The sequence below is a fragment of the Agelaius phoeniceus genome, chromosome 2, assembly GCF_051311805.1.
Source record: "Agelaius phoeniceus isolate bAgePho1 chromosome 2, bAgePho1.hap1, whole genome shotgun sequence".
NCBI classification, from domain to species: Eukaryota; Metazoa; Chordata; class Aves; order Passeriformes; family Icteridae; genus Agelaius; species Agelaius phoeniceus.
The window spans coordinates 62,719,928-62,864,106 of NC_135266.1; the positions used below are offsets into that span (position 1 = coordinate 62,719,928).

The 144,179-nt window shown below is 41.3% G+C and overlaps 3 protein-coding genes across 11 annotated transcripts; all 3 read right to left on the bottom strand.

The window, feature by feature from the left end:
- Positions 1–21,601: 21,601 nt before the first annotated feature.
- Positions 21,602–66,938, bottom strand: ZC3H13 (zinc finger CCCH-type containing 13). 6 transcript variants are annotated; one of them, XM_054651044.2, is made up of 20 exons: positions 66,659–66,938; positions 60,738–60,860; positions 60,191–60,300; positions 54,844–54,955; positions 48,555–48,663; positions 46,750–46,889; positions 45,855–46,015; positions 44,345–44,542; positions 42,745–42,918; positions 39,640–39,950; positions 38,162–38,626; positions 37,003–37,185; positions 33,340–33,883; positions 32,566–32,669; positions 31,103–32,119; positions 29,726–30,235; positions 26,626–26,781; positions 25,818–26,018; positions 22,679–22,842; positions 21,602–22,098 (listed from the first exon to the last, which is right to left on the bottom strand). In XM_054651044.2, the coding sequence occupies exons 2-20, from the start codon at positions 60,852–60,854 to the stop codon at positions 21,928–21,930; spliced, it is 4,947 nt and encodes a 1,648-aa protein (XP_054507019.2). In that variant the 5' UTR covers positions 60,855–60,860; positions 66,659–66,938; the 3' UTR covers positions 21,602–21,927. The 6 variants fall into 6 exon arrangements, with proteins under 6 accessions (XP_054507019.2, XP_054507024.2, XP_054507018.2 ...); XM_054651049.2 differs by having other exon boundaries at positions 26,632–26,781; positions 60,738–60,863; positions 66,659–66,798; XM_054651043.2 differs by having other exon boundaries at positions 60,738–60,863; positions 66,659–66,798.
- Positions 66,939–68,182: 1,244 nt separating this feature from the next.
- CPB2 (carboxypeptidase B2) lies at positions 68,183–89,227 on the bottom strand. The gene is made up of 11 exons (XM_077174668.1): positions 89,067–89,227; positions 77,597–77,672; positions 75,596–75,720; positions 75,396–75,504; positions 74,767–74,868; positions 74,176–74,280; positions 71,534–71,650; positions 70,993–71,083; positions 69,611–69,813; positions 68,492–68,576; positions 68,183–68,367 (listed from the first exon to the last, which is right to left on the bottom strand). Exons 1-11 carry the CDS (start codon positions 89,225–89,227, stop codon positions 68,183–68,185), a joined length of 1,359 nt encoding a protein of 452 aa, XP_077030783.1.
- A 1,345-nt stretch (positions 89,228–90,572) lies between these two features.
- LCP1 (lymphocyte cytosolic protein 1) lies at positions 90,573–141,508 on the bottom strand. Of its 4 annotated transcripts, none has more exons than XM_077173688.1 (17): positions 141,395–141,508; positions 111,466–111,555; positions 109,375–109,526; positions 108,543–108,672; positions 107,437–107,569; positions 106,766–106,847; positions 104,535–104,700; positions 101,325–101,467; positions 99,643–99,669; positions 99,198–99,293; positions 98,489–98,675; positions 97,953–98,031; positions 97,638–97,752; positions 96,665–96,798; positions 95,570–95,693; positions 93,395–93,519; positions 90,573–92,015 (listed from the first exon to the last, which is right to left on the bottom strand). In XM_077173688.1, exons 2-17 carry the CDS (start codon positions 111,530–111,532, stop codon positions 91,883–91,885), a joined length of 1,893 nt encoding a protein of 630 aa, XP_077029803.1. In that variant the 5' UTR covers positions 111,533–111,555; positions 141,395–141,508; the 3' UTR covers positions 90,573–91,882. The 4 variants fall into 4 exon arrangements, with proteins under 4 accessions (XP_077029803.1, XP_077029804.1, XP_077029802.1 ...); XM_077173689.1 differs by lacking the exon at positions 141,395–141,508 and adding an exon at positions 120,980–121,113 and having other exon boundaries at positions 99,643–99,666; XM_077173687.1 differs by lacking the exon at positions 141,395–141,508 and adding an exon at positions 120,980–121,113.
- Between the last annotated feature and the right edge of the window lie 2,671 nt (positions 141,509–144,179).

Below are 144,179 nucleotides of genomic sequence, written 5' to 3' on the forward strand. Positions count from 1 at the left end.
CATCTTTTAGTGGAAAATAATAATTTTAAGGAGCAATGGCCCTAATTGCATAATGTCTTTATGGGGGCTCTGTTTTCCAGAGAACAACTAATGTTTTTCACAACGAGATCAGCTATCATCCCTGGGGATACAGCCACCTCCTTCCTGGAATGCTTTTTCATGCTGGAGGACGCTGACTGAAACCAAGAGCAATATTGTCAGCACAAATCCCAGCTGACACCATGCGTTCCTGGCTGTGATACAGCCAACTCCCGAGGGGCGAGCAGAGCCTGACCTTGGGCAGCCAGCAGAGACCAAGGCTGAAAGCTCCAGCCTGGGCTATAACTCTGCTGCTTTCTGCTTTACTCTGGGGGGAAAATTCCCAGAGTCTGCTCTCCAAGGTTTTCCCAGAAAAGCGACTACTTGGAGTGAAATGTCTTGATGTGGAAGCGTCCCTCTGCTGGCAGGAGTAGCTGAGGGAGCCTTCCCAGTGTGATTTGTGTGCAGTAGCACTGGGACTAAAACTGTGTGTGTTGGTCCTCATGGCACACGGCACTCAGGCAGTAATTCAAAGCCTGATTTCCTTTCTTTGGGGGCTCAGGCTTTCAGCTGCTTTTTGACATTTCTTACCAGGAGTCGAAGCCCTCAGTAAAACTGAGCATCCAGATGGCTCAACACAAAACCCTAAAGCAAGTTCTCAAGACCAACCTGACTATATCTTGACCTATTACTAGAAAATAAACAGCTCCTGCAGATCTCTTGCCAGTAATTAGCCAGCAGGCCCCAAACTGCTCCTCCTCAAGCCCTTCCACCACTGCCACTTTCCCCCTGAGCTGTCGCCCTCAATCAAGGAAAGCCCCAGTGAGCAGATGAGCCCTGACCTCTGGCCTCGAGGCCACCATGCTCTGGCTCAGGGGCTCTCAGGGGACTTCCTTCCAGAATGCTCATTGGTTTACATTTTAAATGGCAATTTAAAAACCATGATGCAGCTAACACTGAAAACATGACTTGTTTGAAAGCAATCCCTGTCACACAGCATAACAATGGCATGCCTCAGGATTTGCCTTGTTTCTTTTTTTTTTTTTATTAAATGTAAAGATATTAAATGATCAGCTGACTCTCACAGTGTTATTTCACCTCTCCATGTGAAGCAAGCCCATCAGACACACTTTTCTTAATTACTCAGCAGTCCCACTGAGATTCATTTATCTCCAAGGTTAAAATATGCCAGGCATTTAAAGTACAAACCAAATTATTGTATTAAAAGTTTGCCAGAAGGAGTATCAGCCTTTTATGGGTGTAAACTTCCCTGTTTGAATGATTCAGAAAGGTGGCTGTGATATATTCAGTTTAATTATTTCTTTCGATGGCTTTATAAATGTCTTCTCTACTATCTACAAGCAGTGTACATCTCAATTATATATGACATGTTTGTTTTTAACCAAAAGCAAATCAATAAAGGGACTCCACTTTTTATTTAATCTTGTTGGTGGATGGCTGCACACAACCTAAAACCCTATGAATATAAGTTGAATCATAAAAATCCAAACAGCTACTTAACAAAGCATAAAAAATAGATGCTAAGTCTTTGTTTTTTGGAATTGGGCTATAAACCATGCCCCTGCATCTGAAATGCAAAGTAGCAAAACTGGAGGATAAGACATGAAGCAGAATCTTCTGGTGTGGTGGCTTTGAATCAAAGTCCAAGAGGAGTCATCCTGCCTCAAAGAACACCTACCACCCATCCTGGCCCGTGGCCCACCATAAGAAAGGAGGAGCTGGGACAAATTGCAGTCTCAAAGTTCAGATTGGAAATTTATTTCCTCGAATTTTTATTTTTCAATTTTTTTAAAATCCCAATATCATTCAGTGCCTGATCCAGTGTGCAGCCTGAGCATTGCCACCTTGTCTGCATTTCTGCTGTGCCTGCTGAGGGTGAGATGTTTCCGTGCACAAGCACAAGTGGGACAAAGTCCTGAAGGAGGACCTCACCCCTCTGGTGATCTTGGCTCCTGAATACATTTCCTTTGAGCAAAGAAAATAAGCACACTTTTTCCTCCAAAACACCACTGGGGGAGGCTTGGCCACCCTGTGTCTCTTGGCCCTTTGGTGCCTGGCTGAGCCTGCCTGGGGCTGGAGCCCTTCAGCAGGAGGTCAGAGGTGTGGGCCTGGGGACAGCATGGTCACATCCCCATGCCAAGATTTGGCATAGAGTCTGGGTGCTCCAGGGTGAGGCAGGCGTGGGAGGCAGCCATGGCACCCTAATCTCACCTGAAGGAGCATTGAGACCACACAGGGGTCCTCAAGCCCCTGGGAAATCCAACCTTTCCCAGCTCGTGCATTTTTCACAATCACAGTCCTGTTCATCTCCTGCTGCCCAGCCTTGGAGTGGTGATCTCTCGTCTCCTGTAGCTTGTCTGGGTCTGGCCACATCCATGGGTGATAGGGGCTTCTCTGCCTCCAAGGCCAGGGCAAGGAATGTGGGGGAGGAGGAACACAGCAGCACCCTGATTAATTCACACTTAGCAGCTGTTTCTAGTATTACTGGTTTCCATCATGAGAAAGTTGGGCAAAGAAAAGAGCTTAAATGGCTTTTGCTTCTTGTACATCTGATTTTGCACCGCTTGCAGATCTCATCAATTGATTTCTCCTGAAGAAGAGAAAGTCCTTATAGATGGTTTTCCAAGGCTTTGTGACTAATGTAATCGGAGCCCTGATGGGTGTTGATTTGTGTAAGAATGTCAGTCTCATTTGCAGGTAACCTGGGACAGATCCACTCCACTTCACTTTGCTGGGCTGTAGCCCAGTCAGGTCTGTGAGATGCACTTTGTTACCGCAGAGGTGCCTTCAGGGCACTGCATCAGTTTGGAAATACTTTCTGCTCCTTTTCAACCCTCTGGACCACTAGGTTATTTCAATGTTGTAAGTTAAATAAACTGTATTCGGTGGCTGACTGGGGTAAATAGGAATTTCTTTAGCTATTTAATCTGGTGTGAGTAAGGCAGATGAATGTATCCTGGTAATATTGCCATTGCACATTGATATTTCAGCTGAGGATCTTGGGGAACATTATGTGACAGGGCAGGGGACAGGGCAGAGGGGTGGGTTGACACTGAGTATGAGAGTGTCCCCCATGGATCAACACAGGGGTAGAGTGACCCATTGCTGCCTGCAGCAGAGCCTGTGCAGGGCCTGGAAGTTTCCCTCATTTCTGTGCCCTACTCCCCGTTTCCAGCTCCAGCCTTCTCCTGCTTCCAGAAGTAAATCTGTTAGTTGGTTTTCCCCTGACACCAGAGGACATGAAATTCCACTGGTCTCCAGGACATTTAAATGATGCTGACAGGCTTCTGCAGGGGCAGGGAGCTCCGACCCTTTGACCATGCACTGACCCTTTGACCACAGCACCACCTCTGTCACTGGCAGAGAGGGAGAGAGGCACTTGGGCAGAAGGAGGCAAAACACCTGGAAATGAAGCAGGGTAGGAAAGGAGCTAAGGCTAATGTGTGACTTGATCTGCCAGACTGGTGAAGAAAATTGTCCCTGATGTTTTCCAGTGAAAAACAACATTTGCACTCAATACATGTTTTCAAGCACATGATTATTTTAATGATTTTTCATGATCTGAAAAGTTTTGATTGTCAAGAAACTCCTAAATGTTTCTGTTTTGCAACCTATGGGTTTCTCATGCAGAAACTTGAAAATCAGCACAGACAACAGAAGTCCCTAATTCCAGGGGGAAAAGAATCCCATGAGCTCTGGCTGCAGCCTAGAATCAACCCTGAAGGTAGTACCCAAGAACAATCTCCCATCCTATTTGCTCAATTCAGCATCAAGGAAAACTTCTCCCTTGTTTAGGGCTCCAGAGCAGGCTTCCTCCTGCATCCTCACAGGAGGGTGTGTTACTCCACATAGCAAATGGAAGAGGCAATGATGCCATGTCCTATGTCAAGGTTAGTGTTCTTCTAGACTCTTACAGAAAATATTGAGAGAGGAGAGAAGTGGACCCCTCTTGCAGCAGCTTTAATGAAAGCTGGGTCAGGAAAAGCCCAGAAGCGAGGGGCAGTAAAACTGGGATGTGCAGCAAATGCTAACAGGAGAGTGTATTAAGAGGGTTTAAATGGGCAGCTTGCACACAAAGCATTTTAAATCCAATGGTAAATTACAATTCTGCTCCTTTGTGCCTTATTATTAAATTGTGTGGGATTAATTTGACATTAAGTGGTATTTCTGACTCTCTCAGTTATGTGGATGCATCATTCCCGTGAAACACAGTGTTCACTTGTGCCTCAAGCAGCAGAGTGGGACCAGCTTCTGTTTGCAGAGGTAAGAAGTGGTTTCCTCTTCCCTACTGCTTTCATAGACTGTTTTGCTAGATACTATAGGGAAAAAGGAAGTCTGCAAAATGGGGATATTGACTGTTCAGGTTCAGCTTGGCTGCTTCTGTTCTTCCTAATCAAAATCTGACTATCTTGAAGAAATTTTACACTCATGAAAATTGCACTGTGCTGCTACCAGACAGAATTGTGATGTTCCACCTTGGAGAACACAACAATTAAGAGAGAGCTCTTCAGGACACATTTTCTTAGGTGCTCTGGGATGTCTTGGCATATAAGGAACAATGGGCCTCAGTTGCAAACAGAAACAAACATCCTTTAAGAAAGTTCACTTTTCATACAGCCACACTGAAGAGTGAAAGGAACAGCCCTGAGAGCTGTGTTGCTCCTTTGAAAGTGACCCTAGGACTATAAGCCAAAAGTAATGGGTTCTCTGCAAGATTTTCCACTGATCTCAGTAATTTGGACAACTTTCAATTATTCTGTTTTAGACCTCAAAGCTGGACTAAAAATAATAATTTAAAAAGAAATTTAAATAGCAGTAATTCCTGGAAATTCTCCCGAGCTTTCTGGTACGGTCCTAGTAACATGTATCAGGAAGCAGTGAGTGACTGCATAAAGCATCTGACATTGATTGAATATATAGATTGGTGGTGTCTCAACCCCCATTTTAATCTTTCCATTACCTATGATATTTTTTTTTACAGAGAAAGTCTTATTATTTAGAAAACAATTTCTTGCAGCCTTCAAATAGAGGCGAAGCTGCAGCATCTTAATGGAGGGTAAATTACTGGTGCTTTCACAGCCAAAGCCTCTCCCTGGTCTGATGGAAAGGTTAACCATTTAGCACCTCCTCTGTCTGAGCACTACTCTTCATGAACATGAATTTGGCAGAATTTGTCACAGTGTACTCTGCACTGGGAAAAGCTTCTCCACATTTGCTGTGAGGGGTAGTGATTTCATGCCAAAGGGGATGAAATAGCTTACAAATAAATAAATTTTCAGCAATGGGGAAATCTCATGTGGAGGGAGCATCTGGTAGGGGAACTTGCAGGGAGCCAATGGCCCTGGTTGCAGTGGCTGCCACCAGCCCTGGTTGCCAGATGACCACACAAATTCACGTGGTCTGTCCCCACCTCCCTCCCCCGAAGCAAATGGGCAATTACATGAAAATCGGATTCCAGCCAAGGTGTCTAGGTGGGAAAGGCAATTCCTTTAATCCACTAAGCTACTTTAGTTCCCCATCTTTATCTGAAACTCACAGACAGGAAGTGTCACTGGGAACCTGATGGACCGAACTACTTAATGCAATCAGCATTTCGGGGTGCAAATTGGGGTTTCTTGGTTACCTTGTTTAAAAGGGAAACAGACAAAAAAACCCCAAACATTTTATTACAACATTCTATTGGATGTTGGAGATGGTATTTTGGAACCAAATCCTCATCAGACAATCTGTGCAGGTCAAAAAAATGTCTCAGCATAGGATGGGGAGGACAGAGTAGGGTGGGGTGTTTAGTCTCAAAATGTCTGCAAGCCTGAAAGTCTGTCTGCTTTTAAAAGCAAAGCAAATTCACCACAATTGTTAAAATATGTGGAGCTGGTTAAGTCCATCAGCCTGCTAGCAGACACCGTGTGACATGTTGATTTTCCTGTCTCTCCCTGTTATTTGGTAAACCACAGAGGCTTCCCACACCTCCACCCTGAATCCAGCTGTCACAGATCCAATTTGGGGAGTGCAGCAGCATCGCAGCGCTTGGATGACTGCAAGCAGTGTGATGAAAGTCACTTTTGACATCAGGCTTTTAAAGCTCCCCCCAGCTCTTATTGTTCTTAGATTTTGGCATGGGGGAACTCCTCTGACAAGAGGTAATGCTCAAACTTGCCTCTAGCTCTCCCTGTGGGTGGGCAGCAGGTGTGGGGCTCGGGGGATCCTCCTTCTGTCCTGCACCCTTGTACTGTCTCAGCCCAAAATTTCCACATGAAAGTCACAGAGGGACTAAAGAAAATGTGGGAAAAGATGTGGAGCTGGCATTGAATGGGGCAGGGAGTTCTCAGCTGAAACAGCTGCAGCAGCATCCTGACCCCGGGGCTGAGCCTTGGGATGTCACATTCCCACCCCAGGCCCCTGCTCAAAGACATCTCAAAGCCTTGACCCAATTTCCCAAAGCCTTTCCTGCCCCCACCACACCAGTCAGCTTGACACAAAACTTAAAATGCTTCATTACCCTTCATGAGGTTATTAGAGACAATAAAGTGGGGAACTCTGGGAGGGGAAGGTTACTTCCAGTGCCACTGAAGCAGGGAGGGGTGTAACAGCTGAACAACGTGCCCTCATAGGGCTTTGAAAGTCAAAGGCAGGGGCACCAGGATGATTTGTTGTTATTTGTTGTTTTTTATATTTGTTGTTTGCCTTTGTAATCCACTCAGGCATTTTATTCCATTCTACATTTTGCTCTGACACCCTGACCATGTTCCAGGGCTCCCTATTTGTCCTCTTCACTCACAGGATCAGGAGATGGCTGCTCTTGGGCAGCTTCACCCCTGCCTGTGTTTTACTGGGAAACAGCATTCTGCCCCTATGGCCATCAAGTCCATTTCCAAACAGTGATCATTACCCAGAGTTTCCCTTCATCCATCTCTCCTTACTTCCTTTTCCATACACGTGCAATCCTGGGGCTTTTGTCCTACTATGTTTTCCCTCTTATTCCTTTTTGCTCTGGAAATTGACACTTCAGAAGTTTCTGGCTCTTCTCTCACCTTCAGGTCAGATCTTTGCTTCTCCCTGGGCAACAGTTCCCAGTCTAGGACCCAGCTGAGGAGACAGGACAGTGGTGCCCTGGAGAAGAGACCACAACCACCTGGAGAACAATCTCCTATTTGTGCAGCCCTGAGTCTGGCTCCAGACCTGAGGACATCACAGCTCTCCCTGTGTTTCTCTCATCATCCCTACAGGGGTCTCCAGCTGTTTCCTGAACCTCATGGCTGTTACAATCATATCCCCAAAACTGAGATGTACCACAGTTTAGAGGGAGTTCATTCCACAGCCCTTCCCAGGGGGGATTACTGACAACAGCCACATGGGTGAGAACCAGGAGTAAATTGAAGGCCCCCTTGAAAACAGGGGAAACAGATGTTCAGAAGGCTCACACTCCTCATCATTAACTTCAGAATGTAAATGCCTGATAATTCCTCATTTTATTGCCCAGCCTCCAGTTAGTGTCAGGAGATCATGCAGGGATGCTTCATACCTCAGTTCTGAAGGTCAGAGCAGTGGTGGGAACATACCCAAACAGGAGAGGGAAAAGGGAGATGGGGACCATTGCTGCACTGGCTGGGATGTGGTTGGAAACAAAAGAGTGTCCTGAGCAATGAGAAAATGAAATACTACAGTCTGAAAGCAAAGAGGGAAAGGGGGACACCTGTCCTGGACAAACAGGACTACTGGAGTTGGAGATTATCCTCAGCTGGATTCCTGATCATGGCATTCAGATTTTTATCGGTAAAAAGACACAGCATTTTTTTGCTTAAAAAGAATCTTGTAAAAGAAAAGTCCCTGAATCCAACATGACTTTGTTGGGAGCTAGGTCTGTCCTGGAAAGCAAATTACTTTTCTCTGTGTAAATTTTTACTACCTGATGAATAAAAATTTCACAATATATGCTCTTAAATTTTCTAACTCTTGCACTTCCTTTTTCCAGATATTTGTTTGCACTCTTGTCACTTGCTTTTCCTTTTCATCTTTCCTTTTCTCTCTTCCCTAGCACTGTCACAGTTCAGACCCAGCTGACAGTGGTTAGGGTCACAGGTTAGGATGTGGTGGTGAGCTGGGAGGGAGCAAAGTTATGCACCCTCCAACCTTGTCACTGACCCCCACACTGAAGCTCACACTCACTTGGGATCTAACTCCTTCTGTACTGCAAGAATAACATTGATAAGGAGATTTTACTGAGGACAGCACATGAACAATTTTATGGTGTTGTGTCTAGAAGGTTCCTGCACTTACTGCAGCAGCCTCTGCTGCAGAAAGAGGGACCTGGTATTGCTCATGGAAGAAGGTGCAATGGAAAGCAAGAGACTGGAAGACACAGGACATGGAAGGGGTCCCACAGCCCACAACATGAAGGAGTGGCTTACTGAACCTTGATGCACAGCAGGAAACACTGGACCTTGATGCACAGCAGGAAGCAGCACTACTGATAATATTAAGCTGGATTTACAATGCAAAGGCTTCACTAGTGAGCTGTATTTCCATGCAAATGGATTTCTATGAATGCATGTATGGAAAAACAGCAGCATGGATGAGTGGAGCGGAGCTGAGGCAGGCAGGTGCATCCAGCATGAGCAATTTACTGTGTTAGTTGGGAGACCAGTGGAAACTCCTCTTGTGTTCTCTTAATGTCTAGAGTTTGGCTTAATAAGCATAGAAAACATGCATATTTATTCTAACCTTTAGCAGTGCTTACCCAGGATAGGTCAAATATATCTTTGAAGACAGCATGACCACAGCAGTATTTCTCAGGGATCTGAGTAATACAAAGGCACCTCTAAGTTTTCCACTTAACAGGCCTCTGTATATCATCATGGACACTTGTCCACACTTGAAATGTGGCCATTTAATAACCATGAAACAACTGGAAATAATAAATGAGAAAATGTCTGACTAGGGCCGTACTAATTATTTGTAACAAAACCAATGTTTGCACTGCAGCCAATATGACGTTGTACATGCAACATTAGCTTCAGTTACTGCATTAAAAGGTCAGTATGAAATGAGGGGTAGAAAAACATCTCTGGTTTGTGAACATGTGCTGTAGACAGTCAGGAGTGAGTTATTACAGCCCTCATCCTGATGTTTAAAAAAGCACAGAGGTGTGTTATTCTAATCACTCACTTACCATTTATGAATTTCAGCTCAAACTAACCAAACAGAAATCATGTGCACATGCACAAACTACTTCTGATTAGTAGCTAAGGCCCATTCCCAAAAAGACCACAGGCACAGAGAGACTCTGCAGCTGTGCCTACAACCAGGATAACATCTTGGCAGGGACCAAACCTCCATTATCCTTGAGGAATAAAATATGCACAGTAATCAGGCAAGGGAGATGTCCAATGTACAGTTCATTTTGGTGAGGCATATTGATCATTTTGCAGTAGTAATGAAGTGAGGCAATATTTAGAGGTCTCCAAGGGTTTGCTAATCAAGAAGGTTTTGCCTTGGTGCTTCAATGTGATACATTAAAGACCACATAGACAACCCAGAGAAGCCAGTCCATGGACCACTAAGTGATGATCTCTGCTATGACCACACTCCCGAAGTGCAAGACTCTTATCAGTATTCAAGTGTGCCTAGCAAAAGACCATGAAAGAAACCTGTGAGTTGTCAAAGGCTGGTCACAGAGGAGTCAGGCATGCAAGGATCTGATCTCACCTAGACACACCCAGGTTTTGCCAAGGGGGTGTGTGCAGTATATTAAACATGAAGCCAGCGAGAATTCAGGCAAGATAAAACCCAAACATCAAAAATACAGGTATGCATGAATGCATTTTTGTCATATTGCCATTTTCATGTTATAAATTCCCTGCCTAGCCATTTTGGAGATCATTTCATACAAAACAAATGTAATCACACACTGAATGGGATATTCAGATCATGGGATGCAGGCACACACAGAGTCAACACCTCTGAGTGGGGAAGGGACTCTAGTCAGACAAACTGATATCCTTTCTGAATTACTAACACCAGGCGTTCAAGGACAAATTATTCGTTTCCAACCTTTCTTTTTATGGACTCTTTCTCTTCTCCCAAAAGATGTAACGTGTGTGTTGAAAGGGAGCTCAAGGCAGTAGGTAACTTCTCGTGCAGAGAATTATAATGCCTTCCAAAACAAATGTTTAATATTAAGCATGGGCACCTTGCTCCATGGCTAAAACCTGAGCACTCACTGCTAAAAATGCTGTGAAGCATAAGGGCAATCTGGTCACACTGCCTTTTACTGTGGCATCAAATTGTATCAAGCAGAGGGTTTATCCAGTTCATTAATATGAAGGGATTTTTGATCTTGTTTGTCTTTTTAGGATAAGCAGATGACATTAGAGTTTGTGTCAGATTCTGCCTTCCTGATCAGTGGAACCTGCCTCCCTCAGATAAGTGTGACAGGTTTAATTTATGCCACAACAGAACAGTGATGAAAACCACTGAATCTAAATAAGATTTTTGACAAATCTTATTTGTCAAAAGATTTTCTTTCTTACTAGAAGAGGAAAGAGCACAGTAATTCATACACACACGTACACTCAGTTGTACATCCACAGCCACTGAACCTTATGACATTATTAATGGAGACATTTGGCTTTGTTATTTTTAATGCCTAAAATATCTTCTTTGTTGGATGGCTAACTTTAATGTCATATTGGCCTTGGATTTCCCCCCGAGGGAACTTGCAATCTGTACTAACAACCCAGTTCAACAGAGAGGCCTATTTAACACTCTTATTAGCTCAGTACAAAGATTAATTAAGCAATGATCTCTTCCTCATCAGTGGTTAATAACATGTTTGTTAGTTAAATTCCTAAGGCTAGATCCATGATGAGGAATGTTCTAGTGTGCTGGTTAACTGTTTTAGCAATTGTTAAAGATTTTATTGTCAATGTAAATTGTACTTCAGGATTTGTAACAGGAGCAGTGTTCATAAATTTTTATCTGGAAAAAAAAAAAGTACATTTAACCATGTAGATAGAAAGTCAGTCATTTAACCAGTAGGAGTCTAAGACTCAATTAGAAGGAAAGCCATATTAAAGATTACTATATCTCTAAAATGGTCTTTGCTATTTTCTTTGCAATGTATTTTAAGACATACCTAAGACTTCTTCTGGCTTTTTGAATGTTTTTTGTTTAAAATAGCTTTCTATTGCCATCTAGTAACCCTTCCATGACTCCTTTTCCAGCAAGCTTCTGTGCAGCAGCCAGCCTACAAGCAGCAGCACATGTCAGCACGGGAGGGATGGAGCAGGCTAGTGGTGACAGCTAAGAAATAATTGGGATCAGGCTTTATATTGCTCTGTCCACCACTAATCCAGGTCAAAAGAAGCATGAAATTTAATTTTGTAAGTCTGGAAAGAAACTTTCCCTGCTCTTGATCAATGAATCACAAAGCTACCCTAGTCTTGAAAAAGCAAGAGGAAAGAAACCCCAACACTTCAAATTAATTTAGGGTTACATTGATTTCTCCTCCATCCCTTTATGGGACTGTGTCAGCATTTATCAGATGATTGTCTGCAGATAAAATATTTCTTTTGTAGCTGCAGACCTTGTGCTTTTGTGCCATGCTTTAAAACAGTGACATCACGTAAATCCTCCTAAAGATGCTGATTGCAAACATGCTTAGGATACCTCTGCCCACAGGCAGCCTGAGCTGTGACAGCCCCCTGGGCCATGGCCAACATGTTGGTGCTTCTCATTGGAGCTGTGCATGGCCAGGAGCAGAACACTGAGCCCATGGCCCCTCCATGGCACCAAGACCACCACGGGGGCACCCCACAGGCTCAAGCATGATGGCAGTAACTCCATTGCCTGTGTCCCATGGCCAGATCAGAGAAATTACCCTCTGGGAGCTGTAGTAAAAATATATATGTGTATTCCAGTAACAATCAGTGACAAAAGCCAAGAAAAATCCTGCTCTTTAACTAATATTCCCTTTTGATACAGAAATCAATACCATGGTGATTAGGTGCTTTCAGAGCAACATAAAATACTTCTAAAGAAAAAAATAACCCCACGTGATAAATCTTCCTCTGCTGTTCTCGGGTGAAGAGCTGAAAACCAATTTCTACGGTTCAGAAGCAAGCAAGGAAGGAAAACATCTTTCCAGATATTGGATTTATCACTTCGGTAGTACATCAATTTTATCATGTCATTCTCTTCACACTTCACATTGGTTTATACAGGTGAAAATTAGAGTTGAATCTCCCATACATAAATGTGATATTTCGTTTCTATCCAGATGTGCATGGTTGAGCTGAGCCTAGAACTGATATATGCTTGTTGCCAGAAAAAAAAAAAAGTCTGACTCTCAAACTCTATCCAGTTGCCTTATTTATTAACTACCCAATACATTTTGTTATAGGCTCCAGCAATTTACGCAAAAGAAAGCTGCTTTATTCTTACTGAATTTGACGAGGCTTAAATTGCTTTTCCTAAAATGATGCTGAAAGTGGGACCCTAATTTGAGCATTTCCTTATGAACAGATCTGGTGTTTACGTAGCCCTCCCATGATGACATTTCAGTGTAAATGGTGGTGCCATTGGTACTATGTTCCAGGAGAAGGCTCATGTGTCCACTCAAACCTGTACAACAAACAGAACAGCAGCACAGGTTTAGAAATGTTTTAAAAGCGCTGTTTATGCCTCTTCTTTTTTGTTTTAAGCTTCAGATCTGCTAAGGTTCCATGCTTCCACTTTGGCCAGAGGATACCATGATTTACACCAAGCTGTCATCAGGCAGCACTCCCATTTTTTATGTGTAGTTATGAGTGCAGCATTAACTAGACCAAACAACAAGACAGGATTGTGCATCACACACTGCATGCACTTTAGATTCTACTGATGAATAGGCAAGGCCATATTCATAATTTGTGCACTAAGAAAGAAAAAAAAAGTGGGTGAGATTATAGCAATAAAAATGGAAATTAAAGGCATGAATACAGCAAATAGATTTTGCTATCATTCCAGAGCAGACAGTAGAAAAGTCACAGTTGCCCATTTATGTTTTGACAGTTCATGTATCAGATGAGATTTTCAAAGAGGAGTACCACTGTTTGGGGGAGTGGAGAACAGAATAGTTGCTGCTAAGTGTGGATTTAACTGCATTTATTATTTGCACAACTTGCTTTTGGATAAGCTGGCAAAAAAAGCCAGTTCCCTAAAGAAAAAAAAATAGAAATTCAGATCATGCAGGAAAAATGTCACAGTCAGACATGTTATCTCTCAATTTATCTATCTCTTACTCTGGTCCTAACCAGACACCTCAAAGGGAAATTCAAAAACCATCAGACAGATCCTCCTAATTTCTACCAGAGTTACACACAGGCTGACATAGGCTGCTCAGCAGCTCTTACAGTCTCCAAGAGATGAGCCATTTAAGCCCCACATATGAAACCCTGAAAGTTTCAAACATGCCCAGGATGGTTCCCAAGTGCAGGAACGTGTCTGAGTCTGAACGACTGTGTGATGGAACCTGGCTCACCCCAACATGAATTTTTCCCAACCAAATGCTCTGTGTGATCTGGAGCTGGGTCAGGGACTTTTCCCAGCAGGCAGCTATCCCATTTCAGGGGTTAAGACAGCTTGCTCATACAGAAACAAACTGCTGGATACCACGAGCTCACAATGTCTGACAGCCTTCCCCACTGTGGAAAAGTTCATGTAATAGAAGCTGGTTTAGACACAGTCTTAGTTTACCTCCCAGAAACAGCTGTATGTGCTCAAAGTATGCCTAAATATTTTGAAAATTTTGTTAAGTTTTAGCTTCTGCCACATCCTACAGCTTGAACTCTAAGCCTAATTAGACATTGTGAGGAAAACAAGAATTTCTATTTCATTGTTCAGTTCTGCCAGTCTTCAATTTTACTGAATATTGACTGAGCTTTGTCATAAGGAGCAGAAAAAAATTATCTTCCATGCTTCTTTTTCTGGACCACTACTTCACATAATTTATAATAATATCTACTATTACTCCTTTCCTTTCTAAGGGCACAGTCCCTAGAATTTTAATATCCTTGATGTAAGATCTTACATGCCTTTCCCAGGTTCTCACCTGCTTTGCAATAGGCTTTCTAACATTAGAAACCTACTCATTGTGCAGTTTCTACCTCTGCATACATAATTTTTTTTCTGTATATTCTTCTATTTTTGGCTTTACACATATCTCCCTACATCAGATTGAAGTTTCCAGTGAACTGTAGGTTTCCTTCTGGCACCAATACCACAAACTTATTGCACTACAAGGTAGAGACATTGATTAAATTTTCTGCTTCAGTGTTATGTCAATATGGTGGGTTGACCCTGGCTGGACACCAGGTGCCCACCAAAGCCACTGGATTCACTTCCCTCAGCTGGGCAGGGGAGAGGAAATATAATGAAAGGCTTGTGGGACAAGATAAGGACAGAGAGAGATCACTCACCAATTACTATCATTATGCAGTAATTGGGCAAAGCAGACTCAAGCTGGGGAAATTTTATTTAACTTAGTATCAGAGTAGAGCAATGAGAAATAAACCCCAAGTCTTAGAACCTTAGAATCTTCCCTCATTCTTCCCCTCTCCCTGGGCTTAACTTTACTCTTGAACTCCCTGTCTCCCCCACCTCAGTGGCACCAATGAATGGAGAATGGGGGCAGTGGTTAGTTCATCAGTTGTCGTCTCTGCTGCTGCTTCCTCTTTCTCAGAAGGACTCTCACTCTTACTTGCTCCAATGTGAGGTGCTCCTCTGGAAGACAGTCCTCTATTAATTTCAACCTGAAAACTTCCCATGGGCTGCAGTTCTTCAAGAACTGCTCCAGGGTGGGTCCCCACAGGGTCACAAGTCCTGCAAGCAAGCAAGCCTGTTCCAGTGTGGGCTGCTCTCTGCACAGGACCACAGGTGCTGCCAGGAGGCTGCTCCAGCATGGACTGCCCACAGGATCACAGCCTCCTTTGGGCATCCCTTTGCTCTAGTGTGGGCTCTTCCATGTGCTGCAGTGTCCATAGGCTGCACGGGCTCAGCTGCCTCCCCATGATCTGCACCAGGGGCTGCAGGGGAATCTCGGCTCTGATGCCTGGGGCACCTCCTGCCCCTCCTTCTCCACTGGCCTTGCTGTCTGCAGGGCTCTTCTCTCATATATTCTCACTCCCCTCTCCATCTACAATGGTACAGGCTTTTTCCTTCCCCTTCCTAACTGTGTTATCCCAGAGGCACCACCACTGTCACTGCTGGGCTCAGCCTAGGCCTGTGGGGGTCTGTCCTGGAGCCAGCTGGCATTGGATCTGCCAGATATGGGGGAAGATTCCAGCAGTTCCTCACTGAACCCATCCCTGTAGACTCCTGTGAGCAAACCCATGCTGAGCAAACCAAATAAAGTCACTTTTGGACATCTTGATGCTGGTTGGCAGAAGGACTTGAAATGGGCTAAATGAATGAGCCACATGGCAGCAAACACATCTCTTTGGGTTTCCCTCCAGTTGTAATTGGGATTTGCAAATTTTCTCATCTTGCTTCTCAGTCAGCTCCTTCCCAAATCACAAATGTACAGGGAGGTCACCCACTGTGAGCTGTTTGTGATGAGACATGATCAGTTAATCCTCTCGTTTTCCTTCTGTTTCCTTGTTAATTTTAAATTCATGTCATTTCTTTATTCTTCACTCAACAGAGCCTAATTTTTTCCTGCTAACCTTGTGTGAGACATTTCAGAAGTCCTCTGAAACCTCTTGCTAGCACATTTTCTGTGAGCATGCAAGGCACAGATGTAGGCACAATGTCTAAGAGCCAACTGTATGTTTTGTGCTGGCACAAAGCACCTCTGCAACTCAGAGAGAAGGTAAATCTTGTGGGCACCTATGCAGATCTCAGTAGCCATCTTAAAAATACATATCAGCAGCGTAGGTCCCCACCTGTTCTTTTTCTGACCTTCAGTTTTTTCTCCCCATTTCTCAGTTTTTCAGAAGACAGAATTCCTATTCCATGCTCCTCCTCATGTTCAGAGCTTTTTGAGTCTGTAGGTTGAATCCAGCTTCTAAAAGCACAGGGAAGCAGACCAGGGCAGACCAGGTGAGAATGCACAGGTACTACAGAGAGCAGTAAAACCACTCTTCTCCCTGCTGGAAACATCCATCTGGAGTCATGTTACAGCCACACAGCCTGTTTCCAGAGCTATTTCACCAGTGGCTCATGTACTCACCTAGCACACCTAGATCCTTCTGCCTCCTTCATTCTGATGAGCGAGCTCCCAGCTTCTAGGAGTGTAAAGCCAAGGTCCTGGGCTGAAAACTACAACCTATGCCACTCAAATTCACTCAAATATGCCCCATTTCTGTTACTCTCTTCCTCAAGTACTTTCCAGGCAGTGCCCCGAGCACTCCTCATACCCATAATATATCCAAACAATGAATTGAATCATTAAGTCAATGAGAAGAACATTTTCCATTCCACTCAAAGCTGAGAGCTTTCCTAAAATCCTCATCCAAAATCCTCTGCTTCAGTCTTCCCATGGTTAGGATCTGCATGCTTGCAGCTATCACAGCCCTTTCACATATGAATATACAATTAAAATCTGGCAGCACATCACTCTGCCTCAGCAGTTTGTACTAACATGTATTCTGACACTTCAATTTTTATAGGTAATACCTCAGCTCCATCACTAATGAAAGAAAGCAAGCCTGTGGTAGATGCACCTCCAGCAGTGAAAACTGATATTAAGAAATTGAGCTTTTCCAGAAGATGTTTATCTTCCCCCTTTCATCAATTGATCCCTGCTGATAGGGCAGAGGCAATAATACTGGCTGTTCAGTACAAAACCAGTCTTCTTCCATAAAACTCTGGGCATTTGTTTTAGTACTTGTCTCTCCCACATGATTGGTATCCATTATAGAGTTTGATGGGACCAATTTTCAAATATTCTGGGGACTAGTTGTTGGAGAAACTCCTCACATTTTGACGTTTGGTCACATTGCTTTACTTTGGAGTTTAGGGCTTTGCTTAGAGCTTTTTATTATTATTTTAACAATTCATTTGCCATTCTCAATTGCATCCAAATCCAAATTGCATCCAAAAACACTTGGACACCCACACTGCCCACAATCCCTTACTCACTTTACAATGTGTGCAGTGAGACTAAGCATTTGGTACTATAACTTTGGCCCTCCAATTGGCATTAAAACAAAGACTTGCACAGTAAAAACAGCTGCTTTGTGAAAGGACCCTTTGAAAAACAGACTTTGACTGCTACTGCAAAACAAGAGGTTCCTGAACTCTTTTAGCTGGTAGCAAATTTGGAATTGAACACACAGGCTGTGTCCAGCTCCACTCAGCCTGTTCCCTGCTGAAGGGCATCCCTACAGGAGAATACAACTGTGTCAAGGCAATTCAAATAAAAGCCTTAATCTAGCAAAATTGTTTAAACTCTGCCTTTTGAGTACACTGTGCAGATGGCCCACTGTCAAAATCCCTATCTCCCTTCACTAGTTGAAGCAGGAATAGCCCTAAAGTACTGTTTGGGATAATGAATGTGACACTACCCCAAGATACAGGTCATAGTCCCATTTGTGTCTCGAGGCTCTAAAAATCTGCTCTGCCTTTGAATCTGTTCTGGCTGCAGGAGCTGGGCCCAGCATTTCACTGGGACAAAAGCCTGGTTCATGCACCAGCACAGGCACAGCTCGTTGTCCTGCAGTGCCACGTGCCAGTGGCACCTCAGGGATGCTTAAAACTAATTTATCATCCAACTAGGCACAGCATAGGCTCAGCAGCAGAGAGGGCAGACGTCTCTAATCTGGTTCAGGGACTGCTTTAAAGTCACTGCCACAGCTTAAAAGAAGAAACTGAGTAGGGAGAGCTGCTTCTCCATGTTTTCTGACTTGAAGCCAGAGCACAAAGGGGCACCCAAGGCACGCATTTAGACCCACTGTTGGATACATTAGTCTCTTGTATCCTCCTGAAGCCTTGCAAAATGTGAAATGGACTAAAATTCTTTCACCCATTCTTTTTCCACACAAAATCAAGCTAGGAGAGAAATGGGAAGAAGGAAAAGATGCAAGAAGACCTGTCACAGAAATGATGATCAACACAGGGAAGGTGTGTAGGGTCCAAAGATGGGAGGTCCTAAAGCAAGGTCTGCAGTTCAGACAAGTTTTATGCCCTTTTCTGAAATTGGGATGTGGGCAATTCTCCTTTTCTTAAAGCTATTGTAAAACTATCCAATGACAGATTTTAACTTACATTCCCTGCAAACTAAACATTACTTTTAGTTAAAATGATGGAGACCAAAATACTCATACACAGGAACTTCACACTTAATGGGCTCTACCTGTGCAGTAATTCCTGGCAGGTGAAGGGAAATGCTTGAAAAAAAATCTTAGTGCTTCCCACAGGAACCCACATGTTTTCTCCCAGTACTGTAACATACTTTTTCAGTTGTAAGTGCTGCAAATTAAATAAAAGTGAAGGTGTGTAAGAGGTAATTTCAGCACTATTCTTTGTATAATCCCAACAAATGATGGTACAGGTCAGCACTGGATTTGATGGGACCCTATCACTTCAGGAGATACTCATAGTAGCCCATCAGACCTACTTTATTTTGCATTTTCTAGGGTAATGTGAAATATTCTTCTCCAAACTAAGTGCATATATACACTTTGACTGTTTTACAGGAAAATGGTTTAAAGCACAGTGTAATTAAATGCCACACCATTGATCTATTTTGTGTACTGCGGTCTTAGATAAGACTGTTTCTAGCTATCAAATATTTTTATGTCTTTTAGAGACAGAGGTTAAAATAGGCTTTAACATAATTGGTAGCAATGATCTGATACTTTCAGCTTAAAGGCAGCATTATTATAGCTATAAAACAGGTGAGAACATTTAAATACTGAATAGAATTGGTTTGTTAACTCTTGCTCAGGTGCTACAGCGTTTAAGACTTTTTTTTTTATAAGCATACATAAAATCATCAATGACATCACAAATAATAGTTAGCACGCTAAGAATGTTCAGCAAGTGAAAAACATAAAATTAAGTTTGGCCTGAATCACATAATTTAGTAAGAATTAAAAAAAAAAGAAGGCAGAGATTTCTCACATTATTTATATTTGATATGAATACTATACACTGCTGCGTGGGCACTCAAAAAAATAGAACTAAAAACAGAACTAGAAACTTCCTCATGTCTTATTCAACAATTCTTTAAATGTAGTGGAAGAACATTTAGGCACTAGGTGTTACAGAAAGCATCGTAGTAAGAAATCTCTGTATTTGAATTGCATTGCTGTTCATAGTTAGGCCTTTGCTTGAAGCCGATACAACTGTCAGCAATCACAACAGATGTGAGACAGACCTGCTGTTAGCACACTCAACATCCCACCACAGTGTGCTGGTTCCAAGTGGAGAAAAAGGATAAGAAACTGATATAAACTTGTCAAAAAATTTAGTGGTTCATAACTCATTTTCAACCTGTGTGAGAACAACGAAAGCAAGTTGCTCTGCAGCAATCCAGTATCAAGGTACAGCTATCGATTTTTTTTTTTTGATCCTCTATGAGCAGAATTCAAAGTAACAGTTCAAGTTTAATGCCAGGAAAAGTACAGAGGTGTATACAGAGACTCAGTCTGAGGTTTTAGAAGTCTTGGTTTCATATGGAGGACAACACAGACTACCTAAAGATACCTTACTGGTATGATCCAAAGATCCCTCACCCCTTTTGTAATAAAACAATTCTTACAAAATTGAGCCCAGGCTTGACAAGTCCCTAACATGCCTCTGAAATCTTAATAACCAGCAAAAAGATAATTGGTCACTGCCTCTACACCTAACATACAAAACCTCCTGAAACTCAGCAACTATGAAACACCCTCAGGCTGCTGCATGGGATTGATCTGCCCTGATAATTAACAGAATATAAAAATCATCACAGAACATCATGAGTTGGAAGGAACCTACAGGAATCATCCAAGTCAGACTCCTGGCCTGCAGAGAACACCCCAGGAATCACACCATATGCCTGAAAGCCTTGTCCAAATGCTTCTTGAACTCTGTCAGGCTTGGTGCTGTGACCACTTCCCTGGAGAGCTGTTCCAGTGCCCAGCCACCCTCTGGGTGAGGAATATTTTCCTGACATCCAACCTAAACCTCCCATCTCAGCTTCATGCTGTTTCCTCTGATCCTGTCACTGGTCACCAGAGAGATCAGTGCCTGCCCCTCCTCTTCCCCTTCTGAGGATGCTGAAAACCACAACAAGGTCTCCACTCTCCTCCAGGCTGAATGGACCAAGTGACCTCAGCTGCTCCTCCTATGGCATCCCCTCAGGGCCCTTCACTATCCTCACTGTCCTCATTTCAGACACTCTTTAATAGTTTAATGTCTTGTTAATATTGTGGCACCCAGAACTGCCCCCAGCACTCGAGGTGAGGCCACCCCAGCTCAGAGCAGAGCAGGACAATCCCCTCCCTTGCCCAGCTGGTGATTCTGCACCTGATGTACCCCAGCCAGGACAGGGTTGGCTGCCAGGGCACTCCTGACCTGCCATCAACCAGGGCCCCCAGGACCCTTTCCATGGCACTGCTCTCCAGCCTCTCATTCCCCAGTCTGTCTGTACTTCCAGGGTTGTCCCATCCCAGGTGCAGAATCCGGCACTTGCCCCTGTTGAACTTCACATGGGTGGTGATTGCCCATCTCTAATTTATCCAGGTCTCTCTTCAGGGCCCCTCTGCCTTCCAGGGAATCAAGAGTTCCTCCCAACTTAGTATCACTAGGAAGCTTACTTAGCCCTTAATGAAGATGTTGAAGAGCACAGGGCTGAGGATGGAGCCCTGTGGAACCCCACTAGTGACAGTCACCACTCTTGATGTCACCCCATTCACTATAACCTTGTGTACCTGATCCATGAGGCAGTTGCTCACCTATCACACGATGTGCTTATCCAGCTGTGTCCTGGGTATCCCTTTTGTCCAGAATGGTATTTGAGAGACAGTACCAAAAACTTTACTGACATCCAAGCAGATTACATCAACTGGCTTTCCTTGATCAACCAAGTAGGGTTACCTTATTGTAAAAGGAAATCAGGTTTGAAAAGCAATTTCCACACAAAGCCCTGCTGGCTGTGACCAATGACTGTGTTCCTCTTCAGATATTTTTCAATATGCACCAGTCAGTCCTTTTGAAAGCAGGCAGCATTTCCAAAATGCAGTTAGTCTCATAAGTATAGAAACTGCTCATAAATAATTTCTGCAAGCTTTTTTTTTTTTGGTTTGGTTTATTTTTTTTTAACTTTCTCTTTAATCAACAAAAAAGGAGCCTTAACTGACTGGACTAGGTTTTTGTGTCCAGAAGGAATTAAAGGAAATTTTCTTTACATTAAAAAACCACATTAAAGATGGAAAAGAGCTAGAGTTTGATCCAAATCCACACCAGAGGCTACTATAAGAAAGAGGATTTGGAAAAAAGAAGGCAAACAGACTCACAGCTATTTAACAAATTTCAGAAGTGTACTGAGGGACCAAGGTGGTGGTGGAAATACCCATTCATAATAAGAAAAAAGATACACTGACAGTTTTCCTCAGTTTAATATCATTTGATGTTATAAACTGCTAAACCCAGACATCTTCACATTATTACACTTGATGCACCATAAAACAGGTTTATGTTACAGTGTAAGGTTCAATATTACAAAAATTGCAAAGACCTCCACACAGAAGTCTCAATTTTTCACTCCTATTCACATCTAAAACCAATACTCTTAACTGTGTACAAATGAAATATTTCATTTCATCTTCTAGAGCCGCTTTACAACCACCAGTTCTAAACAGCAACACCAACACTGGTAGCGAGAAATCAACTCAAAATCAAGGAAGTGCCAGTGCAGCCATTTTCTCAAGTCACACACACTTCCTGCTGGAGAGCTGGCTGTGGAATTTTGCTGTCCTCTGTCTTTTCCTGCCCAGGAACCTGGCACACAGTCTTTCGTTTGAATAACCGTAGACTCAACCGTAACAAGTCGCTGTCCATTGCTGCAGAATTTGTGTAGGTTTGTTTTGTTGCACCCTGTTGAAATTGGAAATGGAATTTTAAAAAAGGAAAAGCTGAAAACAATGTCTTTTAATATGCAAGCTGGGAAATTAACCTCAAGTACTCTCAATAATTACAGGTTTAATCATACTAATCGTACCACTAGAAAAGATTTGGAGAATTAATGATTTTTCTACTAGCATACAAAATCACAAAACCCACTGCAGAAGTTTTAATTTTAACTTGGATTCTTACAATTCTTATAAAACCACATGGAATCTTAAGCAAGAAAGTCATTCAACAGTTACCTTTGAAATAATATTTTACCTAATTATTTTTATTATGTATACTCTAAATATAGAAAATGATCTCCAGAATTTAAACACCAAAATTATAAGAAACAGGAACTAGCTCTAGTCTCAAATTTATATTAAGCTCTCATTTTACATAAAAAATAAATACCTTGCAACCTCTCTAAATAAAACTCAGTTTATTATTTAAAAGACTAGATTTCCTTCAGAACAGCAAACACAAAAATTATCTCTCAGAGAAAAGCTCTGCTTCGGGGCATCTGTGCTCCCACACTTTGACCCAGCCCTGTCAGCAGCCCACTTGCCTTTTCATTCTTCATGAGCTGCTTCCGAATTGCAGAGTCCCGGCGGAAGCAGAGCGCTTTGCAGCAAGGACCCAGATTGCTGAGAAGACCCGCTCTCTCTTCTTTCCGCCGAAGTGCAGCCATGTTCAGTGCTCCCAGTTCATGCTCAAAAAGGTTTTCTGCATCTAGAAAGAATTGAGATTTGCAGAGATTAATATACACATGGTATTTTTGAACAGCACCACACAATCGTATGAATTTTCTTAACGTTTTTATTATTTGTATTTCTGCCTTCTAAACAATATCAAGGTTTGGTAAAAAAAAAAAGAGTATTTGAGTTTATAAAATAACACTAATAAATCCTTCACCATGGAAAGGGAAGAATGGATACCCTTGTATTTAGTTTTAGCACTGGAAAGCAATATTGAGACAGCAATCACTGGGAAGCCTAAAAATCAAGTGACAGCTTTGGACAGAAGACAGGGTATGATTTATGGTCAGACATGTGATGGACAAAAGGTGTTTGCTTACCACTTGCATTAATCATAAAGTAGCCCAAGTTTCACTTCTTTGCAAGATATCAGGTAACTGTGCTAGTGTCAACACTGTTTTTGTATGGCTATGCAGAAGTGAAACACAACTGTCTGGAATAATTTTTTCATTTGTGGTGGATGAACCTGGAGAACAAGTCAGCAGCTGCCAATGGACTACCCCTTCCTACTGGCTCACCTAAAGCATTTAACAGAACTCAAGGTGACAGGACCAGTCCTTCAACACATTAACCAGAAGAAACAGTGCACAGAAAGAACACTTTTAGAAAAGATGGCTGTGAGGTGAATCTTGTCCTGCAACAAGTCTGTTTCTATGAAAGGCAAAGACTAAAAGAGCACACAGGGCTAGACCAGAGCTCATTGATTTATAGCCCCTTTACAATAAATAGGAAGACTGTCATGTAATAGACAAAAAGCTGGAAAGGTACATGGCTGAGTCCAATCCTGCTGAGAGGGCAAATATGCATTTTTTAAACCACTCAGAACACGGATGAAACTCAGTAGTTTTTAAACAAGGTGAAAAGAAACAAGAAAGTTACATGAAATGAAGGGCAGGTTAAAGAGAACTGCACTGAAGTCAAAGACAACCTCAATGGACAATCAAAAAATGGAAATAAGTGACAAGACACAAAAAGGCCACTTCAAAGGTAACATGGACAGCTTGCAGAGTCTTCTCAGATGCCAGATGCTTGCTGAGCATATCTTGCAAGTAAGCATGTCCATATCCTTAGAGGAACAATTGCATATAAAAGAGGGCAAGTCAGCTAAAAATCCCAATACCACCACATCACATATTACAGATTTTTGGTTCCAAAGAAAAAATAATTTGAAAAGCACACCCTGAAACAAGGTATCATTTCCCTACTTTCTGCATTTAATAGTATTACCAGAAATATTTCAATTACCAGAAATATTTCAAATTTATTCCTCAACAAGAACAAAGATGGGAACACCAACCTCAGGAATAAGACAGGGAGACAAACTATACAACCATGAAGTCCAGAGTGAAAATGCTACATTTGCACTGTTACACAGACTGAGCACACCTAGCCCAGATTCATTCAGTTTTCAGGGCACCGTATTTGTGCGTTTCTTTGCACTATATGTGTTGTGGCTCTGTAACCTCTATACAGAGAACATTCACCTGGCAGATTGCAGAGGAAGTGCATACACTTGAAAGCCTACTGGCAGTGTAGAACTCTCATGTGTGAGACTGCACACACACAGCACAGGGAAATCAAGAGAGGCACTTCAAATCTCCCATCCTCTCCAGAGCAAGCTTCTGCTGAATCCAAGTATACTTAAGACAGTCCAAAGGTAGTGCTGGAGAGCCTCCTATCATCACTAAGGACTTTATTTCTAGGGAAGCATGCAAAGATTGGTGAGATTAGTTCAGGATCATTTTAAACAGCCAGGTGGAGTGATCCTGCAGTGCAATTGCTGTTGCAAGGAATCCCTGCTAAGAACTGTTGAAGTATACAGTGAAATTAAAGCTCACAGGGAGAGAGACACAGTTCATACCTTGACTATATCAGTTTGTATGCTCAGGAAGACTCAGTATTTTTATTTGATTAAAAAAAATGCAGGAGCAGGTGTAATAGCTCACAATTCCTACAGTTAAATAATTTAAATGGCTCAAGATGGAGATTATGAAGATTACCACAGCTAAAAGTTTTGGATATTCCCTCCCACCCCCCCTACCCCCCCCCATCTGAGACTGTGAGGTTCTCAGAACAAGACGACTGCATAAAGAATAATGTAAAGTGAAAGGCATTGTTTCAAATTAAGAACTAGAATTTACTGAGTTAAAAAAACATGAGCTCCACAGATACTATTATTTATAAGACAATTTTCTAACATTTAGATCCTGCAATCATTTGCATAGAGGTCTTATAGAAAGCAAATGTTTCATAATCCCAAAAGAACCATTCTACCATGCAAGTTGTTGCAAGCAGCTCAACTAGTTCCTGAGATGTGAAAGAGAAAAATTAGTATTCCTTCTCATGGAAAAGCCCTGCTAACACTCAGAACTGTAATAAACAGCACTAGTACAATTGATGCCTTTGCCATTTGTTGTGCCTGTCTTATGACATACACTTTGTTCAAATTCCAAACCTGTAAATTATTGTATTTCCCACTTTTAGTAGAGGTATAATATACATATTTAACTTAGTGCCTTCATTCTGATCCAAATCCCCCATCTATGAATTCTAGAAAGGATCCTTAGAATGAGAATAAGAAATCTTGTTTCTTTCTTGAAATACTACTACATAATAATAATACAGTTCACTGGAAAAGATATTTAGCTCTCTAAGAAACTGCTAATACACTTTAGGCTAGGAAAGCATGAATGGTCTCACAAATAATTCACAATATTCCACTAAGATGAAATCAATTTTGTTTTGTTTATTAGCCTAGACTTCCTCACCATTGCTGAAATCAAAACACTAATCTGACTAACATGCTGCTGTATCACATTTCTGTAATTTTCATACAATACTCATTATACACTTTCTGTGGTCTTTGAAACCTAAAGTAATGAACTAATGCACATTTTGTAAGGACTTCTTCACTACACCAAAAAGACAGTTAATCCCCGCAGAAGTTACCTTTAGGTTTTTCCAACACTCTCTGGCACGTCTCTTTTATTTTGGTGAAGAGCTCTGGTCCTGCCAATCGCTTGGAAATGCCAACTCTCAACATAACAGCACCTGGTGTGAATTTTAAGAGCGCAGCCCCAGGCTCACGTGGTTCTTTTGGCTGCTTTGGCATAAGACTGGACCAGTCTACATCTATAACATCCACTGGATCTGCAAAAACATTGACAGAGAATGAGTTATCACATCACCACCCCTTACTATTGCTGATTAATTTCACATGCTGTGCACACAGCTGTCTCCTGAAAGCAATATTTATTAGACGTACTTTGTTCTGCAGACCTCTTGGACCTTTCATGTAAGAATGGCAAAACTCAGTTGGATGGGTGGAAAATGGCAGAAATACAAAAAGAAATAGAAATAAAAAGCTATATGGATTAAAAAAATTCAACCCATGCCTAATATTCTGTTTTATTTTTATTGCAATCCCTTCGTGAAAGGTTGCTCAGATCCTGCTTAGCCAGCAGGTTTGGAGATATTACTTATGCATTCAGAAAGTCACAGTACAACTGAACATGCTAAGATGGATTCAAATTAAATGCTCAGAAAGGTAGTTCACAGAGCCCAGATTACCCAATTGAACTTAGGACAATTAAGCAATTCCATTCTTCCCAATGCACTTGGAAAGCATTCAAGCACAGACAGAATCTGCTCACAGACTGCACTCCTAATTCAGAAATACTGTCAACATCACAACAGCATTATGTGCACACGGATCTAATCTTTATATTCAAATAATCACAAAAGGGGGTTGATATACTTTTACCAGGCATCTTCTCATCCTCCTGTTGATCCTCACGCTTTTCAGCATCACCTGCCAGAATTTCATCCAGTTCATCATCACTGATAGGCTCGTATTCTCCAGCACCAGACCCCAGTGACTGCACATCATTAGTCTTTGCCTCATCCTCTCCTCCTACAGAGACAGATACATACTGTAGCTTTAAAGCAATCATATCTGTTGTCTAAACGTCCTGTACACTGTGTGAAGACAAAAAGGCTTAGCAAAATAAACTGTTAGCTTTTAAGAACAAGTATATTCAACATAAAAACTGGTATTAACCCAGAGAAACAGTGAAGTTATACCTCCCATACACAATGTAGCAGTTTGAATTTTACATATACTGGTCAATTTTTTGGTGCAGTATTAGTCAAACTACTCAGAGAACGTCATTTTCACAACATACATGTTGATGATCTGATAGCAGACATGAAGTTTACAATAATAAATAGTTTATAAAAAATTAAGTTACTGCCACAAAGTCTTTCAGATGCTTTAGCATATTAATCTAAAATCAGGATTAAGTCCAAAGGCCCTAAAATAAGTAACAAAACTCCAAAATACAAAAGGTAACAGGTAGCCTGAATGAAACAATATGTACAGAATTTTAGATTCTTTGTAGCAGTCACTAGAAGAGCTTTTAGAAAGCCATGCCAAACTTCTTTTAGCTGTTACCCTTCTTTCCATCCACATACTATCTGCACACATAAATACATGTGCTTTATTTGGAAACATTCCTTAGGGCCTATGAACACAAGACACTCAAACACTGAATTCTGCAGTTCACAAAAGGGACATCCTCTCACCTCCAAGACTGAAAGATCTGACTCAAGCACTTAAAAATTCCATTGCTCCAAACTCAGGCTTTATTATGGTTCTCCACCAGGGGTACTAACAATGAGCTGTGCCACACAAACTGGACAGAATTGACAGGGATCCTCCTCTGTGAATGACTATTCTGATACCTTCCAGCTCCCTCAGCCAGAGGGAAACTGTTTCCATTTTAAGTTCCCCACCTGTTCTTTGGGGTTCTTTTCGGCTTGCTTTTGTGAGGGAAGAAAAAGTAGTAACCTCAACTAACCTAAAAATGAGCAAGGAAAAAGCAAGTAAAAGACAAACCAGTAGAGCATAAACAAACTACTCAGACCATCTGGCAATGCTTTGGAGGAAGCATATAGCATCTTAAGTATTATTTAAGCCCACTCCTAAAGCAAACACATTAGGTTCAAAACATTAAGATAGTTTAGTAATATCCTGACATATTTTGTTAAGATAATGTACAACACTAATTTGCCCAAATAAATACTACATACCTTCCTAACATCAGCCCATCTAACAAGTTTTCTAACAAGTTTTTCCTTTTTAGAAAGGAGAATAAGGTGATCCACACTAGATTTCATTTTGTGTCTTATAACTTTAAATATTCGCTGCCTGTAAGATCAATCTGCTGCATCCACACTGATATACCAGATACACTAGTTTACCAGTACTACATGCCTGGACCCATTAAAAATTTACTGTATTAAGAAATTTAAAATAATACAATTCATAGTTCTCAATGTGTAATTTTTAAAAATTATTTTGTATTTTGAATTTCAAGTAAAAATTTGATAATTTCTAGACTATCTTTTACCACTCTTATGTGGAAGTGTACTTTTATATTAATTCTGCATTAAAAACTCAACACACTCATCAGCTGAATGGAGCAATGTAAAGAGGAGTTACAAAGTAATGAAGATAATGAAGTATACGAAACCTTAGAAAATCATAACCATGCTACATACAATGTTTTAATAAAATGGAATGCCATCTAATTTTTACAAAATAGATTTTCCTAAAAAAAAATAAGAAATCCTAAATATACCATAACACTCTACAGATAATAACCTGCAGAGAATTTAGAACACAACCCTTGAAAAACAGACAAAAGAACACACAACAAAACTGAAAGGCTAGACCTAAGAACACATTTAACATGCACAGCCTATATGGTTACAGATGCCCTCTTGGCAACAGGTCATGCACCTAAGAATGGCCTTTCATTACCTCTTTTCTCAAGTTACATGGTACCCTCAGATTTATCACACCATGCTTTTCCTCTAGTTTAAAAATAGTTAATTTTGTCTATTGTAGCAAAATCAAGCTTTTCCAGGCTCATTTCAAACACTGTCTTTGTCAAGTGCTTCCACTCCACAGATAATCTCCTTAAATGAAACTTTCCCAACAGGATCTCTCACCTCTAAAGACCACTTTATGAGTAATCAGGTACAAGACCTAAGTACTAAATATTCCTCACCATGCTCTTGAGACAGCATTTGATTTAACTGCCCACATCAACAATGAACGCTACAGGTAATTCTTAACAAGAACGGCAAACACAATGAGCATAAGCATAACATGCGCCAGTTACTCTGGATTTAGAGTAATCCATGTAACAAACTGCTAGGAATTTGTCAGTGTTTGCCCCTTTCTAAGCACACTTACCCCAGTATCATTAGGGCCAGCAAAATGAAGCTGCATTTTCAGCTGATATTACTGAGATCACCTCAGATAAGGTTAGATCTGGAAAGACCTGTAAGATTACTTCAGGAAAGTTATTTTGGGACTACTGTGCCAAGCCATACATATGTTTCACCTACTAATCAGACAAACAGTTCTGATAATTGGGCTCTGGCAGAAAAAAACCCCTAAGAAACAGTTCCAAGTCCACATTCTTTCTTTTTCCCTCATTACCTGTCACTCCCAAAATAAGAAATAGATCTTAAAATGATATAACAAGGCAATTAAATTTTGGTGTTATCTTTTAGTAAACTGCTTATTCAGAAACATTGCATTTTTGTGAAATTATCTCAGATAATTAATGCTTCTTTGCTTCAAGACTTCTCTCAAAATTAAGAAACAGCACTAACATAACTAACAATAAGAAAGATACTCATCAGATTTCTCTCATTGTCTGCTTCCACAGCAGAGAAGCTGAAGCCAATAAGCTTTTCAGTAGAAAATTATTCTATTTAGCACTATGCTAAAAGAGAAAGAATAAAACACTTGTTAGTCCAGGTTCTTTCCCAGAATAGCTCACCTTCTAGACTCTCTACCTTTTCGGCCTCGTTTCCATCTTCAAAGCCTTGTGAAGGTCCTAAATCTTTGTCTGTTTTCTCCTTCTCTGAAGCTGCTGAGTCCCGGCAAGCACCATCAAACTCCTTTTCGTGATCCCTGTCCAGTTTTGTTTCACTGTGCTTTGTTGATTCCTTTTGAGAGGAGATGTCAAGAGTTCTCTCTCTCTCCCTTTCAGCAGGATCAGGCAGCTGTCGGTCCCTCTCTCTCTCCAGCTCCCGTCTTTTCTCCCTATCCCTCTCTCGCTCCCTGAGTCTGTCTCGCTCCCGGCTCCTTGGCCAGTCCTTGTCCACATCTCGGTCCCAGTCCCTTTGTCTCCCCTCTCTCCTGTCTCTCTCTCGTTCTCGATCGTGGTCATGTCGATCTCGCTCCTGGAGCCTTTCCCTGCTGTCAAAGGACCCGGATCTGGAATGAACCTGACGATCTGACTCAGGGGAACTTCTTCTTGAGCTGTGGCTTCTTGAATCTTGACGATCTGGATAAAAGATTATATATATAAGCATGACTATGACACATAAATGTAATACCATTTTACTAGACCAAAGCATTTTAAAGATTCAGGAATGAAAATATACTTCTCAAAAGAAGCATCTTCAAATTAGCAATGCTTTCACATTGCCTTAGAAGATTTAACCTTACTTAAAAACACGAGGTAACTTTTGCCACTTCCAAATTTTTATAACATGTCTTTTAAAAGCTACAAATGCCTTAGTTAACAAATGATGAATTCAGAAAAATAATTTCAGGCATGTAACCATGAGAAGAATAGAGAACCAAAATGCTTTCAAGAAGAAAATATTTTTGTATTGATGCTGTTTCAGTTTTAAAATATTTTACCTATTTTTTTTTCACAGCAACTACACACAAAAAAATGTGACTATTTTGATTTGCAATGAAGATGATTTCTATGTGCATTAAAAGTATGCCTAACAGGAACCATAAAAAATGCACCTAATTTTGCATAATTTCAGGAATTTCCATACCAAAATTAACACTAATAATGAATTTAAGAACATTATTTAGATGATAAAACTACCTCAATGTTCTGTTAGCACAAGCATTTACTCCATGAGGTTTTTCTGTCCTACAATTTACTTTCTTCCCCAGACAGCATGAACCAAATCCAACTGAATGTTTTGGTGTAAACAAAATGGTAATCCTGCCCACTGAGAATCAGCTTTTGAAATATATTAACACTTGCAGAAATCTTAATTCATTCTAGTTTTACAATGAAATGCAGACAGGACCTCCCTCTCCTATCACACTAATTAGAGCCATGAAGAACAATTTGGGACTGGTACACAGAATGATAGGTCAGTCTCACTAAAATATATCTCATTACCTGAAGATGTGCTGCGACTGGGTTCCCCTCGTTTCAGCTGATCAATTCGGGACTTCCTTTCAGTGATTTCTAAGCTCTTCTTCTCCCTGTCCCTATCCCTATCCCTGTCCCTAGAGCTACTGTGCAGGATCCTCTTCCGTGCAGTCTGATCGTCTCCACTGCGATGCGCTGACTCATTGGAGGGGGATCTGAGCCTGCTGGAGGCATGGCTCCGATTGCTGCCGAGGCTGCTGCTGCGCTTCTGGTCCACAGGCTTACGGTGTGGTCCATCCTCTATAGTAACATGAGGGGCTTCCACCTTTTCTACCCTCGTCCTGTGACTTTTTCTGTGGGAATCGTCAGTGGTTCTTTCTGGAACAACAATGTCACCACGTTCAGGAACATCTTCATCTGACCAGTCACTAAATGTTGTATCTTCTCTCTTCGTGGGGGCTTCTGCCACTGCTTTCTCAGGTGGTGCTTCAACCAGTTCTTCTTTAGTTACAGGAGGGGTTCTTGGGCCTTTTTTCTTTTTATGATGTGGAACAATTTCTTCATCAGAAACTTCAGAATCACCCTTAGATCTCTTCCGCTTTTTCTCCACATTTTTCCTTTTCTGACCTTTCTTAGGGGAAAAGACCTGGCTTTCCTCGGTTGCTGGTTCATTAGTGTACCTTTCCACCCCACTGTCATCGTCTTTCTTCTTCTTTGTGGCCTTTTTCTGTATCTTAGATTTCTTCTTGCTGTCATCATGCATTCTATCAGAAGCATCTCTTTCTTCAGAAGGACGGTGTCCAAGATTTTCCTGAACCCTGGACCGGGAACCTTCTGAAGCATCTGGCTGCTCTCTTTGCTTATCTGCTGAAGAAACTCTGTCTTTAAACTCTGGTTCTTCATAGCGTCGGGAACTTTCCTTTCTGTCCGATTTTCGCTCTTCTTCTTTCCAGCGACTCTGCCGCTCCTCCGTGACGTGAGAGGGGCTCAGTGACCGGGATTCCTGCGGCCGCACAACCTGGCTCAGGAGTCTGTGCTTTTCATCTGCAAAATGAGAAGGAAATGAGGAAAAGAACATCCTGTTCTAAGAAGAACATTTTTTCATAGCCTTTATTGTGTAGGAAGAACATGTGAGCATTTGCTGTCTTCTGCATGCCAAAAAAAGTGTCCATTAAAACACATAGCCCATTACTTCAGTTCGATTTCTTAGGTTTTTCTACTGCTGCAGCAGCAAAAGACAATTTCCAATTCAGTAAACATGCACCTTACACAGAAGATGTGGAAGTCACTATCACCTGGTAGACATAGCACATAATGACAAAATGAAGATAAATGACAAATTAAGGTGAAGAAAATTTGTAGTGCTCATAAAAATATGGAGAACAGTTACAAAACTTTCCCCATGTTTTTTCTGTTTAAAATTGGAAGTTATTTTCCACAGACAGAGGATAATCTGTGTCCAGCTGCAGAGAGAGCTCACTCCCACTTACTTTTATCATCTCCACTGTTGTAGGCATCACTATCAGGAGAATGATCACGGCGACGTTTGGGTGATTGACGGGGACTTGGACTGCTTTCATTTCTGTGACGCTTCCTGCAAAAGGAACAAGAACCATCAAATTTCTTTAGGATGCTTTGAGTTTATCATCAATACCATTCCTGAAGTCTAAGCACCTCATACAGAAGACATTTAAAGATGTCATGAAGTTCTGTAGTTTTCTAAGATGCCATTCCAAGTAACAGCTATGCACTTAAAGGAAGCACAACACAACACTGGGGATATTTTTCACGCCTTCACTGGTGTTGGAAATTTGGTAGTGCAAAGGGTAATGCATGTTCCAAAGAAATTTAATTAACAAAGTCACAAACCCTGACCCAGATGGCTGTTATTTGAATTTCAGACTTCATAATGTACCACAGTTTTCTACTATGTTTCCATTAGTGATTGTATTATTAAAGGCAAGACAATGCAAGCATACATAAAAGGAAAAATTACATTGTCAGACTCAACTCTTAGCTCATGAGCAGTTCCATGATTCAGCACTAACAAAACACTGGAATAACTTTACCAGCATAGTACCAATTTGGGGGCTACCAGCATGTGACACAGATGCAGGGGAGACAGCCCCAGACCAAGTCTATGCATAAACAGGTTGTCTTCTTCCTTAAGATACTCCCCTGTCTACTAACTTACCAAATTCAGCAGTAAAAGACTACCTTTTTTTTTTTTTCCTTTGACTGAAGTAACATTTAGATCCACTCACTTGGATTTTCTTTCCTCATGGACATCTCTTGAGCCTCTTTCTTCTCGAATATCTTCTCTCTTATCCCTGCGTTCTTCCCTTCCTTTTTCTTTGTCGTCCCAGTCTCTCTGGCGGTCTCTCTCTTTGTCTCTGTCTCGACCTCTCTCCCTTTCGCGCTCCCGCTCCCGATCTCTCTCTCGTTCTCGCTCCCTTTCTCGTTCCTCCCGCTCTCGCTCCCGCTCCTTCTCCCTCTCCCTCTCTCGTTCCCTTTCCCTGTCGTGGTCTCTGTCTCGGTCCCGCTCACGCTCCCTGTCTTTGTCCCGCTCTCTGTCCCTCTCCCGTTCCCGAGCACGATCTCGTTCCAACTCTCTCTCTTTCTCCCTCTCTCTTTCCCGGTCTCTTTCTCTTTCTCTCTCTCGGTCCCTCTCCCTTTCCCGCTCTCTCTCCCGGGCCCTTTCATCTCTCCTGTCATCAGACCGATCAACCCTTCGCTCCTCTCTCCTCTCATCCCGCTCCAGATCATCACTCCGTCCTTGGTGCCGTACCGGTGAGCTTGCTCTCTGATCTGCAAACACAAGCAGGTCTGATTACCAAGTGCTAAACAGATACACACAGCTTCCCCTGCACTAATAAAAAAAAGAGCCTATGTCTTGACAATCTAGATCTTGGTTTGCATTAAATGAAAAGCAATTCCCTGCAGAAACTTGAATATTCCCTTTGGGGAGGAAGGAAGACACAAAACAGAACTAATTTTGAAAGAATTTTTCAACATTTAGGAAGTGGGCTTTGCCTACTTAACCAAAAGTTGCTAAAAAAATCTTTACTTTTTTACCGGATTTTTCTGAATAGCTTCAAAAGACAAATGTATGCCTCACAATGTACCTATTACTATAGCATTAATCAATGATTCCAAATCTGGTATAAAATCTTAAATAGCTGGGAATGGCATGCATAACAAATGTTAAGACTTCTGTACAAAGATTTTACTTCCTAAATCTATTAGGAATCAAGTACTTTACAAGGATTCAAGCTGTTTACAACACAGAGTAAAAGTTTCTGCAAAATTAGAAATATTGGCCTGTCTCATCACAGATGAGATCCCTGCACAGAAACACACAACCAAATCTACCAGATAGGGGAGAGGCAAGGATGAGATAGGGGAAGCAGAGCTGCCAGAAGTTTTAATTTGTGTTCATTGCAGAGTCTTACAGTTTAGAATCTGAGTTTGCTGTTGTTCAGACAGTGGATTAGAGTCAGAGGGAAAACTAAACATGCAGAAAATGACTGATCCAGAAGGATAGTGAAATCTGAATTGTCCAATTGTATTCATTCTCCACAGACTTATCTATGTATTCTTCATTGTATTTTGGATATTTTTGAGCATTTCTATAAGTTTTGACTACTTCATAGCAATTTCTATGCTCACATTAGTAGTATTTGAGCCACAACAAATCAATAAAACTATTTTCCTACAACATATATATAAAAACACTACACAAAAGAGGGAAAAAATGGCATGAACAGAGATTGGTATTTCTCGGTCCATTACTCTGAGGCTGAGTGCACTTTGCTGTAAATTGAGACAATGTCCACTAGGCGTGAGCAGGCAGAGTTTGGACAGAACTAAATCAATAAAACGTGCATTTCCATCACTTTAATCAATTTTCATCCCTGAGTGAATTAACAATGATTTAGTGCTCCCCTGTTACCACATAAAATTAAAAGCAAAGCTGAGTGACATTTCTGCCTTTTTAAAAAGGTAAACCATCAATCCATGCAATCGGTTCTGTGAACAGGTTTCATATTTTTCAATGGGCCCTACAGCACCTCTACTATGATTTACTCTGCATACCAAGTATTAGATTTTTATAAAGAAGTTCTGTAACTCCTATTTGTTATGTCAGTTTTGGTGACAAAACATCCACATGAAAGTCTTATGTGAATCAAACACTGCAAGTGTATTACCCATTTAAGTGCAGCTAGTCAGCACTTCTTATGTGACTTCATTTTTTGAAGTACTGTTCCAGTGGTTGTTTGGAACATTTGCATATTTGCCTTAGTTGAATAAAGACAGCTCAAATTTGCAAGCTTGCATTTTTAAATCATACTCCTTGCATATCACAGAATCAAAATATATCTCAATTTTTCTCAGAATGACAGATACTAAAACTGCAGTCTAATTAGGGAAACTGTCTTGAATTGTAACTCTGAGGACTTACTACTACAAAAAGCGATCTAAGTTTTTAAGGAAGAAGACAACAAATTTTGAATTTATGCTCTCTATTTTTCCCCCCAAAGGGAAACACAACCCATTCAAAGCAACTTCCTTCCTAGAAATTTATTTTGTTGTCATTGCATGCTTTTATTTCTAATGTTTTTTTTTTCTGTTGGTTTGGGGTTTTGTTTTGGGTTTTTTTGGGGGTGGATGTTTGTTGTTTTTCTTAATAAATTAAAAACCTGTTAGGATATGAAGAGCACAGAATTATATTATATATATCTGTAGGATTTATTTGGGCTGGGGAGGTGAAAGAGATGAAAGCCAGACTGCAAAAGCCAACCCCCAGGACATGTTCAGTCTTCAGGATTTTTCAGCTGACATGAAAAAGGAAGCCTGGAGTTTAGGTCTGTTGAAATCCTGCCTTGAAGATGAGAGAGAATCTGAAGCAGAGCCTTTCACAGGAACAAGCCACAACAGATCTGTTTCAATAGGCTAAAAAGTATCTTTTGAAGTGGCATACAAAATAGCTCTTTGAAAAACTGAAATTACACAGCAGCTAGAATGTATCTGTCACCTGTAAATCAAAATTCAAGGCAGAAAATAACCCACTGTAATTTCATGTTTAGCCTTCACAGCTCCTCTTTCAATTTTCACGCTATTTTCATTTCCCTAACTCCTCCTGTTCTCTTAATTGGTGAGCAATACAAATATATTCCAGAGTGTAAGCTGGTGCTAAGCTCCTTCAAGCCGACACCGTGCACTTTCTGGTACAGAAGTCTGACATCTTGCATACTATGTCAAAATAAGTCTTGCATGCTGTTTTCCTGATCACTGGTATCTGTATCAATGCTTAGTTAATCATTATTGACAATAGCAAAGCACTCATCACTATTCAACTCCTCAGACAATAAATATTTGAATTAAGCATAAATTTAAATTGTCACTTACTTTAGTAACAAGTAGTCCATAATTGTCACTCTAGTTTAGGCCTTCCCCAAAACACACTCAAGCAATTTACAGAACAAAAGCATAATGCTTCTATATAGGCAAACAGAATCAGTAACAAAATGCAATCATGACTCTAAGCTTAACATGCTTGTGGAACCATGAAGTGGAGGAGGAGGCAAAAATATTTTACACTGAAGTCGTACAATGAGATCCTTTGAAGTTTAGTTTTTTTAATAATTGAAACACAGTTTAATAATTGTGATGAATAAACACAGAAGATGCCAAAACCTAGCCATAGGGCTGGAGAAAAGGTGACAGCATTCGTGCACACACTGCCAATGAATGATCTTTCAACAGAAGTTATGTCAAGGATAGGAGGAGTGGCAGTGTGTGGCGTCAGGTGAGCTATTTATGAATTGGTGTGGGGGCAGAACAAGATAGAAAAAGGAGGGAAACACACACATTCATACATGTCCATTTGACTACAAATGTATGAGTAAAACCAGACATGAAAATACCTCTTTCTCTGTTGTCACGCCTATCCCGTTCACTGTGTCTTCTCTCAAAGGAGGAGTCCCTTGCTTGATCCCGACTCTCATAGCGATCCCGGTCAGCGTAGCTACTCCTCGATTCCCAGCTGTCGTGGTAGTTCCCACTACTGCTGTGACCATCAGCCTGGGATCCTCTAGTCCCCCGACTTCCTAATGGAGATGGAGCAACACAAAACATGAGCTTCCACACGTGAGGAAATCCACTGATATTTTATACCAACTGATGTACTGACATCTAATAAATTTGAATTAGCTGTTCATGGGCTGAAGATTGTAACATCAAACTCTACTTAACCAACAACTCAAATTTCATATGTTTTCACTGTTTAAAGTTATTATTTGCAAACTGCAAAATCAAGACTTTCTGAATCCTCGTGCCCTGGTCATAGTATGGGGTGTCCTGACTAGAAGTATCAGTCCAAAAGCCAGTTCACAATTATTCTGAATAGGCTGTAAGCTAATAGTGCAGCAAGAATAGGCAGAGAAAGCAGAGATCATTCTCCTGTAAAAACTGCACATAATTTCCCCAATGAAAATGTTACAACAAGCAAAATAAATTATAGATTATTAAAAGTTGTTGTTTTTTATAATTATTATTATTAATGCATCAGACTTCAGAAACCATTTTAAAGAATAAAGTCACACTTTTTGGAAATCAGACAGGGCAGGGCGGTGAAGCAGGGAGAGGTGGATGTGTGTGAGAAATGGTTTCCAGGCACCACACACCATGCAGTTGTTTTTGAAAGAGCATAAGAAACCTGCTGCCCAGTGCTTTGAGATGCACTACCACCTATGAATTTTCCACTATGCATCAGCCTCTTGTATTTGTAGCCAATGGAAAAACCTAGGGTTGCAGAAACATTAAACAGAGTGATGTAAGGGTTAGGCTTTGCTTTAAAATGGGATTGCAGAATACCAATCTTATGCCACTTTAATGAATGGAGAAGACAGAAGTGCTATAAATTTCAACAACAGTTTTAATTTAATGACAACAGAATTGAACACAGCTTTAAAAGCATGAACTATTTGGCAGTACTTGCATATCAAATATCAAACAAGGCAGTATGAATGCAAATGCTCAATCTTCAATGATAGGGACACGTGAATTTTTTAAATTACACAATACCTTTGTCAGATAATTCTGGACCTCGGCCTCGACTTCTGCCAATTCTATCACTTCTGCTCTCATTTCTGGAGTCACTTCTGGAGTCATTCCTCGTTTCAGCACGAGAGCTCTCCTCTCTGCCATGGGACCTCCCATAGCTACGCAAGTCATCCTGATACTGGTCATCCTTTTTATGGGCATCTCGACTCTCTCTGTCCCTGTAGTCATGGGAGTCTCGTGTGGAGCGTGAGTCCCTCTGGTCACGACTGTCCTTGGTGTCCCTGCTATAATCCCGCGTGTCTCTGGAGTCTCGAGTATCTCTGGATTCCCGCGGCTCCCGCCGATCTCTGGTGTCTCTCGTGTCCCTCCGGTCTCTTCCATCACGAGACTCTCTGTCATCCCTGTGGTCCCTGGAGGTACTCTGCTCTTGGTCATAGTCACGATCATCTCTTGTTTCTCTTTCTTTTTCTCTTTTCCCTCTCGCTTCTGTAAAACAGAATTTTCAAAAGAATGTTATATACCTGGCTTAATCTGAGCAAGCAAATATTTAGCACACAAAGAACACTAAAACAACATACTCAAAATACATTTACCAAATCAAAATTAATACATAAATAGGACAAGATCATGCTAGATTATCCATCTATACATTCAGTAAGTTTTAATGATCTTATTCTGAATATGAATCTCTACAGATATTGACCCATTCAAAACACAGTAAGAATAATAAAAATAAATGTCAAACATACTAAAGAGCAAGAGCACTTCAAAAATTTTAAGGTAGGGTCATCACTCCTCTGATCATGGATTCCTCTTATTTTCTACACACACACACAGACACTTCCAAAACATTTGTGCTGTATTTAGACCACTTGTAAGGCCCCAGTGCCCTGCTGAAATCTGTTGGTTTGGGGGTCTGTTTTGTTTTGGGTTTTTTCTACAACATATTTATAATATTACTGCAATAGAAAGGTAAGTTTACAGCCAGTCTAAAATAGAGCTGACATACATACTCTTTGTAATCTGTCTCTTGAGGCAAACAGCATGTTTGCTCATCACATATTACCCAAACAGAGGGAATGGCTGTTTCTTTGCAGACACCTCACTTAATGTCAATTACAGAGATAACAGAAAGCCATCAGTGGGGACTGGATTTCGGCACCTCTCAGAAAAGGGTAATAGTTACTTTGGTGTAGCCTACCGTGAAAATCACTTTCCTACTGACACCACCATTGCATTACACACAGAACACCTACACAGATACCTTCAAGCACCTTTACAATCAGTTGAGCCTACATAAGCAGTTCTGCCAGGGGTACATTATTACACAGTACCTGCAAACAGCATCACCAGCACAGCCAGAGTAAACACAACCAGTATTTTCTTCAACCCCTAGCCACTGGGATGGGTGCACACAATGCCACAATTTGAAAATCAAGTTTCAAAATGCAATTTGCAAACGAACAAACACCACTCTGAAGTGCTATTTTCATTCATACCGTCCCGCCTTTCGTGGCGCCGGTCATGAGACTGTGAAGTCCGATCGCGATCGTGCCTTCCCTTGTCTCTTGCAGGAGAGCGGTGTCTCGAAGGACTTCGCTTCCTCTGAGGTGGAGAGGAAGAGTGTGGGGGATAGGGGGAAGATGACCGCCTTGCAGGCGGGGAGGCTGTCCTTTGATAGGATGGAGAAGGAGTCCTTTTGCGGTGTGGGGAAGGAGAATGTCTTTGAACAGAGGAGCCTGACTGTGAGGACGAGGAGTGATGTCTGGAGGATATGGGAGAATGATGCTGACCTGATGGAGAAGCAGACCTGCAAGGAAGAGTTAAAACAGGCACGTGTAATAATTTGACTTAAAAGGTTCTTGACATACCATACAAAAAAGCAAATAAAATAATTTTTGTATTGTCTACCCTCTGACTGCTGAAAATACGCGCTGTTTCTATAAAACATCAAACTTGGCCTCCCTCCAGGGTGGCAAGTATATGTTTTCAAAATAGGCTTATCTTTAAATGATTATTGTTTATTTAATGCCCAGGAAAACTTTCTCCAATCAAAATTGTATTAGATAGCTACCAGAACGTAGGGGAAGGGAAGGAAGAGTCAGGAAAAAAATCATTATCTTCTTTCGCATTCCCAAACAAAAACCAATTTTTCTTCAATATAAAATAGTTTTTTGGAGTTCATAATAAAACTACACAGATAATTTTTATGAGGTGTAAGTAAGATTTTTTGTTTACAACAGCACTGAATTTTTTTTACAAAAAAAAGGGTCTCCTCCTTATACACTTCTAAATACCTTTTATTGCAAGGACTGATCTTCAAGGAGTTCTTAGATCCAGAAAAACCATACACATACCTACTTAAAATGTTAGCCAACATGACTATTTACACAAACACGGAAAACTCACATCTGACAGAATAAGAAAACGTACACAAAATATTTCTGATCTTCGAAATTCTGTCACCAACTAAAGATAACTTACACAACAATAAAAAATTGCCTCATAATATGACTAACATGGGCAAAAACACACTTCAAGTCTTTAGGCTCAGTAGTGGTGTATTTTTCCCCTTATCAGCACCAAAGTAACTTGCAAATATCTTTTCTCATGAAATATATACTGTCTTTAACTCCAACTGCCTTCTACTTCACAAAACTCCAGAGATGACAAAGAGAAGAGTGGGGATTATAAAGCCACACCTGGACAACATATCTTCAAAAATCTCACTGTTCCTGAGGAAACATGTAGCCTGCATCCCTCTAAGATGACAATTTATATGCAAATGAAACAGATAACCTGGAATTAGTAGTAAAACTTCCAAAGCAGTCAATGTAAAATTCTGTCAAGGCTAGATATGACTGACAGAATCCAAAATACTTTCATTACTTACTGTCTTTAAACTAAGACTACATTTATTTTTCCCTGTGAAATCATTATTTTGAGACTCAGAGTTACCAAGATTGGCTTGCATGGAAGGCTTTCAATGGTATGGAGACAAAATATTTCAAATAGCCTTCCCTGCTTCTAGCAGAAGGCCCATTTATCTTCCCTGCTTAACATTCCCTTGCACAACATTTGATACAAGCAGGCAGCGATGAGCAAAATACTGGATGTCATGCTTTAACCCCAGACAGCAGCTAAGTACCACACAGCTGCTTGCACACTCCCTCACCCACCCCCAGCAGGGTGGGGAGAAGAATGGGGAAAAAGTAAAGCCCCTGGGTTGAGATAAGAACAGTTTAGAAACTGAAATAAAGTAAAACATAACCATGATGGTAACAATAATAGCAATCAAAAGGGAGATAACAAAAAGAGAGAGAAAAAGAAGAAAACCAAGAGAAATGGTGATGTACAACATATTTGCTCACCTCAACTGATGCCCAGCCTGTCTCTGAGCAGCAATTGGATTCTCCTGGCCAACTCCCCCAGTGTATACACTGAACATGATGTTCCATGGTATGGAATATCTTTTTGGCCAGTTCAGGTCAGCTGTCCTGGCCATGCTCCCTCCCAGCATTTTGTGCACCTGCTCACTGGCAGGGTGTGGGAAACTGTGGTAATCATTACTAAAACATCAGTGTGTTATCAGTCTTGTTCTCATGCTAAATCCAAAACACAGCACTGCAGTAGCTACTAGGATGAAAATTAACTCTACCCCAGCTGAAACCAGGACACTGGAGTAAGTTAAAAAACAGGGAAAAGAGTACCAAAGAGATATTTTGCAGACTCCAGACTCTGTACTACTGCTCCAGGAAGGACTCTCTTCCCTATGAAGAATCCAATATAGCAAAAATGTCCAGCAGTCACATCTACCATAAAACAATCCAATGTTGTTCCAGCTGAACGGAGTCACCACAAAAGCCAAACAGTTTGCTTACAACTCTTTGGATTGCTGAATGGATGGGTTTTATTTTGCTTTTGATAAATCAGCATGCAGAAATATGTATGACATCTGGAGCTTCCACCACCCTTCAACAGAGGTGCAGAAAATAAGAATGCCTTGCTTTCCATTATACAAACATGGGACTACAGTAGTATTTAGCACTGCCATCCTAAACCTGAGCTTATACTCTTTCAGGCCAAAATAAGGATTCCATTTTTAATGGATGGTAAAACATTTTTTCAAAGTCTCAAGAACTAACAGATATGATACCTTCCCTAAAACTTCCTGCAAGAAGCTTTGTACAGCATTGTTTAGCCAGTTGTGACTGCTTCTCAAGAAAGAGGTGCAGAACCAGGACCTGCGTATCATTTTACCCATTCTAGAAGAAACTCTGCCCATTTCCAATCTCAAAGGTAAAATATTTTTCCACGTTCCACTTCTTAAAAAGGGGAAGGTTAGGGAGGAAGAAAGTTCCCTAAGGCTCACAGACTGACTGTATCTCATATCAGACTTCTGAAGTTCTACCTGAAGGCAAAACATTTGCATGACAGATAACCTCCATGTAGTAACATTGCAAAAAAAAAAAAAAGTCTCAGAGCTCAAGTGTTTGAGGCACAAACATTCACAACAGACTCACAAACAAGTAGCCAAACCAAGAGAGGAAGTTTCCAAACAGGAAGTATTAAAGGAAATAAAATCCACAGAATTGACCTCCCACCTGCGCGAGGGAGAGAAGTTATGTTTGTGAGTGGTTGACTTGGCTGGAGCTCGGGAGGTTTGCTTTCGCCTTGCAGCAGGTGGTGAGTACTCCCTGGAAGGGGAAGAATTACTGCCAGAGTGATCTGCAGGACTAGGAGAACGTTTCTGTCTACGGGAGCTTTCAGACGGATCCCTGGGAAACATAAACAGCAGCTTGTTTAACAGGGCTAAGATGGCATTAGCACAATTCTAAGAAACTACAGACACCTCCAAGACAGAACCTGTGATTACCACGTCAAGAGCAATGTTATACAGTCATTTGTTATGATCTCACATATGAAATTATCTTAAGCTAGCAAATCTCAAGAATGCAAGATATGCACTAAACTTCTTGCTACACTGGACTGTAAAAACTAGAACATGGTAAAACAAAAAAAACCTTATTGTAATTTTACCTAACATTTCATGTGGTGGTAAATTCAGAATTCTTACCAATGGAGAAATAGTTTTCTACCTTATTAAAAAATTTCTGTAATATCAGAACTTTATTTACACAGCTTCAAGCTCAAACACATTTTTAAAGGCTAATCCCAGCAGCAAGTGAATGAAAGTAATCCATTAAAACCTTCAACTATTTCACTGACCATACCTCACAGAGATTTGACATTTCAACTTCATTTTTATTATGTAGGAGAAAAAAATGACAAAAATCCAACAGTGAAAAACAGAGAAAAAAATTACAAAAATCCAACAGAATACTACAAGGCTGTAGTCACCACAGCAATACCTGGTAATAGCACAATGATAAGACAAGTACTGTCATGGTGCTTTCAGCACTACCTAGAATGCTCCTTTCTATTGCTCGTGACTTCTTTCCAGTAATGGAGTGTGTAATCATGAGAGAAATAAAATACTTTCAAGTAAGTATGGTGGAATTTATTTAATCAATTAAAAATGCATGATTCACTGCTCTTCCAATCCTTAGTCTGCTATGCCAGTTACAAAGTACAACTTCACAACATGTACCCTACTTTCATCAGGAAAATTCAGGACATAAAAATGCAGATCATGTATCTTTCAGCTTAAGTGGACATGTATGCTCCAGGAAATAATAGAATAGTCATAGTAGTCCACCATTTTTTTAATATATAAATATGTATAAATGCAAAAGTGAAGCAATTCTAAAATGTCACTAGTCTTTGACAACCTCAAAAATACTTGAACCTACTGAAGATTAGGGAAAGTTTAAATGCACACTGCCAACTTGTGAAGATATCAGTCCTCTAAGATTTCAGAAAAGCATGCAATCAGACCAGTAAATGACTTCAATAAAGATTTTGGCAAACAACCTGCTCCACTGGTGAAGATCCAAATTCTTGAGAAATAATGAAGCTTTCAAAGAGGCATTTCACAAACTTACTAAGTAATGCAATTAAAACCTACCAATCTGTTAGTTATAGTCTATCAACCCACCTACATAACATACTGAAAATACTTCACTGAGGACTGAAAAGGTTGTTGGCAAAGTAGGTAATACCACCCTTATTATTCAGTGTTCTATAGAATTTAATTATAAAAGCAAGGTTAGAGTTAAAAGCTAATGATGCAACACAACTTACCTCTGCTTCTCTTTTTTCTCCTTGTGCCTTTCAAAGTCACGCCCTCTCTCTTTCACGTCTCTTGCCTTTTCTTCTGAACGTTCTTTTGCTTTATGTTTTTCCTTGTGTTTTTTCCCCAGGGGAGTTTCCTCTTGTACTGGAGGAGGAGGGCTAGGGGTACGAGGACCTTTCTTTTTACTCTGAGTACTTTTAGAACTCCTAGAGAGAAATTAACAGGGTGGGGGGGGGTATAAAAATGAAGAGTTGACAACTATTTCAAACAATAATTTCTCGACATTGACAGGAAAGTTCTAACATAAAAGGCCTTGAAGCTTTTAGGCTGGGATTTACCAACTCCCTTAGCAAGCACCATTCAATAGCAGAACTTGACAGAAAGGTGAGTAGAGATAGTAAAAATTTATGTTGAGCTCGTAGATTTATAGCCTTTTTTTCTGAAGGAAGTAAACATAAATAGGAATTGTTCCTGTTCAGAGAGAACCAGTTCTCAAAGATAAAATGCCCTTACATGAACTGTGTACATCAGAAGACAAAAACCATACAGTACCCTGTTTATACTCCCATTTCTGCAATGCAATATCCGAATGACACACACACACTTGAACTACTCATGTTTTCAATTTAATGTTAACTACCAGACAGGATGAAGCATCTAAACATTCTTGAGTATGCATCTCGCAATATGAAACATTATGTATTTTCTGCATAATTTACCACTAAGATAAATCCTATCAACTAGGTATCACTGCATATGTCAGCAGTATACCAGCACATGCTATATCATTCCTGCAGCAGAAACAATGTCGTTCTGTCTCTACTTTAAAGGGGATTTTAACAAAGAGGTTAAACAGGGGATTTTCCCAAACACAGATGTGTCTGGTTACACTGCTGCAGTAATTTCTTTCCTATCTAAAAGCTGCAAACAACAATTCAAAATATCTTGTGGCCAGCAAGAATTTTAGAAGCAGCTTTGGTGATTGACTTTGGTGGCACTGCAGCTGGTTAAAATCCCCTGATTTTTACATATTTTATCCTTAATTCTTCTCTGCCCCCCCACATTCCTCACTTCTTATTCTCTCCTGAATTCTCAGAAATTCCCTGCTTAAAAGCCACACATTTTATCTTGAACAGTAACATGCAATACCAACACAATGGGCAATTGGTCAAATTTAAACATTTAGAGAGGCTGCTTCACAGGCTGCAGCATTTCAAACAGAAATGTTTTCCTCTTTTCAATGGTTTATATTTTCTCATTGCCTCACAAAGATTCTGGAGATTCAGAGAAACGATCCGCTTGTAAACCATGAAAATAATCAACTGAAAACTACATCCATATGACAATTATCTGCATAAGATGATTCACAATGCACAATTTAGAGATCTTCTCCTGAATTTATATAATCAGGGGCACTGAAAGGAAGGAAAATGGAAAACATTATTTATGAAAACTCCAGTAATAAATGTAAGTGTGGTTCTCTTCTCATTCTCTTGCAAGATGCATCTATATACTGACCTCTGCTGCTCCAAAAGTGGTGAAGAGACAGTAGATGCTTTCTTGTCTTTCTTACTAGCTGAAGATGATGATTTGGGACTGGATCTTCGTTTTGGAGATTTGCTGGACTTTCGTGGTGATGGTGATGGTGATAATTTAGATCTAACCACCTCTGGAGAAATCTTGAAGGAAAGAATATAATTAACCAGTTATATATTGATGCTCCAAAGTGTAACCGTATGCCGATATGTGTGTCTAACATGTAAATTCAGCAAGTGAGAGAGTATGAGAACCATGTACATCTCTCCTTCAACCTCATCACACTGTTTGTGGAGAACAGCATAAAAGGAAGACAACATACAAAGTGTGGAGGAAGAGAAGGTGACGCACTCTGTAATATGTTACAAAAACTGCAACTTAAGGTTTAAAATCAGTATACTCACAACTAACACTCACATTTGTCTGGAAAAGAAAGACATCCTTAGAGGATTTTTTTTTTTAGTCTTCCCCAAAATTTTAGAGTTTCTAACAGCTACAGCTTTGTCTCTGCCACTCTATTCTGTTACTACAAGGCAAGCAGGAAAGTGTGATTGGGAAATGCCTTGTGTTTTCCTTTTTCTATCTTCTTTGTTACAGATCTTACTAGTTTTGTATCACTAAAATGCATTAAATCTTACTCATTTAATAGCTGACTTCACAAAGGAGAAAACTTGGTTACTGTGCTGGATGCCTGATCAGATACTCACTTCAAGTACTCAAGTCACATACTAATTATATAGGTGCCAGTTATTTACTACCATGTAACACAACTGTGCATTTGTGGCTCAAAAATTTTAAGTATTCTGAGAAACAATTACAAGCCTATGAAGTGGCCGATGACTTGGTTTTTTTTATTTCACATTTACGTAATACAAACCTCTTTTTTAATTACTATTTCCTCTCGTTTCTCCATGTTTTCCTGTTCCAATTTCATGAGTTCTCTCTGAATCTTTTGGCGCTTCATTTCCAAAGACAGCTCATGATCATAATCATAATTAACATCTCCATTATCAGAGTCTTTATTTGAAGAAAAAAAAAAAAGTAAATTGATTAGTAGACAATTTCTTATGAAAAATACAACAATAACATTTAGCATACTAGATGCCAACCATAAATATTACTCCATGACTTTTAAGCAGTGCATGAATGGACCAAGGAAATTTGGCATTCATGCCAAATTTCTTCTCCAATTCTGTGTGCAATCCTGAAGTAATTCCAGTTAGTTCCATACAACCTGAAGTTCAACTCTTAAACTTCATTAAAAAGAACACCTTAACTTCTTTCATGGACATTCATCCGAGGAGGCAAGGGAAACAAAGTAAACCACTTTATATTTAAATAACAAGAAAATTAAAACTGTGTGTCTTCACAGGGAGTGAAAATATGTGGAGCACTACTTAACTGGGGAATTCACATGAGACAGATTCATATAGTGATGCATGATACTGGAGGGGTTTATTTAATACAGTGTCTTACAAATCAATTGATATACTTAATTAATTCCATGTAAACATTGATTTTAAAATAAGAGAGGAGTTATGTATTAACCCTTTCATTGGATGAACATACACTTCAAGAGTTTACATCTGGTTTTACAACATTACCACTGTTTGGTTTTCACAGTAGAAAAAATGCTATTTCTCACACTTTTTCATTAAGTCATGGACAGTTAATATCTTAAGCTTCCAACCTGGCAACTGAAATCTTACTGAAAATTGAATTTATTCACTCTGTTTATATTAATTTTGTTTATGGATATTTAAGTCTAATATCCAAAAAGCATTTTGGGAAAATATCTGTCGGAAAAAAGACAACTTCATTAAAAAGTTATTAGCTTTCACTCCCTTCCTACATACATACTACATAACTACATAAAAGGTGAAATTCATTGCAAATATATTCATTATATGTGAATTCTCTCCGATGGGATCAGAATTCCCATTTTTTTCTTGCAATGTTGTAACTACTTCTGAAACACAGATTCTCAGAAAACTACAGAAACACCACAGCTCAGTAGAAGTTCTTGTAACATTACTATCAGGTCAACCTGGACTCTAACAGAAGTGAAACTTAGGAGAGAAAAAAAGTGCCCACAGCAACAATGAAACTTTCAATAAGTACTAAAAGTCCTCCAAATCCAAAAACTCCCACCCACCAACTCATACAGAAGTGACTACAAAGGTAATGCAAGACACTTAGCATTCTTCAATATTTTTAAAACATAAATATTTCACCAATGTCCACCTTCAACTGTTGTTATTCTAACAGAGACCTTGTTAATGACAGCTTACACCATTAAAAATTATGCAACAAAAATGGCTGACTTTTAAATTCAAAGGAGTTCCCACTTTCTTCTCAGACTGACAGGTTCCAAAATTACTTTAGATGCAACTTGGATTCATCTAGTGACCTTAATGTGAAAGATTCACCATGGAGTAGACTATAGCAAAAAAAGCCTGTTTTTAAAGCTAGTTGGTTTAACCACTGAACCACTGTAGCAGTCCAACTCAGGTAACTTGTTAGTTCTCCTCAAAAAAAAAAAAAAAAAAAAAAAAAAAATTAACAGCTACTGCATCAAAGTATTCTGCTTAGAAACCAAATCTTGAAGCATTCTACTTGACAGACAGCCCAGAAATCTCACACTTCTCTGAGGCATCAGGGGACTGTCAGTTCAATACATACCTTCTCTATTTGTTTCCCAATCCCCATTTTCCTCTTCGCTTTCTGGTGTTCGCTCCTTTGTAATTTTGATATCCTCCTTTTCTCTATGTCTTCCTCGTGAGGACTCTTTCTATAAAGGGAAAAATGCCGCATTAGAGTAAACAACTTTATTTCAAAAGAAGCCTGAAGAAGCAGGTGTATTTTACATGGTATTTTGGGGTTTTTTCATAGCACAAAAACCATTTTTCCCTTTAGCCTGTTGAACAAATACTCTCCTAAACAAGCAGAGACTCCACAGGCTACATGTTCTAATGCAATTTCATATAATCAGAATGCAAATAGGAGATGAGGAAAAGAGAAGAAAGCATTCATAAAATAAGAAGGCTTAAAGGCAGGGCTAGAGTCAAGCACATATCAGAGAATAAAGTTTAAAATAGGCACCAAAATAAGAGATTAAGTTCTAAAGACCAGAAGTTTAATGAACACTTAAAGAGTATATTTTTAACAGCCTGAGCAAGAATTCTCAGCTGTAAATAAGAATATTTATATTCAAGGCAGATGAGCCTCAGAAGTGGAACCATTGAACTCTTCCAAGGATAAAGAATATGGAAGGGGAGGAGATAATAAATAAACCCAGAGACACTTGGCTGGCAGAAGGGGAAAAATTCTAAAGCAACACAATCAAATCAAATTCCATTGACAGCTTTGTGTTTGACTTTCACTGTCTCCAAGAGAAGTCTAACTAATGCAGTAGCACCCATTTCCTATGTCCTGTGAACACCTAAGAAAGCCAGAGACTATCTATACAAGAAAAAAGATGTTTTCAAGTCAACTGCTCTTGTGTCCCTGCTAAATTCCAGTACAGAGCTCCATAGCTGCACCTCTGCATCTGCTGAAGCAACATTCTCTGTGTGATGTACCTGGACTCAAGTGGAACACAGGACAAAGTTTCTTCACTACTAGCAAAAGAAGAAAATTCAAGCTTAAAGTATCTCAGGTTAATTTATTAAACAGGAAACCAGAACAGCAAAATCTGTCCCACAGCCCTGTTGTTCTCAGCTCACATAGTGCCCTCTTGTTTTTCTGGGGATTCTTTCATGTTGGTATGTGGGAGAAACATCAAGAAAAGGAGATGCTTGAGAATTTCACTAGCTATTCCTTATTGGTACTTGGATCTTGATTTAATTTAAAACTTCAACATTACCTTAGAAATACACTGAGGAAACAAAATAAAATTGCAGTCAGCCACTCAAAAATGAGTAAAATTCAACTATTCCTTTTTATTCAGTAACAATGTTAAAACCTTATCTCTAGTTAAATGATGTAAATCTCTAAAATTATGCAGAAGGTCATAACTTACTGAGTCGTGCTGGTTTCTGACATCAACTGCAGACAAGTCTACATCCACTAAGCGACTGTCCCAACATGTACTAAAGACATTCAGTCTACGGGCCAGAATTCTACTATGCCCCAAAGCAAATTACTTAAAAGAAAATTACTCTGATGAGATCTAAATATATTTAAGCATAACAAGTCTTCTCTGCAACCATTCTTTTCTTTTGTAAGACTGTTCTTATTTTTCTAGCCCACCCTCCATGAAGGCCACAGCTGTTCTACTGGGCTGTATACTTCTACATACTTCAACTACACCCTATAACATAAACGAAACCATAATTTCTTAAATATGAACTAGCTTCTTTTAATTCAACACTACCTCTTACTAGCAAACTGAAATATGAACAGTAGGACAACCTCTCTAAGCCAATTTAAAAAAATCTCCCAAAGAAAATTCATCAAATACCTCGTCATCAAAGAACATGCAGCAAGTCAGTGCTTCAAGTCCCATTTAATAACCCATGTTAAAAATACTACACAACCTGTATGTATCATGCCTACCTCCTCAGACTTAAAAGCCAATACAAGCATCTTGCAAGAGCCTGTATTTTCTCCTTTCAGTGGAAAGATTCGGTAGTGGCACAATCGTATTTCTACAGAAGAACTGAGAACAAAACCAGCTATCAAACTGAAATACTGAATATAGGGGAAGCATGGTATTTCACACTAATGTTGCTTAGTTGTCAAGAAAAAAGATGTTGACAACATTGCACCTTGAAAAATAAATATCAGTTTAGAAATTGAGTGTATTTTTCCTGGGGCATGCTAATTAAGAATTTAAGTTATGATGGTTTAGAACACACACCTAATTTTTCTCACTGAAAAATCTTCAACGTATTCCTTTTATTTTACTTGTTACACTTGTAACACATTTGATTCCCTCATACTATGGGAATTAAATGTTCCCTTCATATACTTACAGACTTTTTTTGTCTCTCCCTTAACAAGCCAAGAATTAAGTAAGTTAAGTTCCTAAAGGCCAATAGCATGACTGTCACTGGTACCTGAAGATGCTGCATATTCACTCTTGTTAACAACTTCTCTGAAGACTCTGAAAAAATGCCATTTACTAGACAAGAACCATTATACTTACATTATTATATATTTATTTATTAAAAAGCAATGTAGCTTGTCTTAAGAGGAAATTATTTAGTAGACTTTGTCTATGCTGGTTTTAGGTATATGCTTACAGCTAAACATAGCAGGTGTTGGATAGATGTTTACAGTTTCATATGTTGATGTTTAGGAGAGATGCCACATAAGAAAGGGAAAAACTCAGGACATTATGGCTGACTTCTGTGAGATTTTATTTAATGTCTATTCAAGTTGAAGTTCTATGTCCCATGTGATCGGCCCTCTACAGCCCAAGACTTGATGTCTACTTGAATAAATTTCCCACTACTGCCACAAAAGCCTGGCCAAGTACAAAAGGACTCATCCAATCTGTAAAACATGCTTCTAGCCAAGAAGTGTTACTTTGCCAACACTGATGGAAAGAATAGAAGACTGATACAACCTACAATTCTTGCATTGCAGAAATCTCAGTTTCAACCTTATCGGGTTGCACACATACACGCAGCAGCAAAATAAAGTCATTCCAAAGCACAGATTCCTTTAAACCTACAGTAAGCTACACGTATTACAGCTACAACCTTTTGGGCAAGCTAGTACTACAGTACTACTTTGCTCCAGGTATAATATCTTTATAGTGTAAACTACTATCATGCTACAGAAACACGTAAGTAAATTAATCTGAAGTTCTCCTGACATTAAGTGGTATTTGTTCCCATTTCAGAGATGGAAGACAATGCTGAGTCCTATTTCCAGTGGAAATAAAAGCTACAGTGACAAAATCCACAGATACGAAACAAGTGATACACATTCCTTACAAAAACCTTCCTAAATGTACATTAAGCTCCTCCCACTGTTTCTCCCAAATCACACACACCTTCCACGTTAAGACTTTAGGTAAGACTTCATACACACCAACGTAACTGTCTTCTCATAATTTAAAATAAAAATTTCCAACTGAATACAGTAACAGCAGGAACTTCATCTAATTATTTGTATAATGATTCATACACTAACATACAGTGCTGAAGTAATTCCAAACACAAATCCAAGAAACACAAAAACAACTGAGTTTAATGTAGGTGTCCACATAACACAGCATATCGTCTCTGCAAATAATAATACAAAGCATGAAGAAATAAAAAGGGATATAGTCTATAAACTGCCAGTATAGGAAGTTTCTTCCTAAATACATACAGATTGTACTAGTTATGTCTCAAAAGAATAAAAAATATCTTCTGAAAAGATTTTATCCTAGTTATACTGTCTTAGATTCTTGTGGAACCTATTCAGCTTTGCATGCCTATCTTCTGACAACCAGGCAGAATTATTATATATAACATAAATAACATTTTCCCTTGTCATTTTCTAATTTGCCACCCTTTCTACTGGGTTAAAGTACAAATATGACGCATCTAACTCACATTCTCTCAAACATACATTATACACATTCATCCCATGTCCTTTCTTCTCTCCAGTTTATTTCTCACCTCTTTGCCCACTTCAAGAAGACCTTTGACTGTATTTTCTTGCATACAGGCGATAACAACCAAACAGCATTTCAAATAAAACTGGACCATGAATTTCTACAGCATATTATCAATCATTTTCTATTCCATTTTTATATACCTGAATGTTTGCTTCTACAACTGTGACTTCACTTGGAACACATGGTTACATTGAGCTGTCCACAATAACTTATTTTTCTATTGTGTGGTTTCAGTTACTTTTAAAAAATTCATTCATTTGTTGTTTTAAATACTTTCTTCATTGTGCATGACCTTGCACTTGCCAACACCAAGTTTCATCTGCCATTGTACTGCCAAAAACTATCTTTCCCAAACCCCATGGCATTCCTCAGACTTCAGTAATCCCAAGTACTGTTTTCAAATCTTCTGCAAAGTCTGACATTTGGAATGTCCAACTTTTTTCTACATTCTTTAAAATTATAGTTCTTTAAATTAATTACAATAGCATTATGTGTAATTCAATTTCAAATTAATCTAAAATTTTCCCCTTAGCTGGCTTCTAAACCTAAAATACTATACCTTCTATTTTTTGACTATCTATATATATGCCTCAGAAGTCTTGTTTCAAAACAGGTTTGACCTATGTCAGGCAGTTCTCTCTTAACCACTACTCTCCATCGAAGTTTCAGTCTAGTAGTCTGGTGAAGCACAGATTTAGTCTGCAGAAATGTTTCTGATTGGTCTTTTTTTTTTATTTTTAACCAAAATTATGAAACTTCTTATGGAACAAGCTACTTTTCATTATTTCAAAGTTTTCTTATCGAGCTCTGCTGTTACCCCAAAAGCTTTAATGAAGTATGCAAACATAACATATTAGATCTCCACCGTAACAGCAGCTGTACCGATGGAGCAAGATTTTTCTTAGCAGTTCAGCCACTTGAGTCTTCTGTCCTTTTAGATATCCTGGTTCTTTGCAAAGCAACTCTTGACGACTGTCCCTCTTCATCTATTTGTTCCAGAATATTTTCTTTGATATCCTGTATTTTGAGAGTTGCCTCCATGGAACTAAAACAAAAGGTCAGCTGTTTCCTCAATCTTCCATTTTATGAGATTGAAGCAGAGTATGTTTTACTCTGCTGTGTGCTTAATCTATAAATAATTCTTTGATACGTTAACACTAATTCTCCAATTCCTTTAGATTCTTGCTTCCAGATCACTTTCACTTGGGTTTTAGTTTTTTAAGAGGTATTTTATTATTACATTAAGAGAACACTATAAAAAGCAAGGTTAACTACTCAATAGTAAGAATTACATCAAAATTAGAGTTGTACCAGGACAGAAGTTACAGCAAATTTTTAATGACGGTTGGAAAAAAAATTTTCCCACCAACCATGTACTCAATAACTGAACAGTTTATTCAAACTATTAGAAAATAAAAGAAACACATTTCAGTAAAAAGATTGAGAGTTTACAAAAATTAACAGCAACTGAAAACATGATTGGAAGGTAAGCCAAAGTTAAATTTAATGATAGCAGCTGCTGCTGATTTATTTACAGCTGACATAAAAAGATTTATTTTACACAACAAGTAGGAACAGACCAAGAGGAAATGATAGAACATTGTCAATACCTGCAGAAGCAAAACTGATTTTTTACAAATAAAACCTTTTAAAAATTATTCATATGAAGATGGTGTTAAACACACGGTGCAGGAACACAGTGGTGCTACTGCTTCATAGGTACAGGGTCACACTACGGACTCTATCCCTATTTGTCTGTAACATCAGAAACAGGTAACACAGTTTTAAAATAATTAAATTTTTATATTTGAGGGCCACAGGGTTGCAGAAAGATGCTTACAAAATAAGAACAATAATGAATTTTTTGCAAAATTCATTAATTAAGCAGTTGGGGTGCCTGATGAGTATGTGAGGAGGAAGGCAAAATGAACCAGCACAATCATAACTGCATGGTTTCATCAAAGGCAAATTTGGGGTGAACAACTTAGGTCGGGATGCATGAGTAAGTGCTGGGGGGAAAATAGTGGACAACTGAAACAATGGTTAGTATACTTCCTTGGTAATAATCAAAGAGTCTGCACTGTTATTAAATACCTGTTTATCAGTATTTATAACACATTTTATGTCTGTGGGGTTTATAAAATCTTTGGGAACCAAAAGACCAGAAAGCACTACAAAATTGCAAAACAGTACAATTGTTAAGACACTTCATAACAAAAAATGTGATATGCTATGTACAAAATGATCAGTTCCTTAAAACATTTTCAATATTACAAGTCACAACAATAAGGTTTCTAGGACACACTGCCCAATTGTTACTGAGGGATTCTGGAGTTCTGCAAACTCCACTCTTACCCTAACAGGAGAGGATGATTCCTCTGTACTTCGTTTCTGGGGCTCTGCCTCAACATCTTGACGTTTGTTCTTCATTCTTTCCCGAAGATCTCCAGTGGGTCTTTCTGGTGACCTGTACAATACAGAAACATAATATAACCAGTTCTATGGGACTATTCTTAAAGGAGTATTATCTGTCTTTTAATTATTATTTTATTAGTATATCCAGAAAATTCTAAACCTCCCACCCAGAGGCAAGGTGGATGCGTAAGAAAATATGCCATTCTAAAGGGCTTAAGCATTATAAAAACTTTCCTTTCAGAAAGTCAAGGAAGACTTGACTCTAAGAAGAAAAATTATTTGTATGTATATATGGCATTACTCAGTTACTACTTTAGATCAGCTTCCCATCCAGAATAACCTTTTTCTGACCATCATGCAGATGTGTTTCATAATCACTCTTACCAAATACTTGAAGATTTAGCCTTCTCCTTAATCTAAGCTGCAACAACTTTTATATATATTACATAAATATGTGTCTCTCTCTATATATTACCTATATATATGTAAAATCACAATTAATACAGAATCAAACTACTATAGACTAGCAATGAGAGTCACAGAGAAGCACAACTCTGAATGTGGATGAAGTCTGCAAGCAGAGATAACCTAAGCACCATCCTCCCATGGTCTAGGTGAAGCTGCTACACAGGAAAACACTGCTGCAAGACCATGAACCAGAAATGAACTCCTGGAGGCCTCTTCCATTTTCCATCTTGCACTAATAACTATTTCATTATTTAATTACAAAATACTGGATGAACTCTGCTAGTCATGCACCTTTACAATATAATTTCTGTAAGAGATATTACTGTGATGTGGGAGGAGGAACATCCTACACTACTATAATTTTAGTATGGATTCATGAGTTCATTCACCCCTTATGTGCTAGAAGAGAACAACCATTGCATTGCTGAGGCACTGGCACAAGTTGCCCAGAGAAGCTGCACATGCCCCATCCCTGGCAGTGTTCCAGGCCGCTGGATGGGGCTCTGAACAACCAGGTGGAGTGGAAGGTGTCCCTGCCCATGGCAGGGGGGTCGGAACCAGATGATCTTTAAGGTCCCTTCCAACCCAAACCATTCTGTGATTCTGTGATTCAAACAAATTCCTAAGCTAAGGAAATGTAGGAACTGTTTCAGAAGACCTTTCAGTTCAAGAAAACAAATTTTCTCTTCATATACATTTGTCTTGATACTGAGTCTTGTACTTCTGTGATGGCCGTTTCACAGTCAATGCATACAAAAATTTAATTTAATACCATTTCATTTTCAAGCTGCACATATTTGAAAAAGTAATTTTTTCTATTTCCTCCTCTGCACTGTTTCCTAGATTTAATTCTTTAAACTGCATCACAGGGTTAAATGTATGAGGACCCACAGAGACAAAGATCAATGACTGCTCTCATTTTTTATAGCATTTAATTCTCCATGAAATTGTAAGTACAGGTCAATCTAGATCAGAGGAAATGTACAGAAGAGTAGAGCTCTGCTTTTTTCATCACTAAGGATCAAATAATAACCAGCATAAAATGTATAAATAAGTTATTTTCTTTGCATGCATGACTATATGAACTTTAAAGTGTCTGGATTTAGTAAAGGTTATGACTCTAAGTATTTTTCCCCTCCCTCCATATTAAAAAGGTAATTATTTGCATTACCAAAACTCTCTGAAGCATCCCAACCATCAGCTATCTCAACAAATAAACTGTCTTTCAGCATTAAAGTGTAATTCAACACCTTAATTTTTAATAATATTTAAGCCACAAATACAAAGGATTTGGATTAGTGAAACTGAAAATTAAGCTAAGAGGCAGAATGATTATCAATAATGTATTTGTAATACTGTTCCTCGAGAGGAATACCTTCAGGAAAAAAATTCCATTAGGTGAAGGAGAAAGCAAGAGAACATGCACTGAGTGCAGCTCACGTACCTTATAGAGTCACATCTGACATTCTAATACTTTTTTTTTTTTTTTAAGTTACAGGCTGGGGTACAAAACAAAGTATCCAAACCAACTGGATTCAAAGTATCCAATTTCGTCGCCAATTAAAAAAATTTTTGTTCCCTCCCATGCTGAAAACAAGGTATTGTGCTAAAGCATTATTCAAATCTACTTAAATATTATAAAAGCTATGAAAAAAACTCACAAAGTTAAAAGGTACACATTCAGGGCTGGGGTTTGCTGGACAATTTTTTGTTTGGTTTTGCTGTCACTCGGTAAGCTTTTTTCAGCTTTAGGAGAACACCAAAGCAACGTCATGGTAATCACCTTATCTCTCCTTCCCCAAAGACATCATAACCCTTCAAAAACTCTAATAAAATAAGGGTGACAATTAGTCAAACTTTAAGAAATAATTACTCATGAAGCCATGACTGTTTTCAGATGCTTTGGCTGAATGCACAGAAAAACAAGCTGGTCTACTAGCTGATTTTCTTTTATGTGTGCCACAGCTTCATTTCTACATAACTTTCTCCCAGCCCACTCCAAAAGGGATCTTTGGTTATTCCAGGTCATGCTCACTGTTGAACTTCAACAGTTCATGACAAATTACCTCTGCAGCTTAAGACAATGTAGCTATACTGCAACTTTCAGTTGCAGAAAAACTGAAAACAGAACCTTTCACACAAAAGGCATTATGCAATTTCTTTTTAATATTTTGAGCTGGGCCTATCTTTTAAATAAGGCCTAAAATGAAGAATTTCCTCATTTCAAATTCTAAGGCAGTTAAGTGATTTCAAACAGCATTACTTCCTGCAACAGTTCAGTTCTCCATGTTTAACAGCATTTAGGAAATGCACATTTGTAACAGTGACTTGATTTGCTCCTGTACTTCTTACAGTGTCAGGAGCAAGTATCCAGCAACAGGCAGACCTTGCAACACACCTACCCGAAGATATTTCTGTGTGCCTGTGTGAGAGCACACGTGCACAGAGGCAGATGACCAATATTTGTGCATTATGTACACGTTATAACTGCTCAAGAAACACTGCCCTGTTTCCAGTTTCCCATATTTGAAATTTCAAAATCCATACATTCTTTCCTAGTATGACTGCTGGCTTGGCTTGGTTTTTAAATGCAGTGTGATGATCCCAAATAAAGATGACCAGTCAGACTAAGAAAAGGTCCCAGCAATGGCATAGATCCCAACAAACGCATCAAGGAGCCAGCCAGGAAGTTGCCAAGCAACTAACCAACAATCTACAAGTGCAGAAAGAGCAAAATTCCTCATGGGATAGCATGTTTACACACAGCTCTTAGCTTCACCTAAATTCTGATGTTGGGAAGACCGGCAGATCTAATACTGAATTCTCAATACTATCATCAGGTATGCTTCATGTAAAAACACGTTAGGTTTTTTATTTTTATAGCAAGATTAAAATTCATGCTGTGAGAGGCAGCATTAGCTCTAAAATCAATCTTTATCATACTTCAGAATCAAGTTTTCCTACTGTCTGCTGATGTTTTGAACTATGGGAAGCATTATGGTCAGATAAAACCATTAGCAAAAGGACTGACTGCAGGCAGGTATGGAACTTGGGGCAGAAGGTATGAAGACAGAAAGGCAGCAAGACATGCTCTGTCCTACCCAACTCCTTGCAAAGCAGATGAGAGCTCCCTGGCAGGCTGACTGAACACATGCAGACACACTGCCATTTTGCTATCCCAGATACTTGAACAAGAATATTGCTTTAACTGAACTGATGCAGAAGCAGCATTAGTTTGGCTTGCCTGAAGCCAATAAAATTGCATTTGGAATGCCTGGATAACATTTGTGAAAATCTCTCTAATGTTAAATGGCATGAAAATGCCACCCCACCATTTTATTATGTATATATTATGTACCAGCTTTTTCTATGCCTGGCCAAGAGCTATTAGTGGAAACTTTTGAAGACAGGCACAGCTCTTTCATTTGTCTGTTTTGGGGGAGGGGGGGGGGGGTGGAGGTGATGGGCTTCGTCCTCCTTTTACTTTTAAGAACACCTTTATTAAATACTGAATGTGCCAAGCAAATAAGCAGGAAGGTTTGTCCTTTGACTTTTCAAATAGTCCTAGTAAAAAAGTTAGCAATAAGAAGAAGGAAATCAACGTTTCTCTTTAATTTCACTGGTGACAGTGAAGCATAAACACAGCTTTAATCATTAAAAGAAATGTCACTTTTCTTCAAATGACCAAGCAGAACTATGCACTGAGTGTTCCAAACACTAAAAGCAAGGAGAAAGTGACATTTTAACTGTTTTAAAATATAATCCCTACCAGTAAATTGCTTACTTTATTCATTTGGAACATTCAGCACAGAACAGAGTAAAATGTTTTACACACCAAAAGAAACATTAAACTCAGTATTATGTATTTTGTATCCAGCTGCTAGCACCTTGGAAGCAATGGAAGATCAAACAAGCAAAGTCAAGATCATCCTAAGAGCAAGCCATATGAATAGGAAAAAGAACCTAACACAGAACCCTAACATCAGGCCAACCTTCCTTTTGTTGCTTTACTCTTTAATGCTTCAGTGTGCCCATCCATAATCTATAGGTAGTATTGGCATTATAAAGGACAGCTGTTTGTAAATTGTGAAGCCTTCACAGAAAGAGATACTATGCTAAAACCATACCATCTTTTTGTCCTTTATAGAAAGAACACTACAAGCTTGCCATACTTGGCTTCAGTTAAGTTAGGTGTTATGCCACACAAAGGACAGTTGAAAAAAAATTAAATTTTAGAAACATACGAAGAGACATATAACAAAAAATATTCTCTTTTGAAAAATTAGGTAACTTTTTTGATCTCCCCCTACAATACAGGACATTTTTCAATATCTGATAGATAAAGTCACAAAGCCATGTTTTGAAGAGAAGTGTTTTCTCACAACATGAGAGAAACAATAGACATTCATCACATAACATAGCAAAGACAGGAGGGCTGTGAGTGTAAGCACTGCTGTAAGTAATGGCAAACCAGCATTTTAGTACAGGACAGAAAAGTATACCAGAAAGCTGCAGTGACACTATGCCAAAACAAAAAAGTACTAAGGTACTTGAACTTCCCATTTCAAGTAATATATAGTTAATCTGCATCCAGTTGACAATTAATTTTTTATAGCTGTATACACACAAAAATCCTGCACATTGCCAAAATACTTGCTTTAAGCAGCTTCATAAGGCAATTGGTTATTGATATAACACACAATTAGGCACACCACAGCATTTCACTTAAAAAAAAAAAAGACCAACAAAACAAAAGACAGAGTTGCAAAAGCTATTTTCCTACAGCATGTGAAGAATTCAAAGTGAGTTCTTGATTTACCTTCTATAACTGCTGCTATAGCCTTTACCTCGTGGTGAAGGGCCATGTACGAATCTACATGTGTTCCCATAGAGGCAGTTGCCAGTCTTCAGCCAGTTACGGCACTGTGTCTAAGAGACAGACATTACTGGGTGAATTTCACACTCCTTTCTGGAAATACCATTGGTGTGAGTGTGGCAGAACAAACAAATGACTCCACATTAAGTCCCATTTATCTGTAATTTCTGTCCACCAGTGATATCATTGATTTTTAAAAAATAATCAACAAAGAGCATCAGGTCTGGCAGAGAAAAATTTAGGTTGGTGGAAACACTATTAATATGCACAGTACTACTGCTCCATCCAGAAGCTGGCACAATACACTGTATTTGAAAATTCTAGTATTAGCATGTTGAACATCCATATGTTAAGGAGTTCTTTTCACCTTTACTTAACCTCAGTAACATCTGAGTATTTGCTGCTTGTGAGCTACTCTTTCCCACAACATAAATCCTGGAAAAGAAGATGCTGGGGTGGGGAGGAAAAGAAGAACACTTTTACAACTCACCTCTGCAGTACTTCCAGTGCTGGGTCCAAGCCTTTCAAACACACTGGGTCTTCGGGATGTGCTATCGGATATGGTCTTGGTATTTTCCACTGTGACCTTCCTTCTAATTTTTGACATTTTGTACTACTTCAACCAAAAAAAAAAGCAAAACTGTAAAATCCTTCAGTTTGGGGCTTTGACACTGAACTCACATGAATAAAATAGTATGAAATACGTTGCAAGAGTTGCTGCAGAGGTGATGAAGAAAGAAAAAGAAGTCATATATGAGTGAAATGTATCTAATAACACGGAATGCTTCTGACTTGAACTAGTCAGCTGAACACCAGTAACAATAATTTTTCATTTCATGACCTGCTTTGGATTCTTCAGCTTCCCCTTGGGAAAGATCATATGACATGTTATTCATTTAGGCAGCAAACACCACACAGGACAGATGCTTTCTTTCATTGTGTATTTTTGGTGCATGAACTCAAGTGATTTAAAGTGAATAGAACCTTTAATGTTATTTCACCAACCTCTCAGAAACCAATTTCAACCACTAAAAACACCTCCCAGTTTTGAAACAAATTAAAAAAAAAAGAGCTTTATTTTTTTCCCCCCTTGTTGTGTATGACAACCTACTGAAAGCCATCTTGCTATCATCCACGGCCTGTGTTTGTTATCAGTCTGATTTCTACAACTATTTGGAATTACATGAGTTTAGGAAAAAAAACAAAAACACAACTCCATAATGATGATGCACTTCTTAATCTGCTCAAAAAGTAGCTCCTTCTCATTAAGAAAAACAGATTTTAAAGGAAATACAGCGTAACTTTGATAAACAAGAAGACACAATTTATCTTACCTGAGAAAGGAAGGAGTTATAGTGAAAAAAAACCAACCATATTTAAAGAAAAGAAAAGGAACATATATTTTTAGCACTACAGGCAGATCGTACAAAAAGGGCAAAATGGGCCTCAAAAACTAATCTCTGTTCTTTACATTCTACTTGATGAAAACAAAAATAAAATCAATTTAGGAACATCTGGCAGGTACTCATCAATTTATATACAGCTCAAAAGCACACCTCTTTGTTGTACTGCAATGTGCCATCAGCCTCATTATTAGCCAAACACTAATCTCCTACCCTTCTGCTTCTAGGCACTGCACGCATCACCACATTTAGAACACACACACTTAAACTACCCCATACACAAACAGGTTACAAATGACAAACTTCATCCATACAGCCAGAGTAATACACATTTAAACTAGCATCCACCAGAGAGGATTAATACACATTTTCACCATCTGATCAGCAGTATGTTCCCACAGTTTCCATACGGTAAGGTTGTATTTCAGAGAAACAAAATATTATCATGTAAAAACGTGGACACTTCATTATCTGAACCCTACAGTTATTTCCATGACAAGATTTCCCTAGGAGTCTGACAACTGTGCATTTTCTACAAGCAAAATGCTGTGTTGAAGCTCTTGTGAAGCATTTTAGCTCCTTTATAAACAATGGAAGAAAGAAAGCTTACACTGTGTATTTGAGATTTCTCAGTAGACCTCTGCTCTACTGACTCCTTCTCCAAGCCTCTGATTATCTGAAGAATTTTATCTCACAAAAAAGGTTCAGATAATCAAGACACTAACCAAGATGTTCAGGGAGGGTAGAAGTTAACCATATGGTGTATACCAAACATTAAAAACAATGGTTAACATCAATTAGTGGAAGCAGACAGTCAAACATTAGAATTTCCAGTAGTATGAAATTATTTGGGTTAGTAAGAACTGTGGAGAACAGAGATTTCCAGAAAGATCTAATTGAGTTAGAGAATTGAGTTATACAACAGCAGATGAAATGCAAATAAATATAATGCAATGCACACAAGGAGAAATGATTTTGTCTAAATATTTGATGAGACCAAATTAGTCCAGTCTTCTGAGAAAAATAATTAGGAGTCATTGTGGACAGCTCAATGTGCAGCAATAGTTAAAAAGTCTGACAGGATAAACCATTAAAGTTAGAAAGCAAAACAATACCACATCTCACCTAGCTGAGCACCCTTCCATTTCAGGATTCTCATAGAATCTCAGGAAAAAACTACTAAATTTCTACAGCTTCACGCAGTCACATTATTTTAATAGAAGATATAAAAATCAACTGACACATGCAAAAGCATTTTTAATAAGACAATCATATAACAAATGCCTAATTTAGATTCAATATTTACAGTTAAAAGAGCCATATCTGAAATTAAAAGAGTTAGATAAATGACACTGGCAATGGCATTGGGAGAAGGTTCAACACATGAAGGACAGATGAATCTAATACACAAGTACACACTGACATCGTAGCAGCATACAGAAAAATCCCAGTAATTTTGCCTCAATTCCAATGTACTTTTGTTTTCATAGAAACAGAGGCAAAACTTTCATTTTAAATGTTAATTTTTACCCAGCATTTAGTAACTTTTGGGAATTAACTTGTATAGGAAGTTATGATGATGACTAGGCTTAAAAGGATAGTTACAAACGCGGAGAGGATGAAGAGGCACCATCATCCTAACCGAACAGATAATTTAATTCCAACTGCCTTTTTCCCTGCATTTTTGCAGATGGAAATTAGAAGATTTAGAGTTGAATGGTATTCCTCCTAAGGTTTGTAAAACCCCCTGTTTAAAAAAACCAAAACAACTTAAAATGAGAAACAAAAACCTGCGCTATTTTGGGTAGCAATCTGTCAATTCTAACCTCATAGTCTGGCCCATATCTACCAGTTTGCAATTCACAACAGATCCTTTATTAACAGAAGAGATATTTCATGATAGATTACTCTAAAGAAACAAATCCAGCATGAGTGCACAGCATATTATTTTCTGTATGCACATACTATCACATGAGGGCCTCCCTCATGTAACAAGAACTGCAATTCCACTGCTCAGTGAATACAGATGTTATCAAAGGCTGCAGGATTAGAGCCCGGACACATTACTCTGAGGCAAACTGAGGAATTTCACTTTGTCAAACTATGCATTTCAGAGACTGTGTTTGCAAATGCAGTCAGTCCCATTTTCATTTTTTGAGGACCAAGTGAGTTGGAAAAATAGACTATTAAAACAATATTGAAAATCTCAGATGGACAACGACAGTTTTTTTGTTTCTGAGAAGGTTCCTTGCTCATAAACAAGTACTCTAAGTGGAAAAAATTATGTGTTTAATTTCCAAACTTCTCAGACTGCACATTAATGGACAAACAAAAACAATTTAAATGGAACATCCCATAAAGGTTCCCCTTGTGAAACATTTTCACCTTGTGCTGTTTCACCACTGATGATCACAGCCCTGCTACCAATCCCACGCTGATGGCCAGTGCAGTGACTTTCCATCAGACATCTGTGCCTCTGAATTGCCATCTCCTTATCAAACACTAATGTGGGATTAGCTGTGAGCACCAGTGTGGACTGAGCCTTAAGCACTCTCAACATTTCAAATAATTACTATCAGGATTAAAAAAAAATAAATTAAAAAATTTCTAAGTAGAATATTATACACTTCTTTATTTCGGGTACATGACATTGCACTGCTGACTCTTAAGGGCACTGAACTTTCTGCTACTTCTGAAATAGAATGAAGTTTCTGAAACTAAGCAAAGTGAACTTCATCTTCCTAAAATAAATTCTATACCTAAAATTTTAACTGTAAATTATTACTTTTCCATGCATAAATAAAATCCATGACAACCACTAAAATAAATTAGAAATACCATAACACTAGGATAACTCATTCACGGATGCATCTATGTTATTCTTTAATGGAAATAACTTTCCCAGGGTGAGAGACAATCTGTTAATGATATTAATTACACTAGCATTTGAAGGAGAACATATCACAGTGTTATTTACATGAATCATCTAAAATGTGACAGACTTGAGAGAAGTGAGTGCACCTATTGAGCACTGACCAATGAACTGAAATCCATGAAGCATGATATGATTGACAGCATTCACTGAAATTCTGTAATTTTTATTACCAACATTCTTAAATTTCGGTCTCAAGTATGCTTAACATTTTTCTTCAAAATCAGTGATACTACTTAAGTCATAATCAAGATATATCTGAAACGCCTGATTTTCTGTTAGAAAAACCTAATCCAGCCCCCCAAATAAATGAATCATGAAGGATTCTACAGGAAAACTTGAAACTGAGATGTAACAGAACAAAAGGAAAGTTCAAAAAACAAGAAAACATTTAGGGAGATAAAAATCTCTTTAGGAAGTCCAAGACATCACTCATAAGCATGTCAATGTCTGCGCATGCACACCACACCACACGCAAACTATGCACAACATCACTCCAGAAAATCCTACCTGTGAAGAAATAAATAATATGCCATTTCAAATAACAAGTGAAATTACTTCAGTCCCATAGATATTCAGATACAAACTCATTATTAGCACTCCTTGATAAACTAAATACGTGTTGAAAACTGAATAACAGCTTTGAGAATGGTTCCCTGCACTTTTTAAAATTAAGACCTTTTACTGACAATATTTCGGGTGCTATTACCATGTTAACATTTCTGTGTCACATCGCTAATAAAATAGCAATATTTGAAGAAGCTCCATGGGTTTACTACCTAAAAATATTACTAAAAATGGTAAAATGCATTCATAATGAACCTTCCAAAAGAGCAGTCAAATACTCACACAGAGAAGCCTGTTTGACAGAAAACTATAAATTAATCCAAATTGAAAAACTCCTTGCTGGTAACCCATCACCATAGTTACCTGAACCTATCCCTCTAATTTCACATAGGATATTCTCCATTAGTAGCAACAAGCAACTGCTAACTATGTTTGCACAGGTATAAAATCATGGTTGGCTTTCCACAGGCAAATAAAAACATCGGGCCTCAGTACCGTATCAGGAAATACAGAGTATTCCCTGCCTTGTCTAACAAAGCCTTCACACTCAAAGAAGATGTTTCCCCAGCCTAAGAGACAGTCTGTGAAGACTGGAGTGGACAGGTCCAAGTTCACTGCCTTAGTGAACTGACATCACCTCCCATCTGTGAGCTGGACCAGCACATTGCCGTGCCGTCACTCTCTGCACTCATGCCGAGAAGCAGGGTGTATTACCTCGGGCACAGCCACATAAAGCCACACTGCTTCAGTTTTCAGGTGCATTGGCTGAGTCTGTCCACTCCCATGTGCACAGAGGAACCGTGAGTGTTCCAGCACCAGCCCAAGATCCCTCAAAGCGCTGGCTGCTAACTCACTGAGAGCCAAACACCTGACCTTCAAGCACTCTCGCAGAAGGCTGACAAGAAATCAATGGTGGAGTGAGACCCCATCGAGAAGCCAAAGGCGAGGCCCTGAGTAGACCACCCACAACACACTAATCCAACGTGCCCGGCTACGAGTTCTGGAAGGGATGCGAGTCAGCTGTAGGCGCTACCTGAAGGAATGGTGGTGCGTGAATTCATACAAGCGAAATTAGCAGCCCCTCTTGAGCACATAGAGCAGAAACTATTTTACTACCAGAAAGTGGGAGAAGAGCACTACTGAAGTGGAAGGAAAAAACCCAAACAAAACCAAAATCCAACCATAACCCCCCACGATCAGGCACTACACGGGAAGCAGACTCCAGCACGACCACCGACTGACGGAAGGGCACCCCGAGCACACGGCGGGATGGCGCCTCCGGGCGTTCACCCCGCCCCTCCTCGGGGAGCCCCCCGTGCGCCCCCGGCCCCGCACCAAGCCGGGCGAGAGCGCGGCCCTTCCCCGCCGCTGGCTCCGCAGCCGAGGCCCGGCGGCCACGGGCCGAGGCCCAGGCTCGGGCCGGGGCCGGGCGGGGGGAAGGGAACGCGGGGGGGCCGCCCCGCCTCTCCGCCCCACCCTCCGCGCCCGCGGCCGCCCCGCCGCACTCACCTGCTCCTTGCGCTGCCGCGCCGCTCCCCGCCGCCTCCTCCGCCGCCGCCCGGGGCGGAGAGGGTGGGAGGGGGCGAGGGGGGGGTCCGTCCTCCCGGGCCTGAGCGCGGAGCGGCGCGGGCAGGAGGGGGAGGAGCGCGCGGAGCGGCGCGCGCCCCCGCGGACCCGCCGCTCCCGCCCCGCGCGCCGGGACAGCCGTCGGGGGAGCGCCGCCGCCGCCACCGCCTCCGCGCGCCCTTCCCGGCGGCCTTCGCGCCGCCCGCGCCGCCGCCGATGATGACGGCGGTGACGACGGCGGTGACGTCGCAGCTGGGAGGGCGGTGGCGGGAAGGGCGGAAGCGGCAGCGCCGCCATCTTGGGGAGGGCGGGGCAGGCGCCCGGCTCCGCCCCCGGGGAGGGGCAATGGGGCGGGCGGGGGCGCTTGGGCAGAGTGAGCGGGAGGAGGGGCTGAGGGAGCTCGGGGGTGACCTGATCGTTCCCTACAACCGCCTTAAAGGAGATTTAGCCAGGTCTTGTCCCTGGCCACAAGTAACAGGACGAGAACACCTGGTGTTAAGCTGCACCAATAGAGGTTCAAGTGGCACATTACGAATAAAATTCTTCACAGAAAGGATGATTAAACGTTGGAATGGATGCTTAGGGAGGTGATGGAATCACTGTAGCAGGAAGTGTTTAAGGAAATACTGTACATGTATTGTGTTGTATTGTATGTACATGAGTGTACTGCAATACACTCATGTGTATTGACAGGGTGGTGTTGGATTGTAGTTTGGACATAATGGTCTCAGAGGTCTTTTCCAACCTCAATGAATCTGTGTTTCCTTGATCTTCAACTAGAACAGGCTTCTCAGAGCCCCATCCAACCTGTCCATAAATATTTCCAGGGATGGGGCATCCACCACCTCTCTGGACAGCCTGTGCTAGTGCCATGCCACCCTTATTGTAAAAAAACCTTCTTTCTTAACCTAAACCTGCCCAGTTTTGGTTTAAATCCTCCTTACAGAGTCTTCAGGCCAGTGCTTGGCTGCAGGATGAATGGACTGGGCTGGCTGTAGTGGAGCAGCCTCTGGGTGCTGCCACTCGCTGGTTTGGCCACTCGTGTGTCCTCGCCTTGCTGTGGCCACCCTTCCTGTCACACAGGGGACACGGCAAGTGGGGCTGTTCTCTTGTAACCAAATCCTGTAATAACACAAATTACCTAAATAAGGCAATCTCCTCTGTGGAGGGAGTCAGAGACCCTTTTACCTGGAATTCCCATCATCTAGTGGGACATGTGTGCTTTTTCCCCCTTACACTACTCTATTATAGTTGTGGTGCAGTGAGCTACTATTATAGAGACAGGTATATAAATATGGCTGAAAAAAACTGATGTGTTCTAAAATACAAGGGGTGCAGTCATCCTGGGGTTTTGCCTATGTATGAAGAATTCTAATAATAATAATAATAAAGGATAAGCTTTTTTTTTTTTATTGCATTTTTGTGAGTAACTAAGTGCAGTCGTGCTGGAATAAATTATATTCAACATCACAAATTTTGTAGAACATGTTGAGCTATCTCTTTGACAGCAGAAAGGGCCTCTAAGCAAGTTGGCTTGATTTCTCGAGGAGGAAGCAAAAATCCGTAAGTTCCTGTGTCACGAAGCTCAAAGGTAAAAGAATATTTAATGCCAAGATCATAAGCCCAGTCGTCAGATCCTCCAGGAGCTAAATCTATGTGAGGAAAGGAAAATAGAAAAATTGCCTGAAAGGAGAACTTTTTTCTGTTCAAAAGCTGTCTTCTGATCCTAGCAAGGATATATTGTCATGCCTTTCATTGCCATAAAGTCATACTTACAGATTGTTTGTGCACCAGCACCAGGTCTGTAAGTTTTCCAAGTTGTCCTCTTTATAGCTTTAGCTGCTTTCTGTGCCAGACTTTCCTGAAATTAAACAAAACATTATTACCTTGAAGGCTTTGTGACAATAGATAAAATGTACACAGTTAGAATTTACTTACAGTGTGCTCAGGATTTCACACTACTTAAATAATCATATAAAAGGTTCCAGAAAACCCACTGCATGTGGTAAAAGTTTTCAGCATATGCCCATGCTACAGATTGTATTTCTGCTGTAGACAGATAAAAAGTATAGATGGGACCTTATCCCCACTTCTGGCAGTAAACTGTTGTCAAACCATTTGTTCTCATTCATCTCATATTTTTTCTTTTCTGACACAGTACTTAAGTCACTCTTTATTTAAGTAATATTGACAAATATGGCAGGAAAATATTTTAATTGTGAGAACCCTACTGTTAAGCCATGAAGAATACTGAAATGCCCAGAATCAATGCACCTCTCTCTGCTTTACAGGAAAAGAGTAACTGTTCTGTTTTGAACTCCACTGTTTTCAATGAGAGTTTGTGCTGTGTCATTTGGTGGCTCAAGAAAGTAAAATTCTACATATGCAGGATATATTTTCCATCCTACCACGAACACAATTTTTGTATAAGTATTCCTTAAACAAAAGCCTTAATAAAAGTAGCAAGTGTCCACCAGAATACCTCATTGCTTAGGTATGTAAAGGGTGTTTTCAAGGGTCACACACCCAATTAATTTGAGTTTATATAAACCATAAAACATAATGAAGAATTTGCACATATATATCTTTTCAAGATGTCCAGAACAACAGGACTCTGTTGTTCTCTTCTAGCAGCATCTTCAAGATCTTAGGTGTTGTTGATGTATAATCAATCTAGAATAAATATTTTCATTTTCTGTAGCTTTCAGAAGCAGCTTGCTGACTTGCACACTACTAGACCAGCCCAGACTTTTTAAATGTGTAAGAACATCAAGAAAAATGCCATTTCCTAATTCTTGATCCTCCCAACACGGTGACTCCTTCATTACAAGACTGACCAAGCTGGGTGAATAGTTCTGGAATAAGTGTGAAACTTCAGGAGGTGGGAGGACTTACCAGCTCCTCATGGTCCTTGCTTTTGTTCGTAGTGTAAGAATATGGAAACAACACCAGCTGGGAGTAGGAGTGCATGGTGATGTAGGCTTTAATGGTGTCCTTGTGGTCTCTGACAAAGCGAGCCACTGCTTTCACTTCAGGCTCAGACTCTGGGTAGGGTCCACAGTATGTCTCCTGGCATTCAAAGTGAGATGCTCCTGGACCTTTAACCAAAAAATAAAAGTGCACAGTTTTATTGCTTTACTTCTTCACTTCTGCATTTCTGTTCATGAAAAATGGAAGAGTATGAAAAGAAAGAGCAGAGTAAGGTGCTAAAACACAAGAAATTGTGGATTCCACCATGCTATGGAAAGAACTCTCATGCTTGTAGAAATCTCTGCAAGCCTTCCAGGATTTCTCACCTATTGTGCTCTTAAAAACAATCAAGGAGAAGATGTAAAAATAAAGTATTCAACAACTGGATAAGAAGTCTTAGAGGAGAGGATGAATATGCTTCATTTAAAATGATCACATGATTGTGAGATCACATCTTAAAATCTAGAATTACTACAGGAAAAAGGGAATTCTACATGATTATTTAATCTTGTGGGAAAGCAAACTCCCAATGGGAAGCTGAAGAAACAAATCAAAATGAAAATTTTTAAGAAAAATTGACGCTGAAACAAATTATCAAGAAGACAAATAGGATTCATGACTTCTGTCTTCACAATAAGACCAAATAACTTTCTGGAAGCACTCAGGATCTTTAGGGGAAAAAAATGTGTGTATTTCTTGATATAACAGCCATGGATGGTTTAGCAATGGGCTACAATGACTGAAATCCATTGTAGGACTTTAGTGTCAGCCCTGAGTGAAGTCAGATCTGATCTATAGGGTAACATTTTAAGGAAGCTATTCGGCTGACTAAAAAAAAACTTGTCAAGTACTAAAGTGCCTGCAGTAATTAAACATGATATAGTCTTCATAAGAATCAAAAGGGCCAAAAAATCTTGGTCAGCTAGGCATTATGGAAGGATGACTGAGCTGATCAGTTGTACACCACAGTGGAGCAGCTGGATAGTGCAACAGGCCTTGGATGACATGACAAGGGTCACCTCTTCTCTTTTTCTTTCTACCCACCAACAGCCTCCCCAAGGTGTGTTATGGTGCAATGCAAGGGGCTTTGTTATGCTGGGAAGAGATAATTCCAGGGATTAAAACTCCTGAGTCCCAGAAAGAATTATCTAAAGCTGGGAAAGTTGTCACCGGTTCATAACAGATATTTAGCTGTATTTTTCTTTGTCTTAACTTCACGGAACAATACATGAAAATGTTTCCAAAATCAAAAATTTTAATGGCCAAAAGTGAGGCAGGGGTACAATAGGAAGAAAATGATGTCCTACCACACCAGTGTGCATCAAAATTCCTGTTCATGTCAGTACCAATGCACTTGCTGTTACCATGCGAGGAACGGCTTTTCCTCCACAGCCGATTCTATGGAAGGAGAGGTACAAGCCATGTTCAGGGAAAAATGCTGGAAGAGTCAATGCACCACCTCACTGATTAGTTAAATGTGACTTCCCACATGTGCCTCTACAGTCCTATGCTAGTGAAGACCAAGGAAAATTCTAAAACCAGTCTGCTTGCCAGCAAGGCTGGGTGATAAAAGGAAATGTTGGGTAGGATCAGAAGCAATCACATGCTGATTTCAATGGAATTTGGACTGTGGAAGGAGGGCAGAAGACATACCATTTGGGCAGGTATGTGAGTTTAGGAGCACAAATAAAACTTTCTGTGGGGAAAGATGCAGAAATTCCAAGCACAGAATAAGAGTTTGGGGTGTGCAGTTTCAGGATGATAACTATGCCCTAGCCATGCACAATGATAATCCCCATAAGAAGCAAATCAGTACCTTGAGCAACCTTTCAAAAAAGATCTACATACAGAGGGGTGGCTCCACGTGTACTCATAGCCATCCACATTTATCACAGGCATGACGTAGAAATCGAAGTGCTCCAGAAGTGTTGTCATGGTCCGATCTCTCTCACGCACATGGATTGCCTATAAAGCACAGGGGAAATATACTAAAAGCATTTGTAATTGTTATTTTTCTTACCTTCCTGCAAAGGTACCTGGTGGCATGTGTAAAATAATTGTGCAATTATCAGAGCAGTCTACCTGAGTCTGATAAGGCTCATCACATCATGGAAATGGTTAAATAGCAAAGTAGCTCTCTGCTCAGAATTGCCACGGGGAAAAATTGATAGTCAGTCAGAGACACTGCAGTTCTTTAGTGTTAGTGGGTGGTCATGAGACAGAAATGAAGCCTATTAATAGCAAGGTTTGAGCTTTTGCTGCCTGTGTAAGTAATAGAAACCCTCTCTCCTGCCCAAAATACAGCAAGATCCAAAATAACAAGTAATACTTCAAATGGCTGCTGTACATAACATTATTTATTCTGGTTGCATTGTGAGTTTAATGCAACTATGTGACAAGAGTCAGTATGATCTACATTGCTAATTTTGCCTCACAGCTTATTTTGAAGGCTTTAGTGATACTGAACCTGGTTGTTGGTCCATGACAAAGAAATAAATTTTAATCTAGATGAGTGGGTTTGTTACTATTAGAATAGACTAAGTCCTTCATCATCCTTGTTTTTTCTTCATGCCTTACTTAGATCACCTTTTTTCATTTTTAATCCTTCCTAGTTATCCTCAGGCAATGGGCTTCCTTTGACTAAATGAGAAATGTCAATCTTTCTACAATCTTAACGACAAAATTAAATTATAAAAAGTGGATCCATTATAAAGAATGCCTAGGATTTGCTAGGGAGAGCTGATGATTTTAGTGCCTGTGTGCAGATGTGTATTAATGTCAAATTTTAAAACATTGCTTCATGAAGAGATACAGAAACAAAATTTGAATTTAAACCACATAAATTAGATCAAAGGAATGGAGAACCTAAATGTTCAGCTTGTTACCTCTGAAAAATGCTGCAGGGACATGTCACTGGCAAAATGACAGCACAGCTGGTAATTATTTGGAGCAGCATGAAAAGGGCAAATGCATTTATATCCAGTGGAACCTTGCAAGCTGGGATTATCAGTGGGTCACAAGGTACATTCAGCTGTATCTGTCCCTAACTCCTGCAATATCCTTTCAAATATTTTAGGCATTGAGATTTTATAGTTGTGATTGATAACAAAAATAAATAAATTTATTATATTTTTATTGTTATTATTGTTATCTTCATCATTCACATTATTTAGTTCCATCATGGCCAAATCATAATTCACGTTTCAAGGACTCGTCTATGTTGTTCCTCTGACCACAGTACTGATGGCTGTGAAGTCTCAGTGCCATCTAGTTTATTTTTACTGTGAACTTTGCTTTTGTGAAAAAGTAATAATAAATAATATTTCAGAACATTAACTGAGCAAAATGGGCAACCTTGTCTGGGCCAGAAAGGCCTCAGGAGCCTTTTCCTGGTCCATGCCAGGGACTAGGTCAGCAGCTCAGCATAAGGAGTCGAGTAGACATGCCTTAAGTTCAAAAAGACCAAGGCAATGTATTTTAAAATCCAGTTGTAAACTGTGGATGTTGTTTCTTTTGGTGCACCTTTGTTCCCTCTCCTGAGCAGTGTAGATAATAAAGATACTAAAGATAGATGTGGCTATTTGTCTGTGGCCACACATCAAGTCTGGTTGATCTAAGCCCATCCCATCAGTGTTTAATCTACAGGCTCAACCCAGCAGTGATTTTCTAGTGTCCATTAACTGGTACTACAGCTGGATTGTTGTTGGTCATCTTCTGGAAGTCTCACATGAGGGTGTCACTACCAGGGGTAATACCTTCAGAAGAAGGTGGCTTATGTGGCCTTATTCTCTGCAGATCCAGAAAAAAAGCAGGAGCACAAATGAAAAACATGGAGTCAGGAGGAGCAGTAGCAGCAGACACAGGAGTAGGTGATGCATCACAGTCAGTGGATTGCTGGTGTGGAACTGTGCCATGTCTGGAGCAGGCAAGTGTGGGGTACCTATTGCTCTAGGAAGGCATGTAGAGAAGAGCCAAGGGTTGTAGGACAGCTTGAGCTCACCCTGTGTGTCTCTGACTGCTCCAGGCAGTGCCAGCTGCAGTAATATGGACACAAGTCACCATGTGCTGCGTGACTCGGAGCCAAGAGCACTCCTGCAATCCACAGGGCAGCACAGACATGGCCCTAGCAGATTACCAAACATGTGCTTTTCCTGGCATGCCCTCTCCAACCCTGACCACTCATAACAATAAATGTCTCTGCTGAATTTGCTGCACATACTTTGAGGTTTCTTTCATGCTTGATAATACATTTGAGCTCCTTTGCATTTACTCCCAGTGACTTTGTGTTTCTCTCACACACACATACCCTTATCTACTGGCATGTACACACACACACACACACACTCTGCTATGCTTGCAGCTTAAACATAAATATCATGTGTTGGAGTAAATGGATTAAGGCTTTATGGATCCTAGAATGCAATTGGACAAAGGTAAATGGCATCAAGATTTTTTGCTTTCCTTTGAAAACAGCAATCAGATGTACTCACATGACCTATGAACCACAGGCAAAAAGCAGGAGAAATCCATTCTCTAGCATGGATACCACAGTCAATCCATATGGCATTTTTTGATTTTTCCTTGCTTTTAGAAATCTGACAAAAGAGAGAGGAAAGGGTACCACATTAATGTGGAAGTGAAAATGTAACCAAGATGGAAGAGGGAGAGCTCAGACTGATCCTGGGCCAGGTTACATTTACATACAGTCAGAGCCATTCAGGCTGCTTGCAGAGTCCCAACACAGGCACCAAGACCACAGCAAGAGCAGAGGTCAGGGGAGTCTGCCACCAGCTGTGCAGGGCAACAAACTAGATTGGCTTCAACATCAACAGAGGAGGGTATCCAGTATTTCATGCCTTTGCATGATGGCCTAGATGTGGTAACTTCCTTGTGACCCAGAAAGGAACCTAATCTGGTCAAGTGGGTTTGCAACAGAACGCATCTTGCTAGAACAGCTTAGAACCTCTAAAAATCACAAAAAATAAGAATGTAGGTATAGATTTAAGGAAATGTCCTGGCCAAACCCCATCATTTGCTTACAGTAGTACTTGGAAAGTTTTTGCAGTAAGTCACAGGTGTACCTTCAGAACATAAAGCGGTCGCTTTTCATAGGATGATCCAATATATATTTTCTGGAGGAGATCAGAATGGACTTTCACTACTGCCTCCATCCAATGATATATCTGCAAGGGTGAAGTTAGTAAGTGGATCTGCTTTTTACTGTTTTCCTTCCTCCCTGAAAGTAGTCTAGATTTAAATTCATTCTACTTCCCAAAATTTTTATCTCATGGAAGAGAAAAACTAATAATTCAACCCACCTACCACATGCCTGACTCTAATTTTTGTTAAAACCAACGGTAAGATGCAGTCACAACACAGTCCAAATGTAGCCCTGAAATTCCTGTTTAGTTCTATTTGTTTAAATTGTTATTGATTTTATGTTTTAAATATTTACATGTTTGTTTTGTGACTTCATTTTGCTTCTCTGTTTACTGCCTTTGAATTACCGTTCAATACACGTATGAGAGATTTTGTCTGATGCTTCTTTCTATCTCTATGAAGGCATTACAATAAATAGAACTCTTAATTGTTGTGCAATGCAGTGGTAATTATTAACTGCTGATGATTTCTTTCCCTTTATATCCATTCTCAACCATGAGACAAATTTCATCCTTTGCATCTACAGATGTTCACAACAAAAACAGCTTACTTCTTTCATTGAATGGTAGTTTTCATAGTATGAGGAAGATCCACGAGCATTGATTGTGTCATTGACAGTCTGCTTTTCAATAATTCCTTGAACATCTCCAATCAAGACTCTGAATAACAAAGGAAGAGCACAACTTCCTGTTAAATAAATGACAAACAACTTTACAGAATCATTCATGACAACAAATAAAAAATACATACTTGTGTTGGATGGTCAGTTGCCTTAACTGAGCTTTTATGCTATTTATGCTGGATGCCCTGACATAGAAATGGACTTCTCTGTCCTTCTGGATGTTTTCAACCACAACAGGTTGCCAGAGAATGACCTACAAAGTTTCCAAAAACATTTTATTTTTTTTTAACTGAGGAAAGAAAAAATATTCTTGCTAACATTTAATAAGCATTTTGAAAACAATCAAAGCATATGTTTTCAATTTAAGAGACTCCGTGTAACAAGCAGTTTAATGTTCCTTGTGATGTGTAGCATTCTGCTACTTCTGGAAGTGAAATGTGTGTATTTAAGAAAGGTTTATAATGACTTCTGCACAAAAATTCATAAATCAAGAACAAAGGCAAGAACATAACCTTTTCTAAGATAGTATTTCTAGTATAATAGATATATTTAGCTGGTTATTATATTACATGTTTTCAAGTCTGCTGAGAGTTATTTTCCCTGAGGGTATTTGGAGAATTAATGAAGATCAGACCAGTCTTTGTAGTTATTGTATTCTCTGATTCTTTAATCAGCGAGGAAATAAGTGCCAGAAGGGGTTTGAATATAAGTCAAGTTGAAGAAGCAATACAGAGATTAGAAATTGGAGAAAAGTAAGAAAATGAGATTGTTCTTTGTGCAGTTAAATAACAATAATAAAATCAGAAGCCAGCATATTCAATAAAAGACTGAAACTTCAGAACCAATAATACAGAAAGATCTGGGGGTGACAGTTAGCAGTAAATTAGGCATAAATTTAGAGTGTGAAAAAAGTCAGCATAATTCTTGGATGAATTTTTAGGGCATACAGCATGAAGCCACCAGACAATAGGGTTTATTTTTTTCCTTTATGGTTCAGTTGCACAAGGAATATTGTTTGAACAATAAATGGTAACCATTAAAATTGGCTGGGAGTTACTGTGTGTGTCTACCCTTCCCCTTTCCCTTTCTGTTCTTTTCTTATAGCTTCCTCAATTTATAGTAATAGAAACAAATTGTCTGGTTTATAACCCATGAAAAATATTTGGTTGGCATATTCCCATAAATGACTTGGAAGAAAACACCACAAGCCCTCTCGCATTGAATGTGCTGCAGTTCTTCTTCCTGACTTCTTGGGGCTCCTTGTACAAGAAAGTGAAGATTCACAGCAGTAAATAAAAGATGGAGGAGCAGAGGTTTATATTGGTACAGAAAAAGAGATGTATATGTGACTTGACTTGTGAAGGTAGAAAAGAGCAAGGTTATCAAAACGTTACTGAGAACTTAAGGGAAGGATTAGAAGATGCTAGTAGGGACAGCAGAAGGATTTTGGAGTGGGCATAAAATGAATAGGAGCCAAGAGAGACAGAGAAAGACTGGGTGTAGACACATTTAAAAGCTCTTAGTCATATGAAACCCATTCTCAATCATCCTGTAAATTATGTTGATTGAAGAAATGGTTACACTTTTGTTGCAGTGTTGACTTCAAACTGGGAGGGTGTGATTGGGTGAGAAAAGAGATGTCTCACTTTAATTAAATACTCCTTTATCTAATGAAAGATGGAAGTAATAATAATAATACAAAAGTATTATTTAAGATATTTTTATCTTCCAGATGCTACCTTTAAAAAAATACCACAAAAATCCAGTCCTGATCTTTAAAGGTGTGCAAGCCATACATAGGTCATGATCACATGGTCAAAAGTGCTGAGGTTCCCTAGCAAATGTATTTCTACTTACTGTGTGTTGGTGTTTTCCTAGTTTTTCAGTGCCTTAATACACAAAATCAATTGCAGAAATATGAGCTCTGATATAATTAATTACTGAAACATTATGTAAACACATGTAAATCAGAAGGAAGTGAGAAATTAAAACCAAGCATTTCCTGAGCTGATGTATTAGAACAAATAAATGGAAGTGGGCTAGATATTTCTTGAGAGGGAGAAGGCGTATTAGGGCATTTGGGGGGAAAATTTGGCCTAGAGTTCAGAGAGACAGAATAATCTGTTTACCTCAGTGGTGTTCAGTAAATCCTGAAGAGCTTCAACTTGTTCATCAGTTTGTGGGAGAGCCCACAAAACTTCATCCCTGAAAAACAAGGGTATTTAGGTAAAGCACAGGTCCTTGGAACTGCTCCAGTTCATGCAAAAGGGAAGAAGCAGGCTTGGCCTCCCTCATCTTCCCTGGCTTGGGTGTCATGAACCCAAAGACACTTCAGTAGTGAAGATGCTGAATGTGGTTCCAGCCTCTGCATCTACCAGTCATCAAAATCCATGAAAAAGATGGTGCAGGGCTTTGGTAGCCATTATTTACTGCTGAACCCTGAGATTGCTGCTGGGAGCTGGCACCAGCACCACAGCCACCAGCCCCAGCTAACCCACAGTGCAGCAGCAGCAGTTGAAAACTAGCTGAGAACAGGAAGATGGCTCTCCTATGGTCCCCTGAGTTTCTCAGCCACCATTCCACAGAGACATCAGCCCTCCCAGTCTGCCAAAAGCCCTCCCAGGTTTGGCAAAAGCCAAACATGATGTTTTGTAGATGTGCATTCCTACTTTAGTCAAGTTTTTCTGGTCTCCTCATTTGTGTCCCCCTGCTGGTATTATTTCAGATGGTCTGCACCACTGTCCTCCCCATCTTTGCCCAGTAACTTGTATTCCCTTTCTATTTGAAAACCATGGTCTGGACATGCTGTCCATGACATGGTGCTTCCCAGCTACTCCATGCCTGATGCCACTGTTGGTGACAGAAGTGAAATTCACTTTCTGGAAAGAAAAAAAACCAGCACACTGCATTGAGTCCTGATCATCAGTGTGCTGCAAGTCATGTAGTAAAAAATTGCATTGGATAGGTAATTAAAATAATTTGTGCATGTAGAAGAAGGAGATTCAGGGGAATGTTAGACCCCTCTTTCCATTTCCTGGGCTGGGGTGGCTCTCAGCCATCTAATCACGTGGAACTGGTGGCACTGTATAAACCAGGCACGATCAAAGTCCCTGCCAGCCCTGTCTGCAAAGACTGTCCTGAAAAGAAAACAGGCAAGGCTCTCAAAACTAAGGTTTTCAAGCAGCATAACATGATTGTCACAGCTTGTTGCTGTGACTGATTTCAGGCAGAAACCTGACAGCATCTGGCAACCAGATGATTCATCTTTACTTTTAGCCAGGCTCCAAGCAATTACTGTTGTTTCTCATGCAGAACCAACAACATGCCAACCTTATTTTTGCCTCCACCATCATTTGACAGAACATCAAAAAACAATCAGGGATAGGCAAGGTGGGCAGTTTGCCCATTTCTTTAGTGCACTCTGAAGTGTGTGGTTGAGGCTACTTTAAAAATGAATGTCTTCTCATAGCTGAGGGAGTCTTTTCACACAGGAGCCAAGAAAAGGCCTGCTGCATCTGGTTTCATTGCGTGATTTCCACAGCATGAGAGCACCATAGTGGGGAAGCTGATGTGTACTTGTACCCCACCGTTTGTTGCACAAATATTTCATCCAAGTGTGGTAAGTACTGAACAGGTGTTACAGTTCCTCCCTAGCTCTTGTGATAACACCTGAATACACTGAATAAGCTGATCAAAATTCTGCTCCTGCACTTCAGTGTGGCAAGTATTAGCTGCCAAAACTCTAATTGTTGCCTTTCTCAGTTCCCCTGCTTTGATTGGGCATTGTACCCTCCTTCATCAGTCTTCTTTCCCACTCTTTGTAGAAAACCCAGACAAAAGCTTTAATTATTACCCTTATACCAAGCTCAGAATCAGCCCTCTACCCCCAGTTTCCTTGCCCTACCTGCTGCCCCTGTACTTCTGCCCCTGGACTTCTTTTCTTTCTGTTGTCATGCCCTCTTCCCTGATTGCTTTCAGTTTGTCCTTGAAAAGAGCCTTCTCATTCCTTCTTCCAGTGTTCTGCCAGACACCCACTGGGCTCTGTCCCTGTTTCTCATTCTTTTTCCTTCCCTTTTACCTCTTGGTAGAAGTCCAGCTGCCATCCCCACACTACCTTACTCAGATCTTACCCTGTGAGTAAGTTACATTTCAGTTAGTCTTAGATGGGTTTGATATCTTCATCTGAGCTGGGCACTATCTTAACAAAGAAACAGGTGCTTTAGGGGTTGGGTTAACCTGAGCTAATTTAGATGTGAGCTAATTTAAAATATGTGTATGTAGAAGGTGTGTGCTAACCTGAAATGAATTGCCTTCTAAACACACATATTTTTCCCCACTACCTGTACAGAAAGGTGAAGGGCACTTGTTCCTACACAAAGCCGTGTAAAAATTCCATCTGGTCAAATGAATCTCATTCTTTTAGCCATTTTCATAACTGGGGCTGGGGGGATTAGGCTTCTGCTTTCCAGTGGGAAACACCATATTCTTCTTTAAGAGTCAGATATTCAGTGTTCTATTTAAGCATTAAATAAATAAATCCTCAAGAGCAATATTGTTCCATTGAATTCACCTAAACCCACATTTGTTTTCCCCTACTTTAACTCTCCCACCTCCATAGCAATCCACAACTAAATATGATTGGAACACAAAGGGAGAGGAAAGATCCTCTTTTTGAGGCATAACCTCAATGGTGTTCACCTCTCACAGGTCTGCAGAGTGGTGCAAAATCACAGAAGGGATATGAGAAATAATTCACATTTTATTTGTGTAGATATTTTAGTTCTGGGAGCAGGTTGTATTTAATTCTAGGTTGTTCAGCTTTGCTTAAAATCACCACATGAGGACCTTATCCTTTTAGTTCTACTTATTAAAATATTTCAGGTTTTTAAACCAGTAGTACATGCAGAAAATAAAAGCACTTTGCCTGTCTTCATCTCTGACATATGTTCTCATCTTTTAAGAAAGCATTTGGTTTCAGGGCATTTCTGAAGTTTATCAATAGGTAACAATAAAGCTGCTTCTGAAACATTGTACAAATACCAAATGGTTATTCAAAAATGATTTATGCCTGGAAAAACCATCATAAAAGCTGCTTTGGAAAGAAAACAGATTGTTAGCACTTTCTGAAATGGTTTCTCTTTCTACCTCAAGAAGTAATTCATTTAAGATCTTGTTTTAAGGCAAATGAAGCAAATTATTTTTCCCATTAAGTTTCCAAATGCCCTTTATTGGCATTCAAAAGTACTGAATGAACAGAATAGATTTGCACTTAGACCAAAAAGAGTAGTCTTAATATGATTAAAAACACAGGATTTATGGATGCAAAGAAGACTTAAAATAATTTCATTTCCCCCACCATCTTTATGTTAAATTGAACCCCGCATCCAATTACAAGGGCAATAAATATATGTCAGCGTTTGACAAATGTTTTCTCATGCAACTCAGAATTATTTTGCATCAATACTTTCCCTGTCCACCCACCACACACTAGAACACCCAGTAGCATCAGTAGATCTTTACCTTGGAATAGCGAAGGCATGCTTCTCTGGAACCAAGATAAAAAAGGTAAAAAAGAACAGGTAAAGCTTCATCTTCATGGCATTCACAACAAAACCAAATGCAATAGAAAAGACAAGGGTTCAGGACTCACATTATTGATTTTAAAAATGTTATTTAAAGAGTAGTTAAAATTTAATATTGCTTCTCACTTCAACCCCAAGCTCCTGGTGGCTAAGTCAATATGACAGAGCTCTCTGGGGAGGTGCTGCTCATATTGATGTCATCCACGTACGAGAGGATAAAATACATTTTGAACATTTTCATATTGACAAATCACTTTGTCATCTCAGCCTTTTATTCTATTGCAGCTACAAACCACAGACATAAGAAAGAACAGCAAGCACAAAGCTTTTGTAATCCTCTAGTATTTGTGGAGGTCCAGCAGCGTGCTGTGCATCCATCTCTCTTATAAAGCATCACAGCCAAGCATGAATCTGGTTCAAAGCAGTGGGAATGAGGTTAAGTCCAAACAGAAAAATTCTGAACAGGAAACCTTCTTTTTCTGGCATTTGCTAGCAGAGAAAACAAGGAGCAACATATGTTTTTTTGGTGCTTTGACATCCGTGTATTTTCCTTATGGATGTCATAAAGGTTACTTTTCAAGAAAAAGTACAAGTGACTCTTCATCTCATTATTATTAATTTTTGCATGCCCCCAAGATTTTGCTCCTCATATCTCTATCCACAGGTCTCCATACAGGACATGCTGAAAAGCTGAGTGAATTTGGTATGTCCACAATAGATAGGGATCTTCATCTCTGTTCCATGCTTGAAGAAAAAATGACTAAGACACAGCTAATTATCCTGGTTTAAGTCCTCTTCCAGAGGGAATTCATTCCAGAAGAGGACTGAGGAGTGCATCAATATGTACATAATGGGGACACCAGGGAGCCAAGACCTAGATGTGAATTGGGGAACAAAATTATTTGATGCTCTAGGTGTAGCTTAGGGTTATAGTTATACCCTAGGTAAAAAAATGGCTGGGAACAAGCCCTGGAGCTAAGGTTAGGTAATTCAGACTAGATTGCATCCATGAACATCCTCTAGAACCGCTCTGAAGTGGTCTGGATCAGAGCCAATTCTCCACCTAAGCAGGCAGCCCCAGGCCTTTGGAAGTCAAACACAGCCCTGAGTTTGGTTTTGGTTTTGTTGGTTTTTTTGTTTGTTTGTTTTGATTGTTTCAGAAGGGCAGCCCTGTGCTAAGAAGCCAGACAACTGAGTTTTAGGTGACTGAAGTCAACAGAGGTGAATCATACCCCAATGGGTATGCTGAAATATATGTGAAAATACACCAACACTGAAAATCCCCAAACTGGAATTGAGCACAAACCAGACACCAAAAGGAAAGGCAAAGAAAGGCTCATGGGAAGTGAAATCACTGATGCCTTACCTAGACTTTTTAGTTCTTATCTTTTCTAGATGTTGTTCAAACAAACAGGAAGTTCTGGTAAGGTACAGAGGCCATTCCCAGCAAGGGCAGCACTCCACCAGAAGGGTTGATTTTTAAACCAGTGGTTCAGATGCTCTTTCCTCACACAGGCAAAAGGAAGCTGTCAAATAAAAATAAAATACAGGAGAGAAAACTTGCTCATCCAGACACACTTTCATGTGGAATTGTTTCATGTACAGATATGACGAAAAATTTGATCTGCTGAGCTAGGTTTAACAGAAGAGATTGAAAAGCTGATGGAGTTGGGTAGCTCTTACTGAAGAAAGGAAAGGATCATATCTCTACATGTCTTAGGCTGTTATTAAAGTGGGAAAAGGGAACACCTTCTATTGTCTACCCAAGAAGAGAGTTTTAGACAAACAGTAGTTGTAAGACTTTTTTGTAGTGTTGGTGGCTTTTCCAGGAAATTCTCCCGTTTATTGGAAGAGACTGTTCACATGGTGTTTGAAAGCTACTGATTTCCTACTTGCTTTTTGGTTTCTGGAATGCAAAGGAAATATTTCATACAAGAAAAAGAAAAAAAAGGGTGTTTGAGGAAACTCTACCTGCAGCAGTAATTTTTTTAATAACCTTCAAGGACTTCTGAGAACCTGGGAAGTATTTCTCAGATTATCTGGGAAGAAAAAATGCAGTCTTAAAAAACATTGTGAAGGGCAACTGTAAAAACAATTGAATTAATAAAAACATTTAATTTTGAGAATTTTGACTGCTGCTTGATTTTTTCTAAGGCATTTTAATTATTTTATTGAAAATTAACTTGCATTTCCACAGACTGTTTTAATACCTGGAGGAAATAAGACTCAATTTAGAAACTGTTGCAAGGTGAGGTTTTTGTTGAATTTGGGGAGATTTGAAATCCTCCTTTCTTGAACAAATCTATTTTTCTCTGATTGGGAAATTCATCAAAACTGATCATTTCCAGCAGCCCTTTTCACTTCTGCTAATTCAGCATTCCATGGTGAAGAGCTGCTTGGTCAAAAATTCTGTCAAAGATTTTGCTGCACTTGAATTAATTATTCCTTCTCCACTGGGTAGTCCATGGGCTGTGCTGACCTGATACTTGCAAGTGTTGCCATAGCAAATATGACCAGAGGCCTTGTACTAATGGGGGACAATTTCAGTTGTGTTGGTTTGTGTTAACTTTTAGGGTCCCTTTGGGAGATGCACAGGCTTTCATTTAAAGAGGGATGAGCAGGTCTTGGTTTTCAGAGCAGATAATTAACAAAGTATTCTCTTGATTTCTTTGTTGAAAAATATGCATCTGGGAATTAGGACTGTTAATATATATAGCCTCCTGATGCCATTATTATATTGCTTTTAAAAATATAAACACACTTTAAAGGCAGTTCTAAAGAGATGTCTTCACTCTTTTGACTGGATGCTGTCTCTCCTCTCCCTCTGCACGTTCATGTAGTAACACCAGTGTCCCCTGGACAGAGGCTGGTGCTGTACCTCAGCCAGACCAGGCTCTGGCACATCTTTGTGTGGTGCTTTAAGATGTCAGTGCCCAAAACTGTGGCAGCAGCAGAGACCAACACGCCTATCCCTGCTAAGTCAGGATATCTATCATTGCTCAAGACCCCTCAGCACACACTGGGATGCTGTGCCTGGGCTCCTGCAAAAGGCTGCTCTTTTTGGTGAAAGAGAGCCAGCCCCTGGAATGATGTCAGATAAAACAAGTAAAAGGAGAAACTTCTTGAACTGCTGCAGCAAGATGGTCTCAAGCAGTTGCAGCAGTGCCACTGACTAATCTCCAGTGACTCTCCCAAGTGTCACCCTTGGTTTTCTGTGGCCGCATTTCTCTTCACAGAGAAAAGCAAGGCACAACTTCCCAAGGATATTTTCTGGGAATCACAGCGAGGAACCTCAGAGAAAGAAAAAACAATTCTTATCTCAATTGCTGCTCCTCTTGTTGTGCACAGGTGGAATGCATTGTGGAAGATTGTTTACCTGAAGGGAATTGGTAATTGGATTCTGGTGTGAGTGTTTTGATTCACTGACCAATTGAGTCTGCGTGTGTGTGTCGGGATGGTTTGCTGACAGTCACGAGATTCTGTGCAGTTGAGTGGAGTTGAGTGCTTGTGCAGATTCAGTGTAATATGGTGTAATAAAGTATAAAATAATATAGTATAATAAAGTAATTAATTAGCCTTCTGATATCAATGGAGTCAGATGCATCATTTCTTCCCTTCGTCGGGGGTCGCTTTGCTTTTCCTATAGTTTTCAGCAACCCAAGTGTCATGAGATTTCCCTTATACTCAACTGTGATCTAAGTGTGACTGTCTTCTTTGATCCTGGGGCTTGCACAGTATCCAGCAGCAACATTTTAAATAACAAGTCTCATCAAGATCCTCAGATCTGAGTCTGTATTTCAGTGTGTGCTAAAGCCCATGCTAGGCTGGTGCTGTCTGTTTGTAACAGTAAACCCGTTAACAAGCACTCACAAGGGGCAGGAGGAGCAGAGGTCAGCTGTTATCAGCAACCACATCCCTCAGATCTTTTTCCTTGTTTGGGATTAGCATAGTCTGTTATGGTTTTGATCCTCCAGAATCCTCTTGTTTCCAGTTAATCAGGAAGTCCCTCTAGGGACGGGTAATTGTGCTGATGCATGTGTGTGACTGAAGCAGAACATAAAAGCCAAGTGAGTCTGTGCTGTCCATACTGGTTCTTTAAATTCAGATCCAAATGCAAAATAATCTCATGAAAATTGCTGATGGGCTCTTGCCATTTTTTGGTGCATTATCACTACTGATGGGGCCAAAGGTAACCAGTGAGCATCCTTCCCACATGAGGCAGAAGATGACTAAAATCTAACTAAACTCTGATCTCTGTTGCTCACTGTGCGATGCAGCTGAGTGCTGTTGCTCATGAGCCACACAAGGATGCAATTAGTGTAACAGCTCTTTATTATGAATGTGGCAGAACAGAATTAGAACTCAATTTACAAGTCCCCCTTTCAAACCCATTCAGCCGTTAAGGCTGCATCATCTTTCAGTTTTCCAAGGCATATAATTGATAAATGATTTCTCCCTGCACACCTCAGCTCCTCATCTTTATTCATGAACCAATTAATCTTTGTAGGACACTGTGATCATTTGCATACATGGCCAATGTCACCAACCTCTGTTATTTCATTCAGGAAACAATTTTGCAGCCCATGAAACCACCAGGAGGGGAAAGTCTGGACTATGTCTAAATTTCTGTTCTTCTCCCTCACATCATTCTCGAATATAAAAATCAGATGCTGCTTGTGCTAGAAAATGATGGATTAACCTGGAAGGAAACACACCTCAGCAGTATGTTTCAATCATGGCTGATAGGTATGAGCAGAGGCTGGAAATACATGTTTGAGGACTCTGTTGTGCCAATCTATTTTATTTATTAAATATTTTCTTTTACTCTCTTTGCTAGCCAGCTCTCCTGGGTTAGCAGAGAGAAAGCTGCTATAGTGTATGCAGGGTTTGGGGTAAGTGGGGAGGTGTCTGTACTGTTTAAACACTTTCTTCATGAGCTCTGCTTCCTGAAGGTCTGTTATAAACCACCACACTAACAACAGTTGTCCAAGTGGCTCACGTTGGTTTTTTGCCAGTACACCTTGACTTGTTTGCCAGTGTCTAAGCAAGGAGCACTTGCAAGGCAAGTTTTATTTTGGTAAACAAAGGATATCAAAGAGAGTCCCAGGAGCACTCCAAGCAGAACACTGAGCACTTGAGGAAGGTGTCCAAGTACCACCTACAGAGAGCACACTTTGGCCAAGTTGCACGTGAATGGATGCACACCTGTCTCCCCCTCTGTGTACAAAGATTATGTGTGCACAAACCCAGAATGCAATTAGCTGTGGAACAGGGATGTGTTCTGCCTGTCTCTGGATGGATCTACAGAATTTTCTTTCTTCTTTGCATTCCTTGCACTTGCTTACATTTCTTGCATGGCGTCTGTCAGAGATTATAAGAATGGACCCTTCCTTTGGGCTTTTGGAGAATGCTGGGACCCATTTGAAAGGTGCCAGGGCCTGTTTGAGGATGCTGGTGAAGAGAAAGCCCATAGAGCAAAGGTCCTGCCCTCTTTCATTCACCCCTCTCAGCTGGTGTGGTCCCTACCACCCTCAATCTGTGCAAGCAAATGCACACTGCAGAGACAACCATCACTGCTCTGGAATTTGGCTCCAACTGCAAATTTGGGAAGTTGCTACAAATTTTGAAATTTTCTAGAGGCATTTGACTGGTATGCAAGATCTGATCACTGCATGGACAGCATCATCCCAGGTAGGTGTGAGAAGCATTATGGGGCACTGAGGCCACATCTCCCTAACGCCAATTGTGATTTGACGGTGCAGCAAGCAGCAAGCAGTGGATGTAGGACTGGTGGGCAGGGCCTGCATCCCTCCTCAGGATCTCTGTTTTCCCTGCTGTGGCTGATTGAGCCTTTCACAGGCACATCACCTAACCATAGGATGGTTTCACTGACACCCAAGCAAACACAGGCTTTGAGGAGAAGGCATGGCAAGGCTGATGCTCCTAAGCCTTGTTCACCAGCTCTCAGACATGCAGGGTGTTTTGCTTTTCATTTTCACATTGCTTTTCTGCCTGCATGAATCAAAGCAGCACCACACATGTGAAGCACCTGCTAGGAGAATTCCAGAGTGGATGTGTGGGGCTCCTCTCTGTGCTTTGTGCATTTACAGATATTCATTGCTGTATTTCTTTAGATCCTTAACAAATGCCCAGAGTTCAGTATGTCTAGGTGGGACTGGTTATGTAGGTTTCTGTTCTTTTCACAAATTTCAGGCATATTGTAGTAACACCAGTGAGCAGATGGCCTGTGTGAACTCTGGCCAAGCTTTGGACAATTTATCATGGATCTGGAATAGTAATTGTAGTTTGCATTCTGGGAACAAATTAAGTTTCCCATAAAGCACTTTGAAAAGTTGTCAGGACACAAAAAGTAAATAAGATGCAATGAAAAACAGTCCTTTATAAATATAGTAATTTTACTTGCTGAGAACTAAGAGCTGTGTGTTACTTTCAGAGCAGCCAAGGAATTGCCAGGGGAATAACACATGTTTCCTGGTGGCAGAAGAGAACCACCACCAAGCACTGATTGACAATTATAAAAAAAAAGTAGAGTATTATATTATATTATATTATATTATATTATATTATATTATATTAGGTGAGCTTGGCCCTAATTCACAGTTTTCTCACATTAAGCTGTACAAAGTCCACAGATGCCACCTTACCAGTACACAGCGCTCTTCTGATTCATGCCCTGCTTAATGAACAGCTTCTTAGGTTTGTGGGTAAACTTTAGCTCCAAAGTGGCTCACCACACAGCAGGCAATGAGAGTTAGGCATTCAGTGGTGCTGCTCTCTGCTTGCTTGCCTTGTCTGCTTGCCTGAAAAGAACTGGGCTTGAGTGGCTGAGCAGCCTGAAGGAAAACGCTCCCAAATTCTTGGCAAGTCTGTTCTTCATATGGTGGAGGAGGCTGCCAGAAGTGGGAGAAGACAGAGAGCTGACTCTGAGGAACTCAGCATATGGGTTTGCAGCATTGGAGGCACCAGGATCCATTTCTCCATCAAGCTGAAAGCAGCAGTCACTGGTACTTGCTGTAGGACCAGTGCTGCTCCTGTGCCTTTTGCAGCCAGCTGACTGAGACCTATTTTCCAAAGGTTCTATTTTCCAAGCAGAAGCCAGATCAAAGCTGCTGCTCATTTAGGCAGCAGTGGGCACCAGACCTGAAGTTTGTGATTAGGCTCATAACAGAATTAAGCTGCACTTAGAAGGATGAGTGATGTCAGGTTGGGGTTTTGGTTCAGTCCCAGTTCTGGAGGAAATAGAGACAACCTTATCTCTACAAGAGCACAGCAGCCAGCCAAACAGCTTGCTGTCCCCTTTCTAAGGCTCGAACAGATGATTTCTAGCTAGGGTAGATGATTTACAAGAAGGTGTAAAATCCTCATCATGCACCTAATTATACTTTACTACTCTGTGGGGGGACATTTCCTTCTAAGTCCATCTGGTGATCAGACTGTACCCTGAGGCATGTGGATTGATTGCCCTCATGGTTTTTCTCCTATTTAGTCTAAATGCTGATGCTTTATTTTTATTCGTGTGAGTGTCTAAGCCTTTTTGAAGCATTGAAAATTATGATTAATTGTGCAATGAAAATCAATAATGGAAGTGCTTACAAAGCCAGCTTGATTTGGGAGTGAATCCCAAAGACAGCTGCTTTCTCTAAAAGGGATGGAAAAAGTTTGAGGAAAGCAACAGCAAAAAATTCCAGATCCTGGTTGGTATTTTTAGTGATGTTTGTCATAGGCTTAACCCTTTCAGCACCTGCTGAGAGAGACCTTTATTACAGGCTGCTGTTACCAGTTCATGAAAGCAAAACCTCAAGTCCATCAAATAAGTAAGCATACTTGATTAAACAGAAATGCACTGAAAAGTGAAAATACTTCTACTCCTGTACCAGAATGCAGCTATTCCCACACCTTCAGGGCCACGACAGATTTGTCTTTCAAGTGAGATTCCAGAGCCAGGGCTGAAGATCTGGGAGGGATTTACCGTGGCATCCCTGCCAGCGGCACTTACTCCCTTTCGCGCACTGGCGAGCGCTGGCTTTGTGCCGAGGGTTCAGGATCCAGGTTTTTTCTCCGTTCCTCAGAGGATGGCAGTGCTGCAGCCGGTGTGGGAGCTCTGGGTGCAGGGAGTGCCATCTCGTGGTGATCTGTCCCTGCTGCGGAGTGCGGCATGGCGCTCGCTGATGCTGCTTCGCAAAGCAGCCCGCGGGCAGAGCGCTGCCAACGGGGAGGGATGCGTGCCAGGGAGCTGGGATGCTGAGGAGGAGGAGGAAAAGCAGCCCCTTCCACAAAACGTGGTTCAAATAACACCGTACATCACCTGGCCCTTCTCCAGATCCTGAGGCAGAGGCAGCTTTCAGTCCCCAGAGCCCCTGATGTCTTACGCCTTGCCTAGTGGGAATGCATGATGTATGCAAGCCTCCTCTCTGCCCATCTCAGCAGACTCCTCTAAAAATCCTACCCCTGTGCAAAAAGCTGAGTTGCTAAGAGCTGGTGAATGGAAGATGCCTGAAAATCCCTTCTACTCTCTGGGGGTGGCAAACACCTGCATTCATTTGGGGTCAAGGGAAAAGCCTTCTCACCCTGGTTCTGCTGCCACGTTCAATCTGTCATCTACTTCATCACTCGTGACTGCCCCTGAGTCTGGGGTGACACCATCTCCCTGAAACAAGGAACCTGAAGCAGGGCTGTCTTCAGGCAGGATTACCCAGTCCTTTCAGATCTACACCATTTATCCAACAAAAAAATGGCCCCTTCATTTTGCAAACACACGTGTATGAGACTCACACAAAACATGGCCATCTCACCTGAGAGAAGCTCTGCAGTCAGAGTTTCCTCTCTCTGGTTTACCTCTGAAGGACTCCCAAGTCAATCACAAAGGGGATGGAGCTGCCTTTTCAGTGCCACCCCTCTTCTCTGGCAACAGCAGGTGCCACACCTGAAAAGAGGAGGAGTAGTGTAGGGGCCATGGTCTCATAACTTCCCCTTCCTGGGCAATAAGCTGGGGTGACATCTCCATAGTATAGCACTTTGGATGTTCTCCTCCTCTGGAAGCACTGGGAAATACTGGGACCAGACAGAATGGGGTTTAGGATGCTATACTTTTCTCATCCTGTATTAAATTCTTAAGAGGAACAGGGCAGTCAGATCTGATCAGGATCAAGATCTGGCCATTCCTGCAGAAACAAGGCAGCATATTTGCATTGCAGAATGCTTAAAGAAGCAAAATTTATGGGTACCTGGGCAAAGGAAGAGGATGATGGGCAGTGCACCAAATGGGGAAATCATACTGGAAGTCCAGCCAGAACAATGTCCCATCTTTGGCAGTGTCTCAGAGGGGAATTTTCACAAATGGCCTAGGAAAGAATTCTTTCCATTCTCTGCAATCTGTGGTTTCAGTAATAATGCAGAAGACACATCCTCAGTGAGGCCACAGATTATTTTTACCTCTGTCCCCCTTTCAGCTCCATGACACACACCAACTAGCACATCCACTACTAAAAGCAAGGACTACACATTTGGCTTTATAGAACATTTTATTTGGAGAGATGTCTCATGTCATAGACTATTGGTTTGTTGTTAAGGCATTTCTGAAGGGCTGGAGCAAAGGGAGGGGGAGAGGGAGAGAACTGTGTCAACGGGAGTGCATTAAGGCAAAATTCCCTCCTTCTGCATTTCACCAAGTAAAATCCACGTAAAGGCCAGTAAATGTCTCATGCCAAGGAAGAGATTCAGTGCAAATATATCCCACTGACTATCCATAGACAGGGCTAGGACCTCAACTGAGGCAAATTTACAGTGCCTTGTTAGCTGCAAAGCAAAGCTGATTTAGCTCTGTTGAGGATCCAAGCCCAGGTTCAGGGGAGCATTTTTAGTACGTGTTTCTTATGCTAGCACAGGTATAAATGCTCTCCTGAATCAAAGCCACAGCCTCTTGAGTGCAAGTCTGTGAAGTTAACACTTGAATTTTTATTGTCTACATAAATATGTCGTTCTGCATCCCTTTGTTCACTTCTTATTGTATTGCTACTGAGTACATTCCCTTAGTTTCTTTAACATGGCTTTCATTACTATCATACTTTGCAATCATTTTAAAGTGTATTATGACATAAAAATGAATTATCCCTTGGAGAATGTTTGTTGCCAAGATTCCAGAGTTTGGATGGTCTTGGAGGCCCAGGCTGCAGTGTGGTTTTTTTGGTGAGCAGTAATGTAATCTGTGAGTAATGCCATGGATGGCAGAGGCATAACTTGCAGGGAAAAGTACTGCTCAGTTTACATACCAGCAACACGTCACAGACACCAAACACTTCTTTTTTTCCAGAAGAATTTCCTCAGAGGATCCTACCTCTCCAGAAATAGTCACTACTACTTGCATTGGCTTGAGGAAACTGGTTTTGTTATCCCAGGTGCAAACTGAAGGTAAGTATGGCAGAAATGCTACAAAAAGCACGACAACATTTTCAGGCAGAAGCAGAGTATAACATTTCACAGTCCTAAAAGCTATCTGTCACTGGATGACCTCCACAGAAAACCCTGGTATCCATTAATGAAAGGATATGCTTAGGCCTCAGTGTCAAAAACTTGTTTAGGAATTTGAAATGGTTATAGGTAACCCAAAGTGGAAAAATAAGGCAAAGAAATCAAGCAACAAAGTATTTCCTGGATACATGTGAATACACAACTTCTGCATGGCCTGGAACCATGTATAACATTCATGCCTTAAAAGCATGAGCATCCTGCATATTTATTTGATACAGACAACAGTATCCAGTTTAAAGGAATCTAAAGGGTGAATAACAGGCATCAGTGCAAGTCTTTTGTGCTTTAAACTTTCTTCATTCCTTTTCCCATAAGGCAAGCAAACACTGTCATGACCATTTTGGGTTTTACTTCAACCAGGTCTTCTGGAAGGGCATAGACTCTTGCTCCGATTTTTCTTGCCATAGAGATGGCATATCTGCATTGCAGGGGTGGGAATAAAAAAGGAAAAAACAAAGACAGAAATTAGTGCAGTAGCAATAACTTTCACCCTGTTAAGTGTTTTACATGATCAATACCAGAGTGGGTTTCACTGATTTACCGAAGTTAAACTTTTCTGTAGAAATGTATGAGACAAGTTCATAAAGAACTACATTTCTAATAAAAGGCAGAGTGCATTCCCTGATGGTTAGAGCACTGATTACCTGCAGGATGGGATCTGCAGGTCCTGGTATGAAACATTTAATCTTCCATCCCCTAAAAGATTATCCTCAAAATCAGCCATTATGACCTTGCTCCCCTTCAATCTTTGAGACTCAGACTTTGCACATAAACAAACTTGCAAGGACAGAAGCAGAAGGCTGATGTCAGTGGAAATCAGTGTTGTTGGAAATCAACATCTGGGGACTTATTTCAGTCATACCCAGAAAGTACAGCTTGACATTCCCATCTACCTGCTCAGAGCCACTGGCTGTTCTCAGAGCCATTGTCTCTTCTATTTTTTCATTTAAAAAAGCTAGGAAATCCCATGTTCTTTCCATTTCGGAGCACATACATTTGTGAAATTTTCCCCAAAATGCAGAGAAGCATTGGGAACGTGGGGGAACAGGGGTGGGAAATTAGGAAAAGAACAGGAGAGGAATGAAGAAATAAAGTACACAGAAAGTACACACAGGATGGCAAGAAAAGAAAGAGAACAGATGGTAGGAAATGGAAGGAAAAAGAACAGTGGGAAAAGTCTTTACAAAAATAATGGCAGCTCTGATTGCTTTACAGTCATCCTTTTCTCCTTTGTAGTTACTGCGTAGAAGAGAAATTAAACTGATGATCAGACCAGGAGATGATCTGTGTAACTCTGAAAGGAGAGGGAGGTGCCCCCAGAATTGACTTTCTGCTAGGAAATCATTTGCATTCAGGGAAAAAAAAAATCAATACCCACATCTAGAGAACCAGTTTTTCAGGCATGAATCTTGTCTTCCCCCTTCTCTCTTAAATATGCCCTTTTTCTACCTGTAGGTGACTAAAGAGCTGTCACTAATCCCTCTTCACTATTTGTTGGCATTGTTCCCTGATATCTGAAAGAATTTTAAATTTAATATGAGAAAATAGGAGCTTGTGAAACCAAGTGATTTCAGTCCTTTCAAGGGATTTGTGAAGCAGGAACTACAACATTACACAATGTATTTCCACTGATACTCTTTTTACTACCTAACTCCCTTCCTTCATGCTTCTAACTCGGGTGGTATTTCTCACATGAGGTTGTGCCAGATGAAAAGGACAGCAGAGTCATTTTTAAAGACAGAGTTAGGCCAGCCTGAGCAGGTAACTCATGCTAAGTGCCACTTGGCAGAAACATACTTAGCATTATTTAGTTTCTCCTCATCATTCAGGTCCACTGTTTTCAAGAGGTCATAATTGATTGACCCTGGTTGAATGGCATCAATGAGATCCAGGACTGGCATGCTGGTGCTGATTTTGCTATCCTGCATAGACAAAAAATAAAATTAAATGCAAGAACAGGACGACAGAACACCCACAAAGCTAGAGTCTAGACTCAAGAGCAATGGACACTTCAGTCAAATACCATTTAGATCTTCACAAAGGGCTGCTTAGAATATTTTTTTATCTAAGGCAGACTAAGGACTCTTTCTAGGATTTTTTGTTTTACCCAAGGGATGAAACATCACAGAATCATTTAGGCTTGAAAAGATTTTTAGGATCAAGTCTACCCTTAATCTAGCACTTCCCAGTCCACCACTAAATCATGTCCCTAAGCACCACATCTACACATTTTTTAAATCCTCCAGTAATGGTGACTTCGCTAGACAGCCTGTTCCAGGGCTTCACAACCCTTTGAGGGAAGAAACCCCCCCTAATATCCAATCTAAACCTCCCCTGGCCATTTGCAAACTCAAGACCATTTCCTCTTGTCCTGTCACTTGTTACCTGGGAGGAGACTGAGCCCCACCTGGCTACACCCTCCTTTCAGGCACCTATAGAGAGTGAGCCTCCTTTCATCTCATCTGCTCCTCATAGGATTTATGAGCCCTTCTCAGCTTTGTTGCCTTTCAGACATGCTCCAGCACCTCAGTGTCTTTCTTGTAGTGAGGGGCCCAGAACTGGACACAGGATTCAAGGTGTGGCTGAGTACAGGGGGACAATCCCTGCCCTGGTCCTGCTGGCCACACTATGGCTGATCCAGGCCAGGATGCCATTGGCCCTCTTGGCTACTTGGGCACACCCTGGCTCATGTTCAGCCAGTGTTGACTCCCAGGTCCTTTCTTGCTGGGCAGCTTTCCAGCCACTCTTGCCCAAGCCTGTAGTACTGCTGGGGTTGCTGTGATTCAAGTGCAGGACCCAGCACTTGGCCTCATTGAGCCTCATACAACTGGCCCTGTTCCATCAATCCAGCCTGTCCAGATCCCTCTGCAGAACCTTCTTGCCTTCCAGCAGATCAACATTCCCACCCAGTTTGGTGTCCTCTGCAAACTGACTGAGAATGCATTTGATCTGCTTGTCCAGACCATCAATAAAGATGTTAAATGGCCCCAAAACTGAGCCCTGGGGCACTACTGGTGACAGGCTGCCAGCTGGATGTAACTCTGCTCACTACCACTCTCTGGGCCTGGCCATCCAGTTTTTACCCAGCAAATAGTGCAACTGTCCAAGCTATGTGCAGCCAGTTTCTCCAGGAGAATGTTGTGGTAAACACTGTCAAAGGCTTCACTAAAATCCAGGTAGATGACATCCACAGCCTTTCCCTCATCCAAGAAGCAGGTCACCTTGTCATAGAATACAGTGTCATTAAAGCAAAAGATGGGGTGCAGGGCTGGTGCATTTGTGGGGAGATGACACTGACAGACATCTGCTGATGGGAGGGGTGAGAGGGACCAGCTGTGTGATTCCTGAACTCATTACATGAAGTTTGATGGATCTGTCCTCACCTGGTGCAAACTGCTGATTTATATCCACAGAGTGTTCCCTAGCTTGGGAAGTGTCATAGATACTGTGTGGTTAGTAGAATGGGAAACATTCTAGAAATGGTCCATTTCTGTGTTTGTGTGGTACCTTGCAAAATAGGGCAAGGTACCCCTGGATGGTACTACCAGGTTATAAATGTATTGCTATTGTTCATTTTAATACTGCCATTTGTAATTGCTTTTGATTCATATCCAACTGCACAGCAGTTCTTTCTTAATTCCAGTCATCATTCCTGTCTCCATCCTTTGATTTCCCAAGCCAAACTGGAATTCAAGGTGTTTCCTGTAGGGTTCATATCATATTTCTATTACTTTTTCACAATAAAGTCCCTTGAATAAAACCAGTGTATTTGAACAAGCTTTTAAAAGCTTGAATGAATGAATAAATGAATGAAAAAATAGTCAAGCTATGCAGTGAGTTATATCATAATGTAGAGTGTGTGTGTATAGGCATACACACATCTGTATACCATACACACATCTATATATCATACACACAAGCACTCTGAATAAGAGATTCCTGAGCAGAGATTTCTGAAAAAAAATCCTGTACCTTGAAACTGGAGATGGTTGAATCCTTCCCAGCTGCAGTGAGTGTTTCATTGACCCAGCTGACAATGATTTCATCATTGACCTTCTCTCCACCACCAATGTCTTCAAGGATATTCAGGGTGTACCTTAAGAGGGAAGCCAGGATATTTGCTCAAAGTCTGCTGTAACCTCAGAACTGTCCTCTATCTGCACAGCTTGTCTGGGATTATCCCAATGATCTGATATTCCTTTGCCTCACACACACTCACAGTGCATATGATTTATATTATAACACAATTATTAATCTAAGTAGTTTAATTCACCCCCAATTCCTTAATCACTGTTTTGGGAATGTTAAAAGTTTTGGTTACTTAAAATTCCTGGAATTCCTCTCAATGTATCTCATTGTAAATTACTCATCCTCATAGTGCTTAAAAAATAATCACTGATTTTGGAGATAGAAGGGAATCCTTCTGCTCACATTACACTGACCTTCTGCATGAAAACAAGCCTGGAGTACTTTGCTTATATATCAGCATACACCTTGGAAAGATATCCCAAACTGATGGTAAGTAATCACCTCATCCCTATTTTAACTATCTTACTGATAAACCTCTACCTTTCTCTCTAGTCTGAATTCAGTTTGTATTCAGTTCCTAACTACTGGGGCCCTTTACTTTCAATTACGGCACTCTTAAAAACAGAAACATGCACACACAGAGAATTACATTAAAATGGGGGGAGGGACTGAGTTATGCCCATTCAAGAAGCAGCTTACAAAACTTCTGCATCAATTCCTTGTTTCTGGGACACCTTCCCCATTCCCTGATACAGAGACCTTTTTAACTTCTTTTCCTCTCTTCTATGCAATAAACATTTCTTGTTGCTATGCAGATTGTGACAATAATAATCTTCTGCATGAGCTGACTGTAATGGCCTTGCCCACAAGATATGCTCTGATCACATCCTTAACTAGGAGTGAGCAGAAGGTCACTGTGCCCTGGCACTGAAGTGCAAGCAGAGGAGTGAGAAGGCTGTAGCCTGTGGAGCCTCCTCAGTGAGAGCATCAGGAAACTACTGCAATGCAAACTGAGCACACCAAAATGCTCCGACCCACCTTCTCATCAGCTGCCAGATTAAGGCCAGGGTGAGCGTACGGTTTCCTTCGTTCAGATCTTGCCCAGCAATGCCGACAAGGGAAAATTTGGCTTGATTCTTTCCCAGTTCCACTGCATAGTTGCAGTTTTCAAGCTGTCAAAGGCAGTGTGAAAAATATAGAGGAAAAAGAAAAGAAAGAGAACAAGACACTATTACTTTAAATTCTTTGGATCACTCAGCCTAGATCTTCCTGGGCAAACAGGAACATTGGGGCTCTGTGATAAAACAGCTGATTGACTACCAGCAGGCAGATCCATCCCAAAAATACCATTCTGAACATTTAACATAGAAGAAAATGCTATACTTCATTATTAGGGCCTGAAAAGCAGATTAGCCTGGAAAATAAAAGTGTAAGGCTCATGGGTAGCTCCAGCATCATGGCATTGCACTGAGACAAAGGATTAGTGTCCCAGCCAATATTTTAGATTGGTTGATCACTCTGGTCTAACTGGATGCAATTACTCATCCAGATAGCTGGGAGAAAGCTTTGCATTTAGCAGCAACTGTGTGATTGGTTCTTGATGCACCTGATCAAGAATGCTTATCATCACTGTCTTCATTTGATGTGGAGGGCAGTGATCCAGACAGCTGCAATTAAGCTGGTGCCATGCATCTCATGGTCCAGATGCATTACAATCAGTGCCTAAAGCAGTAGCAAAAGGGATCTGCAAATACAGTTTCTAAATACTGATACAAAAGTTGTCAAGTCTTTTTACGTAACAAATATTTTTCACCTGTCAACAGAGCGAGTGAGTCTAATGTAGATTTCTTTTTCAGAATGAAAAATTATCCACTGACTAAGCACAAAAATCATTTAAGGTGCTGTCCTTGGGACTGTAGAGCAACATAAATACCCACATTGCCGTTTGAAATTATTCAGGCATTCACTGAGGATAAGACATCACTACTGGAGATACTCTAGTTTTTTGTACCTTCTTCATGTTGCCACCCAGTTTAGGATATGGTGGTTTGTTCACCCTGTTCCAGTCTACTGGCACTTTGATCTTTTCATAGAGTTGGAAGATAACCAAGGCATCTGACAGGTCACTGAAAACAACAAAAAAGGTACATCATTGTCCAAAGAACAGAGGAAAGAAACACAATTCAACTATTAGCAGAGGTAAACCTAGTTTCCTGGGAAACACAAAGCAGCATATATTCTTATAGGGCCTAGAAGTTTTTATATTCTTGCAAACAACTTGCTGGCTGTATTTATCATCTGAACGAAGTGTAATACCTCATCTTACCTGTACAAGTGATTTACATGTGGATTAACACCGAGGGAGTTCATCCAGTTCCTAAATGTCCTTTCTTCCCTTGTCTCACCTAAAACAAAGACACATCAATCAAAGCCCTGCAGAACACCATACTTCAGTAATGTAAGTGTTTTGAGAGGAAACCCTAACTGAATTTACAGCCCACTGTGTTGTCATCTTTTTGCAGGGGTTCCATACTGTTGTCTCCTTATCACAAAAGTTTCATACCTTCTTGGTGTTTCTCATGGGCATCTCCTCAGAGCACCGACTCCCAGTTCCCTTCTCAACCAGCTACCCCACTCCTTTATAGCACTCTCCTTCTCATTGGTTACAGCTGTGGCCTGTTAAAGTCAGGCCTGTTCCTAATCTTTGATAATTAGCCCAGCTGCAACTCCTTAGGGGTAAGATTACTTTCTACACTATCTTTATTTTCTTATCTTCTATCCCCCAACAGCACTGAACCATGAACAGAAGGGGACACAAGGGAAACATCATGGTGCACCGTGAGATATTTGCATTTTCCTGACCTTCAATGTCGATGTCCTGGTTCTCTGGCTTATGCAGGGCAGGGTATTTGTTGAACAGGTTGGCGATGAAGGCCAGGTTGAGCTTGGGGTTGCCGCGGACGACGTCGGTGGCGGTGACGAACTGGCGGCAGCCGAGGCGCTCGGCCTGCTGCAGCATGCACTCGGCTCGCTGCACGTCGTCCTTCTCCTGCCCAGCACAAATGGGACATCAGCCTCAGCCCCCCAGCTCTGCACCCAGCCCACCTGAGTCTCCTTGAGGTCATCTAGCTGCTAAAGCAGCTCCTTGACGGATTTACATCTATTCCCGTTCCCACTTTTACTAATGGCAAGTCTGTGTTTTCAAATGGGCTTTGCCCATGATTCAACCACCTCACCATATTGCTTTTACAGCCATATTCCATTTAAACGTGATGGTTTGATGAAATTCACAGATAAATGTATTTAAATACACTTGTTACATGCTAGTAGTTTATCAGTGTGATTAAATGGTTGCTGAAGTTCTGGAGTTACTATCTACCAAAAATCCAAACACATAACTCTTAATTCTTCTTTAATTCTTTGGAACCTTTGATTTCTGATTTACAAGATCATGTTGCAATGCAAGAAAGAATTTGCTGGTTCTGACATCCCAGTGCAGCCCTGTGTTGGCCAGGAATGCAAGTAATGGACAGAAAATATTGGCATTTACTCCAAACTTATCTCATCTTACCCTTAATCCTGACATGTCAATAGTAATAGCTGGAATGCCTTCTTCATCTCCCTTGGGGGCAACTTGGTTCAGCAAATGGTAATAAGCTCTTGAGTCCTGTGACAGACAGAGAAATTAAAGGGAAGAAAAATTACATCTAAAGCTCAGCCCTTTGCTTACCAGTGCTCCCCTGAACAATGTGCAGGCATGCTTCATTTTTATTACATCGATCATTGGGCTACACAATTAAATTAATTAAGCTGGAAGCACTTAGCAATTCCTACTTTATGCTGTGTTTGCCAGATCTATTTCTCCCCTTCTCCAGCACAATATATATGTGCTGGAGAATGCCCAACACATGAGACAAGAACACTGTGTGTGGAACTCACAGAAAGGGCAGCAACAACAAAATGATATCAGAATTCACTTAATCTGAAGGTAAAATTAGAGGTAAGAAAATGCATACCTTTATAATGCTGTAGAAGTCAGGCTGCTGAGCATTTAATAAAAGAAAATGCAGAAGGAGAAAGCAGATGTTTAAAGTGGATTTCAAAGCAAGACTGGAACAGTTGCGGAAGAGAAGGCATAGTTTTCAAGGACAAAAGTTAACACTGACAACAATATCAGCATTTTTCAGGCAAAAGGGCAAGAACAAGACAAGGGTTTATCATGTTGTGTCTTTAATCTTTTGTGAAATACAACGCTGCTTCCATATGTGGAAAATATTAATTCACTTCAAAAAGAGCTCAAAGAACTGAAAATAAAGCTACATTTTAATGTCTAGGGACTTGACTAACTAACCCAACTGATGCTCTTCAAAATATTAAGCAGACTACCTGAATTATTTTAAATATTTTACATCTGTATTACTATGTACTGTAACTAGGAAGTGGTTATTTACAACAGAAGTGAGGTGGGGAGACAGACTTAGTTAGAGAATGTCTGTAAACACTGAAATCTTGTAAATATGTGTCTTTTTTTCCAACTGTAAACACCAGAATTGTGATTTAGCTTTCAGTTGTAGATAAGATTTAATCAGCTGAACCATAGTCTTTTTGGCCAGCACACAGAAAGATGGGAAAGACTCCATTCCCTTCCCTTTTCATGGATATTCTCCAGTCACCTCCACCAGTCAACCAAAAATCTGTTACAATAAAAATTGCATTATCAGATGTGACTCTCTACCCCTCCTGTTGCCTTCCCTGGTGGGTTTTTTTTTTTCTGTATTTCAATTAAATGCTTGTGCTTATGTTTCAGTCCCTAGTGAAGCCTATGACCAGGTACCTCAGGAGCTGGATTTTTCCCATGCTATTCTGGGAGCAGGGAAGTCAGGTGAGGTTGGTGTGCTGGCCAGCTCCTGGCTTTCTTGTAAGCCAGCTCAGATATCCTCCCTTATACAGCCTCTACAGATCTGGAATGCTGTCTGGGACTCACACTGGGTTTTAGTGTCTGAAATTCATCAGTGGGAACCACTGAGGTTCAGCTACATCTGTCTGGGTACAACTAAAGTCCTACAGAGAAAGCTCTGCTGAAATCTGCACCCACAAGAGGTTCTGAGTATATGAAATAATACTGCCTAGACTACAGACACCCACCCTTGCAAGTGTCTCCCTGTCTAGCTGTAGTATTCCCAATAGTCCCAGTGAATTAAAACTCACAGAAAACTGCATTCAGGGCTATAGCAAATGTTGGGACAGAGAAGCACATAGCCTAGGTGAAGGAAAGATCAAGTGGGGGAACTGGAAATGCCCAATCATCTTTCTCTACATGTTTGAGTAAGGTCCAGGCTTTTCCAAACAAAAGCCAGGTCAAGAGTAATTTAGGGAGATTTGGAAAGGAGGTGAGCAATAGAGGTAAGGAACTGAAAATACAGCATCTAATGCCCTGTCCAGAGCCAGCAGCCATTCCTTCCCCAGGCATCTGGTGTGCAGGAGCTGGCAGTGATAACTGGGAGGTCAGGAGGAAGAGGAGGAATACTACTGAGTGAAAAGGTAAACCCCAATGAAAGCATTTTATGTACCCAGCTCCATGTGCTTGACAGAGCAGTCTCAGCTCCTTGGAGTGTTTCAGTGCACAGTCCCTGTGTGGAGGCCAGGAATTTGGGTATAGGGCTGCTGTTTTGTTTTTGTTGGTCAATATTTCTCATACCTTGATGTCTGAGCTGAAGTTGTTGACTTTGTTGCATCCTGCATTTTCCAGGTGATAGTTTGCCCATCTCAACAGCAGGTCCTCCGGGGACAATTTCATCAGATCCTCCAGGCTCTCTCCTTCCCTCAGAAGAGCAATCAAGGCTAAGCAGGAAAAAAAAAATAAAATTATGTGAATACTTGTCGAAGAAAATGTATAACTGTTTTCTCTCTTTCACATTTTCCTACCCTAGTTTGTAAAACGTGAGTTGCCAAAATATTGCCAAAATTCAAGCTGGGTTAGCATGACAGAAGATGTAAACAGAAAAAGGGTCTCATCAATAAAATGATTCCAAGGTTGCAATTTGTGTATCTAGTAGTGGATCATATACAAGTGGAAGACCATTTCAGTGTGGTCTAAGAACTGCCCATGAGTATAAATGTCTTGTCAACTCTCCCTGCAATGAGCAGGGACATCTTCAACTAAATCAGTTTGCTCAGAGCCTCATTTGACATGACTTTAAATCTTTTCAGGAATGGGGCATCCATCACCTCTCTGGGCAACCTCTGCCAGTGTTTCACCACCTTCATTGCAAAAAACTCCTTCCTCATATCCAGTCTAAATCTACCCTCTTTTGTTTAAAACCATTACACCTTTTGCTATTGCAACAGGCCCCACTGAAAATTTTGTCATCGTCTTTCTCATAAGCCCCTTCAGGTGTTGAAGGCTGCAGTAAGATCTCCCTGGAACCTTCTCTTCTACAGGCTGAACAATCTCAGTTCCCTCAGCCCACCTTCACAGGGGTGCCCCAGCACCCTGAGCCTTTCTGTGGCCTTCCTCTGGACCCACTCCAACAGGTCCAAGTCTTTCCTGTGCTGAGAAGTGCACAGCTGGATGCAGTGATGCTGAGCACAGGGGTAAGCTTGGAATGAAAATATGAACACAGGCTTTTTGCAGCTTAGATGGAAGAAATCTCAGTGACCTTCATACTGAAACTGGATTCACTCAGGCATTCTGGAATACTTGCACATGACCTCATGGGCTTGAGGGACAGTAGGGCTAATTCATCTGTCAGTTGAGGAGATACCCTATTTACACAGATAAATTGATATTATGTTTACAAGAGGAGGAACAGGCAGGATGGGAGGATTGACCCTTGAAACCTTGGACCATGAAAGGCTGTAGAACTAGTTTTGCAAAGAAGAACTAACATGGAAACTAATTATTAATGTGGTAAAAAAAGGAGAGTGTGTTACACTGCTCTGATTTTCTTCCAGTATCTTTTGTCAGACCTTGAAAGAATTATGGGTTGGCTACATAAAGGAAACAGTGGAGACATACCATAACTGGAGTTACACAGATAATTTGATATAGGGTTCAATGGGGACTAGAGGGGGATAATACAAGCATTTGAAAATAAACAGAGGATTTTATGAAGAGAACAGTGTTGACACTGCCAGAAGGCCAGAAGAAGGATTCTTGTGGAGTTGACTGTGGATTGATTTTTGGATTAATGCTTTCTCATTTTTTTTGCATCAATTATCTTGGCACAAATACTTACAACATGCTAAAAACGTGAAGATGATAGTCAATAGGTGGCATAGTCAATACAGAGGATGATCAGGAAACCAGACAGAACGAACTAGATGACAGTAATAAAAATGGAATGCAATTTAATAGTGCCATGTTCAAAGACCTTCTCTGGGGAATTAATATGAATAACTGCTATTAGCTAAAAGCTTATATGAACGAAGGATGAGAACCTGAGTGGATTAGATGTCTTCTAAGCTACTCTGAGCCACCATTTGATACGACATGGGGAAAATCCAACATGATATTAAGTGCATCCCAGATCATTCCCATAGAGGTTGGGATGTATTACTGATATCATGTGCTCATGAAAGTTCATTGGAAATACAGGGTCTCATGTTCAAGAAAGGGGAGTTTTACCTGAAACAGCTGCAGAAAAGGGCTATGAGGGAAAGAGAACCTGAAAAAAATCAGAATTTTCTTGGCTTGTCTAGCCTTAGATGAAGTCTTAGATGAGAAGTGAAGGAGAAAATACCAGAAAGGAAAAAAACAGCAAATAAGCAGGGCAAGGCTACCTACAAAGGAATGGGACCTGGTGGCTCTGGCAATGAAAGGGACAGAAATGTGAAAGGGTCAAGGCAATGAACCTGCACAGGAACTGGAGGAAAGAAGTGTCACTGTTGGGCGAGGGACTGTCCAGAGGCAAGGGGAACAAAGCAACGAGATGAGGTGCTGTGTGGACTGCAGGTACACCCACAGCCTTCATGATGAAGCTACTTCATGGAGAATTTTGGCATTGGTGAGATACACCTGGAATGCTGGGTCCAGTTTCTGGCTCCCCAGTATAAAAGAGACATTAACAAACTGAAGCGAGTTTAGTGGAAGGACACAAAAATGTTTGGATGGAAGTTTGTGATATAAGGGAAGAGGATGAGAAAACTGGGTCTATTTAGCCTGGAAAGAGGTTTGAGAGGGGAGCAAGTATTGTCTTCAACCATTTTAGAGGGGCCAGATCTGCACTTTTCCAGTATGCCCAGGAAAAGGATGAGGAGCTGTGGACACAAGGTATCAGAAGGGAAATGCCAACTAGATTCTAACTAGAAAAAAAAAATCACAGCAAGAGTGGTTGGGCTCTGGAACAGGCTGCCCAGAAAACACAGGAAAAGGCCCTGAGCTACCTCCTCTGACATTAAGATGTTATACTTAAGATGTTGTACTGCTGAAAGCAAGTGGCTGGATGGCTGAGTCAGATCTCCAAGGTGCAGCTCCACAGGTTCCTTGCAGCCTAAATTATTCTGATTCTCTAACTATGATTTCACAAAGAAAGATGTTTGGCAATCAAGAGCAAGGAGTCAAGCTTCCTGAATGCAGATTTGCTTATCCCAGATTTAGCACCAATACACCAATATACTTGGATGCAGACCACTGTTCAGAGTCTTTTCATGCTCATTGGGTCAGGATGCAGACCACCATCCTGACACAATGAGCATGAAAAGGCTCTGAACACACAACTGTGCAGAAAGCCTTGGACTTCTGAGTGCTGAAGCTTGTGAAAAGCAAGGAAAATTACACCAGTCAAGAAAAGAGACAACAAATACTTGAAGAAAAAAAATTTAAAATCCAGTTGTTTTTTTTAATAGCTTTATCCTAAAGACTCTGCAGTGATGACAGTGGGGCACTGAAAGGAAGAGCCATACATACCTTCATTCCTGCTGATCTCTATGTCAGCAAAGAGTCCAATTTTGATGACTTGCCATAAAAGACCCAGAACCAGGTAAGGTTTCCCTTCTTTTAAGTCTTCAGCTCCAATGTTAACAACATGGCACCCAATGGCTGAAGCAGAGTTCAGGGCCAGGTTCAGATTTTCCTAGGGGAAGATGAGAACTTTTGAATGATGCAGAACTTGAGAGCTGAGGCTACAGGAAGGGAGCACAGCTAAAATGAATGAAATCTGCAGGCAGCTTCACTGCAAATACATTTAAGCACACAGAACCATGTCTTTCCTGAGGCAGTGCTCCAGGTGGGTACTCTGGGCGCTCACCAGAGGGGAATACAAGGACAGAATCACTTCCCATGACCTGCTGGCCACAGTTCTTTTGGTGCAGCCCAGGACACATGTCTGGCCACAGGGGCAGGGGAATGCAGACTCTCCTGGGGATTTACAGACAGATTCTGGGTCTCAACACAAAGACAGAAAGGACCTCATTTTGGCAGAGGTGGCAAATGTCAGATCACAAGGCACTGGAGCTCAGAGCATACAGCTACATTCACAGTGATGTCCTGGCTCAATGCTGGTTACCCAGGCCAGGCTCTCCCCAGGGCCAATGCTCGAGCTCATTCTCAAGTACAGATGTAGCTTCAGCATGGGGCAAACTCTTCTCTGCTCAGTCCTGCACACGGGGAGGAGGAAAGGAGCTACAGCCCCATCAACTGGCAGATATTCCAGGCTCTCCTCTCCCTAAGCAGTCGGCAAAAGCCCTGATACCTAGGATACAAGTAAGCTGCTAGCTGGCAGTGTTTGCAAAGAACACACTGTCCCAGGAATCAGTATGAATCAACCTGATGAGTTTTTAGCCTTGCAGTTCAGCCAAGGTCAGAACTGGTAATATCTGGACATTTTCTTTTTGAACTTTGGAGTATGGACTCCTGGTTTGGGAGTGTGCAGAGGAAGCTGAGGGATTCAGTGATTCACAGTAACAGGCAGAAATAAAAGTGATATTTCAGGAACATTATGTTCCTTTGCCATTTCCTGTCCATTTAAAATAAAGGGAATAAGAAAGTCTGATCCTCAGGGCTACAGTATACAAAAAGATGCTTTGTAAACAGAGGGCAAGTGAGGCAGGCAAAGAAGCCTGGAAAATATAATTTATCACACAGCTTTGCAGTTTTTCACATGAATTTCAGCACTGCTGTCATGACAGGGAGATCTGATTAGATACAAAATGCAGAGAGAGACATAGTGTAAATTCTTATAAGCTAGAAAAATTGGACCACTTCAAATTAATTGCCTATTCTCCAGCAGACAGCTGTAAAAGGGTTAAGTTAAAGTGGAAGCTATATTGATCAAATCATGTCTACATGTGACAGGGATTGATCTGAGCTGCATCATTAAGTTATGCTGCTGACCAAAACTATTAGAACTGAAAAACGAGGTATACAGCATAAAAATCCAATTTAATGGCTTCTGAGCTTACTTGAGTCTGGCTAATGTTCCATCAAATCAGAGTAGCTGAGGGCTAAACTGGGTTAGGTTCATATGTGTTCCATATATCTAGTTATACTCTGTACCAGGTACATAGATGTTGTTCATATAGAAATATCTCTCTACATACTGCTGTGTGAGAAACACAATAAACTTTAAGTAGTGAAAATTAGCACCCTTTTTGTCCATTTAAACAATCATCTATATGTACATGTGATAGAAATAAAGGAGGGATTCAGTATTCAAGGCGAAATACTGGCTTGTAAAAGGCATGCAACAGCAATGGTCTGATTCCAGGCATGTTGCACTGGTACTGCCAGAGTCACAGTTAATATTCTGGTGAGGACATCAGACTGCAACAACAGCAGTTGTGATTTCAGGTCCATTGTCATGTCTTAAAAAGAAGGATTCAGCCTTCTGAGAGATACTCCAACTGCAACTGGTCACTGTATTATCTCTGTATTATTCATTCATATGGCATCTACCACAAAAACATCTAAAGCTCTCATCTGGTGAATATTATTTGTTGCGTTTGGTCAGTCAGGTTGCTCATACGTGTGGAAAGAAATGTGAATATAATTCTTTATATTTTTATGACATGGATCTGAGCATCTCACTGTGCCAGAAACAACTTTGCCTGACTGTGTTGGGCAGAACCAGCCTTTCCTCCAAGTGATTACACAAAAGCATCATAAGGGGAAAAGCAAAGGATTTTGTTGTGCTTAAGTACCTGTATTGTGAAGGGTGTGAGTTTCTTTTTGTTGATTGTTCTCTCATCAATGGTATCTGGCACTGAAAAGTTGATCATCTTACTGGAAATAAAATAAAAAAAAACCCCAAGAAATACATTAAGCTATGTGTGCACAAAATACAGGTTCTCTACATTGCAGGACAAATCAAAGAGCTGGAGAGTTACTTAACAAAAACAGATTATCACCCTCTGCTTCTACATATATACACAGAGGCACACACTCGATACTTAAGGAATTATTTTGGGCTACATACAGATTGTACTTAGGTGTGAGGCCAAGAATGCCACAAGGTGAAGTTGTGTAAGAAATTTATTGTGTCAAAAATGTCTGAGAAAGCACTCAATATTTTGTGCTATTTTGTGTGAAACACCAAAAGTCCTTGGGCAAAAATAAAACCAAGCAGCTCCTTAAATTTCACTTACTTCATCTAATTTTAAGTGTCTAGAGGCAAGGAAAAATTCTCATTAAGCATGAAATATGCTTTATATTTCTGAAGATAAAATAAGCACAAAACCCCTAGTATTATCAAGGCCCTGAGTCTGCAAACGCTCCTGAGCTTAATGTAAATTCAGCAGGTTCACTTTGAACAGAAATGTGAGTTCTTGCAGACTCATGGTTCCCATTTGTGAGAAGGAAAGGTATCATTTACCAAAGCACTATGCCATCACCGACTGCCTGGAAGAGGTCATCTGTCTCTGGATTCATTGGCACCACGTGCTTGCAGTCAGGGTCCTTCTCAAGGGCTTTGTTAATCCAGTTGACAAAGGCATATTTTTCTTCCTCTGTGGACACAACATCAAATCCATCAGTTTGCTGTGCAGTGCCTCTACCACTGTTTTACTGACAAAGGCAGAACTCCTGGGAGAGCCTTTCCCACCAGTGTGACTGATCCACAAAACCCTGCATGGAAGAGGCTCTCAGGAGACCAGCAAAGGAGCTGAGGACAGCAAAGGGCTTGAGCTGGTTAATACTCCCTCAGTACCCCTTCCCACTCACTGGGGTTACCTGGGTCATGAGATCAGGCATATTACAGAGACTGGTAATGAAGTCCATGTTGTTCAAATGCATAGTGCAGATGTTAAGCTCTGCAAGTGGTAATTTGTGCTTTCACTGTCATTAGAATGCAGTGTTGTACCACTCTGCTAAACAGAAACCCCACATAACTTCGAACAATTCTGTATTGCACATTACATCCTCTTCATGTGGAATATCTAGAAAAGCCTGGCCAGGAGTGGGCTCTGACAAAGAGCACTCAGAGGTAATGGGCAGATGTGCCAGTAGCTCAGCAGGGCTGAAGAACAGCTATCCTGTACCAACAGCAGCTCACATGGCTCCCAGTAGCTCAGAGGAGGTGGTAGATGGAGTCCTTGGAAGCATCCTCTGTTCTCCCTTCCCCAGAGAGAGCCAGTCCCCCACTCCTGTCCCTGCAGAAGATTGCCAAGGGTAGAACCTCCTCTGCATGGAACTGCTTCCATGTGGGCTGTGCCCAGCAGGTAACGACAGCAACCAACTTTCAGCTTGGAGAAACAGGCTGGAGGAAAAGCCCTGATGGAGTTGTGCCCTCCATGGGAAAAAGTCAGGAACTATCTGGTTGCAAGGGGAGTTTATAGAATGAGTGCCTGCTAAAATGTGCAGGGAAATGGGTTACCAGCAGTGGGGAAGCTCCCTGGTGAGCAGGGCCAGCAGTGGGCAGGTGTTTGTGCTGCTGCAGCCAGGGCTCACTGGCTGCTGTCAGGGTGGGACAGCTGCACCCACCTGAGTAGGAGTGCTGTGTGCCAGCGCTGGACTGCTCCGACGTGCCACCGATGGCACAGATCCCCTCCTTCTTGTTGATCTGCTTCCGGAATGACTTGGCAACATCATCGCTCTTCAAGTCTCGGAAAATCTTTCAAGCCGTGAGAGAGGATTTTAGAATTTTGGAGAATTAAACCAAGCTAAAAGAGTGATCTCTTGGGCCAGGAGACACATTCTCATTGCTTCATGAATAGGGAAGGGCAGCTTTAGTATTTTCAGTGGGTTTCTGGGTATAATCTGTGTATCATCTGCTGAGGTACAAAAGGATTAAACTCAGCTTTTATGCTTTCAAATCAGGGAACAAAGATCAGCTAGGTAATAAAAGCGTTACTTTGGAGCACAGAAGTTTGAGTTTGAAGAAACAGCAAGTAAAAATATACTTCTCCATCCTGAGGGAAATTCCACTATTTTAGCATTTACTTTTGACCCAGTTCAGACCAGAAAAATAAGTTTTTTGATTAAAAAGTGCCCCATGAAGTTTTCAGTTTTGATCTGCTAACACTTTCTGTAATCATCTAGCCAGAACATCATCTTTTTGCAGTGTATAACTGAAAAACTATATCTTGCTGCATCAACCAAACTAAACGATATGACATTTATGCAATGAGCAGCTGTATTCACATAACTTGTCCCAGTAAATTGCAGAATTTCTAGTTTGGTTATTTTCTGCTTTCAACTCTTCCAGTGAGGAGACTCATTGGATTAATGAGGTGCCCATGAGAGCCTGTGCTTGTGCCTCTGCTGTGCCCAGGGGATCACCCTGAGTTACTGAAATAAATAACACCTTACTTACTGAAATAAATTCATCAAAACTGATCCTGCCATTCCCCGTGGTTGTCAGACTCTGAATGAGCTCTCTGGCTTTGTATCCTGGGAGAGGGAGATTGGCAGCCTTCAACACCTCTGTTAAATCATTGGTATCAATGAAGCCATTCCCGCTGATATCTGCAAAGATAAAAGCAAACTTTTACATTCTACATCAGCCCAGTGCCATTTCTGCACATAAAGGCTGATGATGTTTTATCCAAGGAAAGGTACATTATATACAAAGATTTGTTGTCTTGAAATCTGGTATTTTCAATTGCTTTGGTGTTATTCACACTCAAGAAATAATTACAATCACTTTTTAACAAAAAAAACTTACAGTGATGAATTTATATGTTTAGACATATAAATATCCTAACAAAGCTAGGTTTAAATGGATATAATTACTATTCCAAGGTTTAAACACTGACAAATGTGATCTATAGAGGAAGCATCCCGTCCACAGAACAGCTAAAGAAAATAAAGTTGACACAATACACATATGCACTTATCCATAGATATAATTTGTGATTTTGGCCTGTTTTCTGGATCTAATTACATCAGAAGTAGGCTGGAACTGCATATGGTCATTCTCAAAATAAATACTTCTGTGTTTCTCTGTGATGGTGCTAACATGAATGCTCCTGCTGAGGTTCCTGCAAGTATTTGGTAGAGAAGATCACCAATACAGGATAGTATTTGATGAGAAGATCACCAATACAGGTTCATAGTCCTTTATTCTCCACTTAGTGAAAAACTCCACAGATAAAAAGCAAACTGAGTTTATTCCGTGGAGAGTTTCTGTTAAAACACTGTGGTTATGACACAGATATATATATATCTATATATATAGATATATATAGTTATATGGTATATATATACACATGTATGCGCATATATAAATATATATATATATATATATAGTTATTTACATTTGGCTTTTAAGTATCTGTGTCTTTCTTTTTCTGCTGGCTTCTTTTCTCCATCCCGGAGGCTGAGGTGATTTCAGAGCAGTGTGAGCTGACTTCCTGCATAGGAAGTTGCAATTTGAGTCACATGCTGCAAAAAGACACTCAGCTCTCAGCATCAGTAGCAGGATTAACAAGGATTGCAAAGAGCATCCCATCCATCTCACCATGGCATTCAACAAAAGGATCTGGACTTGGAGAGGGAAATGTCTGGGAGAGGAATGAGAGCTTCCTTCCAGCCTTTGAGGGAGCAACCAGATGTAGTGGAAGGTGTTCCTGCCATGGCTATGGGGTGGGAACTAGATAATCTTTAAGGTCCCTTCCAAGCCAAACCATGCTAGGATTCTGTGATTTGCCTTCTCAGGGCATTGGGTGTATGGGATATTTAGAGGGACCAGATTTTTAAGATTGCCAGACTAGACAGTTGTGTGCTCAGAAATCAACCAACCACCACCTGAATCAGCACAGACAGCTGATGAGTGCATAATCCAGTGAGGCTGATAGGAGTTAAGTGAGCTGTGAGAAATTCTGTCTTTTCTCTTTTTTTTCTCTTTTCTGAGAATTTGGGTAGACAGTGATGGGTCTGTGTGACTTTAAAGAAGACAAATCAGATGAGATGTCAAAGGTTTGGAAAGAAAACACATGGTAGAAAGGGCTTGAAAGGTCATTGTGAAGGGATTACAAATTTTTTATCCATCTGCATATTTGTCCTCTCCACACTCTTCCTTCCCATAGGGAATACTCAATTAACATTAAAATAAGACCTTTTTGTCTTCCAAATAATTTGTTGTGAATAAACAATATTCTTGGGAAGACACTTGAGAATATTTCCAACATGGTTTGCTGTACAGCTTTTGAGGTTTTTTTTTTAAATCCTGCTGGAGCCCCAACACCCCCCTGTGTAGGAGGCCAGTGCTCTGCAGTGAGCTGATGTGGCTTCATCTGGGAGGCCTAGAGTGGCAGGAAAAGGGCTTTCTGTGGGTGATGTGTGATCAGTGCTGGAACTGATCACACAAAACTCCATTTCCTCACAGCTGGTCAGTCAGACCATGAGAAAAGAGCTGGCCACAGGTTCACACTTCAGCAGCGCCTTTGCTGCTGGCTGCACTCACCAACTTTGCTGAAGGCCTCCCGCAGCTCTGCCATCTCCTCCTCGGAGAAGTGCCCTGTTGATGCCATCCTGACTTCTGTGAGGGGCAGGTCTGCAAGGAGAACACACTTGTTTCATTTGGTGCTTTATGGGTTTGCAGCTGTGATGAAACAGAGAGAGGTTTTCACTTGGGTTTTCAAAGCTTTGGAGCAGCTCGCCATAGCTGAAAACCCAGCTCCTCTCTGTATCCTGAAATCAAGTGAAGGGATAAAATCCTGTGTAGATGAGATACAATTCCATGTCCCTCCTGTTGTTTTGCCAGGCCCTGCTCAAAATTACAACAATTTTATTTCTACTAATTAACTGGAATTAAATCCTACCTCTGCTGACTTTCATTTCTCATGGAGAAAATGGACTAAATGGTGCTGGTTCTTGTTATTCCCCCTTGGAAACACATTTATCCAGTCATTTCTTCAACAGTGCTCACAGAGAAGCAGCCCTGGGTGCTTCCCAGGGCTCTGGGATGGAGCTAGAGCCTCAGGGGACATTTGCACCACTTACCTTTAGGTACCTAATGAGGAGGCTGCTCACCCTGACAAGGTGGAGGGATTGAGAGAAACTCCTTCATAAGGTGCTCAGAGCACCAGGTCTGGCTTCCCAAAAGTCAGCTACTTCTCTCCCTGGATATGTGGGAGTTTAAGTATTTTCCTCCCAAGGTGCCTAAGTTAGTGCCTGAGGCTGGGTGGCTTTAGGAATGTGTGGCCAGAAGGAGTTTTCCTGTCTTTCCTCTCATCAAAGATATAAAACAGGAGCAAGGATTAGACTTTCACTTTACAGGCACTTTCCTTTATAACCAGGAAGGGAAAGTTCACTTTCTTTTATGGCATCATTACATACACTGCCAGAAGATGCACATTATCCCCATCTGCTTTTTCAGATGGGGATAATGTCCCCATCTGTCCTACTGTCCCTTGAATATATTCATGAGGAAACTATTCAGGAGACAGAGTATCTATTATTCTATATTTGTGAGAATGACTATAGTGTCCTATGTCTCTTTAAGTATTAATTAACCAAACAACTATTTAAATAGAATGAAATGGAAACCTGAGTTGATCCTGGGAAGTGGTTGCTGTAGATACAGTAATCAAATGAGAGGAAAAAAATCAGAAATATGCCATTCCCAAATTAAAATTCACACTGCATAATTAAAAAAAAAAAAACAAACCAAAACAAACCCAAAACCTAGATTTGCAATTTGTGTAAAAACACAGAGTTATGTACAGCCTATTTGGGCTTCAGAGTCAATGCTCTGCAGAAGTCATGCATTGATTCCTTGTGTCTGTGAAAACCACTATGGACACAACTTTGAAATACCCCAAAAGCAACTCATGTGGTTAACTTCTTGTCTGCTGCCTCCCAGTAGCATCCTGCATCCTTTCCTGCCTAATCACTGTGGTTTTAGGATGAGGACAGCAATAAAAAAATCTGTTCATTCACTCCGACCTTGATAACTAGAGAAGTGCAGCAGAATCCATGATGCCATTGCTCTTGCAGTGGGTTCTAACCACCATACTTTCAAGGACTACCTTTCAAAAACCCCTATGATCCACTTGCAACGTGGGTTATGTGTGTTAGGGTAAAATAACAAATTTAATAAATTAGGGTAAAAATAACAAATAACAAGATCTATACTCTTCCCCCGGTCCGTCCTGGTATCTTTCCTGCCTCTGATTCCTCACTGCCAATCTTTTTCTGTTGCCTGCTGTGTGTTTTTACAAATTGTGGGTTAACTAAAATGCACCTGGCCACATGAAAACCTTACACTATCAGCCAGAAAGTCCATATTCCTTGGCAAGGTCATTCCTTCTAGTCCACTCACTTGATCAAGCAATGTAATTCGCAACACAGCTTTAAATGAAGCATGAAGATTGTTCTAGGCTTAAGAGGTAGGAAACACTACAGGCTTTTGCCTCTAACATTACTTTTGCAAAGTAACTTTGAGAAAAAAATATCACCAACATAAAATGGCCTCTTCCAGGAAGTCATGACCTCTGATATGCAATTAAGTAATCTGTTGAACACAGAGAATCCTATTAGAAGTACATATGTTTACATATGTGGACATTTATACCAATTAGAGGATGAAAGGCTTTGCTGTAATGACCCCTTTTGACTTCTTTAGGTCAGCATTACCACTGTTGTGAAGGTAACTACACCTAGCTGAGCAATCAGATTCATCTCAGGTGCACACCAAGAACAAGGACTGGTTCTCCATCACCTGCAGGGTGGCTCTCCTCAGGTGACAGAAGGATGATCACTGCCTGCTCCAACACACAACTGAGCTTCTCCCACAGATTCGCCCTCACAGCACCTCTTGACTTCAGCCTGTCAGTTCCAGTGGGTGTTGCTAATTAATACCCCACTGTGGTTTCACAACAGTGAGATTCAGAAAGGCACCAGAATTTTCAGATTTAAAGGCTTCAGAGTTATTCCCAACAAAAAAAACACTGTCACTTTTTAAATTGTTCAAGTAGGAAAAACAAAACATAAGGAAATCAAGTGAAGGAAAGTCCAGAGCTTCAGCAACACACAGCAAAAAAAGGAGAAAATCCCCTTTCAAAAAGCCACCTTCCAGTATTTAAAATGCTTATTTTGCTTAAATCATTAAATGGTAATATTGAGGCACAGAGAGGTGTAAAATGTGTCTGGATAGTAGTAGAAGAGGTCAGGCCCAATATTTTTTACTGATTTAACCAGCCAAGAGCAGAGCCACATGCTTCTAGAGTTCGACCTCTTTCAGCACTTCACCATCTCCCATGCAAACTGAAAATACTTTGGGCATCCCATCAAGAGGGCATCCAACAATCCTGAGTGAATAGTCCAATCACTGGTAACTCACAAGCACACAGTACACTGCTCCACTCCAAACTGTTTGCAAAATCAGTATGACCAGGCAAATGCAGAGAAAAAATGCAGAGGGTGATACAAGAGGAAAGGAGAATATGTGGATGAGCAACGATGATGAGCAATGTGAACAAGTTGAAAGAGCTCCTTTGGGGGGAACATTTGTTGAGAAGCCACCTGAGGAAGGAGCAAAGGGAAAACCAGCTGGTGAGAACCAGACAATGGCTTTGAGCAAAGTGATGGATGGCCAGAAGCAAAGAGAAAAGCTGGGCAGGGGAGAGGTTTGGCAAGACAGAGGGCAGTTTGGTGTAGACTGAAGACAAACAGCTTAGCTGTCAGCACAGATGAGATATTGAAGATCAGGAGCAGCTGGGAGGAAGAATCTTGAACTCGGTGTGATGGAGGATCAGTGAAACAGCTGAAGTGTCTCAGGGAGAATGAGGTGAAAGTCAGCACGTGCTTAGATGCTGAGGCAGTATGCTGAGATGGGGAAGACACCTCCCTGGGTCAGTGCAAGAAAGGCACTGGAACTGCCAACAAGAAACAAATGGAAGGCAATAAACATTCAGAAGGTAAATAGAAAACTCCCTGAGACAGTCTGAGATTCAGATGGCTTCAGGACATCCGGATTACAACATTGCCTGGAAGCAACACTTCTTCCTATTTTGGCAAGCTGCATAAACCCACTATTGCAAAAGCAAAACAAAGTTGTGCAAATACACTCTTTCCTCCTCAGAAGACTGCTGAGTTACCGGTTGGTGTAAAAAAGGGAAGAGGTTCTCACCTAAGCTGCTGAGAATACAAGCAAACTGGTACCAAAAGAGCCTCTAGCAAAGCACTCCCTTCCCTGCCATCATTTCCAAACCAATATGTCACAGCCATGCCCTAAAAGCTTCCTTTTATTTGACCTTATCCTCAGAAGAATCTATGACCACACTGATGTTTTAAGAGATCTAATAACAAACTATTTTTGGACTGGAATATAAAGGAAGAACTAAAATAATCTTAAACCTGAACATAATTGCTAAATTGAAACACAGGGATATTGATGTTCTTTCATTTTCTTTTCGATTTTGAAGCCATTCTAAGAGGAGCTGCCTGGTTATGCATTGCTTGGCAAAGTGTACATCCACCATGCACTATAAATAATAAATGGCAAAACCATTAAAACTTCAAGGTTTCCAAGACTTGTATTAAATGGTTACCTTGTTTGATACTTTTCTCCACTGCTCTGGTGTTTAAGCTTTGTTGCAAGCAAGACAATGAAAACCTTGAAGACATGAAATGGCACTTCATAGATAGACATGAAGTTGTACCTTTCCCCAAAGCAAAAAAGCACATTTCATGGGACAACATTGTCCTTCACAAACATGTTTAGTCAGGAACAACTTAACTGTGAATTTAGTTTCAAGAAAGTCAAAGACACTACTAAAATTTACTCACTTTCTACCATCAGGGCTTTGCTTTGTGTCAAGGCACTGGTACTTTGCTAATTATATGATAACTTGTCTGGCTGTTGGAGAGGGGCATGACACATGTTCCCGGCATATATAAATTTCCTGCTATCTTCTCTTCAAACTTGCTTATTTTTTCTGAAATTGATGAAATAAGAGGCACTGGCTGTTGCAAAACAGCTGTCATGTGTTTCATGGGGCAATGTGAGACTGTCCCCCTGCACACACAAAACTCTTCACTTTTCCAGAGCTCATAGCTCTAGCTCCTTTTCTCACTCACAAATTCAATTTCCAACATCCGGCTTTCTGTAAGGGCTGGGGAATACTTCCCCAGCTCTCTTCTGCAATAGACTTTCCCTCCCAGCTCACATCAAAGAGGCAGCCCCAGAAATCCTCCCCCAAGGCACAGCCTGCCCTGGATCATGCCACCAGCAGGGAGGATTGAGAGAAGAATTGTGCACAAACTCTCGTGACAGATCTGAAGCATCTTGAAGGCCAGAAAAGTAAAAGGGAAAACAAGAGTATCTCAGACATATTCAATATTTGTCCCACATTTATTGCACCTTTGGATGCCTGCCTATTCCTGGTCACTCTTCAGAATATCCCTGATAGGATATTCCTCCCCAGAAATATTTCCCTCTACCTTTCTCTCATAAGTCCACACACAAGTCCATATACCCATATGCATTTCTGTTCAAATTATTTGTCTCAGCTGATTTCCTACAGTGTGGAGGGCTGAGGAGGAGACAAGAGAAGATTTTTGAGCTAGGTTCTGATTCTTTCCTCCTGGAGAGGAGTTTTTGCCATTTTCATTGTCACTAAAGGGTGACAAAAAGATAAACTATACAGTAGATCTCATGTTGAAAGAAGAATCAAGGTGACAAAACTACAGCAATGTGGCCTAGAAGTTCCTTAATTTTCAAGTTTCATCTTGTGCTCATCAGCAAAAACCTTCAACTAAAACACAGCAGGCAAAGCCATCTTGTTGGCCATCAGCCAAACATGTTCTTTAGCATAATCCAGAATAGCTCATCTCTCAATTAAACTTCAGTCTCAGCATATTTGCTACTCTCATGCTTTTCTCCTACATATTTATTATTAGCTGTTATTTCTCTTACAGTTCTGATCAAAATAATGTACTTACATCCCTGCACCAGCAGGGTGATCCATACTGCACCCACAGCAAAATAGGATAGCAGCTTTAATGCTGAATTAAAGTGAGCTGCCAGTGATCATTCACAGTGATAGCTTGGGGTACCCAGCCTCCTTAGACAAACAAACAATCCCATCCATGTCCTTTATTCTTGTTTGGTGTCACAGCTTCCAAGCAGACTGAGGGGATTTTTTTTTTTTTTGTGACAGCCTTTTTTCTGCTCGTCATGTAAGATGAAAACCAGAGTTCATATCTCTCTTCCACGCTGGTGAGTAACTCAGACAGCTGCTCACCATGGCTGACAATATCAGCAAACACAAACACCTTTGGAACCACATGCCAATTGGACACATGTCTTACACAAAGACTTTGAAAATCATTTATGAAGCACAAACTGCAACATTTTCAAACACATGAAGTTCACTAAAAAAAGTTGTTTTTTTATGTTATGCATGTTGGGCTGTGACAGTTTCCCTACTGAAATAACTACAGATAAATAAGAGTATTTTTTAAAAATTTCCTCAGGGATGCTGAGCTAAATTTTAAATCCTAAAGTAGACAGAAACATCCTTTGCTCTGTTAACAATGGGTAACTTGGATCACAGTACCTTCAGTTTGGGTGGCATCTTGCTGTTTAAATCAGAGAGGAGTCTTTCTGAAGATATGGCAAATACCTCCTCCCTAGTACATTATAAAGATTCATGATTTAGCCCACAATAAATTACAGTCTTCACCTCAAAGGTTTTTTAAAAGACTGGTGTCTGCAACAGCAAATCTTGCCATGTATGTAGGCACTGGGATTATTAAGATGTTGCACTTCATATGGTTTTTTTTCCCTATACAATTTGAAAAAAAAAACCGAGAAAATACATTTATCACTGTTCAGAAGGAATACAGCAATGCCCATGAGTTATTTGTTAATGTTTCATTTCATAAAGGACCTCATTTGTCAGTGTGATGCCCAAGTCCTAAATCAAATACTGATCAACAGTAGGGAAGGGAAGGGAAAATCCACAGGGTCTGGAAAGAGATGGAGATCTCTTTCCAATATACCACTCAGTGGCAGGAAGGGCTAATCCTTCAAGGAAATTAAGATATTGAAAAAGCAGAGCTCTGAACCTAAAAATACTCTCCTTATGTGTCTTGTATCTGTCAGATACATCCTACTAGGGAGACAGCATTGAGGTGCATATTATTTTTCAGAGTCTGTAGCATTTTTCTTAAAAAAAAAAAAAAATTGATCCAGTACCCTGCATTTCTTGTTGGGTCACTTATCTTTCTCATCTCTTTATCAACACAGACTAGCTAGCTTTAAAGTGAGAACATTTTTCCATAGATAAAGGAACATTTTGATTCTCAAACTGACAGTTTCAGTCATTCAACAGGTGTCCCACTCAGCATGGAAAGCCCTGTCCCACCCAGTTCCATCTTCACTAACAAAGGTGGGAGAAGAGGAGAGCATCTGGAGGGTCTGCTTTGGATATAGGTATGAGAATCTATCCCAGCACAGCTGGGGTGGTAGATGGGCATAAAACCTTGGAGAGACAGATAGAATCTTCTCTTCCTATTCCTGTGTGCTTCAGCCTGAGGGTGAGTGGTCAGGTCATGAAGTAGTGACCCAAATGTGCTGTGGAAGCCTGGTAACTGATGCAAGAGAGAAGACAGCCTCTGCTTCCAGTTCATTTGCAGGAAAACAGTTCCTCTGTGCATGGAAAATATTAAAAATATGTTCCAGCTGTAAAAAGGAGGTTTTTAGATACAAACACATATTTGCATTTGCCTGGTTCCACAAGGATTTATGAATCTGCTGCTGTCTCTCCCATGCCAGGAGTTGAATTCTGTCCTCAGTTTTGCAGGACACCTCAGTGATTCCAGCAGTGACCAGGCCCTTCCACCCACAAAATCAGACCAGAAAAAGAAAAGCACAACTGAACATAGCCCTCCTTAGAGCTGTGCTGTTGCTTGGACCCCTATCCTGTGACAGTGCTGTGCTGGGAGCTGTGCTGAGAGTGTGCAGTGGGAAACTCAAGCAGCACCTGGAGCAGCAGAAGGCACAGTCCTCCTGCTCCCCTTTCCTCTGAAGAATGATTTGGCTTTATGGCATGGACCCCAAGCCTGGACATGCCTCGCACATGCCACTCTCCTCTCTCACAGCCTCCATGTCCAGGACACCCTACTTGTTTCATCAAGGGGCAGGAATTTATTTCCCATCCTACAGCTTTCCCCTTGGATAGCTGTGGAAATGCACAGAGCATCCAACAGACCCTTCTGTACTCCATCCTGCAGCACCTAAACACTGTTTCAGATTTTCTCCTAAATATTTTTCATTTTGATAAACATTTTTACGTTTTGCATCAGCATTTCACTGGAGTCTGCTGTTTTGCATGAAGGAGCTGGGTATGAAAATGAGCTACACTTCTGAATGCACTTTATTCCCCTGATCTCCCCCATCTCCTTCCTTCCCCTTTACTCAATCACTTCCTAGTTCTTTCATGCCTTATAAAAACATGTGGTAATGACTTCTACAGTAGGTTCTCTATCAAGATAACTTCATTCCAAGCTACATAGCTGTTTTAAGCTGCTCATGACTGAAATCAGAAAGAAATGGGGTCAAAAAAATTGAGAGCAAAATACAAGACAATGGAGTGTGTGTTGTAGGTTCTGTGAGTAAGAGAAGAAGAGCAACACCACTAGATTTAAGTGCATACATTTTAGGACCATAATAATGTTCAGTCCAAGGAGACACTCTAGTCCAGTTGAAGAAGCAGATTCAAACCCAGTAAGATAACACAACCCTTTTTTGACCTTCAGCTTCTGAGCTAAATAAATCTGGACCTTACAGTCAGGATAGAAGCAGAAATTCCTGCTCATGTTACCAGCAAGCAGGCAGTACTTCCCAGAGGTACTTCCCAGTCTCTCCGGGCTCTAGCATCACTTCTCAGTGGAGTTTCCCACCACAGAGGGGGTTTCCACATCTCCTGTCTACTCATGAGAGCTTCCCCAGCTCAGGAGGCCAGACTGCTCCTGTGGGCAGGCAAGAGGGGAGGAAGGTGAAACCTGCTGGAGTTCCTCTGCAGGAGGGGTGCCAGAGTGTGATCTGCTTTCAGCAAGGTGGCCAAACCCCATCTGCTGAGCAGCCAGCTGCATTTGCTAGAGATCATCTTCACCTGACACCTGTAGTAGCAGTACAAGATCAGTCAGCCAGCCTGGTTTGAGACTTCGGTTGTGATAACAAAACCTAAAGTTCCAGTGTTCAAACCAAATCCATGTGCTGACAGAATTACTATATGACAAAACCAGCAAGGCTACTGCTCTTACAAAGATAGCTAAGCCTGGAGGCTCCTGTTCACAATAGTACCACCTAAAATATCTGTAGACAATCACAACTCTCAATTCATCCAGAGCCTGAGCTGAAACCCCAAAGAAGGCAAGGGACCAGCCTGACCAGATTTACCAGTCAAGATTTAAAAGGTATATAAATATAACGTTATATAACGTTGGGACCCCCTCCGCCATGTCACTATTTTAAAAGCAGAAGTTCCTACTGCAATCAGGCTCTAGTATGAATCAGTTTTATTTATCCAGTGGAAAGTAAAATTACATTTCTAAAAACCTGATATACATGTCCTAACAGCCAGCAGATTACATTGTAAGCACTATGAGCCAAAACACATTATGCTTATGAATCAGTGTTTCTAATCACTGAAATTAAAATTCCCTTCTTACGTGGATCCAGTCTTCAATCTAAATAATAGCTTCTTACTTTATCATGCCCTTCCAAGCCAATACCAACTCCAAGACTACCATTCTACTCAGCCAAAAGCCACTCTGCCAAATTAAATCTGTCAAACACTTTCCTGAAGGTCAGTAGAACTGCTGTGCACAAAACTACTGGAAAATGCTTCACACTAATACAGAACCTGCTGTTTTTTCATGGCAGCCACAATTTCCTGTGCAGTTAAACTGCTGGGGTTCTCAGTGAGAGCAGCCTGCCAAAAAACCACCAGATGCTGTGATCTTACCTCCTGGGCTCAAGCAGTGGGTCAGAGCAATGAAGAGCTCAGAAGCTGCAAATCCAACAGAAAGGGCAGAACTTCTGAAAGAAACCAAACCTCTTGTAGGGTGGAGGGACTGCAAAGCAGCTGTCACTGCAGGCAAGGAAACACTTCCTTTTTTGCAGTGCAACTAGGCAAGCCCACAACTGAGCCCAGAGAGGGAAGTGAGTGGTGACAAAACCCCATAGTGCAATAGATTTTGTCTTTATAAGGAAACAAAGCATGCTGTGGTCTCTACCTCTTCATCTCAGCTCTCCTCCAATAAGGGCCATTGCTCTGTGCCGCTTCCTCTCACTGCCTCTCTTGTTCAGGAACACAGGCACACTCAAAACGCTTCCTCTCTTCACTGTAAGGGTGGCCACATTGAGGCACAGCACAGCAGTGACACCTCACCCACCAGGCAGGGCTGGCTGCCAGGCCAGGCTGGAGCACAGTCACCAGGCATGGAAACTCCTCAGCATCACCATGCAACCTCTGCCAACATCGGACTGCCCTCCCCGGGAAAACTTCTTCCATGCAAGTACTTGGAATTTCCTTTGATGCAGCTTGTGACCTTTTCATTATCAGTGTTCACTGCTGACAAAAGGCTGGCTCCATCTTCTCTGTGAGCTCTGATGAGGTTGGTGCAGATCCAAGGTTGGCCAAGATCCCTCTCAGCCTTCTCTCCAGGCTGAGCAAGTTGAGCCCTCTCTCCCTATCCTCTGATCTGTTGTGCTCTATCCCAGTACCATCCTGGTGTCTCCCTACAGTTTATCCAACTCTTTAGTGAATAGGGAAGCCTAAGAAAGAACACAGCACTCCTCACAGCACCTCACAACTGACACAGATCAAGGACACATTTCCCAATGCACTGAGGGTCACTTGTAAAAGTGCTCAATGGATGCAAATATAAACCATCTTTCAAGCCCCAACAATGCAGCACTGCAGAAGCCTTAGATCTGAAAACACATCAAGAAAGAAAAGTTAATAATCAGTCCCACAGGGATTTTAGGAAATGTCCTGCCTTAACAGCAAGATTCTTGCCACTTTACACAGGCTGAAGAATCATCCTTCAGATTTTTCAAAAACTTCTGTTCTGACTTTTACCTCTGAAAACAGGCAGTGTAAACAATTACCAAACTGTATGTCTTTAATGAAAAAGCTGTCATTCACCAGCCCATGAGCTACATATTGTTGTAAAGAGGTTCAAGGAAGCCCTTTCATGAACAAATCCTCATAATTAAGATCCATCCTTGAATCAGCATACATTTACTCTCTTCAGAGGTACACTGAAACACTTTCCAGGCGTTTTTGGTTACTCACTTCTATTGAAAAAATACTTCCTCTATAGTATTTGATTATTTGATAAGCTGTGCCACAGCTCCTCTTCTTTGTTTTCTAGGATATTTTACATGAGCCTGATGGTTTATCCCAGCTTTTTTCTTACAGACCTTTTCCAAATCCTGAATTTCTTTTGTTGGTCTCCACGATATCCCATTAAATGCTGCAATGTCTTTTCTGAGATAAGGAAGAAGGCACCAAAGGGATGTGCAGTCTAAATCTAACATCCTACTCGCACAGGAAAACTGGGGTGGGTGTTTCCTTATCAGATATGTTTGCTTAACCCACTTAGCACCCTCTCTTGAATTCTTACAGTTTATGCAAAAGGTAGGGGAGCAACTCAGAGTTTCCACCATGCTGTGTGGTATTTTATAGTCACATGACCTAGACTGAGCTCAACATTGTGTCCTCAGCACTGATTCAACATCAGCACATCCCATAGGCACCAGCTGTGTTAAGGAAGCGTTCAAACAAGCTTGGAAATACAAGGAGAACAAGGGTGAAATTTAAAGTATGATGGATTTATGAGGCAGACATAAACAAAACAAAAATTTGACATGTGGATCATGAATCCCTTTTTCTGCTTAATTTCAAGACCTGCTGGATTGTCACTGTATAGCTAATAATGCCGTCTCACCAAATATTATTAAACTTAGGTAGTCTTTAGATACAACCCCGGCTGAAGCCCTGTCATGACACACTATTTAAAGCCTGCACTGTGCATCCTTAAATGCCACACAAATAGCAATTTTACTGGGCAGCACTGAAACACATTTCAGTGGGACAATGTGATAGTTATCTCCTACCTGTACCTGGTTAACTCATACCTATGTGTGGACCTTTGTGTTGTTGCTGACAATGTAGGATTCCATGGTGTGTTGTTGCTGACAATGTAGGATTCCATGAGAATGATGTCTCTATAAACAGGGCATGATATTACTACAGTCCTGGTTCCTAGAAGGGTGTTGAATTGTAACTCTACAATATAAATAGCTTGCATTTTGCCACAAAGTATGCTTATGGCTAGGAACAGGCCAGCTGGTGTTAGGACAGGCTGTGCTGTGGGACTGAGTTAAATGTCCATTACTGTCCCACCTCAGAAAAACAATACACTTGACCTACAGCTTCAGTCTTAGGGCCAAAATATCAATGCAGCTGCTTTGAGATTTATGTCCATTAAAGGTAAAAAAAAGTAAAGGAGAGGTGGCCCTCCAATTACAGGAAAAGACATTAGGAAATATCAAAGATGATTGTCTATAAATTAAGTACCATAAATTAGCATGCACTGTGTTCAATCACTTGCAGAGGGAGGACTATAGTTGTTAACAGACCATGCCCCTGAGACACAGCTGAAAAGGTCAAAACCAATCTTTTCTCTGCTGTTGTCACCACTACACCACTTCACAAGTCTTGACCCTTATTGTGCCTGTAGGGCCTTTCTTTCCAAGTACTCTTGGCAGTACTGACACTCCCATCCTGCTGCCTGTTTTATGCAGCCATACTTCACTGCAGATCAGCCAGACCGTATTACCAGAGGCTCCAAAGCCTTCCATGAGTTACCTGCTCCTTGCCTCAGCCCCTGAGCCAGCTCTGAGTGACAGAGCACTTTCACTTCAGCCTCCTCGCCTGCCAAAGGGCTCTCACCTCCCTCCCCTTCACGCCAGCTGCCTTGGGGAGGGCAGAAACTGTTGTCATCTTATTGCAGGGGCTCCATACTGTTGTCTCCTTATCACAAAAGTTCCGTACCTTCTTGGTGTTTCTCATGGCCAGCTCCTCAGAGCACTGACTCTTTCTTCTTCACAAAGCAGACAACTGACTCCAGCTCCCTTCTCAACCAGCCAACCACTCTTTCATAGCACTCTTCTTCTCATTGGCTACAGCTGTGGCCTGTTAAAGTCAGGCCTGTTCCTAACCCTTGGTGATTGGCCCAGCTGCAACGCCTTAGGGGTAAGATTACTTTCTACACTATCTTTATTTTCTTATATTCTGTCCCACTACAAGAAACTGCCTGTGCTCTCCTGCCACAAGGCTTGGATATTTCCTGGCAAAGTAAGTGACAACCCAAAAAGCAGGCAGGAACCAGTAATCCCACTTCCACCAATGAATGGGAATTATATTTGAAGGATCTGGGGCATCTGCCTAAGAAGAGGTCCAGCAGCTTTGGCAGTGCTGTGTTCTGGCAGCTAGGAGGGGCTTGCAGGGATCCCCAGCTGAGGAGGGAGCTGGGCTCTGCTGTAGGTCAGTTGTTTCCTTATGGGCACTAGGGCCGGGAATTCCTGGGGGGGCCTTTCCTGGTGCTCTCATTTTGAACTGCCCACTGCAATCTCCCAAGAACTTTGCCCTCCTGCAGGCTGCTTCTGCTTCAGGAAATGCCTTTCTCCAAAAGCCATTACTTTGCAAAATCCCACTGGTAGAATGCCACTTCTTCCTCGCCCCAGCTGGTTTGGTCACAGGTTGTAGGCCCCACACTCTGGGGTGGGAAGAGTGTGGTAGGGAGCAGTGGGGACTGCAGCACAGATCTTCCAAGCTGAATGGAAGCTTCTTGTGGACCTTGCAAAGTGTCTGATTAAATGCCAGCACAATTTTAAATTAACCCTTTGAGAGGAACATCCTGGGCCATGAAAAACTAGGGCAAATCAAAATAATGGAAATTATTTTAAAATTATCTCCTTTTAACAAATAATATCTTGCTCAAATATAAGCACAGAGGACTTGATCTAATTCCCACAGTTTGATGCTATTTGAGTTGCACCTTTATTTTGTGACTCTGTCCTTGTTTCCATGAAAGTCAGTGACACTTCCTGTAACCACTAGTGATTTAGGCACTGAACTGCCTCTGACTATGGACCCTGAGAACCTCAAAGCTGTTGAAAGGTAAATGAGTCTTTGTGAAGCAGGAGTCATTATTCTGATGGCATGTGCTCAGGTGCCAGTTGGTAATCTGACCCGCTGCTGGGTCTGTGTTAGCTGTGTACCCTGAAATGCCACCTGTGATCTCTGCAGGAGAGAGAATACTACAGATGGGGCTTTGCAGAATGCATGTGAAACTCAGACCTTTTACACTGTGTTCCTCCTGCATTATATATGTCAGAAAAAGCCCTGAGAATGCAAAGCAATTGGGTGATCCCACTGAACCTGTCCCAACATAGATACTGGGATCTGTTGGGGGTGGAATCATGGTATCATGAAATACCTCTCGGTGCAACAAGAGCATCTCATTCTTTGTCTAAATCTCTCCATGCAGGAAGGAGTGGGGTGGATCTACCCCTGCCAGAGCTTTGCCTCCCTCCCTCCCTGAGAAACCTGGTCTCCAACCCCCATTCAACCACCACAGCCCATGGCAAGTGTCACCAACCCCCGTGGGCCTCTGGTGTGGGCATTCCCAGTGGTGGAGAGGAGAGGCAGGGTGGAGGGTGATGGCCCATGCCATGCACACAGGTGTGAATGAAGCCTGTGCCTCACAGCAAATATGGCAGCCCCAAGTGCCCATCAGCAACAAGACATTTATGCTTGGTCAGGGAGGGACACCCAGGCTTACATGTTGGCAAGGCTGGAGAAGAAGCAATGTAGAAAGAAGTTCAGTCATACTGAAAAGCATGACTTTATGACTTTGGTAGGGTAATTCTCAGATCAGCAGCTCTCCAAACCTCACCCTTTCCCCTGGATCTGGGCACAGGAATGACCAGGAGGATGATGGCCTGTTAAAGCTAGGCCAGGAGACTGGTTTATGACTTCCCATGCTTGTGCAGCTTTCAATTTCCAAGCCCTATACTCAGTAATCTGTCTTAGGGTCTTCCAAGGAAATCTTTATTTCAGTTTCACTACAATCTATCTTATTCGTGAATCAAGATGAGCCACAAAATTCAAATAAGTAGACTGTTTCCACAAAGGAGAAGGCCACCTCTGTCTAGGGGATACAACCTGCAAGCTTCCAGCCCAGGAAGATTTACACTCCCCAAAACCTGTGTTCAGGAGGGTTCCAATAGAACAGCCCCCAGCGGCAAAGGAGGGGACAGGGCAACACCTGATTGCTGGTCTTGGAGCAGGTTGTTCCCTCAGCAGAAGTAGCCAAATATCCCTGTGAAGCAAAAAGCAGGCAGCTCTTGAGGCCATGGATGAGCTTTGAGCAGTTGGATTTGTTACCAAATTCCCCAAATCATTTATTTCAAAGAGATCTCTGGCACTGAAGTGGCTGAGCGGGTCTGAAAGTTTTCCTTGTGGCTCAGTCTCGGGCCCTTGCAGAGAGCTTAGTCTTACTTAAAAGTCATAAGGCACAAGATTAATTTCCTGCAAGCAGTCTGAACTTTGAAGGAGAGGCATTTAAGCAAGTGAAAAATGAAATAGCAGGGAAAAAAAACACCCTGTAAAATAAAAGCAATGATAAATAAATAACAGGAAAGTGTACACCCCACTTCAAGTGTAATAGGTTACACCCAGCCATGAATTATTGATCAAAACCATCCATTTGCTGCAAAGGGGAGTAGCAGTGAAATATTAATAACAGTGCATGAGCTAATCTTAGGTTTTACTTGGTGAGAGAGAGACAAGAAGAGGTTGGAGAAGCCTGGCCACTCTTAGCTCCCAGGTTTGGATGCAGTGGGAGAAGGGCACACCTCCAAGGCTCTCCCAGGAAAGCTGCAAGTCCCACATTTCCCACAGAGACTGGCAGTGACTCTTCCAGCTGATAAACCCATTCCCAGATGGAGATGGGTCTAGAAGTGTCATTCATGGAGGCTGTTGCAACAATACTGTCTGTCCTGTTTTGGTAGCCCTACAAAAGAAAACCAGTGTGTTGGTTAGAGCCTAACTCAGTCCAATGTGTTTCCTAGTTTTTCTGGGTTTCTTTCAGGAAATAATTTGACTTTGTGATGGAAGGAAATACCTGAAAACGTGACTTTGGTGGGTCAGCTGGCCAGAGGCTTACAGGAGTAAAAAAGCATGAGAAACAGATGGGACAAAAAATATTTTATTTTTAATTACTCTTGTTATGCCAGATATTTTTGCTAAACTGTGAGGAAACAAAGTAATGATTTTTGACAATCTGATTTGGCAGAAGCTTACTTATGGTTAACCAACCTTCTCATGTACTTTCAGCCTCAATCTCACTCAGTTTTTGGAGAGTGAACCACTGTCAGCTTTGGCACAGCAGCAGAATGGGCTTTCCCAGGGCCCCTGCCCTGCACAGGGTGGCTGTCACAGCCAAGACAAAGCTGTTCTGCTGCAAACTCAGGCACTGCCAGCCCACTGCCAAAATTTAAAGTACCTGTCTTCTTCTGCAAACCATGGCAGGAGAAATAAACCCCAGGATTGCTTACAAATTACAAATTACAATTGTTTACAAATTACAAATTACACTGTTCTCCTGAACAGCAGACAGTTTTTTGCCAAGAAAATAATAATTCAATTTCCTTTGGATCCAGATGAAAATTTGCACACAAATACCTGTAGGACTGAACAAAGCATCATGTGCACATGGGCTCACTTGCATATGTCTCCTTGAACATAGTCTCCTCCTCTATCATTATGTTCTGACTTTATAGGATTTTACATGTTAGAAATTTTACATCCTAGTCTGTCTGCTCTGTGTTTATCTTAGTTTTCTTCTTTTTCTTTTCAGCTTTTTAAAAAGCTATATTCTTGCCTAGCTTCCTCTTTCTTTGGCATGTTTTCCGTTATTATCTCATTTTTCCTTTACACATTGTCTTTTTTTTTTTCCTGCTTTTCCATCTACCTCTGGTCATTTCCTCACTCCTGCACAGGCAGTTTCTGCTTGTTTGCTCTCAAGCTTTATAGCCAGCATTCCTCATAAAATTTGTAACTGAGCTCAGAATCTCCATTTCTTGTTTGCAGCCTTTCACATGCCAGCCTGGGGCTCAAGTTTTGCCCTGGAACTGCTGCCCAGAAACACTTACAAGCAGTTATTAGTTCCCGTCAGGAGGAGAAATTTTGCATAACACAGAAGGAACTTGCTGGGTTTCTACAGCACATCCGATGTGAAAAAAATATTTCCCCCTGCACTGCTAAACTGAAGGGGTTTTGTTTCCAGCCTTGCCAGGGTTGTGTTTTTGTGTTTGCAGAGCCAGTCCTGCTTCTGGAGCTGCATCAGGGGGACCAGGCATCCTCCTGCAGGTGAAGGGTGAAAGCCAGCACTAGGTTGTCCATGCCCTTGCTGAGCATCAGCCTTTTGCTCAGGAAGAACATGCCCTGCATCTACTGAAGCTGCAGGAAGACAATAAAAAGATTGCGTTTTGGGGGGGAGGTGTTTTCTCTAGTGGAGGCATCCTATGGAAATGAAACACAGGAGGGATCTGTCTACAGCTATCAGAAAGGAGGCTGTAAGCTAGGGTGGGGTCAGTCTCTTCTCCCAAATAACAAGAGTAAGCGGCCTCCAGTTGTGCCAGGAGTGGTTTATTTTGGTATTAGTAAAAATTTCTTCCCTAGGCAGGAACAGGCTGCCTAAGGAAGTGGTTGGCTCTCCATCCCTGGAAGTATTTAAAAGATGTGTAGTTGTGGCAGTCAGGGATGTGGTTTAATTGTGGACTTGACAGTGCTTGGTTTACCATTGAACTTAATGTAATCTTAATCTGTGATTCTTTTATTATATTATTCTGTGATCTGAGGTCAGGCTTTTCACAAAGCCCCTGAACCCAACAAACTCTTACCTGTTGCATCTCTGTTTTTGTAAAGGAATGTGGACAAATCTAGTCCTCATAATGTTTTTACTTAGTGATTAACTAGATTTCTGGTCTGAGCTTGTATTTGGGATTCATCTCTTCCATGACACATATAAATTAAAAAAAAAAATAAAAAGAGGAAAAGGCTTTGGAAGGGAGAAATGCTGCCCCCTCTAGCAATGAGAAACACTGATTATAGCTGGCACAAAAAAAATCCAATTATGATTCCTTTATATTCTTAGTATCAGCATTGAAAATTTCTAGTAAGCAAAAAGAAGCTTTTCCTTGATTTTTTAGTTTGTTCTTTTAAAATTCATCTTCCTGGTCAAAGACCTTTCCTACTGGTCAGCATTGATATTTCTAGGAAGATCCACTGAGATAAGGCTGGAAGAGATGTGAATACAAAATCCCTGCAAGGCAACTGAAGGGTATCCTCCCAAAGGCATGCTCCTATTCTCAAAGTCTCTCTCTAGAGCAGCAGCCAGGCTTTGACAGTAATAGTGGCCAAGACACACCTGAGCAAAAATTTGAGGCAGCCTGAACAAGTTTTAGCAAACAACATATTTAGCACCTGACTATGAATATAGTCAGGAAGACCCTCGATAGCAGGATAGTTGCTAAGTTAGAAATCCTGTTGTCATCTTATTGCAGGGGCTCCATACTGTTGGCTCCTTATCACAAAAGTTCCATACCTTCTTGGTGTTTCTCATGGGCAGCTCCTCAGAGCACTGACTCTTTCTTCTTCACAAAGCAGCCAACTGACCCCAGCTCTCTTCCCAACCAGCCACCCCACTCTTTTATAGCACTCTTCTTCTCATTGGTTACAGCTGTGGCCTGTTAAAGTCAGGCCTGTTCCTAATCTTTGAAAATTGGCCCAGCTGCAACTCCTTAGGGGTAAGATTATTTTCTACACTATCTTTATTTTCTTATATTCTATCCCCCTACAAAATCCTACAAGAAGTCATATGTTACAAAAGAGAAGACCAGCCTTTAATTTTGCTCACTGCAGAAGTGAAAGATTTTTGAGGGAGCACAGAGAGATGGGAGATCCACCACTCGAAACCAAGTACCACGGTGAGGTGTCAGACACATGTCAGGTGCATGAGTTTGATCCCAGAGATGCTGCTTGTGTTGCTCCCTGTGGATATCATCCAGGAGCTGCCTGGGCAGAGCATCCAGAGCAAATCCATGGACAAGCAGAGGAGTTCCTTGTTTCTGCATCCTCACTTAGATGCTCCATTTTCTGTGCTGCTGTGGCCAATGCACACTGGAAGCTAATGAGGCAAATACATCAGGTGTGTTTTCAAATGTCAGAAGACACAAAAGAGCCCTTAAAGGACTGTTCTTGAAAAAGAGAACAAAACTTTAGCTGGAGTGTTATCTAAAAGACAAACTTGAAACAAGCATTAATTGCTCTTTTGACAAAGTGTTCAAGAGGCACAGGGGAAACTGAAATGTTAAACAATTCAGTAGCAAACAAAAACTCCACAACTGTATTGTTGTATTTTTGTGTGTGTGTGTCTGTGTCTGTGTGTGTGTGTGGTGTCAGAAACTTAGAAACCAAGGCCTTCCAGGAGAAAAGCCCTGTGCTATCCAAGTGACACACACAGCGGTCACTTTCCCCCTCTTTGCTGTCACAAAAAAACCCCAAACTATTCCAGATAGCTGCCCAAAAAATCCCCTGTATAAACAGCTCAAGAAGCAAGGCACAAGGAGCAAGTGTTTGGCCCAATCCATCTCTGCATCCCACTAAATAAATGCCCAGACCACGGCATCTCTGCAGGCCACCCCCAAGCCATCAGTGAAGTCCACTGTCCCAGGCACTCACTGACCAGAAGGGAACAGGTGCACACAACCCATCTCCTAAACCAAAACCCTAAAAGGGACAGTGTCACTGCCCCCATTGGCTTTGCTGCCCAGTTTCCATTCCTCATTGTACAGCTGAGCAAGTGAGCAGTATGGCTTTGGAGATGAGCTCAGGCAGATCTGTTTAGCCCCTTCCTGGATATTTATCTGTGCCTCATGCAATGAATGGCAAACTCCATCAACTCTGAGGTCAGCTGTTCCCAAACAGCAGAGATTCAGACCCCTGGACACACTGAAGATGAAGGAAATCTCTGCAGATGATACACAGGCCAATATCACCTGTAGGTTGTGACCTGTAAGTGGACAACTGGCCTGTATGGCCAACTGAGGCATGGCCACCATCCCTGCCCCTGGCCAGGCAGCTGGAGCTGTGCCAAGGACAGGACCTGGGCATGCAGGGAGCCTGGGGTTGGGATTGCCCCAGGCCCATTCTGCTTGCCACGTTCCCACTGAAGCACCTGGCAAGCACTGCCATGGGCAATGTGCACAAACTGGCTGAGGAGTGCACCCCAAAACCTGGGACCAGGCACAGGAAGCCACACTCTTGCTTGAGGGTGAAAATGGCATCAGCCATGGTGAAGTGCTGGCCATTCTCCATGGCACATCAAGCATAGAGGAATGTGTAATGCAGCTGAGATTTTTTTTCCAGAATGCTCCTGAGTGCTCGCTTTTTCCTTCACACCTTTCTGTCTTCTCTTTTCCTATAGCAGATTTTTACAAAAGATCCTGAAGACTCCAGGCACTGTGGTTCCAGAAACTGAAGAAAGACAGAGAAGAAGAAAGATAGATTTCCCATAGGTCTTGCACTCTGCCAGATGACAGACAGAAGCAGGTAAGAGAAAGCAGACATAACAGGCAGACAGAAGAATGGTTTGCTCTACCACTATAATTCAGAGAGTTGCAAAGCATGGGGGAAAAGGAAGGAGCATCCTTACTTTTTATTTCAGTCCACTTTGCTAGCCAGGACTAAAGGTCAGACACACAGGAGGGGTGAATTGAGATAAAAGAGTAGCACAAATCATCAAATAGCTCAAGGGAAAGAAGGTTTAGTGTCAAGAGTGGCAGAAGAAGTCTGCCTCATGGTTAAACTTGCTTTTTCTTGTTTAATGCTCCTTCAGGCATTTCTGTGTCCTTGGCCACCTGGTGAGTTATGAGCTTCACGTGAGCAGCAATGAGTTTCTGACAGGACAGGAACTCTAAATCCTTTTCTAAGCATTACTCTGGAAAGTATCTAAGGTTTAGGTCTAACTAGGTGTGTTCTTCAGCTCTTCACAGCGTTACATATTACATGACTGAGTAGTTGTGTAATGAAACATCCATTTTAGCTGTCAGAAGCTGTTTAGCTGACAGAAACACCGACTATAGCAGAGCCACCAAGGATGTCACACTGAAGAAGATCCCACCAATTTGCCTGGTTCCTCTCTCTCCTGTGTATGTGAGCTGTTCCTGCAGTTGCAACATGAAGAGGAAGAAAAACTGGGGTCTGGCTCTGATGCTTGCAACAATCTCCCCCACACCCACCTCTTCCTGACTCCTTCCCCAGAGAAGTGAGACCCACCATGCTCCTGAGAAGCACACTGACCCTGTAATGCATCCCCAGCTGCATGGGGCACACTCTGGTTTGCAAATCCCACTTAAACAAGAGGGTTTGCAGGTACCTTTGCAAAGACTAGATTTAGGGTTTGTTTACATTTCCACAGTAGTCTCAACTGTATGTTGCAAGCTCTGTTTCCTCCATTGCTGAGGAGCTGTTGTCTTTGATTGTAAAAGTAAGTGTACTTCCATATCCCAGTGGGATTCCAGCACTATAGGCATTCTCTGCTTAAAGCCCAGGGATGCCTTTGACAAGTTAATTTCTGAACACAGCACTGTGAAAACAGCAGGCACAAGAACCATGATGCTACAGCTGCCCTATGCCCAAGGGTGTGTTCCTCCAGTGAGTGCAAGAGATGGAGACTCATGAATGAGAAAAAAATGATTGTGCATTTACTGAGATCCCCGCACCAGCTGCTCTGCAGCCTTGCATCAAAACTTCATTATCAGCTTCTCTGGGCCTGGATTGAAGGCACTTGAGATAGTAGTTCATGTTTGGACTCAGGTGTTTATTATTTCTTATGAGTAAAACAGTCTCACTATTGTGAGTTCAGCAGCTTTTCATAAGAAGGCACAAAATGTCTAAAAATCTCTTGTTCCAAGTTTCTTTAGGACTAAACTATCCAATTAAGAACTTACACCTAGATTATTTTCCCTTTTAACCCAATAACTGATCCCAAAGTGCTGCCATGCAGACTTTTCTGCCCAATTACTAAATGCCACCCAAACCCATGAAGAAGAAGGAGGAAGAAGAAGCATGAAGAAGAAACCCAGGATGACCCCTTGTGCCCTCCATCTTGCTTCCATCCACTACATACTAAAAATCCCAAAACCTAAATTTCTCACTGTGATACACCTACACTACTCTCTATAATCACACTTTTGTGGATTCTAGTCTATCTTGAAGTCTAGGAAACTTTCTCCATGAATGAGGGTCAAAGTCAGTGCTCCCCTGGGGGTCAGGGCACCCCAGAGCAGACAGAGAAATATTCCTGGTGCTCTGGGTTTCCACACTTCATGGCCTCCCTTCCCAGCACACAGGTACCTGCATTCTCAAACCCCAGCTTTTACCAAAGGACATATTTTCAGCAGGTCTCCCTACCAGCCCTTGCAAAATAAGTCAGCATTTAAGCAAAGGCCGTGTGCTTGTGGTTTGCATGAACAGAAGCACCAAGGGAGGTGACACTCCCCCTCTTCTCCACTGTTATGAGACCCCTACCTGTGCTGCTTCAGCTCTGGAGCTGGGACCCCTAAATTAGAACATGAACCTACAGGAACAAATCCAGAGGAGGGCCACATAGAAGATCAGAGAGCTGGAGCACCTCTCCTACGAAGAACTGGGTTGTTCAGCCTGTAGAAGAGAAGGCTCCAAGGAGATTTTTTAGCAGCCTCCCAGCACTTAAAGGTGCTTACAAGACAGCTGAGGAAGAAATTTTCACAAGGGCATGCTTTAAGATGAAAGAGGATGGGTTTAGAGTAGATCTTAGGAAGAGTTAAATTACTGTGAAGGTGGTGTGGCCCTGTGGAAGCTGTGGATGCCCCATTCCTGGAAGTTTTCAAGGCCGGGTTGGATGGAGCTTTGAGCAACCTGGTCTAGTGGAAGGTGTCCCTGCCCATGGCAGGGAGGTTGGAACTAGATGATGTTTATATGTTTGTTCCAACCAAAACTATTCCATAATTCTGTCTAAAATTTCTGGGACAATGCCACTGCATAGATTCTGTCTACACAAGACAGCCCACACATCCCACCACAAGAAAGTCTCTGAGGAAGGATAAGAGGATAAATACAAGGCAGATACATGGTGGTCAGCTACCAGGATTTCTGGTTACCATTGGTTGCAAAGGCCCAATTAAATATGTGCATGTAGACAATGAAGGCACAGTAGTGCAGAAATTCTGAGATTCTGAGAAAAATCTGAGTTAGCTTAAAGAAGCTAGCTCAACTGAGCTGCTGCCAGCTTATCTATTCTACTTCTCCCATTCAAAAAAATAATAAAAAACTTTAAAAAAATAAGAGAGAGATATTTCTAAAACATTTGTCCAAAAGAGCCCTTTCACTGTTTGAAATAGAGTCCTAACTCTAAGTATTGGTTGTTGTTCCTCTTCTGACCTTCTGCCTGTCTATCTTGGGCATGTTATTCTGAAAGGGGATGTTGACGAAGTCTTGACACTGGGATTTAAGAACTGCATACACAGGCAAATGCTTGGGCATTCACAGCTTTGCAGCAAGCAAGGGTTATCTGACAACCTTGTAAAATGACAGCCCTCATCTAAGGGCTGCTTTTGAATTTGCTTGAAAAGTTGATTTCTCATCTAAGTGTGTAGCATTCACACAAAATTACTGGAGCTCATTGGCATATCACAATATTAAGACTGCACTGCCTTTTTAACTGAATGAATGCCCAAAATGAAAAGAAGTCAGGAGAAGGATGCTATTTGTTTTAAAAAGTGTGATTCATATTAACAAATATTTTGATTCCTTCTGATAGTAGAAACCAGAAGTAAAAAGTGTCATCTATCCTGTAACTTACAGGAGACTGAAGGTAGGTCTAAGGGATCTCTGTAAGGACATTTTCTCTCTCTAATTGACTATAAATCTCTTCCTCATTTTCTGGGAAGTATCTCTCCTTTGGTATCTCTTTTATGACCTAGCAATCTCTCTGAGGCAAACAGGCAATGTAAGAACTGTGTTTGCAATATAAGAATAAAGAAACTGATAACTGCCTCATCATGTAAAGCACTTACCATTATCAAGAAGCAAACTGTGCAAAATAGTATTTTTCTCTTGCAGGAATTTTTAAATTATTTGTCCCAAATGCCCTGTGCATACTGACACCTCAATACAACCCAAACCCCAGGCTTCCTACTGACACACACATTCAAAGACAATTTCTTTTTAAAAGTAAAAGCTTTTTAAAGGTTGATGATGGTTATGAGACACATTCTTTCACGAGCATGGGAGACCTTCAGTGAGCATCACCCTCTCCTCATTAGGAAGGGAGCAGCATGGTGATTCTTTTTCTGCCTCATTTCGCCCTGCCATCATCTGTCCATGTGATTCCATGTTATTACTGCAACACTCCTAGGCAGCAGATGCTCCCAGGATTATCCATTGATGGCACCTCAGGTATGCCCCCCATCCCCTACAGGTACAGGGGAGCCTGTCCCCACAGTCAGAGATGGCTTCTTTGGAGGGACAACCCCACCAGACACCTGGACAAGGCATTTGGCTTTGGGTACCTGCTGAGTGGGACACTTTCCTCTGATTCTTGCTCTTTTTGGCAAGAGGAGCCAGGAGTTTTTCTGCCTAGCCTCACAGCAGAGCACTCAGTGAGGACTCCTCCTGATGAGCTGGGTCCAAGTTAAGAGCTATTAGGGGAAACTAGTTGTTTTGGTTTTTTTTAAGAACACATAAACGACTTCATTTTAATTCTTAGGGTAAAAAAAAAATGAACTGATGCTGCTGCTCATTGCATGTCCCTGCTCACACTTCCTGTGTTAATCACAGTTCTGACTTTGCTCATTAGAGCCAAGCTGACCTAGTCACTAACATGCAAATGACCTCACTTGTGACTGCAAAATGTAACCCAAGCTATTTCCACTTATGCTGTGCTCCTTTGCTGTTTTCTCTAACCCTGGCTGAACTGAGATTCTAGAATGCCTGGATGTCTTAAACCAGTTAATCTGAAATCTAAGTTCTCCTTTGAAACCTCTGACCTGGATAGACGTGAAGAAATGGAAGAGTGAACTCATGACACCCACCTGTACAAAAAGACAGCTCACGTATGGGGAGGGCAAGGAGAGAAAAAAATCATCCCATTACAGAATGTCATGCCAACAAGGACTGTACAGGAAACAACAGGGCAAAAATGCTAGAAGAGTTTGCTGATGCTTAATAGAGATGTTTCTGAATTTAAAAGTTGGGTAAAAGATGTTTAGTTTATTGAGACATTTTGACTTATAACATAAATTGTTTAGTTTTTTGTAAATGTAAAGAAGAATTTCTCTGAAATTCATTGAAATCTCGTCTTTGGAGTTCTTCCAATAAGCAAAAGAAAAATTACATTGACAACTTCCTAAAATCAATCATTCAGGACCTTTTCTTTATAAAAATCAGAGAATGTTCTCATGTTTCTTCACAAAATCATGAAACATAGAAGTTGCTTCTAAGATACTATTTTAAGGTATGTTTTCAGTGATTCAACTTGAAACTTCTGCTTAAGAGCAGACACTGGGTTTTGTTTCCTTGCTACCTAAAATGATGACCATATAAAACTATTAAAACAACAACAAAAAAAAAGGCAGTAACTGGCTTCTTTTTCAGTTTTTTTTCCTGCTCAGTTCCTCTTTTACCCAGCACACTGGCTCCCTTTTACTACTACACACAAGAAAATGAAACTTTTTGGGGTTTTTTATCTGCCCTGAGAGGGATAGGCAATTCAATTCAAACTAGGCAAGGAGCATTTGTAAAAAGTCAACAAAACTGCTTTCATTTCAAGGTTAGGCAACAGAACAGCACGGTGTCAGGAACTATAATGAGGAAAGAAATTCCACTGTTATTAAAAATATGGCTATTTCTGTCTAGAGGAACAAACACATTTTGTAAAGTACTCAGGTCTTGGAAACAAATATTTTTACCACTGCATTTATAGTGCTTTATCTTTGGGAAAATCAATTCAGAATGACAGTGACCTCCTTTTCCAAAAGCTTTTGGACTTACTGATTAAAATGTGATGTAAATGTTAAATGTGCTGCCACATAATTCTCCCCAAACATTTTGACACTTGAATTTTAACCATGCTTTTCCATCTTGTGGTACAGTTTAAATATGCTGAGAAGAAAAGACTGGGTGTATGTAGGTGGGATGGAAACTTTGGAGTTCATCTACCCAAACCTCATACTCAGTGGGTCACATTAAAATTCAATGCTACAAGGAAGGAAACTTTTCTGATGTAAATGCATGCTTACTTAGCTCATTCCTATGAGTGTTCCCAGTTAAAATGGTCCACTTTCTGCAGGAAAGGGCTTGCAAGAGCAAAATGAGATGTGTTGACCTTCTTCTGAGACTTTCTTTAAAGAAAAAGCCCTGCAAACAACCTCAGTGCCTTCCTGAAACAGCAGTAGTCAAGGGCATACAGTCACAATCTAATAAAGGACCACTACTGCTAAAATGTCACAACAGGAAAGGAAGAGTAAATATTGAAGGGTCAATAATGAAAACCAACAAAGACACATCAATTTTAAACTAGGCAAATACGTTAAATATTGATTCAGAGTAAAACCCTAGGGGGGGAAAAAAAAGTATAAGGATGTTCACAATAGCAACTGATTAAATATGACTAAGATTAAAATACAAATTGGGGTTTATTTAAAATGCTGATTAAGTGGGCTGCTTTCTTCCCATAAGAAGTAAATGGACTAGAGGTCTTCTTGTAAGTGAGAAGGAAATGAATGCACTGCAAACACTCAGACTCACCAGGTTGCAAGGTAAGAGAGAAAGGAAAAGAGGAAGCCTGCAGGCTGCAGATGTGCACATCAGGACTATTCCCCATTCCACTCAGGCTTTAAGGCCTGCATGCAGTGGGACCAACATCAGGGCTCTTGGCTGGGTCAGGGGCTCTGCCTACAGCAGCACAGGGAGAGCCTGATAAAAGTAAAATACTGAGAGAAAAGAAGAATGTTTTCTTTGCAGAGTCCACAATCAATTTAGAAATCCATCCTTTGAGTCCAGCTTGTAATGCTGTTACCAATTTGTGAATCTCCCATTTAAGTGCTCTCTCTGTTGCCAATGCTAAAGGTCAGCAGGAAGACCAGCAGCATGGTCCTAGCTTCTGGGGAAAATTCATTCCATTTTGGTAACCCACACTGTTACAATTGGTACTTATTTCATCCATCCCTCAAAACTGAAACATGGATTCTCTAATAACAAGGAAGAGACTACAGTTTTGGATGAATTATTGTATTTTCCTGAGAAAAACCTGCTGTTTATCTAATAAATAAATAAATAAATAAATCTGATTATTTAGCAGTAGTACAGGTTACACATGTACCTGTGAAGAAACAAAAGACATTTTGCTCTGAGCTTCTCCCTTTGATCTCCAAGCATGTGCTCCCACAAAATCCTGTCCATGTTCCCTGTCACTGCTTCTCTCTCTGAATTTGAATGGATGATCAGAGGGCAAGTGTTTTCTGAGGACTTATTTTTTATCAAGGGCTACCTGAAGTGTGCATTGCACACGGGAAAATTCAGGAATTGCAGGTCTGTCATGGAGATGGGGATGGGCTGTGAGGGAGAAAGCATTAATGGCCAGGAAACCCTGCCTGCCACAGTAGTGTGGTGAAGGAAGTCTCATTTGAGTTTCCTCTTGTTGTCTAACTCAGGAATAATGTGTACAGCAAACTATCTTGCTGGACTGCTACTATTGCTGATCTTCTCATTCCCATTTACTACATCTCACCAATTGTTACAGGAATGCTTTGGAAGCAGCTGATGGCAGCAGCAGCATCCCACCAGTCACCCAAGACAGAGCTCCAGTGGAGATCAATGACAGAGACTGCTGGGGACCAGGCCACAGATCCTCCCCTGTGTCTTGTCACACCAGACGCCTGCTGAGATGGCAGTGCCATCATCCACCTGCTGTCATGGCCCCTGCCATCACTGTGGGAAGGGTCTGCTAGAGAAAGTGGAAAAGGGCTCCTTTTCCACCAGAGAAAACTCACACAAGCCTTTGAGCGAGATGGTGGTTTAAGCACAGCTCTTGTAATTGTCTTTTATGCTGGAACAAAAAAAGACAGGCTTTGATCCTGCAGACAAAGGCCACCTTATTCCTCTCATCTGAAAGGAGAAATAAAACAATCCCACAGCAGCCTGGAAATGTTTGGCCAGAAATCCATATAAGAGCAAAATTTCATCCTCCTTGTTAAATAGAGGATGCAAAAGTTCCTCAGGGAGGGAAGCCTAAGTCACTCTCCTGTATTCAATTCTACATTTACCTGCAAGGAAAGTCTGCAACCCAGTATTTCACTGCCAATGGCAGGAACACATGCAAAATGTTTCATTAGGAGAATTCTGGCACCCTTTGGGTATCCTCCTAGCCTTCCTGAGGCTGCCACCTTCAGTGCATGCAGCTACATCTGACCAGCACACTCCGGAGTGTGCCTGGGCTCCCAGGTTTGGATGCTCACCCCAAGGCAGACATGAATGCTCCTATTCCTCCTCAGAGACAGGGGTGTCAGGGTGGTGACACATGAGGTGTCACCCCAGCCCCAAGCACCGTGCAGGGGAGGGCAGCTCCATGGTGCAGACACAAGCATTGCTACTCCTGCCCAAAAGGACTCACAGCCCAGCAGGGGAGAGCCCCCGGTTCCACATGGCACACAGATAATGGGCTGGATTTGTTTGTGGGGATGTTTTCCTTTCCACCTCGCACCACTAAGCACAAAAGCCAATGATGAAATAAATCACTCGGGCACTGTATCGATCCTGGAATGACAATTACATAAAGAAAAATGTAAATGCTTTGGTGCATTAAATAATTCCTCTCTGGTACCTATTATGAATGTTGCAGCCATGCCTTTAATTTCATTTACGCAGCTTCTTTGGAGGAAAGACATCCAAATTTTCCCGTCAGCCTATTCCACTCACTTTATGCAGTGGAATACGTGCAAAGGAAGGAGAGAAGCAGAGGAAAGAGGGAAATTGATTGCTGCCAGCCTGGTAGGGAAATGCTAACCTTGCAGGCAGGAGACAAACAGCAGAGTCATCTGCAACATGCAAACCAGCTTCTTCATCTCAATAGTGAGGCACAGCAAGTGCCCTTCAGAAATTTTCAAAACTATTACAGATATAAAGGAGTTGTCTTTAGTGGGACCCTGTGGACACAAGTGAATTTAAAAAAGAAATACTAAGATTAAATTTATGAGCCAAGCATTCTTTGAGAGAGAAAACTGTAGTGGGTGGTCAGTGTTCACAGAATACAGAGGCAGACTACCCAGCAGTCCCTAAGAAAATATTTTTAGTTATCAGAGGTGCTAAAACTGCCTCCACTTCAGCATCCCACCCTCACCCCTGCCCTCTCCTGTCTCTCTCTTTGCCCTATCCTGCATTTGTCACTCATTCTCAAAAGACTTTGTACCTAGCTAAAATTTCTATCAGAAGGGACTTGCTTGAATCAGGACTGCGGTGCCGGGCCTATTTCTCAAAGTAATTATGTAGCCGAGATTAATTTGAAAAGGTTTGGCTCAGCTCGACCTGGTTCCCACGAAGCAGCACCAGCTCTACACCTGCTGCCCCATCCAGCACCGTCCGCGGCACCGCCGTGCTGGGGCACGGCGTGGCACCGACAGCACAGCCCCGCTTCCCCCGCTCCCCGGGCACGGCTCCGCACCCCCGCACTCCTGCGGCCCCGCCGGCATCCCGCACCGCTCCCCGCAGCCGGCAGAGCCATCCCGGCATCCCGCACCGCTCCCCGCAGCCGGCAGAGCCATCCCGGCATCCCGCACCGCTCCCCGCAGCCGGCAGAGCCATCCCGGCATCCCGCACCGCTCCCGCAGGGTCTTCCCGACACCCCGCACCGCTCCCCGCAGCCGGTAGGGTCATCCCGGGACTCCCGCACCGCTCCCCGCAGCCGGCAGAGCCATCCGGGGAATTCCGCACCGCTCCCCGCAGCCGGCAGGGTCATCCCGGGACTCCCGCACCGCCCCCCGGTTCCCACCGCGCCGCCCCGAAAGAGCGGTGACTCCGCTCCCGGAGGAGTCCGCGTCATAGCAACTTTAATTTTAATCTTTTCTTGGTGAGCACCGAAGGGGACATACAAATAATAATAATAGCAGCAATAATAACAGTAAAAAAAAATCATAATAATAACAACAACAAGGACCACCATCACCACCTGCTCCATCCAGAACCACGATTACAGAGGATAGTTACCAGCGAGGAGCGGCGCAGCAACAGGCGATGCCGGGCCGGGGGGCGGGCGCGCTCCCGCAGCCGCAGCCCCTCCGCCCGCTCCCACCGGCGCCGCCGCCCGTGCCCCGCCCAGGCCCTGCGGACACGCCCCGGACACGCCCCGGCACCGGGAGCGTCCCCAAGGCCAGCCTGGTGTGTGACCCTGGCAGTCAGCGCGTTGCTTGGTGAAATGCGCTGCTAAAGGGTACCCGTGTAGGTGGTACACAGAGCAGGTGCTTTCTCCTCATCCGTGTTCGCCCGGGTTTGGTACTGTGCAGCAGAAAGTTCCTGGTGCTTGTGCATGGTCAGAGTAGAATACAGCTGTATCCAGGTTCCTCTTGATCCACATATGTTTCCACTTTCTTCAGACCCCAACTTTGCTGTTTTCCCAGAGTAAGGAGCAAACTGGCAGGTTCATGCCAGACACATCCTTCCTTTGCTCCTGCATCCTTCACCACACTCAGTTTCCCCAGTAGCAGTTTTCTGTTCTCCCTCCTGAAGCACCAGTGAGTCTTGGTGGCTCAGCTGCCTGGTGCATTGAACTGAATTGGACCTGCAGTAGTACCTACAGATGAGCTTGTGTGGCACCAAGACCCTGGGTTCAATCCCTGTAAGGGCCCCTTCCAACTCAGAATATGCTGTGATTCTCTTCTGAATGCATTTTGGTTTTTACCTAAAATGCCACCAAATATAATGGTCAGTTTTTATCTCATGACAAAATCATGTTCCCTCTCTGATGTGCTTTTAACCTTTTTGTCTTTAGTAGCTTGAACACCTCTACTCTTCTTCCCTGCCAGAAGCACCGCGCTTTCTTCTCTTCATTGCATTTCCTCCACTCCCCCCACTGAGTCTCCAGTCTTCTTGTCATCAACCTCTTTAACTTCAGATTTCCTCTTGTGTTTTCACCTCCTTCCCCGTCTCTGAGCTGTGCTGTGTACATTCACTTCAGGAATTCCTCCACTCCCCTTCCATCCTAAGCTCTCATTTCTTTTCCAGTCTGTTCTTCCTCCTGGAATTTTGCAGGCAGTGCTGCTCAGGGCATTGATAATTTCTCACCATCCTTGATCTGTCATCCAGTTTCCACAGAGGTTACTTATAAATGAGAGGATGCAAGTTCATTTATCTTTGGATGTGTGCCCTAGTCAGGTGTGCACTCTGTGTTTTGGTTTTTATCAGTGTTGGAAGGAGGCCCAGAGGTTGCCCAGAAGGTTGTGGGGTTTCCATCCTTGCTTACAGATCTGAGTAATCTGCTCAGAGCTTATAGTTCAACCCTGCCGTGAGCAGGAGCTTGGACTAGAGACCTCCTGAGCTATCTTCCAAGCTGAATTACCCCCTGTGCCATATCCGTGTGGCAGATGCCAGAAATGCTATCCTGAAGAGGAAAGGACTGGAATGCTAAGCTCTATCAAGTACAAACATAATTATAGAGTGTTTTGTTCCTGTTCCTCAAATTCAACTTCTTTGGGTCTCTAAGAGGTCTTGTATTGGGGGAGGGAAGAGAGTTATTGTTGTTATTGGGTTGTTTGGTGTTGGTTGGTTTGGGTTTTGTTTTTCAATATTATATATTCTTCCTCCTGTGCTTCCAGTCTATTGCAAGGGCACTGTCCTCAGCCCCTGGTTAACATCAGGAACCATTTTTGTCTCATTGTACCTCATCTTGTTGCAATGTTTGTCCATTTATTCAAACTCAGCAGGGTTATAATTAAACTCCAAGCTTCCTTTTTAAACTTCCCCCATTTCTTCCTTTCCCCAGCTCCTTGTTTATGTGCCATCCAAGCCCAATAGCTAAGTGTCAGGTCTGAACTCATTATTCACTTCGGGACTGTCTTTTTTCTTTTCATCCCAGTATTTGTTTTTCTTTCCACCACAGTTTTCTATGATGCTGCATTTGATTTGAATTAATGTTGTCCACATGCAAAATTGTACTGAAGTCTCAAGTTTATCTATTTTCAAATCAAATTACTGGGGAAAAAAATTGCCTAGAGGTGTCCTTGCTTCTAGGTGTATGTGACAGTTTTCTTAATCTTGGTAAATCTTTCTGTAAGCCATTAGCTTCCTGATGGCACTTTCGGTTTCTCTTCAAAGTCACCTTCATCAGTGCTCTCTCTTCTGCATTTTCCTTCTGATTTCCAGTTCTTTAGGACTGAATCTTTATACTGTATGATGTCTAAGATGTTTTCAGTCCTACAGGAAAAAAAAATATATAACCAACACATTCTGCAATTTAGGATATAGATAATCTTGAAAATTACAGTGACTCAGAGATTTGCTAAAATTGGCTACTAATAAGAGGATTTCTGAAACCAAATCAGAGATTCTTTGATTGAAATTAGTGTCATTGTATGCATTCATAAACTAATAGGAAACTAGAAAGAAGCATAAAATTACTACTTGCAGATTCGGCCTTTTCCCAGGGTAAATAGTTGCTCTTATAAAATCTGTTTATCCAGCAGAAAACTGTTTCTGGGAGCTTTTGCAATGTCTGGCATGGGGCATTTCTCTATTTTACTGTTCCTCCTTTGTTTCAGAGATTAAAAACTCTGATTGCCTCCTCACCTTTTGTGTTAGAGGTCATAGAACTATAGAATTATAAATCATAGAATTATAGAATGTTCTGAGTTGGAAGGGACATACATGGATCATCAAAGTCCAACTCATGGCCCTGCAGAGGATCACCCTAAGTGCTGAATAACATTCTTTAATACAAGCATTTGGTGTTAGTAGAACAGGTTTGGGTTTTTGGGGTTTTTTTAATTAGTGTCACTGA

Coding starts and splice junctions, on each gene's coding strand:
- ZC3H13 (XM_054651044.2), bottom strand. CDS start 60,854: ATGTCAAAAATTAGAAGGAAGGTCACAGTGGAAAATACCAAGACCATA. Junction 38,627..39,639: donor GCGCCACGAAAGGCGGGACG/GTATGAATGAAA, acceptor TCTGTTTTACAG/AAGCGAGAGGGAAAAGAGAA. Junction 22,843..25,817: donor AGTGTTGGAAAAACCTAAAG/GTAACTTCTGCG, acceptor AATTCTTTCTAG/ATGCAGAAAACCTTTTTGAG.
- CPB2 (XM_077174668.1), bottom strand. CDS start 89,227: ATGCCGCACTCCGCAGCAGGGACAGATCACCACGAGATGGCACTCCCT. Junction 74,869..75,395: donor ACTACCATTCAATGAAAGAA/GTAAGCTGTTTT, acceptor TCACCCTTGCAG/ATATATCATTGGATGGAGGC. Junction 71,651..74,175: donor GCCTGTGGTTCATAGGTCAT/GTGAGTACATCT, acceptor TGTGCTTTATAG/GCAATCCATGTGCGTGAGAG.
- LCP1 (XM_077173688.1), bottom strand. CDS start 111,532: ATGGCATCAACAGGGCACTTCTCCGAGGAGGAGATGGCAGAGCTGCGG. Junction 97,753..97,952: donor CATGTAAATCACTTGTACAG/GTAAGATGAGGT, acceptor TGTTGTTTTCAG/TGACCTGTCAGATGCCTTGG. Junction 92,016..93,394: donor GAGAAACTAAATAATGCTAA/GTATGTTTCTGC, acceptor CCTGCAATGCAG/ATATGCCATCTCTATGGCAA.